We start from the raw sequence: 124,993 nt of genomic DNA, 5'->3' as shown, positions 1-124,993 counted from the left end.
TTGTTTTATTTATTTATTTTGTGGATGAGTGCCTGTGAAATGAGACAATACACATGCATGTGAATACAGTGGACCAGCAGACAGTCTGCATGGAAAAAGGAAGACATCTGATTGCTCAGCCATTCAGTTCTGCTTCTGACTGTGAGTGTATTCCTGCTGCACTTCTATGCAGTGAACTCAGTCACCCTGAGAGGCTCTGTTATATCACCTTTACAATCTCTTGAATGAAGCTATTCTGCTGCCGAGAAAGGAAAAACAAGTAAGAAAAATAGATATCTGAATCACCCAAAGACATAACTTTTCTGCACAAACTGGAGCAACCAACCGGAACAATTGGCAATCAATTCCAGGCCACACCAATGCAGACACTGTCCCAAACGGTGTTGCACGATTGGCTGATTGCACAGGGAGAGAGGGAGGTTTCAGCACCGAGAATGACATGAGATCCCCTGGCTGATTGGCCAGTTGTGATATGCCACCCTTTCTGGAGGGTATGTAAGATGGTGTGGGGCTCTCCAAAAATGACAGAGGATGTTGCTTTGATAGGACAGGCTTACATATGTGATCAGCCATACCAAATGTGGGTGAAATTTGGGATTAAAAAAAAAAACTTGTGTGATGCTGGTGAGTCTGTGGTGTGACTGAGACCATCGTGGACTCTCGTGGCTGGGGCTAACGCTCCTCTGCTCATGCAGGACCAACCACATCATGAGCCAGGCTCCACGGGACGGATCAACCTGTCCCAGGCCCCGGGCTGGGCAGGGGTTTATCTCAGAGTCCAGCGCAGCCGCAGAAACGGCCCCTCCCTGTGTGAGGGAGCCTCGCGGCGCTGGCGACAGATAAGAGGAACGATCTCTAACTGATGCCCATGGGGGATGGGGGGTGGGGGGTGGGGGGGAGGGGTGGGGTCTGTAAAGAGGGAAAATAAGTGCCGTAAGAGAACTCTGTGCCTTCTTTTGGATTGAGATGGTTGTCCCCAGTCAGCCTACCCATGCTAACTGGGCACTGACACTGGCACACTGGTTTAAGGAACTGGACTACTGAACTGACGACCTTACTGAACCCGTGTTTAGCAGTTGTCTACGACCATGAAATGCACTTTTTTGTACGTCGCTTTGGATAAAAGCGTCTGCCAAATGAATTTAATGTAATGTAATGTAATGTAATGTAATGGACTACCAAAATGCTTAATCCAGTTCTGCCCCTGAACTTCACAGAACTTCACAGAAATATCATTATCAAAAGTGCACACACCTTCAGTAACACAGCCCATACTTTCACCAGAAGGACTGCTTCTATACAGGCTGTGTACTCTCAGCATTTAACCCAGTCATGTTTGACCTCGCATGAGCTGGGATTTTTATGAACTGATATTAATGTAAAAAAATATTAGTACTACCAGCCTACTATAATAATAATAATAATAATAATAATAATAATAATAATCTGTTCTGTATTCTTCCTCACGAACTTTTTAGCGCTCGTGTCCCAAGAGTGTAGTTAAGCGCGCAGTCCCTGTCTCTTTAAAAACGATTTCCTTCAATTGTCGAGGAGTCGTGAGCAGGAAAGAGGAAACGAAACCAGAAACGGTGGGGGTCGAGCTATTAAAATACCCACGGCACAGTACCGAGAGCGGCAGCACAGCGGATCAGTCCAGCGTACATCACGCGATTGAGGGGAAAGGAGGAAAAACATAGAACAAATTGGATGAGCCTATAGGCCTACACGTGAATAGTCAAATTTGTTAATAACGTCACAATTATGGATGACCTAAAGTCACCTCGACTGCAAACGTTATAGTGCTAACATCTGAGAACCTCAAGAAAATTACATGAAAAGAAAAACCTCCCGTTATACGTTAAATAGACTTGCGCAACCATTTATAGGATATATCCAAGGATACTTACGCTCGTAAAATGCTGCAACCAATTGATAAGGAGTAAAAAATAATATTCTTAGTTGTATGGGGTGTTGCAGGTGTGGCGGATTATTAGATTTTTTTTGTATTTTTGTATTTGGGCTTGGTTCTGTGTGCGCTTATTTCCACGAAAAGAGATGCGAAATCATTCTAGGATTTGCATGTCACATATGTAAAACAGGATCCCGCAGAGGAACAACGCTGCACCCCTTCAGAAGTGAGCGACGACACTTCAGTTAGCGGGTTGACACATTGGGCACAAAAGGGAATATCCATGTCAACTGCAATTGAAAGGAAGAGCTTGGATGCACCGGAGTAAGTTCGATATTTCTCAAGTTGAACCACGAAATTTCTACTTTCGAAAATGATGTATTGTAGGCTAATTATTTATAATTATACGAACGGAACTTATTTGTGTGTTTATTTATGCAGCAAGTTGGCTCATAAAATAGCGCCCATAAGCCATAGTTATTTCACCTGCTTGGCACCCTGGAAAGTAGACTGTTGGGACTTTTGACCACAGGAAGGCTGAAACAATATGTTCACCTTTACTCAGCACTCCATTTGTTTTCAACTTTCCAAATTTAAGCCAAGTAGTCTATTCTTGAGATCCAGTGAGAAGTTCTGAAGGGAAATAGTAGCACCTCCCTGGAACACGGGGCGCCCAATGTTTCAAAATTTTCCGCAGACACAAGTGTTTGATGATAACTAGCACTTATCTTAACCAAACTGCCCTTCCATTTTTGCCGTCGTTTTATTTCACTCTTATCATGAACGTAATGTTTTGGAATGTTAGCTTAAGTTGTACTTTACTTTCTCACAATTACATTTTTAAAACGACGTTTCCCCAGAGGTATTGCTGCAATTAAGGTTCAGTAATAGTAACAGGATCGTTTGACAATTGCAATTAGTGTACACTTGCGAGTCTGAAACGTGCGTTTTCTCTTGAATGTTATTTGGTTGGAGATAGTGCCCCCTGTCGGTGAATTAGTCACTGGGCATATTTTGAATTGGCGATGTTAGCGTTTACAATTCCTAGACAAAAGTCGCAAAAATAGCCATCAGCAGTGAGAGCGGTAATCCCACAGTTTAACTTTATCCTCTGCATTAACCTCACACGTATCCCATTTGTGCAGGGAGCCGGTGGATGAGGTTCTCCAGATGCCCCCGTCACTGCTGACGTGCGGTGGGTGCCAGCAGAGCATTGGTGACCGCTTCTTCCTAAAAGCCATCGAGCAGTATTGGCACGAGGACTGCTTGAGCTGCGATCTGTGTGGCTGCAGACTCGGAGAGGTTGGACGGAGGCTCTACTACAAGCTGGGCCGGAAACTTTGCCGCAGGGACTATCTCAGGTGCAGGCAGCTTCTCTTTTATGTATTCGGACACCCGGCCGAACACTACCGGAGCATTATGACAGTTATGCAATGTTACAATGTCATAGAAAATGTTATGAAAGCAATCTTCTTTTTTCCACCTAAAAAGTTGCTGAACTGAGTTTTCAAGAAGTGTACGTAGAAAATATTCAGAAGAAACTATTACGAACCTCCGTTGTTAAATGCTACGGCGTAACATTTTGTTTTTACACATGGGCCATTCTAATACTGTACATGTAGCATATATTTGCAATCCAGTCGCTCTCTGTTGATAGCATACATGTATTAGGAGCACTGAATATCTGTTATAATAATCAGTAATAAGCATTTACTGTCACATTATTGAAATGTATTATGCTTGATGGTCAGCCAATTCTAATTGCTGATGCAGCATGTGATCAATAGAATTGTGCTTTTTGGATGGACTTGTTCTGTTTTCTGTCTCTTTGTTACCCGAATCGTAGGTAGATACTTTGTTCTCCTTAGGATGGACATTATCTACATAACAAGTGCAAGGGATCTGACCAACTTACATGAACAAAACCTAAATATATATAAATATATAGTGTATAACAATTACTCAAATGGAAATGCTTCATATAGTGATAGTGCTTCAACTGTATGATTAATATAGTTTTGATTGTACTTCAGACTTGGCTATATAGCAATATGATCCTCTTTATATCTCTAATCCCTATCTGTAGGTTGGACTTCCAAAAAAACAGAAATGTCCCAGAAAAAATTATGAATGTATTTCATTCATTTTTATTACGCAGAGTAGTAAGAGCTCTCTGGAAGCTCCTTTGAGTGTAAAGGGGTCGGGGGAGAGGCTTAGGGAGCCTTTTCTGATGCCTCAGAAATTGGTTAATAAATACATAATCTTTTTTGTTATGTTCTCCTGTGCTAGTAACACAAACTTTTTTGTTAATAGAATGGTGCACTAATTGATTTTCAGGTGATCAACCTGGAGGTGTATAAATGTGTTGAAGATGAACATCTTGTTGGTGTAGCATCTTGAGAAAGTTTTTTGGACAGATTTCAGCATCGATTTCAGTAAAAGCCGAGATGCCAACACATGAATGTGTCTTTTATTCTGAACTTTCTCTGACGGCTCCTTGTCTCTCCCCCCGCTCTTAGGCTTTTTGGCCAGGACGGGCTGTGCGCGTCCTGCGAGAAGCGAATCCGGGCGTTCGAGATGACCATGCGCGTGCGGGACAAAGTCTACCACCTGGAGTGCTTCAAGTGCGCCGCCTGCCAGAAGCACTTCTGCGTGGGCGACCGCTACCTGCTCATCAACTCGGACATCGTGTGCGAGCAGGACATCTTTGAGTGGACCAAACTCAACAGCATGGTCTAGGCCCTGCCCACGTCCCACCTCTTTCCCAGCCAATGCAGAGAGAAGAACACACCCAGGCAGGTGGATGATGGGCTTAGCACCAGGACTGTAATTTTATTTTTAAATCCAGATTTGTTATTTTTTCTCTCTCAAACTTGGGATGTTTTATAGTATGTGTAGACCCATCTCACTTATCTATAAATTTGGGAGAGTGCAGATGGCACACTCTTTTGAAGCCTGTGCTTCCAGCTGCTGCTTCTTTCTCTTCTGAACTTCCCTAATTGCGTTGCAGTCTTTATGACATTGGAATGTACTTCATGTGCAGCTGACACAGGCAGACTGCAGGCAGCACGCGGATGCGTAAATTAAAATGAGGTTCCTGGTGCATGATGGGAAGCAGACAGTCCTGCTAACCCTGCTTGCTTAGGCAGTGCCTCCCCGTGGGGTGTCTAGCCACGGATGACAGTTGCACAGTCAAGATTTTGTATTAGACTGCAGGGGTGCGCCCACACAACTGGATGATTCCTGCTTCGTCAATCAAAGAACACTCTCATTGATGGACATATACAACGTGACATGTCTCAGTTTTTAGTTCAGATTTTAATGCAATACTGAAACCTTAAAGGTGGGGGGAAGGCAACGATTGAAGCACATTACGAAAAGATCTGCTATTTTGTATTCTTGCTAATGTAAACTGGAAGGGCTGTTTTGGTACTGCACAGCCACGGAAGATCTTGGTGGTTTTAATATGCACATACCCAAGTAAGATAAAGCGCAACCCACTCGTTTTTGTGCTGAGGTGCACTCCACTCGTTTGCGATGATTTTTCCCAGACCACAGTGAAGTGGGGATCCTGCGGTAGATTTTAAGGGGAGCTGGACCGTTTTGTTCTTTTGTTTATTTTTTGATCCTCAATGTTTGACTGAGACTGTTATACCCAGCTTACTCATTAGCTGCTCATCATAAATTAGCATCATGCTACGGAAACTACCATGTCCTCTGCTGGGATATTAATACTTATACTTCAATTGCAATAAAACAAATGACTTCAAAATATCCAGCAATTTTAAATGCACATGTTTTATGTGTTGTAGTTAATATTACTTTTGTTATCATAATGCATTTTTTTGTCACCAGTTCATTTACATGGCCAGAAAATATATCACAACACATCGGCAAATATACACAAAATTTATGTTTTTTGGAGTATATTATAAATACAAAATCTATTGTTGTGAAATATATCATCATATTTTAGAAAATAAATAAGTTCACGTTTACACTATATTCCGTTTCCGTAAGAGAAATTATGCAAATTCAATCCAATGTAAAAAATTATCAACTAAATTAACATATACGAAAAGCCTTACATGTTACATATTATCAAACTTGGAATATGAGAACCTCAAGATTAACCTCCTTTGTGAAATAAAAAAATGACGAATTGAGAACATACAACATCCATGGGAAAATCTAAATCTCTGAGCTAAATAGTGCTATCCAGTTCTAAACCATGTTTTAATTTGAGTTAATATGAAGTTATAAATATTAAAGTTTTAAATAGTACAGTTGCTAACATTCCCTCATCCTTTTACAAAGTAATTGCATTGTTCTACTGGGAATAAACTGGTTAGCATGCTGTCTGACATGCCCTGTGCATCTTCCTTGCTGGTCCAGACATGTGCATGTCTAATGAGGGTGAAATAAGTGCCTATAGTTTTAAACAACCAAACAAGTAGGGCCTGAACAGGATTCATGCAGTTTCGCCATCCACCACAAGGAGACACTATAAGATTGTTTTTAAAAGTGTACACATGCGAAAGCTTCAGTTCAATCCTAAGCTTGTACAGTGGTAGTATAAATTCCTCAGCACATCTGCAATCCATTGTTTTGGTCTGTTTTTTCTAATTATCATTCGCGGAAGGAACTTGAATAGCAGGTGTCATTTGAACAGACTGTGCTGCCAACACAGGTGAGAAACCTTGGCTTTGACGTCACATTGTGTTCCTTTAATTTCTCTTTGCAGTCACACTGGGCAATGCTGCTATTCATTAGCTATTACTGGCATACACAAGCATATACGCCAGCTTTGGTTGTGGTGTACGCCAGATTTCACGCAGAAACTAACAAAAATGTGTTAGTTTCTGACAGATAAATCCAGCTTGGTTGCATGTCACAACTGCTCACAACTGGAGCTCACAGTTCCCAGCCTGTTTAAAACTAAGATCTGGCCACAGAGAAGAGGAAGAGGAGGCGTTGTCTCTTTGCTTGCCGAACATGGAAGTAATTTGCATTGATGGGGAAAGGGGTGTTCGCTCCTCTTTCCCATACCCAATGGGGCTTTCCACAAAGAAGAGTAAAAAGAGGAGAAACAGTGACACAGCCACCCACAGACACTCACATGGGGGAGGGGGGGCACCCACATATATGCCCCAAAAACCATGTCCAGGAAGATGACAGCAGTCTTTCATGTGGGCTGTGTTTATTAACAGATCCTTCTCTGATGGGTTCCTGATTCATCCTAACCAGAGATGAGATTGTTAGTTAAGAAGAAACAGAATAACCCTGAAGGCAATCTGTGTATACTTTCTGGCTATACTTCCAGGAGGCCTTTAAGGATAAAGGGAGTATAGAGGTATCCACCAATTACTGCTGGCTTTGTTCTAGTTGTTGTTATCAACACACCCTATGATTGGTGAACTCCACTCTGCAAAAAATGTGAAAATACCATCGCTAGTTTATTTATTATCCTTGAATGAAATCAGGAAGTATTTTTAAAAACAGGCATTGGGATGTATGTAGTTGCACGAACAGAGATACTGGGGATGTGCAAGACGAGGCTTGGCAGAATGTTGCATACTCTAGTCAGAAAGCAAAGGAAGACCTTAAATGTGCTGAATGGTCTGTTCTCATCATCAAATTCACTAATGTTCTTTGTTTTTTTTGCATGTGGGGCCATATGGATTTCATAAATCATATGTGAGTCAAATGTGTGTGCCTGGAGAATTTCTAGCTTATATATAGATGTGCATTCCTGGTGAGAATGCATGGTTTCAGATGCTTCCTTGGACACATGCACAATGTAGAATGCATTGCTGTGTATTGTCTCTGTATATCAGCTAGTCCAGTAATGCGGTCCACATGCTGTTAAACAGCTCTGGTTGTGCCTGTGCCAGAAGTCGTGGGTGGTTTGTGTGAGCGTCTTCCAGTTGGCCCCTGTCTCTCTTGTTCTGCAGTCAAACAGGACTCTTCCACGGAGCCCCTATAAATCTGAAGCACAGCGTCTCCTCGGAGACTTCAACCTCAGGCCAGCTCACTATGGCAATCGCTCCGTGTGACAGTCACAGACAGGCTTGTGACATCACTGTGACATCATACCCACAGCAAATACCTGCAAGAGCCTGCACCATCTGGGCAACACCGGTGAACACAACAAACCAATGGTCTTCCAGAGAGGATGATGTGCATGTATCCTGCTGCCTACCAATCACAAGTGTCAGCAATATTCATATATTGACTGTCACCTTTAATTTATGTGTTTGTTATTTTTAAGCAAGTCTGGTTTGGCAAGCTACTTCTGGTTTTCTCAGTGCAGTACATGGCCCAGGATGTGAGAATCCTTCTGATGGATTTATCGTGTTCGCTTATTATTTACGAGCAAGACAGACTTGTTTTACTTGAGGAAGATCGGAAAGTAATAACGTTCGATTAGGAATGATTGACGAACTCTGCAAACTCCAGATTTTACCAACCCCCAAGGAGCTTCTTGAAGGCTCTAGTAACACATGTGTTTGGGAAGCCCTCCTGAGAGGAACTGATGAGACGGGTGTCGAACACTGACAGCGAGGACTTGCATTGTGCTCTGCTGTTTTTCCTTGCTGGTCTTTTTAGAGAGGGGAATGAGAAAGAGAGAGGAAACCTAAACAGAAGAAAACTGACAGGGCCGATAATGCAGCCGAAATGCTTCAGAGCAGCATTAATCTGAGATTCCCCTGGCTCCACGGTACCCCTCCTCAGCTTTGTGTCCCATCATGGGAAACGCCTCCATCAAAGCGGATCTTCCTCGGCATCCTGTCTGTCAGCTCCCAAAGACCTGCGCTTTCAGCCGACAGCTCCAGTACTCTCAATCCCATAATCCCCCTGCTGAGCTCCCCAGCAAGCTCGGCCATCTCTGCTGGAACACGGCTGAGGCTGATAATTGCATCCATGGCTACCATGTTTTTTTTTTTTCAACATGCGTGTGGGGTCCCAGAAAATGTTTGAGTATGTCGTAATCATGGGGGGGGGGGGGGGGGTAGAGAGAAGCGGCGCTAAAAGACACTAACAAGTGGTTAGCGCTTGGATCGTGGAGGCGACCGCGACCACATGAGAGAGAGAGTACGCCTGGTTCTGTGCGCAAGAGCGCAGGGGAAAAAAAGGCGAAAACTAATGGGAGCCTAACTCAGCTTGGCAGCCCTGAGAAGCCGTCTCCGTGAGACCCGACAAAGGCTTGCAAATGTGGGGATGACACCAGACCAGACGGAACGCCGCTCGAGCGGCCCGTCCTCCTCCGGGGCCCGCGCCAGGACCCAAACAACAGCCAGAGGGGATTATGTCCAATCAACGCTGCGCTCAGAAAGGGCTCTTTGCCCAAATCTCCCACACGTGAGAAGGGAGGCAGGGTGCTCTGAAGCGATGGACGGACTGATTAAGGTGTACAGGCTGAGGGATGGAGATCGGGAGGGGCGGCAGGGTGGAGTGCTCCCCTACGTCACCACGGCGTGTGCTTTCATCTGAATGACGGGGCCTAAATTGGGGCTTGCCTTCTTTGGCCCGAGTGAAGCGGGTTTGATTTTGATTTCTGTGGGGCTTTTTTTCTGTGTGAAGAGATTTGGTAAGATTTGGAGACACGAGAAGCTGATATTAAATTTTTTAAAATCAATTAATTAATATTTTTGAGATCCTTTTTGAAAAGGATTTATAGGTTTAAAATGATAAATATGTTATGGCAGATTTGCCACGTGGCCACAATGTCCCTTAGATATTTTGTTGCAATGTTAGCCACTTAGATTGTCAGTGAGTTTATTGAAAATTGTGGTCAATCATCAACGTCAATGACTAACACAGCCATGACATTGATGATGATGTCACTCGCCAAAGTAGCCGTGATGTCATTCACAGACACAGCTGCAAGGGCACTGGCAGAGGCCTGCAATCGGATCCCAGAGCAGGTGTGTGGGCCTGACAGCAGACAGAGGCGCACACACAGGCCAGGCACCTCTGGGGCTCGTCAGGTCTAAGACGATGGCCCTGCGTGAGGACTACCTTCACCACCAGCAATCAGCCACCGCACTGCCGCGCCTGCTTCCAATCTGAGCGCCCTTTCCTCAGGAGCTGAGCGCCGCCAAAAAAGCAGGACCAGATCAAAGACAGGGACTCACGAAAGCCCTGGATATAGCCCTGTTACATCACTTGTTGTTCCAGCCAGCGGGGCGCACAGGCGGGGAGCGCAATAGCGTGTTTGTCCGCGAGGCCTGCAACGTCTCCCTGCCCGTCACCAGCCCTCCGCGAATAACCCTGAAAGCTACGCGGGCTAATTGTGCTCATGGAAAATGAGGGAATGTTCTGAAGTAAACCGCACCGCGCTCCAGCCTTGTTTTGTCAAAGGCTGATCCCGAGGGCCAGCCGTGAGACTGCACGCAGTTCCTGGAGAGAACAGCAGATGGCGATGATCCCTCTTCAATGTTGTTCTCGTTTTCTAAACGGTGCATTGAAACCTCAGAACTATATTGCACTTTGCATAATAACACATAGGATTTGAAAACTGCTATATAATTCTTAAAATGTATATTTTATGAGAAAGTATTTCATTTTTTATGTGAGAATGAAATGAAAATACTTAAATCAAAACATATTCGCAGAACATCTAAATCTCTATTTATCAGTGTTTGTACAATGACAGTCAAAACAGTGACTCCAACCATCCATAGAACATCCTAATCCCTACTAGCTCTCTTTTCGTATGGTCCATTGATACTGTAATGATAAATCACTGTAATCATTGAAACTACCATGTAATCATATATGTATTTGATCAAGGCAAATAATTTTGGCTACTTGATGATTAGTCATATGTCAATAACTGTAGTCTGGATATCATTTGAGATACAGTGTATGTGCACAGTTACCTTCTGCTATCTCTGCCACCATATATACAAACCCCTCTTCCTCTTTAGGCCCCTATGTTACAACTTTTTGTACTTCTTAATGATGGTTTGTCATATTTAGACGTTTGACACTGCATGACCTTTTGGAAGAGCAGTACTTTCCTGCCTGCATGTTTGTCAGTCTGAGTGTCCGTAGTGACAGGCTGCAGTGGACTTGGTTTCCTACTCAAGCTCTTTTAAGCCCTGACAGAAAAAAATCACAATTCAATCACTCTGTGAGTTATTCACCCCAGTACCAATTCACCAAGCACCAGAGCTGGCAAAATGAAACAAAATAACTTAGAAGGGATAGTTTAGTATCTCCTCATCTACAGTAGCTTGTCTGGGGACTTATTTTTAGATGTCACATTTTCCTCCAGGTATCTCGCAGCGTCTCCAGGCAGACGGAGGAGGGATTTGGGGGGTGGGGGGGGGGGAGGGGGAGGGAGCAGGGGTGCCGCAGCAGGTCGCTCACATGTGGGCTTTTGAGCGATGACCGTACATCCTCCCAGCTCTCCCTCCGCATGCTCACTCTGACAGTATTAAATATATGTGCTGTGGATTTATTGGCTGAGAAACCACAGGGCCCCACAAACACTTCAGCACAGCCGGCTCCTTCTGCAGCACAGACCACCTCCGGAATTCAAGAGCTCTCCCCTCACACCTTTCCCTCTCTCTCTCTCTCTCTCTCTCTCTTTCTCTCTCTCTCTCTCTCTCGGTCTCGCTCTCCTGCCCCTTCTCACATATCTCTCTTTGCTTTTCTCTCATCTCTTTGACCTCTCTCTCTCCCCCCTGCTCATTCTCTCTCCTCCTCAATCCTCTTTCCCCTGTCTCTCCTTCCTCTCTCTCTCTCTCTCTTCCCTTTATCTTTCACACTGCTTCCCTCCCTCTTTCCTGCCTCCCTCTCAGCAGTAATGCTTTATCCATCCTTTCCCCACATTTACACATCTCACTCTCTCCGACTCCACATTCTCCTCACCATCTCTGGCACTGTCTTGCTCCCTATATCTCCCTATTTCACTTGGCCCCCTATACTTCCTGTCCTCCTCCTCTTCTTTCTCTCTCTCTGTAATCTCTCTGGAGAGCCTCACAAAGTAAAGAGCAGACAAGAACAACAGAGGAGGCAGACCACGGGAAAGCAAACAAACCACACAGGCATGCATACACACGCACACATGTACACACGCACAAATACAAACACACACACACACATGCGTGCACATACACATACACATACACACAATAAACCACACAATAAACATTTATCTGCCACTTTAGAGGAATTTAATGAAATTTTCACATTAATTATATTTTGAATTGATATGCATACATACAAATATATATAGGTCAGTCATTCATAAACAATTCATGTTCCATTCAAGTAGAAATTTAGTTTGCTCTACTTTTCATTTTACAATTTTTTTCACTTGTACACAAATATGGCTCAAAATATTCAAACCCATTATTCCCCAGCTGCAGTAGCTGAGCGACCAAACCAGCTCTAATGGCAGTTCATTTGCACACTTTTGCAAGAAGCCTGAATATGTAACTAACCTCAAATAAATGCCATGGCTGAACCACACTGGCCACTCTGAATATCGATGATTCATATCATTGCTACTATTAGGAAGGGACTGCTCCTGCCACATGAGTCAATCCCTGGTTTCTGGTTCTGGCTGAAATAATGCCCATCCATGCAGAGTTAGGACAATTACCACAGACATCCATCAGGGCACACATCCACCCATGTGCATGCTGGGATAACTGAGGCGGGACCGTGTGGCGCGGTGGCAGACTGTGCTCTAGGATATAATGTAACAATTATAAATTTGTCATTCAACGAGACAGCGATGCTTGGTGGCTGCAAAAAATTTCACACACGGGTGAGAATCACTGATCTTTTTTGTGATAAGTCAATTTCCATTTCTCGCCACAAACCCCAAGACTTTGTGCCCACCCCTCCCCCTGAACTGTACTTCCACACTGATCTTCCCCACGTGGCACAACCACATCAGTGGATGCTAATAACCGTGTGCTTCACTTACATGGTGATTTCAGAAGATTATTTTTAAGGCTACTGTTTCACAGGTTTGAAATATTCCACAGTCATTTTGAACTGAGACACCTTGCCTGTCAGCTAACAGGAAAATCAGGACGGGAAAAGTTTGATTCATCAAGCCTGCACTATGGTATCCAATTTGGTGTCAAAAAATAGTTCATCCATGCAAAGAAAATGCTATTGTTTTGGGTTGTTAATTCCTAGTGGAAGAACAAATTAAATGTTGATAGGGAAGTATTTATCAGCTTCTTACATTTGTCAAAATTTCACTGTGTAATAAAATAATACTTTTAGGTTGAGCCTAACAAGTGAGTCTATTGTATATCTATTACCACTGTGCAGCTTGATGCTGTATTACACATGCTACTTCCTGTTCTGTGTCCTTAATGTCCTTGTTCTTGCATCTATAATGGTGTACACTTTACACATAACGGTCCTGTAAGCTAAACAGATAAGACCCTTTGACAAATGAATAAATTGCTGTATACGTATTATCACTTTTAAACGTATACAGCCAGCGATCAACAGACAAATAAACTACCATGGCCTCTTCCACAGCACCGTGTGTGTACCTCTGTGGAAAACCATGGTCAAAGAGAATCAGCAGGCACCCAGCACCACACCCTGTGCCACGCCCTGTGCCATGCCCTGTGTCATGCCTTGGGCCATGCCCTGTGCCATACCATGTGCCATGCCCTGTGCCATACCCTGTGCCATGCCCTGTGCCACACCCTGTGCCATGCCCTGTGTCATGCCTTGGGCCATGCCCTGTGCAACATCCTGTGCAACATCCTGTGCCATGCCATGTACCACACCCTGTCCCATGCCTTGGGCCATGCCCTGTGCAACATCCTGTGCCACACCCTGTGCCACGCCCTGTGCCATGCCTTGGGCCATGCCCTGTGCAACATCCTGTGCCACGCCCTGTGCCACGCCCTGTGCCATACCATATGCCATGCCCAGCACCACTGCGCCACCTGTCACATATTTCATAAATCTTCCCACTTAAAACATGGGAGAAGGAACTAAATAAAAGCTCAAGTCCCTGAGAGTCCACCAGGGAGGGCCAGTGCGGAGCACGTGACAGACCCTCCCCTCTGACGCACACAAACACTTTCCTTATGAGCGGCCATGACACACAGCTCGTCAACACATTCCTGAACACACGCTCCACCGCACACTTTCTCCTGTCAGGCGTCAGAGGACGTCTAGCCTCAATAGCTTAAAGATGTGGTGGCTGTTAACGTGTGAGAAAGTCATCTCGTAACAAGCCACGCCTCCTTTTCCTCAAAAAAAAAGCAAATGAACTTTACTGTACAAGAAAACAGAAGCCAGTCATACTAACGCACGCGTCAGATGGAGCAGGACTTAGGCACACACCTTTTTCCTGCAGACCGCAGGGAAGTGGCTGGCTGAAATTAGCCACATGCGCTGCCCTGCTATTCCTGCAGGCTTTAATGAGTGTCATTCTTTCATTGTGGTGACAGGCTTAAAGGCCCAGTTTACCCAATAATGAAATTAAGCTATGTTTCCACTTACCCGGAGTGCTATCTATCCATCCAGATAGTTTTTCTGAGTTTCAACGAGTTTTCTAGATATCTGCTGCAGCTAACCCAGATACAACAATGGAACAAAGTTTTTCTGGTGGTCAAAGCACAAAAATTTTGAAAAACTCAACAGCAACATCTATTTCTAAATACAATTAGAAATTACTAACAAACATCCACAGACCTTGTTGTGCACAGTTCTATCGAAAACTACCGAAATAGGCTGACACATAGCTTGATTTCATTTTTGTGTGAGCTTGCCCCTTTAAGAACTGGCTCACCAGTCCCGTGTCACCTCCAGAACACACGTGCTCAGCTGAAGCCTGGTCCTGTCCACCCACATCCCCCCACGCACACTGGCCACCGCAACATCTGGGCTTCCGTAGCAGCAGAGATAAAAATGACAAAACTACAGATGAGAACAACCAAAACAAATGAAGAAAACTAACAAAGAAACCATGTTACCTCTCAGAAGAAACACATGACTCTTGTGAGTGGAGATGCCCTCCCCTCTCAGTTTTAAAAGGCAGGGAGAAGATTAAGGCACATCTCTGACACCAGCGTGAGGAAGTACAACATCAGGCCCACGGTCCCGTTTCGAGAAACCTTGCGTGAGAATGTGGTTTCGGACTGGTGGGTACCCCGGATCCCAGACCGCAGGCATTACCCCTGCAGCTCCAGGGATTAGCACTGGCTGGTTGGAGAAGAGGCCCTGCGCACCGATCTTATCTGGACCCCTGAAACGTGAGCCTGGCCTAGGCTGCCCCTCTCAAATGGAACCAGGCACCAAGGGCATTGTGGGAATTCAACACTGAGATGAGAGCCTTGCTGGATTCCGCCTTTATGTGATATTAAAGTTGGGTAATCGCCCTCCTGTCATTCACAATCAATATATCTCTGCCCAGAGATACTTTGCACAGTGAGAATGCATACTTGAACCCTTTTGCAAAGAAGTTACAAAAACAAAAGATATTCTCACAAGCCTGAAATACTGTGATAACCTGGCCAGTCGCACATGACATAGCTAAGACACCGTCTAACTCCATATTAGGAAACAGTATGATAAAACTGTATTTAAGTTTTTAGTGGGTATTCGACAGCACAGAAGGAGTGACAACATAAACTGGTGATAGCCACAAGTGGGTGTCATATAAGAGCCCAATCCATAATATCTAATAAAATCAAATCCAAACAATTTTATTTGTAAAGCGGTTTTTACAGAAAACTGTCACAAAGACTTACAGAGAGGCAGAAAAAGGGCAAGAAATAGAGCAAAAAGAGCAAAACAGGCCTGAGGTAAATAAACGAGGTAAAAACTCCCATTGGGGAGAAAAACCCTCAAATGGTGAAGAGAAAAAAAAACTTACAGTGTGAGCCCATTATCCACTGGCCGGCCTGGTGTAAAGCACTGGTTGAATGGTGGCAGGTCTTTCAAACAGCGGACCACTGTGCAATAAGAAATGCGATTAACCTGCTGAGGTGAAGGCCAAAGGTTACCAAGGAGGCTAATCACACTCTTATTCAAGCTCTAGGGGGATGATGTCACCTTCAGCAGCAGATGTTCACATGATAACTGATGTCTCATAGATGTACCTGTTTTGTTGGCTGTAACTCTTTTTTGCCCCATCTCAATCTATATCAAATAGTTTTTATTGTTGTTGGAGCTCCATGCATATGTGTACAGGTTCTCCCTATTCAGTAATTTCACAACAGTAAAAACACATTTTCAGATGTCATTCAAAATTTTGAGAGACTAACAGCACATGATAGTTCTCAGCATTGACTGTAATAATAATAAATAGATTAAAACATGATTGATATACAGAGAAGCAGGCCAGCTAGAGAAGGGTTGCTGATCCTCACAACATCTCAAAGAGTGGTTTGGGAGGGAATCTGGGGGAAGGTGGGAGTGCCCAAACCCCTCCTCACCCAGAAACAAGATTGTCCAATCATGTCAATCTGCCTAGGTCATGGGGAGTGGCCCCGGGTCACACCCTGGGTTTGGGGACTTATTAAGACTGCATGTGATCTGTGGAAGAGCTGACTAAGCAGCAGAACACACTCAGCGAGAAATCTCTTGCCCAGAATCCACAGTTACAAACGCTTCAACAGCCCAATTACTTACTGGCTTCGAAAGGTTTCCCATCTACATGTCTGTACTCACAGAGGATTCACTACTCCCAGGAAGAAAAGAAAAAAACGAAGAAAAATGAAGTCTGAGATTGGAGATGAACTGGGTGGGGTGGTGTACAGGGTTTGATGGAGGGAAGGATCTAACTCCCTCTCGAGTCTCAGTCAAACCCAAAAGGCAAATCCAAACCTGTTTACATTACACTGAGATGGAAATCAACTCTGAGCACTAATTGTGTGGCTTAGAGCATCTCAGAGGCTACGAGCTCCCAGAGTCACCGAAAGTGAAGCGCTGGTGGATTTGAAAGCCCAACTTTAATCTGATCTGCAGATAAGAAAAATGGAACCTTTTAGCAAAAACAAGTAAAATGAGAAACATGTTCAACTGTTTATCCCTCCCTGCTGATGGTATCGGACAAGGAACGTACGACAATGTTGCGTAAGAAGCAAAAACTGTTCAAGAACGACAGCGATCCCTGGAAGAGAACCACTGGACAAATGTCAGACCAAAGAGCAGATAATGCAACGTGAACAAGAATGCACAATGTGCGCTGAGGTAATACAAAACTGAAACTTCAGCTGCTGCTGTAACACAGACACCGGTATAAGTAAAGCACCGAGTCAAATTATATTTTCACCTTTGGCATATAATGATCAAACCAGTGTCAGTGAATCCATAACTTTTGACACTGCCATACTCAACAAAAATTAAGACTAAGAATCCCTCCATAATGTTCTTGTATGTTGCTTGTTTTGCTTAGAACAGACACAGAAACTCACAGAGACAGTAAAAAGGCCTGCTATATACAGTCAAAATGAGGGACTCAAGCGACACATGCAAGGGCTACTGTATACTTTAATTAAATTGAGAAAATAATACACAACATCATAAAAATACATACACTGCCCGTGTCAAAAATGAACTTTCAGATGTTTTTTCTGTCGTCTTTGAGCATCTGAAACACAACCTCACACGTGTGAGTGTGGTCATGTTCATTATCAGTCTGCACGCATGTGCAAGTCGGGAGCAGAGGGAGGAATTACACTGGCGTCCTTGGACAAAGAGTCCTGCTGTGGCTCTGTTCCGACGGTGCCTGTTCCACAGTGCATTCTGGGTAAGTGGCCTGACTGGGTGACCTTGGCGTCTGCTGTTTTTCCCTCAGACGGAGCCTTCAGAGCTGCTCTTAATTAGGTCAGCGGCTCTCAGTTTTGTTATTTTTACGAAAGGCTCCACGGCCCCTGTGAGACAGACGCTGTGGTCAGCCATGTCAGGCCAGTCACACTGTCCAGATCAGGCCAGTGATAGGGCTGAGGGCCGAGGTGAGGCCCTGTGGATGACCTGGAGCCACTGGGAAAATGGAGAGTTAAGATTCTACCAGGGAGACGAGAGCTTTCTGCTGCCCCCTTGGGGTTGGACTGTGGAACTACAAGCGTTACATTGTTCTGCACAATGCACACTGCCCTCTCCAGGATCACACACCACCGGCCTGCACACAGACTCATGCCCAGCTCCATGTGTGAGGTGTGTGTGAGTGTGTGTGTGTGTGTATGTGTGTGCATGTGTGTGTGTGCAGCGTGTGTGTTAAGTGTGTAGTGTGTGATGTCTGTAGTGCATGTGCAGTGTGTGTGTGTGGTGTGTAGTGTGAAGTGAGTAGTGTATGTGTGTGTGTATGTGTGTGTGTGTAGTGTGAAGTGTGTAGTGTGTGTGTGTGTGTATGTGTGTGCAGTGTGTGTGTGTGTATGTGTGTGTGTAGAATGAAGTGTGTAGTGTGTGTGTGTGTGTGTATGTGTGGTGTGTAGTGTGAAGTGTGTAGTGTGTGTGTGTGTGTGTGTGTGTGTATGTGTGGAGTGTAGTGTGAAGTGTGTAGTGTGTGTGTGTGTGTGTGTATGTGTGTGCAGAGGGACTCGGGCCAGCAGCACTGCTCTCCATCAGATATGCTGCCAGGTCATTATGTAGTTAGAGTGTATTTACAGAGATGCGTCTGCTGCTGTGACTGTGCATTCATTGCGGAGGCGGACGGGGGGCATGCACCTGTTTTAAATCAGGTGGAGAGAAGAAAACAAGGCTTTGCCATTCATTTTGCGTCATGTTTTCCTTCCTTATTTTACCCACAAAGCCTGTATAGAGCATGTGTCCTCGCTAACCTCCTATCCCTGCAGGAAGTGTATAAACCTCAACAGAGCTCATAGTCCCCGTGACTGCTCAGTGTCAGGAGACCATTTTTAACCAGTTTAAGCCCATGATTTTTTTTTTCATTTCTCCCAATGTGGTATGCATCAACTCAGGAGAGCACGGACAAGCACATGCTCTCCAGTGAAGCGCCCATTACCAGCACCCACTTATTCTACTGCGCAGTTCAGCACAGCTAGCCAAGCCAGAGCACGCTCTGCTGTGTGATGAGAAGAGGACAGACCCACAGACCAAACGTCTCCTTCTCTGGGTGACAGTGGAAACACCAGGGATGGTAGAGAGTTCTATAAGAAAGTTTGAATACCATCTGTCTAAACTTAATGAATGATAAATTTCCTTCAGATTTCATTTTTCATTGTAGGAAGCTGCCGATTGGCTAACCTGTGAAACAAATATATCAATTGGCAATCACGTAGCTGAGGCATGAGAAATGAATGGACAGTCAAACATGGATATTTTTCATGCATATTTTGTTGTGTCTCATTCTGTAGGCCTGGCCTGGCCTCTGTGGAAAGTCGTTAAGTGGGCAGTGAGTCTTTCTTTCTAGTGCAAGTCACACCAAAAGTTGACTTTCCTGATTTATTGTGATATTTGCATATTTTTTGGCCTTGCATTGGTATATTTCTTTCATACCTGCTGGCTTTAATATAGGCTCAGTGATCCAGAAGCACAATTAGCCAACTACAGCAAAAACATTTTTATACCATATTGCATTTTTAAGTTTTATAATAGGCCCACATGGGACATCTATTTAAAAAACAAGAGTAATTCAAACAGACAAGGTAGTTTTCAAACCCGGGATTTACAAGAATTTCCCAGGGAAAAGATTTGCTTCACAGAATGAACTACATTTTTCTGCAAGCTTGCTGATTAACTCTCAGTATCTGAGAGAGCCACACAGCTCTGTGATGCATTTCACGTTTAAAACATGGTGTTTACCCAGCCTGCCTGGGAAAAGAGAGGGCAGAAGCAGAAAAAAACTTTCCGGGAGGTTGCGAAACCAATTGATGCATCAGCGGAATCCAAATAATTTTGACAGACATTTGGAAATATTTTCATTTAATGCTGCCAATCTGATAAAGCTTACGTCTACAAACGAAAAAGAAAATATGGTTTTCAATGATAAGGCAATGTGGTCCCATAGAAATCTTTAAAACTTCATAAGTATATGTTTCCAAGTTTGCTAGAAAGGAGTTTTCACACACATATGTGCATTTCAGTATCATTTTCACCCTGGTAAGACAAAGCGTTGCTCAGAAGTCAAAAATGAAATATTGTGTGAACTGAGCTTGTTAATAGATTAAACAGCTAACCCACGTGGTATTGATGAACAGTGCTAACAGTGCTATAAGCATTTGTTAATATTTTATGCACCCTAAAATAAGTCAAGGGACACAGTGAAGGCAACCATGCCCTGTGCTTACCTTCCCTACCGTACCTTCCCAAAGCCTGTAACAGTGAATGCTACCTTTTTCAATTGATTAGAATGCGGCTTCAAAAAAGGTGAAAATCAAATTTCTAGTGCCGTTTCCTTGCCAAATTAATACTCCAGGACAATAAACTTCTAAGCTTTTCACTGTAAACAAGACAAAAACCATGTCTTTACACAGTACGGGAACCACCTTGATCAAGCCAAGTCATACAATTAAAATTACCAGCCAAAGCTACAATAACAAACAATGCACATATAATTTTGCCGTTACACTATAATATACACGTATGCAACTGTAGCTGCAAATCAATACTACCTACAGCGCAAGGGACCAAAGCGTTTCTTACTTATACATAACAGCTCTTTTACCCCATTTCCCCCACCACCCCCATCTTCTTCCTGATAATACAAACAAGACATTTATGACAAGATGGCACAAACCACAAAAGCAGAGGTTTTTTTTGTTGTAGAAAAATGCAGCATTTCGCCAAAATGAATTTGTCCAGAGAGGCCAAAAAGCAGTTTGAATTACCATGACAACACTCAAGCCAACAAACAACAAAACAAACATTCCTACTGTCCCCATGCACAAGGGACGTGCAAAGTGATGTCAGAAAATGAAATGTTTATCTGTTGCGGTGAAAACAGGGATCCTTTCCCGCGCATTAGAAACTTTTTGAGATTCATAATGTTCTTGGATTCCCACAGAACTGTTCAAAAGGTCTTTTGTTTCCGTGAACAAGAAACCAGTATTTATATACAGATTGTCTTATACATTGAACATAAGTATCACTATAGCCTTGCTCTTCTTTCCTCCAGGTTACCAGTAACCGCAAACTATAGCTAAAAACTATAATCACAGAGGATATGCTCTGTAATTGAACGACCACAGTATTATTATTTTGCTTCCTTGTGTTGAAAACAAAATGGTTATATGTGAGACGTCAAAACATTCCTCAGAGCATGGCTGAGCACAGCTTGTTCATGAGAATGTGGGGAGTCTACACTGTAAGAAACTGGGCTAGGGGTCAAAGTTGAGGATTTGTGGGGGTGTGAGGTGTTCTGGGTGGTGTTGGGGGGGAGGGTGTGGAAGAACCAGAGTGGAAATCAGACTTCAGCATCTCAGACCCTCCCTGGTTGATCTGAGGAATGGTTCTCATTATGTTGGAGGAAAAAAAAAACACTTCTCTTCAGAGCATCATTTCTCTCCCTCCACCCCAGCACATCCCATCCCCCCTTTCACATGAGAGGAGGCTGCGGATGTGAGCATTTGCTCACTGAGACCCCTCAGCTTGTCCTGTCCTGTATGTGCATGGCTCTGACGTGTTAGCATTGCTGTTACCACTGGCACAGGTTGCTCCAAGGAGAACCTTAAAAACGCTTTCATAATCTCCTGCTAACAAACAAAGAGAGAATATAATGAAATTATGAATAAAATATTTGCAGGAAATCTCTGTATATTGTGGTTCTGTGGTGAGTTACAAGGTAGCAGGTAATACCAAACATGCAGAGCCAGGAAAGGCAGTGACATCACCGGCTATACTTTATGGATATTGCTGCCACAAATGTCAAAATAGTCATTACTTCTGGGAGACACCAACTGTCTTTATTTGGAGATTCTGGGTGTCGTATCCAGCTCTCAGGGACTTGTTCTTAGTGCAACGATGAACCCCACTATCCTGACTGAGCTGGTGCACACTGGAACCAAGAGTCCCAAAGGTGAGCACAGTTAGCAATGGCATTGCCCATATATGGGGGGGGGGGGGGGGGTTAACTGGGTCATACTAACCTCTTCTTATCACACGGCAGTGACTCTCCAAGCCAATCTGTTGCCTGTGATCTAGCTGCACCAGCTGCCCTGAAAGACAGTAACTGCACAGCTCTGCAGATGGGCCGTGCAGGGAGAAGAGGCAGAGGCTCGCTGAAAGCACCTCGGGCTGCTTAACCTCTACCCTTCGCAGTTTAAAAACAATTTTTCGTGAACGAAGCAGGAGGCAGAAGGACAGAAGGAGAGAAGAATTCTTCAAGGGCCTTTAACTGAGGTCTTACCCTTCCTCACACAGTATCCATCTAAGTCTCAGTGTGCCAGACACCTTATCCAGGGTGCCTTACATAGCATAGCTCATATTACATAGATAATATTTACTCATCTTTCAAGTTAATGACCTTTATCAATGGTAGAGCAGCACATCCCCATCAAGGAATTCAAACCTAAAAAAGTTTGGTTGTTAGGCTGGTTCTGTGACTGCCTCATCGCAAAAGCAATCAGAAAAGTGAATAAAAAATTTAAAAAATGAAACTCAAAAATATAAAAATGGTTATAGTCACAAGACCAGCCTTATAAGGAAGTATGGTTGCTTTCCAAATAAAGTCACCAGGAGAGTTCAGGGTCTTAGCACACAGCAGGGGCTGCCACAGTTGCTAGAAACCAAACCGGCGTGTATAAATATAGAACTAATCAGCAGAAGTGTGCAGGCCTGCTCTATGCAGTGCCCACAGGGTTCAGCTGATGCACCTGAAGTCCTTGTTTCCCTTGTAAATGGAGGGAGGAGGCAGTAAGCTGCATAAACAGGGGACGTCCTCTCCCTTTTATAGCCTTCATTTCGGGCGTTCTCCATTGATATACATAACAGTTCTCAGATCCCCCCTCTCAGGGTGGAACACCCCTCCAAACCTTCGGAGCTTGGGTCAGTTACAGGGTTTGCTCAGGGCTGATCTCTTCCTGGTCAAGTATGGCTTCCCATTTGAAAAGGCCAAAAGCTCAGTGAGGGACTACCAATGGGACACATCCTTGTTCTTATGGAACATCATTTTAGAACACCTGTACAGCCACACCCCTGCAGTGGACCCTCGGGATTATGACATACAGTGAACAAATAGATGCACTGCAGTGGCACAGTTAATGAACATCAGAGGTGCTAGTTTACCCACAAAAATGAACTGATATTCTGTGTAATTTGTGTAAATTTGTATGCAATTTACAGATGGTTTGATTGTGAAAAATTTAACAATAACATGGATGCATCCGGGGATTCTGGATTCTGACCCGTCTGAACAATTTCTATCCATCCAATCGCAGTAGTACCTCTATCTGCTGCCTCGGCCCCACAAAACAAAGGCCAGCAATGATGACTTGGGGGGACATCAAGTACATTTCCTGGGGCAAACGAGTTCATGGATTGGGCTGAGCGGACAGGGGCGAGTCAGCGAGGGGGAGAGGGAGAGGGGGAGGGGGTGGGGCCAAGGTGTCAACTCCGAGGCCGGGGCGGGCGCGGCCAGTCTCGTTTCGGTTTACGCGATCTGTCATGGGAACGTCAGCTCTTATTTTCTTTTCATTACCGGGCCGATCCCTCTGCAAATCCCAGTCCAAACAGCCCTGGAATAACAGCTTATTTGATTTGTTTGGTCTTGGCGGAGGGCGCGGTGATTGTTAGCTTGTGGCTGAGATCCCGCTGGAGTCCCCTCGCGTTCGCTCGTTTGCGTTCATTTTGGGACTCGGCAAAGGTGGAAACGACAGTCCCCTCCAGCGCAGACTTGATCAGTCGAACACCGGTGAGGCATTACTAGATTTCATTTCTTTCCCACGTCAATAACCCACTCACCGTCTCTGGCACAGAGCAGCACTGGCCATTGGTGTTTGAAAATGAAAATAGTTCCTGGAACAACCTCCGTGTCCTTAAAAGTGTTCTGTGTTCGAGCCGCAGGCACAGTACACGCAAGGGTCTGTTTTCTGGACTTCTGCCCCTTAAGCAACATTAGCTAGAATATGAATGTTCAAAGGAAGGCAGAGAAAGTACAGAGGACTTGAAGTGACTTAGGACAAGCTAACTGTTTGTGCTCACAACGCTTTGTTTCCACGTTTGTCACTTTGGGCTCTTTACGTAAAATCCTGTGGCAGTGCCCTCAGGAAAAAACCACAACAAAACAACAACAAAACAAAAGTCATATTTTTTCTTTCCTTTTTTCTATTTCATCTTTTTTTTGGCTTTCCTTTAAAATGCCTGTTGTTAGAGGAAAGCCTGGTTAAAGAGGAGGGGGGGGGAATTCTCTCCCGCCCACCATCTCCCCAAAGTACAAAACATTCTCAGATGTTGGCATGTCTGTGGCAATTTGGGAGGGCAGGTGAATGATGGAGAGTGGCAAGGTCTGGCGGGCGAGCGCCCGGGCGCAGAAGGGCTTCATCCTAATTGGCGTTCCCGCACAAAGCCTGCTTCCGATCACCCTGACACAGAGGGCCAGGCCGCAGCGAGGTCCCCGGTCCCCACTCTGCACACACGTACAGTTCCCTTCTTAGCGATTCCCAAACAACTGGGTTTATGGTGTGTGCAACTCAAAGGATGAACCTGGCCCCAAGAACTAGCAATGCGGATGCAAATCTACTGAAAGAAGATGGCAAAGGCTGGTGTACAGGAAAGGTGGGACAGATGAGTGACTCATTCAACTCAATACATAAACAAATGAATCATTCAATCAATCAATCAAAACTGAATTGTATACTGTTCAGTTCATGTCAGAATTATGTTATAGTGTCAAAAGGCAATCACAGTGAGTTCTGTCTACTGCAGAATATGATCAAAACAGTATCACAATAAAGGTAAGGACACTGAGAGCTTAAACACAACATGACAGTGCGCATACTATGTGTAATTTTTAAAAACAGTTTGTGCTGTTTCTAAAGTTTTTGCAAATTCAACCAAATTCACATATCCCTAGAAACAGAAATTCACGATATAATCTGTCCATGGTTTTATTAACTTTAACATGATATTGAAGGAGTGACGCCCTTTCTCCCCCCAAAAAATCTTCATCCATCCAGTTCACAATAACCAGTAGATCAGCACCATCAGGACCACAGATACATTCAGGCATTTTGCAGGTTCTCTTATCCAGAGCGACTTACATAGCTTATGTTTGTACATACCACCTGGTCATACAGCTGAATATTTACTGAAGCAATGCACGATAAGTACCTTCAATGTTTAATAATTTTTGAGTTTATTCAATTTTTATTGAAATGTTTTCCATTTTTACCTCAAGGGTACAACTGCAGCGCCCCTCCTGAGAACTGAATGTATAACTAGGGAGTTATGAGTCAATTTCCCAAACCATTATGTTGCGCTCCTGCCAATGCAGTTGGCTGAGGTAGGGGTTTGATTCCTGTATATTCACCTAAAACCCATGAAACTAAAAATGATCTATCAAGCAACCGCCAGCTTAGTGCATGGCGTGTATATCCCACTGGAACATAGCATTTGGACTTGGCAAGTAGAAGGTTCCTTCGAAATGAGGTTCCCTTCAGAAAAAGAACAGAGGAAGATGAAGAGGAGATGGCACAGCATCCTTTGAAAGAAGCCATATTTGCACCGAAGAACAGGGGTGGAAATTTTTCCTTTAAAGTAAAAAACAGCTTTTTAGGGGGTTCATGAGGAAGTGCTACTCCCAGCATAATTCTGACCATTAAGGCCGGTGTTTGAAGTCAGCACTGTGCTCGCCAGCAATTTACCATGAAAGCAGGACACCCTGTCCCCTGTCCATTTACTCTCTAACTTTTTAATGTGACTGCGATTAACCACAACAAGATATGTTGAGGCCCAGCGCTTCATCCGTTGAAATCCCCACGTATGTGCGCAGTTTCAGAATTCCATCCCCGCGTGCCGTCCTGACCGTAAAGTCTCAGCGCCCTATCCCGGGTACGCACCGAGGAAGGCCAATTTTCCTCCTCCCTCTGAGGTTCCCAAAGCCGGCTCACCTGGAACCAATCTGGAGAAAAATCGAAGTGTTCTGACTTGAAAGCCTTGTCTCTTTCCCTTTGATAGTCCTCCCCTCAGTAGCCCACTCCGCACTGTAAATAGACTGTGCCTTGGAAAAAAAAAAAAAATCAAGAGAAAGAGGAATTGGAGGGAAAATTTCCACCCATCAAAATGCATTATGTAAATGGGCCAATAACAAAGCTCAGACACAAAACAGAAAAAGAGAGCTGGGGCCTTGCTGGAGAAAGTCTTTAACAGCTGCAACTGCATCTTCAAACACAAACGACATACATTACAAGAGTGGCCCTGCTTTACCACCCTGCGATTCATAATCGGCCAAGATCCCCTCCACCAAACGTGACACAATACACTACATTCCTGCTCTGGGCACTATCAGGGAAAACAGTTCGCATTTGCACAACCTGTGTGGGGAGGTCACACAGCAATGACATTCAAATGATCTAAGAGCCTCCTTTGCTATGGCAAAGTCGAAGGATTTCCCCTCAGAATTCCACAACTGTTCAATAACCTGTTGTTATTATCCACTGAACTTCTGCGGAAATCAACTGTGAGTTTTAAGGCCACTCTGCTCCTGAACAGGACCTTCCACAGCTACCTTCCTTTCCGGGAAGCACTGCTCTCTCTCTCAGCCCAGGGAAGTCCAAAGGACAGTTGTAAAAGGTAGGCAGACCGTTCAAAGTTTAATCACTGCGCTTTGAAGGGCTCCCAAGGGTTTTCTCTCTTTTTTTTCACTAAGCCAACATGTGAGACCCCATTTCCTCCTCTTTCCCTTCTCTCCCCTGATGAACTCTACCTCCAGGTCTGGTGGTGGGCTCATCTGAACTTCTTTGCGAGAGTGCTAAGGGAGGGGCGGTTGGGTTATGGTTAGGGTTAGTGTGCATAGGAAAGGAAAGGCTGAGGGGGGGTGGGGCAACCCACAAATCTTCCCCAATCCTCTGTCTTCAACAGATCAAGAGGGACTGTAAAATTCTAAAATATAGACTTCATAGTGAAAGACTTACAGACTAGGTCTGATTCCCTTAGGAGGACAGGCAGAAACTCATTTACCCAAAACATTCAGGATCTGTATTAAACCCGATTTATAGTCCTGCGATGGACTATAAACCAGCCTTCAGTGTAGAAACGCTAGCATCAGCAAATGTGCACAGATGGGTCAACATCATCTGATGTCTGCCTCATTTGTTGGTCACTTGCTTGGCCAGTATTATTAATCTACACTCACAATATATGCATGTATGAACTATATTGCAAAATTGAATACCCTACATTTTATACATACACTAATATAGAACATATGTTCTTTATGTTCTATTCTGTAGTTATACCAAACAATCTGAAGAAGGCTTAATGTCAAAAAGCATAAATACATAACTGCTGAGGACCCCAGGAGGAGTAGCAGCAGTACATACAACAACTAGTAATAACAACACGAATAAACAAATAAACAAAACCGAAAGCTGGCATTGGACAGGACTGGGTTCCCAAGGATGATAAGTGTGTTCTGATTGGCTGGAGCAGGAGCTGGTGGTGATATGGGGTTCGCTCAGTTGCCAGTGGTTGTAAGTAGAAGCAGGCAGACCCTTTTACAGGCTGAACAAAGCTGAATTCCTGCAAATGCATCACAGGTCCAGCTGTAGATTTTAACACATCCATAGAAATGTTATTCTTTCTACAACGCTAAATTCACCATTGTTCTGCTGATTTGCTTTTTCTTTTTTTTATGTGTTCTTAATAAACTTGTTTTACTGTTTAAATACAGGCAGAAAACAAGCCAAGAAATGCTGAATGTCTTGCTTTACTCTGGAAATGTTCAAATATTTCTAATGTTCATTAAAAGTGTTCAGTAGCAAAATGCTGCGTTAATCTTCTGTTCAGAAATACAGGCCCTTTGCTTACAGGCTGACCAGTTGGCACATCGGGTAAAGATGCTATATATGGGACAGGGTCTCTGTGCGTTGTCCCTGTGGAATTCGATACACAAGACTTTTCAGGAAAATAACACTACTTTCCTTATTCGGGGCTGGTGCTTTGGAAAAGGTCACATGCTGACCCCGCATGTGATTTTAATCGAGAGATTAGCCGTAATTCAATAAGTGACAGAGGGACAGGGGTGCGTGGATCGGAGGCGTAAAGCAAAAGAGCGCTGTTGTGAGGGGTCTTTGTCCGTGACCCCAGTCACAGCTGATACCTTTAAGTGCGAGTCACAAGGCCTGACCGGCGAGTGGCCAACGCCCATTACCCCCACCTGGCCGTGCTCAGCGAAGCCTGTCCACTTCCATTCAGCGTGCTCAGTCTGTCCACGCCGCATCGAACACTTTCTGCTATCCTCTGCTTGCATATGAAGCGTTTCACACTCACACAATGGCCCAAGTTTCCAACCTACAGGCCCAGAGGGCCCATTCTGAGCAGTATTTAGATGAACATTTATATTTTAAAAAAACCAATTCTTGCCCTAGTAATTTGAAGTTATATTCTTCATCTTACATTATTTGAGTTAGTTTTTAAGACCTGATCTGGCCTTATAGAGGCCGGCCATGCCAAGACTTTGTATCAAGCTTGTATGAGGTGGGTCAGGTGACTAGGAAAATCTGTGTAGTGACCATTGTGTCTACTGCAGAGCAAAATCTTCCCCCAAATTAGGATTCCGTGTAAGTAACTTGTGAACCTCACACAGAGCACACACCCAGGTTCAGCACACTGGGGGCACAGGCAGTTGGATCATTCTCAGTACCTCCTTCCTACACCCACACTGCAATTTAGTGATGTCAGTCTCCTACAGTCAATTCTCATTTTCCCAAAATTCAGTTTTAAAGGCACACTCTGGCACTACTGTAATAGCGGGACACGGCACATGACATATTTTCGCAGTTACATGTCAAACGGTTCCATACGTGACTTTGAAGTCCACTAATTCTCCTCCTCCCCTATAAGTCAAAGTGGCACACAGGGTGAGGCTGGCAGAACTGTCCCTGGCTAATATTTACAACATCAATGATGCTGGCCACCTACATGATTTCACTCAAGATGAATAAAACTTGATCCAGAGACTTGGAGTCCATTAAAGAGGTTTTAATAAATCTCTCACACGGATGTCGGACTTTTCTGGAATGGTTCTGTGGTGGGTGTAATATACTGTACACGCAGACATTGAATTCCTGTACAATAACTTCATGAAGAGAAGAAGACTTCCTGGACTTTTCTGAGTCCCTTGTATGTTCATGTAATCTCAAGGCTCAAGAAATGCGATCTCACCAAAATGACCATCACTAGAAGTGTAAGCTACATTCGACCGTTCCAGGCTCAAACCTCAGTCTTGGCTGCAATGGCAGTGACCAACTGTGAATGTAAGATGGAGGGACACAATAGATTTTAACCAATCAGGGGTAGGGTGGGCATATCTCAGTCAGGGCTCCTTGGGTTAACAAACACATCAGTTCCTCCAATTCGCAATCAGTTCTCCTGCAGTATATTGCAGATTGAACGGTTATGCAATGCAGACAATCTTTAAAATATTAGGAAGCAGTCTGTGGTCGTGACATTTCCCATTTTTCAACAAAAAGAGGTAATTACACAGAAAAAACCAAAAGGACTGGCCAGATATCCCTGTGGCCAGCACAGCTGCGCTAAAGCTTTGAAACCTCAGTAAGGGTTATTGGTATTAACGATCACACACAAAAACTCACATTTCTTGATAATGATCCTCATTACAGCAATATCATTATTGTACCGTATTGTAAGTTACTGAACTGGGAAATGGCCAAGTCGGGTTTTATGAGGGGAAATCACGTTATTTTTGTTAGCCACCCTCATTAGAGTATTATGGTATGTATATGGAGGAGGGTGAGCGCAGCGGTGCTTGGCGAATGGCGTGTTTGGCCCCGGTGAGCTTGGAATGGCAGCAGACCGGAGTTTCATTTTCCTAGCCAGTTTTTAAGTTTTATTTCCAATCACAGTTACCGGCTCCCGAGCAGGAAACGGGGCTTACCGGTGCAGCAGTCAAGAGCTGGAACCGAACGGCGCGGCTTCGCCTGGACACCGCCCGCAGTTTTCATTCACTTCCCTGGGAGCACGCCACGTCAAAGCACATAAAAACCATCGCCGTGCCATATAAAAGAAACGCCGTGAACTCTATGAGTGCCCCAAACACGAATGCACCACAACTAAAACAAACACGCTGAACCAAAACACAGCTGGTGACGTCTACTCAGACTGCCTTTCCATTACATGTCCTCAAGAACACAGAAGAGGGCAACTTTTCAATCGAGGATTTGTTTTAGTGCAGTTTCAGTCATTTAATTTACTTGAAATGCAGTATGAAACTACCGATTCTATATTGTCATACTGAGTTACTACAGTTTAGCAAATCAAATTGAGAAAGATCTACAAGCTGTATTATAACGTAATTCTGACAGTGTGTGAGACCAGAGAAAATAAACTCATAAAACAACGTTCCGGAAGACCAGTCTTCAGCACCGATCAGAGTCCTAAACTTGTGGTCTGAAAAGTGAAAAGGTTCAAATCAGGGGTGAGACATTTCTGCATCCATAAGGGCATTTGACCTTAATTGGGTCAGTACAGCTGTATGTGTATGAAATATAATTTTATACATTAATCATTATACATTAATAAGTCTTCATAGACAAAGTTGTCTGATGAAAATAAAAAAAACAGATAAATCTTGGTATGTGGGTTTAGAGATGGGAAAGAGAATCCAAAAGTTATTGTTATAATATCATAAAAGACACAATAAATTGTTGTGTTGGCATGGATAGCACATTACACTGATATTTAAATAATTAAAATGATTTGCCATGTAAGGGGGTTTCTAATTTTTTATTTATTTTGGAGGCGGGGGGGGGGGGGGGGCATGACACAAGTTCATATCATAAGATTGAGTGACGCATAAGGAAGCACGCACACAAAATAGGAAGAGTGACTCATTGAGTAAGGCATACACTATGAGGTATGCAGTGATAGGTGAGTGGGGCTTCATAAAAACCTATAATGGGAGGCGCTATCATGAGCTCACTGATATGAACCAATCATTGTGCATTGTTGTGGAACTTGATAAGCACATTTTTTTGGTTTGTTGTTTGGCTCAAGCCAGTTTGTGATTGACAGCTGATTGACACTGTAGCAACATCAATTACGCAATTCTTGAAACTTCACTCTCCCATCACTAAAAACAAACATACAGTCACACAGGTCTATACGTATTGCTGAGGGGGGAAAAAAACACTTTCCTGGTGTACACTGAAGTTTAAATTACACAACTTGAGCAATTCAAAGTGCTCTAAAGAATCTGCCATAGGCCCCCAAGCCATTGAAACATTAATGCGCTGCCATGCCTAAGTGCTGTCAGGGTATCGATGACACAGCCATGTTGAGCTTCATTGTTAACCATCAGGCCCAAACCCTGGGGGCCTTCCTCTTCCTCTGACCTGGATCCACACGGCCCACCACTCACCGTCCACCAGCGGAAGCAAAGACATGGTGCGTCTAATCCATTCTCCCCGCCTCTCCTCTGCAAGGCCCCCCCATGCTAATCTGATTCATTGGCTCGTGTTGTTCCTGTGGAGGTTTCAGCGATGTCCACAGCAATCGTTATCAGTTCAAGCTGTGGTTAACGTCTTGGCGCTGCAGTTAGCCGAAACTGCCAGGAAGAAAGTTACCACGGGGATGAGACATGGACGCACAAACGAAGGGGAGTTTGGAGGGGGGGGGGGGGTACAGTCTACTGAGCGTGTTATTCATGTCCTGTGCTCCCCTCCTTCACATTGCAGTGGAATGAATGAGCTATGAAGAAGCTGCATTTCCTTCTATGCTCCTCCCAAATTAAATAAGAAACATGACTCTGATTAAGGAGGCATTTTGAAAGGGCTCCTTTCTAGTCCTTCCTAGGACATTCCGAGCCATTACAGCACGATGACTGCCCCTTTCTGTTTTTGCCCAATGGTGACCTCGGGTTCCGAAGTCAGAGCTGCTCCAATACCTGACGCTGCTGTTGAGAGAGTCTGGGACTTGCACAACAACCTCTCTATAACAGAAAAACAGTTGACAACACAAGAGTGGCCGGCTGTCGAAACAGGACTGGAGGTCTGAGAGCTGTGTGTGTGAGTGTGTGTGTGGATGGGTGTGCGTGTGAATGTATGCATATGTGTGTGTGTGTGTGTGTGTTTCACTTCAGGTGATATCAATTTATGCAGGTGGATACTTCACCAAAGCAAATGGGGTTAAGTGCCCTCCTCAAAAGTACAAAGGCAATGCCTCTTCTGGGATTTGAACCCCTAACCTTTCTAAATAAAAGCCTGATTCCTTCCCAGCAACATCAAACTATCACCACTGTACCTATTTTATATTTTTAATGGGTGGTCAGGTTAAAATGCATTTGGAGGTAATGCACCGAGATTTCTCTCTGGGGTGAAATTTCTCCCAGTGTTTTCAGATTCACTAGAATGTGTTAAGCAGCACCTACTTTCATACACATATTTTAACACTGCTTCAGGGCAGTTGCAGTGTCTTCACCATTTATGAGATTTTATAAAGACATTTTTTTAATTCCCTAGAAGTAGCATGCATGTCTTTCTTTGCACCCTGCGGCCCACCAGCTGATCTGTGCAGTTAATCCACTGGGAGAAAACAAGACAGGCTGGTCAGCTCTGCTGCCATTGGTTGGGCTTGTTAGTGGTGCTGATGTGTATTTGGGGGTGAGTGGGGCCACTCTATTGCTCTATTGGGACTGTAAGGGGGGACACAGAGCAGGCTGCAGGGTGCAGTGGCTGCCACACCCTGGCTGCCACTGACTACACTGAGGACAGACCCCACTCAAAACGTGAGGTAGCACTGGCTCCTGACTCCCCCTCTGACCTCCCCCACCTTCCACACCCCCAGAGCCATGGCTGCTATTCGTCAGCATGCTGGTTAGGCGAAATACCAGGGCCTGAATCCAGCTTCTCTAGTGCCAGGATTGTTTCCCACTCAGACCTAGACTCTCCCACAGAGCTGGGTATTCGGATGAGGGGAACTTCTGCACCACCAGGAGAAAAATGGATGGGTTGCTGACAGCCCTGGTGTCACCGGCCAAAACATCACAGCTCAAATGATGCTTTCATGCAGTAATGTCATGGTTTCATGGATGCTGCGCTGATGTATCTAAAAAGCACCCAGAGGCTTTGTTGGTTTCTGTGATTCCTGACATCATCACAACAAACGGCAAGATTCCCTTTTTGAGTGAAGTCATGAGCATAGCTTTCTGGGAAGACGGGGATTTTAATCAGGGTTTAATCCCAGAGTCCACAGTGCCATGCCATAAAATACAACTAATTCAGATGTTTTTACAAGGCAAGCCAAAACCCTCAAATCCAGATACTTGAGTTTGGGCTGCAAATCCTTTAAAGCTTGAAAGTGCTCAGTGTAGAATAAGTCCTCCACACTCTGCCTGGGCCCATGCACACTCAGTGGCAGCTTTTCACCCCACACTTAAGGGGGTAATTACAGGCTCCCCAGCACATTTATTGGACTGCAAGAGACAGAGCTGATCGCTGTGTGACCTTCCCATCCCAACCAGGGGGGGGGGCAGCGTCTGGGGACACCTTTCCCAACTGCTCCTGTGGGCGGGAGAACTTATGTTTTGTTGGATGAGCTTTAGATGAAAGCAGTGATGTCGGGGTTTGGTTGCTGCGGTTACCCAGAGAGGATCACTTGCATTGTTTAATGCCAGAAAGTTCTGAAAGCACAATGCATCTTACCTGGCAAATATCATCAGGGCGAGAATGCCAACGAACGCCTCGACTCTTCCTCTTCTTCCCAAATAAACCATGCTCAGCTCTTCTGCTGCTCACTGCTATTTTCCGATAACAACACGCAGGCAGGATGGTGACCAAGCCCAACAAGCTTACACAGACTCAGAACCCTGTGACATTCGGTCTGCAGTTCGGGGCTGAAATCGGGAGCACACACTGAGAGAGGAGGTTTTTGAGTTTCACTTAATTTTGTTTAGTTTGTCAGAGCAATACAAGACAGAGAGAGTAAACCACCGCTGAAAACCTGGGGGAACTGGTCAGCTGGGAAGCTGGCTATCTAGCAGCGGCAAGCTGAAAAGTTTTTTTTTTTTTTTTGCGCCATCTCCCATTTGCTCCCCAAATTAGTTATACCAATTCCCCGTGTGTATCACGGTCCTGGTCGATGCGCTATCCTCCGTCGGTCAGGGGAGGGTGCAGACTACCACATGCATCCTCTGACACGTGGAGTCGCCAGCCGCTTCTTTTCATCTGACAGCGAGGAGTTTCACTGGGAGAGCGTAACGTGTGCAGAGGTTCACACTATCTCCCCCAGATCCCCTCCCTGCTGAACAGGCGCCCCGACCAACCAGCAGGAGTCGCTAATGCAACGATCAGGACTCATACCCCGGCTTCCCACCTGCGAACACTGCCAATTGCGTTTGTAGGAACGTCTGACCAAGTCGGAAGTACAAGCTGAAAAGTTGTCGCTCCATTTTACTTTCTTTTGTCTTTATTATTTTAATTTGTCGTTATAGTTTATTGTTTTCGCCTGGAACCCATGAGGGGGAAGAGTAAAGATGTTTGTTTATTTGATGTTGTGTTGGTGTGGGTACGCTCTCTCTCTCTCTCTCCATGCGACAACCGACAAAACTGCTAAATCTCTCTCCCAAGGGTGTCACACCGGCGTCTGACAGACCCTGTCAACAATCTCCAGAATGCACTTCTCATTTAGTTTGGAGGACAACTCAAAATGAGACGTTACCAAAGACAAGGTCAGATGAGAATGAAACATTGTCTACTAAACTGGAATGAGAGCTGGCAGGTAATTTAGAAAATCAGCTAAGTGATTTGTCTGAAGCTCTCCATCTTTGAAAAAAGATACCGGAATATAGCATCTATGTGTGTTATACTGTTCAGTGGAAAAGGCATTAGCGAGGCCCATCATCGGATGAGCCCTCCCCATTACAGGATACAGAAACGCTTTTAAAGCACAATTACTGTATGAGTTGAAAGACAGGATCCTAACAGGAGTAAACATTCCTGTGGCACAAAGGAATCAAAACATAGAGCGGAGAATCCTTCTTTCTTTCTTCCATGCAATTCACAGGGAGAAAATCTGTATGAGAGTACACTGGACTCCAAGCCAGATCAAAAGTTGCGATTTTGGCTCCCATACAAGAAAGATTGCTTCTTTTCCCCTCAGTTCCGATTTAAATTAAAAACAGACCTCTTAATTTCTGATGCCCTTTTCAAGCCGAGAACACAAGCATATTGAATAACATCTAATTGCTTTCTGTGTTGCCATTAACAGGGAAGGCAGCCACGTTACACAAAGGGCAACTGAATAAAATGGCTTGAAAGGGGCCATTTAAACTTTCATTGATGGAAATAAAAAAGGGAATAAATTCAAACAGTCTGAGGGTCCACGTAATCCCTGATCTCCTCTGCAAGAGAAACTGCTGGCCCTGCTTCCTGCTCAAACAAAACATTTTCTCTCCACATGATATCTCATTTCCCAACCCTCCAAAGAGTTACAGGGAAAACAAACTATTGACTTGAGTGACAAAAATTTGAAAAAAGGAAAAAATAAACGAATACATTTTTCAGAGCTTTTGACAACAGAATCTCCCGTGCATCCAAAACACTTTCCCATAACCAAAGAGAAAAAATAAGGCAAGTTTAGAATATCAAAGCCCATCTTCTTCGTCCCCACCAGCAGTTCAGATAACTGACAGCTGCAGCACTGTACTTCACTGATCATTAATAGCTACTGCGCTGACCTATAAATAGCTTGTGATGCATTTTGACAGAGATGTCATCATGGAAAGAGTGCTTAAAGGTTCATTCCCCAGGCAAAAACCCCCTGCGCCAGATGCAACTGTGGAATTTCTGCTCCAAACGGATGGCGACTGGGATGTCTGAACAGAGCCTTTCCTGACCAGGTCAAACCCGTCCTCTCCTTTAAGAAAATATTTAATTAAATTACTGTTGTGTGCCTGGGGGTTGACGGCATGGATTGGGAGAGGGGCTGACCCTATCATGAAAGGGAGAGAGGAGCGGGATGTTATCATGGGGGCGGTGGGGGAGGAAGGCGGAGGACAGGGTTGGATTTAGTTTCTCTGGTGGGTCCGAGGGCAAAGCAAGGCCGGCGGAAGAGAAAGTGAAACCCGATTTGCCGGCCAGCCTGGGGGAGGGGCGGAGGGTGACCTGTAGCTCCGGGGTGGCCGAGCACAGCAGGATCAGACAACTTCAAAACCTGTTTAAACACCCTGTCTGGTGAAAATATGAGCTTTTTTGTCATGAAAATATAAAACCAGGTAAAATTGTAATCATTCCGCTGACTTCTTTCATTCGTTTGGGGGTTTCACAACTATATATTTGTGTCTGAAGCTGAAACTAAAACTCATGATATAAAAAATAAAAAAAACACAACAAAGCATTCATTCCTTTATAGGCAAAGGTACAGCCCAGCAGCCACCACACATGGAAAAGGTAAGTGTCAGATATGCTACATTTTCAAATGTATGTGGATACCCCTTCCAATAAGCTGTTTTGGCTATTTCAGCCACATTGCTAACAGGTGCATAAAATCAAGCATACAGCCATGCAGTCTCCATTGACAAACCTTACGCCGGGCACCCACCGCACGCGTCGCGTAAGCGTCGCGTAAAGCCGGGCACCCACCGCACGCGTATCGGCCGCGAGCGCACTACGCGCGTATTACGCGCGTAACTGAAGCGTAGTTGAAGTACTGTTATTACAACGGCAGCGGGCGACGTCGTCTCCACCAGATGCGAACGCGTCGCGTACCGGCTGCGAAGCTCGCGCGACACAAGCGAACTGAAGCGTAGTTTTTCGCTTCAGTTCTATTTTTTCGGCTTGTCGCGCGTCACGATGGCCTGTTTATACACAGAAATATGCTCTAAAATGCTAGGTATACATGCTCTGATTTATATTTCATCCTTATATTACTGGGGGTGTGTCCCTAGTTACCTCCCAGATATTTTATAAGCCCCCCCAAAAAATACAAGCCTTTTCGTTTTGTAAAAATAAATAAATAAATAACTGGAACCTGGGGGAAAGGCAAACTTAGTTTCGCTGTCTTATTTTGCGGAGGGGGTGGGGTAAATTTGAAAATACACCACAGAAAGACGTAGGCTATTGAGTGACGTAAAAGGGAATGCACCGAGCAGCGGTTTGTTAGCTCGAGTATTGGAAGATAGTTTTTAACCAACCATTGCTCAGCCTATTTGACTTCTCCGATGTCTTCGTTCGCCGTGCTTTCAAAAAGGGCTTGTTAATAAAAATCAGATAATCCACAGAGCTTTAAAAAAATCAGATTATTTAGTGGTCTTGCCGATGAAAATGCACCTATTTTATAAATGAAGTTGTAAGCAAGCCTTTATTGCACTTGTACTTCAAAGCTTCCGGTGTTCATGGCGTTGTGGTGTTCATATCCCTTCAAGATTAAAACTGTTACTGACTTTTTCATGATTAGCTGATTTTACTAAATCTGATCCTATAAATGTTTCGACGTGAATGGCAAGACAACACGGGAATTCCCAATGGTTGATTACGGATTATTTATTATTATTATGATCATTACATATTCTTCATGAAATTGGCACGCTTGTTAACCAAGCAAATAAATTAATACAGTTTGAGATTGATTGTTATGCAGGCTACGTTGCGATTTAAGTTTATGGTACTTCTTGAAAGCGTTTACTTTCTCACGTAGGCTATTTACGAGTTAACGAAATATTACCAAATTAACAAACTGAAAAAGGTCTCTCACCAAAGTATTCACTTAACCCATAATCAACAGTCGTGAACAAACGTGAAATACACGATGTAAAAGCCCACTGCAGACTGCGAGAGCTACTAGGAATATATAGCTTTTACGCAAGCCTTTGCGCGACACAAACGGAACCAGTGGAGACACCCTACGCGTCGCGCCGTGCTGCTTCGCCCTGCTGTTTACGCGACGCATACGCGACGCGTGAACAGCAGGGCGAAGCAGCACGGCGCGACGCGTAGGGTGTCTCCACTGGTTCCGTTTGTGTCGCGCAAAGGCTTGCGTAAAAGCTATATATTCCTAGTAGTTCTCGCAGTCTGCAGTGGGATTACATCGTGTATTTCACGTTTGTTCACGACTGTTCATTATGGGTTAAGTGAATACTTTGGTGAGAGACCTTTTTCAGTTTGTTAATTTGGTAATATTTCGTTACCTCGTAAATACGTGAGAAAGCAAACGCTTTCAAGAATTACCATAAACTTAAATCGCAACGTAGCCTGCATAACAATCAATCTCAAACTGTATTAATTTATTTGCTTGGTTAACAAGCGTGCCAATTTCATGAAGAATATGTAATGATCATAATAATAATAAATAATCCGTAATCAACCATTGGGAATTCCTGTGTTGTCTTGTCATTCACGTCAAAACATTTATATGATCAGATTTAGTAAAATCAGCTAATCATGAAAAAGACAGTAACAGTTTAATCTTGAAGGGATATGAACACCACAACGCCATGAACACCGGAAGCTTTGAAGTACAAGTGCGATAGGCTACGTCTTTCTGTGGTGTATTTTCAAATTTACCCCACCCCCTCCGCAAAATAAGACAGCGAAACTAAGTTTGCCTTTTCCCCAGGTTCCAGTTATTTATTTATTTATTTTTACAAAACGAAAAGGCTTGTATTTTTTTAGCTGCTTATAAAATATCTGGGAGGTAACTAGGGACACACCCCCAGTAATATAAGGATGAAATATAAATCAGAGCATGTATACCTAGCATTTTAGAGCATATTTCTGTGTATAAACAGGCCATCGTGACGCGCGACAAGCCGAAAAAATAGAACTGAAGCGAAAAACTACGCTTCAGTTCGCTTGTGTCGCGCGAGCTTCGCAGCCGGTACGCGACGCGTTCGCATCTGGTGGAGACGACGTCGCCCGCTGCCGTTGTAATAAAGCCGGGCACCCACCGCACGCGTATCGGCCGCGAGCGCACTACGCGCGCATTACGCGCGTAACTGAAGCGTAGTTGAAGTACTGTTATTACAACGGCAGCGGGCGACGTCGTCTCCACCAGATGCGAACGCGTCGCGTACCGGCTGCGAAGCTCGCGCGACACAAGCGAACTGAAGCGTAGTTTTTCGCTTCAGTTCTATTTTTTCGGCTTGTCGCGCGTCACGATGGCCTGTTTATACACAGAAATATGCTCTAAAATGCTAGGTATACATGCTCTGATTTATATTTCATCCTTATATTACTGGGGGTGTGTCCCTAGTTACCTCCCAGATATTTTATAAGCACCAAAAAAAATACAAGCCTTTTCGTTTTGTAAAAATAAATAAATAAATAACTGGAACCTGGGGAAAAGGCAAACTTAGTTTCGCTGTCTTATTTTGCGGAGGGGGTGGGGTAAATTTGAAAATACACCACAGAAAGACGTAGCCTATCGCACTTGTACTTCAAAGCTTCCGGTGTTCATGGCGTTGTGGTGTTCATATCTCTTCAAGATTAAACTGTTACTGTCTTTTTCATGATTAGCTGATTTTACTAAATATTATCCTATAAATGTTTTGACGTGAATGACAAGACAACACGGGAATTCCCAATGGTTGATTACGGATTATTTATTATTATTATGATCATTACATATTCTTCATGAAATTGGCACGCTTGTTAACCAAGCAAATAAATTAATACAGTTTGAGATTGATTGTTATGCAGGCTACGTTGCGATTTAAGTTTATGGTAATTCTTGAAAGCGTTTACTTTCTCACGTATTTACGAGTTAACGAAATATTACCAAATTAACAAACTGAAAAAGGTCTCTCACCAAAGTATTCACTTAACCCATAATCAACAGTCCTGAACAAACATGAAATACACGATGTAATCCCACTGTAGACTGCGAGAGCTACTAGGAATATATAGCTTTTACGCAAGCCTTTGCGCGACACAAACGGAACCAGTGGAGACACCCTACGCGCCGCGTCGTGCTGCTTCGCCGTGCTGCTTACGCGACGCTTACGCGACGCGTGCGGTGGGTGCCCGGCGTAACAGTACTTCAACTACGCTTCAGTTACGCGCGTAATACGCGCGTAGTGCGCTCGCGGCCGATACGCGTGCGGTGGGTGCCCGGCTTTAGAATGGGCTTTACTGGAGGTCAGTGACTTTCAACATGGCACAGTCATAGGATGCAACCTTTCCAACAGTGTGGCAAATTTCTGCCCTGCTAGAGCTGCCCCGGTCAACTGTAAGGACTGTTATTGCGAAGTGGAAACGAGTAGAAGCAACGACAGCTCTGCGGAAAAGCGGTAGGCCACATAAGCTCACAGAACAGGACCGCCAAGTGCTGAATCGTGTAGCACGTAAAAATCATCTGTCCTCGGTTGCAACACTAACTACAGAATTCCACACTAGGTCTGGAAACAACATCAGCACAGGAACTGGTTGTCAAGAGCTTTATGAAACAGGTTTCCATGGCTGAGCAGCCATACACAAGCCTAAGATCACCATGTGGAATGCCAAGTGTCAACTAGAGTGGTGTAAAGCACACCACCACTGGACTCTGGAGCAGTGGAAACAACATTCTCTGGAGTGATGAATCACTGTCTGGCAGTCTGATGGACAAATTTTGATTTGGTGGAGAAGAATTTGACTGGCCTGCACATAGCCCTAACCTATACCCATCAAACACCTTTGGGACAAATTGAAATTCCAACTGCGAGCCAGGCCTAATCGCCCAATCAGTGCCCGACCTCACTAATGCTCTTCGGGCTGAATGGAAACAAATCCCTGAAGCAATGCTCCAGCATCTAGTATAAAGCCTTCCCAGAAGAGTGGAGGCTGTTACAGCAGCAAAGGGGGGTCCAACTCCATATTAATGCCCATGGTTTTGGAATGAGATGTTCAACAAATACATATGGGTGTGAGATTCAGGCATACACATACTTTGGGAAATTAAGTGTATCATACAAAGTAGAACTACAGTTATTCTAATTCCAGCTTAGTTGGTAGTAGGAAAATATTACTGTAAGTGATTCTGTGTGTATATGTTAGTGAGTGCGAGGGCTTGTGTGAGTATGAATATTATCACAGAGTGATCTATAGCTGACAGAGTGTACACAGAAGAAGAGAATGATTATGCCTTATGGTCATCACAGTGTGCCACCTGTGGCAGCTTTTCTCATACTGACGTCAGGACACTGAAGACATTTCAAGTGCACTACATCCTATGATGCCATTCCTCGGCACAAAGTTAGATTTTGTCCAAGCTCCTTTTTAATTGTATTTATTCTTAGGAAAGAAAGTACTTGTGTGTCAGCAGCAAACAATACCGAAATAGAGTGAATCCACCGACAGACACCAAGGAAATAAGTAGGAAAGTAGGAAATAAATAGGAAATAAGGAAGACACCTAAACACATGGAGAAACAGAGTTAAGATAGACAACAGGATTAAGGGAGCAGCATGGCACAGGCAGCAGACGAAGGGAGGCGTCTGACCTTTCTGAAGCTGGCGAGTGGTGCACAGTCATTAAGCCTTCGCCCTGCCCTTCAGCACAGGCTAATACTGCATTGCCTGGACACACAGTGTGTGTTCATACTGAATCTCAGACAGACCTTTTTTGTGGGAAATCATAGTAGACTACAATGACTCAGTTCCAGAGGACAAGCCTTGTGCGGTTTTGAAATGGAAAACCCAAAAAGAGGACTGTTTGGTAAAACAAGTGATGTGGAGGAAAGAAAAGGGTCGACTTTCTGAAGATGTGCACACGTTGCCACTCCCTGCCCTTTGACCTCCGGTGTGCCTCTGAGCCCCCACCTTTCTGTCTGGGGGAGGACTGGACTCCAGCGGCCCTCTCCACAGGAGCCCTTGGCTCAGGCGACCGGTGGGTGGGGGGGTCAAAGGTCATTGTGATGACAGGTCGCGCCTCGCTGCGAGAGTCCTGGCTTTCCTCGCAACCAAAACATTGGAGGAGAGGGGGGGCAGGGGCGGGGGGGATGGCAAGCTCATCTGGCCACCCCTGCCCCCCACCCCCTCGCCAGAACCCATGCAGATAAAAAGCTGAGGATCAGACCCCTCTGGAAAAACAGCGGTGGGATCACGGATCATCCTCATGAGATCACATGGCTCTTTCATCCCATCAAAAGCTTATTTACAGGGAATGTGGCTTCCTCCTGTCAGCAAGACCCGTGTCTGTTTGCCTATGCCAAACCGCCAAACTCCCGTTTCAGTTGCATGTTCCACTGTCCACACTTGTTTTCCTACCCCCCACCCCCACAACCCTTCTCATGCCTTTCTGATACATGTCAGCCTTGTTACTCCACACCCTAAACACATACATGGCTCCTGTTACAACACAAACAGGTGTGAAAGCAACAAAACAGATTGGCTCCCTGGTTTTTTGGCTTCAGGGTTTTGCCAATCATGTTCCATTCTCACCGAATCGTTCCTTGAGAGGCTCCAGTGCCAATGTTCCAGAAAATATGAAACGGTTGCTCCCATTCCAGCATTTGTCCTGTAGCTGCGAGTCGTCTCAAAATTCAAAGAGGCGCTCAAGGCTGCAGCATAGTCTGGGGTGAAGGCTTTCACTGGAAAATATGAAAGATAAGTGACTTTAATATGCCTTATTTTTAACAGCCTTTGGAAGGGGAACAGAATGACAGCAACACACACAGGGTGTAACGGAGAGCCAAATCTATAAGTGAACTTTACACAAAGACCCCAGAGAGCAAACGCTAAACAGCTCAGTCCATAAGGGAACCATTTAGACAGAATGCCTTTGCATTTCTACAAGCCAAGTGGCATGTAACAGTGTGCCAGCTAGACCCAGAGAACTCTGGAGGGAGAGCATGACCTCAGTCATGACAGATGTCCCCTTAACGTCCTCCTTTGCTCAAACAGACCATGGCCTCAATCATCAGAAATGTCCCCTTAACTTCCTCCTGTGCTCAAACAGACCATGGCCCCAGTCATCAGAAATGTCCCCTTAATGTCCTACTGTGCTCAGACAGACCATGGCCTCAATCATCAGAAATGTCCCCTTAATGTCCTCCGGTGCTCAGACAGAACATGACCTCAGTCATCAGAAATGTCCCCTTAACGTCCTCCTGTGCTTGAACAGAACATGACCTCAGTCATCAAAGATGTCCCCTCAATGTCCTCCTCTGCTCAGACTAAAGTCCCTGGTGACACAGACTCCCAGTGCTGAGACTAGACAGACATGGGCTGTGACACTGCCAAATCACGCAGGCTGAGAATGGCAGCTTCTCAGCTGAGATCAGCGGGGCCCGCCCGCGCTGTACACGGCAATCGCAATCACTGCCATTTCTCAATCCTCTCTGATTGCTTTGGCCCCTGTCCCATAAGGAGATCACAGGACATTCTGGTTTCAGAACACTGACCTGAAAGCTTACAGAGGCATTAGGGAGTCAAGAACAATCCACTTGATCTGGATGTGGAAATTGTTTGGATGTGATTTTCGGGATAAAAAGAAAACTTATTTAGACAGCCCTGTTGTCCATAATTGCTTTTTACACATACCGTTTGAAGTTGATTTGCAGCAAGGCCCAATAAGAACTGGCAAAATGAGATAAAATCAGTTGAGGTGGCATTTTATATATTACAGTTGTCCCAATGGGAAGATAAAATGTACAATAGTACTTCAGTAACAATTTTTCAAAGGTTGTAAGTTTTCATTATAAATTAAAATCTTTACAACTGAATTTAGCAAAAAAGAAAAAAGGTTTGATTTTTTCAATGAATTTCTCACCCACAGAGTAACCAATTTATGAATGCAACTGCACACTGGAACAAAGTCACAATAGTTTGGACTGTATGGGTTATGTATAGCTATGGGAAAATGACTTTTGTTCAAGCCAACACATAAGCCAACATAAAATCAAGTACCTCCAAGCATTCTGAGCAAAATCCAAGCATTGGTACAGGTGAAGTGATGACTGGACACACCACACCAGCCAACTCTCCCCTCCCCATCACTCCTCTAAGCTCTAGGATATCATTTCAAATGCTGGGCTGAGAAAGCCTGCGTGCGCGTGTGGTTGGTTCTCATTACACCCATGTTTTCTTATTAGTGGTTTCGTGTTGTTGAAAGGCATTTTCATAATAGCAGCCTGTGGCACAGAGAAATTTTCCCTTCGATTTGGAAAATGAAGAAGAGAAAATCTGTCAGCTGAGACGGGATGGCTGGAAGAGACGCAAAGGTTTATTTTAGATCCAGGGAGAGTTCTCCCCTTCCATCAGTGCGGGGAGCTTGGGGGCTGCTTTCATGACGAATCTCTCAGTCGCTGTGGGAGCTGAAGACAAGGGCTGCCAAGAATCATCTAAAGTAAAGCTAATAAATCATTCTTTAGCATTCTGTATTCAATGATGGCAGATATGACTCATTTTACAAACTCACTTAGCTGTATTAAATTTGGAGCAAGTGCTCCTTTTTTAGATTCTCACTGAAATTTGGTGGTAACTGAAAGTTACAAAAAAATGTTCTTGGCCATGAGCAGGAGACTGTGGCTATGCCTTGGACTGCACATAGTTTGGACTGTACATAGGTTGGACTACGCATGGTTTGAGCTGCACATGGATTGGTCTGCATATTGTTGAAACAGGTAAACAGTCAGTCTTGCTTTTGCAAACACACAGCACTTCACAGGTGGCACAGACAAAGCAACCACATAACTAATGAGATTCTGACTTCTGGTAGGCCTCAGGAGTCATTTTGATTTACAGTTCCTCTCAGTGGAGCAGCTATGAGACTTCTACACACAAACCTATTCATTCTTCACCACTCGTTATTCTTAAACCGGACATGAAGAATCAAAACTGCCCTTCACGCAGCTTCTGTGCCACTGCCTGAGAAGCAGCTTCAGGGGCTGTGGGATATCTCATTCTGCTAAATCACCAGGTTCTGATTAAACCCCAGTGAATAAACCCCATGGCCACAGCTTGTTAATGGCATGTACCCATTTATTCAGGACTGGCAAAATGAAACATTTTCTAAATTTCATTTTCATCACCAACACCTGCCTTTAAGACTTTTCTATCATGAAGATAGTATTCAATTCTATTTTCAAGATGGATGCACCATGTAACTACCAGAAGCTAATTTCATAAGGGCAACACCAGAAGAAATTATGATAAAACATTTCGACAGGTCAGTACAAATTCAGGTATGACTTTCAGTGAGACTCACAAGGGAAAATCAAGCTCTGGCAAACACTAACAAAAGATTCTGCTCAAAAGGAAAAAAGCAAAAGGAATTTTTTTTTGTAAATATGGTTGAAGAGATCCAATTCAGTCAAATTGTAAACATATTGAATTCTGGAAAGTTTCACCCTGCCATGAATTAAAAATAGTTCACCTTGTTTGAAAACCCATTTTTTCAACATGAATAAAAATAAATGCTAAATCCTGCCAAATCAAAATATACTGCAGTGGGAATTTACTAAATTTAATTTGCTAATTTAGGAACATATCCCATGTGTAGTTTATTAAATGAACGCCCAGGTGCTTCTTTCTGGACAACACAACATAAAAAGTAGTTTATGTAAATTTTGATCTAATTGTAGGTTTTTACTTTCAACCAGTTTTTCATTCAACCAATTTGGAATGCCTCATCACAACTGTAAATATGTTTCATGGTGGTGGCATCTTTGACTGACAGCATGATATTTTAGCCCATCATAACAAATAAATAAAATTAAATTATTTTCACAGTAAACCCATGTAATTTATTGGGACAGTTATGTTCTACCAGGTAGCCCGTTAGTTTTACCTGAGACACGCACAGGGGAGGGAGGAAGAGAAAAGGTGAAAGTTAACACAAGGTGGGATGAAAGAACACCATTGTAGCGGGAGTTACCATTTTCACCACAAATGTTTCATTTCAAGTTGGGTGGGCATGTACAAAATGTTTCCAGTATACAGCCATGACATTGTGAACTTTTGGCTCCCAATTAGCTGAACCTCTGTGTAAAAAATGCAATGATTCAAAGCAAAGTTCCGTATCTGCATACCAGTCCTTTCCACTCACACACAAGAACATTTCAGTGTCAGGACTGGCGCCCTCTGTTTGTTTCCATGTCAGCATACAGAAAATCTGTCATACAGAAAATCTCTGTGACAAGTTTGGCATAAGGACTTAAATAAATGCAGATTTACAGTATATGATGTGGTATAGGACCACTACCCAAGTCTTACACATCTGGGTTCTTGAAGCAGTACGGTTAAAAAGGCAGTTAACTGCAGGGCATTCACATAATTTATTCAACTGCCAGCGAAATTGCTGTCTGCAAGCCATTTCACAGAGATATCGGCATTAAGCATGTGAATCCATCCCATAATGAAAACTGGTAGTGGGACAATATGTTCAGAGCGTATCCATCCTCCAGCTTTAGCTACACTCCATAAAGAGGAATTTTTTTCATCCATTTTCAGGATCTTGTATTTAATGAAATAATCCATTTACACCGCCAAATATAACATACACATTAAATATTTATGTTTATTAAAATTTATTCATTAAATGCCCCTATAAAATATTCCATGTAATATTCCAATGCATCGCCTGGAATTCTTGTAACTTGCTTTGCTTATTGAATTTAAGATGACAAGTAATATTTGCCAATATTGCTGGAAAAATGTACGTACAAGTAGACCTTTTAAGAAGAAACTTTTCTAGCTTACATCTTGTTCCAAAAGCAATCTTGCACACTTCAGTGCAAAGATGGTCACCCAAAAAATTTTGCCACAAAAACTACTGCTCAATGTCTCACTTGGAAGGTGGTAATCCTCACTGAACGATAGCTAACAGACCATAACACGGGGTACAGGGAGGCACCCTGTTATTATGCTATTATGTTATATGAAATAACATACTAAATACTTCACGTAAATTTGTGGGTTAAAAAAAAGAAAAGTGTCGAATATTTTTCCAAGGACCACATAAACTGTATTCTGGGTTGGCACCATAAGCCATTTGACTCAAGATGGCTGCTGTAAGATATAAATTATGGGGGAAAGGCTGGCCGTGGGGTGGGGGTGGGGGATACATGGTTAGAGAAACATGTTAGACTTCAGTTATTTACGTACCAATGGCTGTTTCCAAGTTACTGCAATTGATCGCATTTTCTATTCCACCTCTTGGCATTCAGAGTAATCCAGGGGCCTGTGAGGTCTACACGTTTTATGGTGTGGTGTGGAAATAAACGGTGCAGTCTACTTTTTACTCATTTTTTAAGCTCAACGTCTTTTCCTGCGTTGGTAACTGTGGATTGCCTGCTCCTACCTGATGGGATTTCCACAGCTATGAATGTTACACATGCTACATGGGTTGTGTAGTGTAGCATAGTGTCCTGAATACCCTGCCTTTGCCTACAGTACTCCATTGTAAGCTATCCCCTTTTCTCTAAGCTAACCAGATCTGATATTCAGGAAAAGCCAGATTACATGAGATGGGCCTTATTACAGTGGACCACACCAGCCCTGACGGCTAAATAACACAAAATGATAAAAACCACCATTTTGGCCATCTTGGCAGGGCTCTGCTGGCAGATCCCTCCACACCACAGAGAAGTTTCACTGTGTGGTGCAGCCCGCCGCTCCCATCTTCTGTAGAGCTCACACAGAAGGGTGTGCTCTGAATTTGATGAGGTGGGATAATTCCCCCGACTGATCATATCGCTAAAGGAGGAATCCTCAGATCAAGACCAGACTCCAGAAAAAAGCCAGTCCACATATGGGACACATTTTTTACAAATCCTAATAAACTTTCATCTGTGGATCAGTCGGGTCCCGGGCACCCAGCCCCCTGAGTGAGTGAGCCCCCAACCCCCACCCCCCAAAAAGAATCTTAGTGCAGGGAGGCTAGTTTGGAGAGAATGGGGTAGGGTGTGGAGCGTGAACGGGTGAGGGAGAGTTGGATGGAAGGTTGCATTTCTCTCACATCATGCCCAGTGCAATCAGACGCCCAAGTTTACACTGAAGATACCCAGCTTCACCCCTTCAAGTGCACAGTGAACACTCTCACAGTCTGAAGGGTGTTTAAACACGGAACCCAATGAAGCTGTGTGTTCGGCGTTGTCGACGCATGAAAGAGGGGGTCGGGGGTAGGTGGGTGCAGATTAGTTATTCTTTTGCCAAGATTACTTAAACGTTTATTAAATTAAAGATCAGTACGACCACTGCCCCTCCCTTCCCTGTTTAATTCGATCAGAAAATCTGCTGACTGTGTGCTGCTCATGTGAAACCAATTTCAACCAGAGTTAAAAATCTGGAGCTGAGCTCAAAATAGCACAAGGGTGCATCTTCACCCTAAGGGAGAAGGCGATGCGGATGGAGAGTTGGGGTAGCTACACGGAGTGGGAGAGGGTCAGAGGTCCCGTAGGACCGGGATTCATTAGTGGGAGCCTGCGTCATGCGCAGAGCCAAAATGGAGACAAATGAAACACCCATAAGCAGCCCGCAGTGTTCATATGGGAAGAAACAGGCCTGTGGTGGAGTCATACGTCATGCTTCACACAGCCAGAGCCGCTGTGGCTATGCGGTGCAGACCCACCATCTGTTTGTTGCAGTGAATCTAGAGCTGCACCATTCCCCCTTCTTTTCCCCCGTCTGTGTATCGTCTTTAAAAAGTGTCATCAGTGCACATGATCATAAGTGCACCAAAGCCTTTATGGCTCGGGTGCATTTAACAAATGTACCACTTTCTCACCTGGCCAAGAAACATGACTTATGGTATGGTGCATTCTCCATACCTACCTGGGGTCTTTGCCAGCTAAGAGCAATAAAGGGCAATAAAGTTAGTTTTTAAATGTTAGCTTTTTTTAAACACTAGGTTCTTGTAAGGATTTCAGCGTAACCATTCTGAAAGGCTCGATACCCATTTTTGTGGGAATGTGCTCCATATGCAGTCCAATGTGCAAAACTCCCTGTGACACCATCACCGTGCAATCTGCTCCAGCTATTTATTTTTTAACCTTATTTTGGTCTGGCTTCCCCACTCTTCGTAATTCCAAAGCAATTTTAGGCCTGTCCCGTTGCTTTAGCATTTGAGAAGGAGCAGATGATCAACACATGTCCTCTGAAGCTCCTCCAGACTGCTGTCATTACTCGTCACTCGGTCCGCTGACCAGAGCTACGCGCACTTCAGCAGCTGGTGCCTTCCGACCACAGTCTGACCAGAAGAGCTGCTGCTGAGCTGTGAAACTGGCAATACCCTGCAGACTGAAACCCTCCTTTCTCAGGTGGCATCATTGCTAGCTATGCATCGACCAGGGGGAGTGTGCACTGGGATGGTCATGGACTGTGGACAAGGGTGTGTGTGTATCTGCACTGTGTATCTCTGGACATGCCTCCAGAGAGCCCACCCCTGAGGGTTTATGATGATGCAGAGAGACTGAAGCATGTTTGTTGAAATTCAGTTGCCACCGAAGGGATTTTCAACATTCCTCTTAATTTAAATTAAATTGACACTGAATAACAGGCTGGCAGGGCCACAGGAAGGGCAAATCCCAACACTACCCCATTTCTGACTGCTGCCGTCTTCTCTAAACAGTCACCATAAAAATCCGTAACAGAGCACTGTCTGTACTCAGTAAATACTCACCATAAAAATTAATAGCACTGCTATTTCTGACTGTTCCTTTTCTCTGTAGGTACTCAAGAGTTCTTCCCATATCATCTACATTTCTCTTATGCCAGAGTGAGAGACAGCAGAGTTTGTCTGTGAGAGAGAGAAAGAGAGAGAGAGAGAGAGAGACAGAGGTGTTACCTCATAGGGTGCTGTTCTGAACAAAATAAACCCAGTCTGGCTGACTCAGGCAGGGGTCTGAAAGAACAAAAATAAAACCCATCAAATATGACTTCAAAAGTATTTGTCAATAGGTACCTGGAGTTCTTTTCCCTTAGCCCCTGTTCCCGTTAAAGATGACTTATTATGAGGTGCCGGTGTCTAATTTTAATTGTCATTTGGGGTTATTTCCTTTGGCTCTTAATAATATGCAGTAAAATATTTAATGAGGAAATTAGCTTGTGTGTGTCAATTTTCATATTTCAGACGTGTTATGAAAATCAGAACCAAGTGCTGGCATAATAAAATGCTATAAAATAAATTGAGATCATGCTCATTTTAACCTCAGTATAGGAAATGCTTTGCTAACAAATTGGATGCATTAACTGTGAAACCAAGTTAAAATTACAGAGCAAACATTCAAACTATGCCATGATATATCCTGGACTTTAATTGCCCTGTCAAGTGACCATAAATGTGGAACAACAGAACACAAAACACCTCATAAAAACCTGAAACACAGTGTTGCGCATTGCAAGCATGAATGCTGCACCAAAAAAGGATAAGCACAGCCAACTACCCCAACACTCTCAACTACTGCACACCATTACCCAACACTCTACGACCCAACGCGTCTAACCCAACATTCTCTACTATCCAATTCTTTCCTGAAGCTCCAGTTTCATATCATGTGTGTACTATATGAATGGCATGCAGTGCATTTGGACATTCATGTAAAAAAAAAAACAAAAAAAAAACAAGACCTGTTGAACGTTGGGCCTGCTTTTCATCCGCACCATGTTAATCCATTCTGAAACTTACTTGAAGGCAATTAGCGCTGTTTACCGCTCAGGCTACGTACAGAAACCAGGCAGTGAAGTGAGAGCAAACAGCGTCTTCGTTCTGACAGAATGACGGGAGTACCCTCCTCTCCCAGAGGCCGGTGCTTTGATTCCTTTTGACGTCTATCCCCAATGCTGCCCGACCTGCTTAGTCACAACATGCTAACTAAAAATGGGAACGGAAGCCATACTCTGCGGTGCGCACACTGTCTCGGTCAGAGTGCCACGTTTCCGCGACGGGGGGGAGGGTCTGAAAATGGAAGCCACATCATCTTCCACGTAGACGATGACTTTATGTTTTACTGCTGTCGGTGTGGGGAACCAATGGGCTTCAGCCACAACGCCATAGGTCCCGGGGCAATCTTCCTCTCTTGGGCTATGAGGTGGGCGGTTGTCTCTTCCATATCCTTGCCATAACATGCCAAAGGACAGAAATAGCTGACCCTTCCATCCGCTCAAATTAAACCTTACAACAAATAACGGTTTAAAAAAGAGGTGCAGTGATTGGTGCGTGGAGGGGGCGAAGACATGCGCTTTTTGCTGAGGTCTCTTTTAATTGGCTCTACACTGCCTCTATACATGACAGAGCTATAAATGGAGAGGAAGCACTCAGAATTAGAGGATTTATTAAAAGATCACCTCCACTTTCTGGTAAATGGCTGACTTCATTAACACCATCCACTATTTGCAGTTTAGATCACCGCTGAAGGATTTTACTGGTGGCAGTGCTCCTCCTCTAGCTGGCCATGAATACCAAAAACTGTGTGTGGTTCAGATTGTGCATTTATTGCCCTAGTTTTTTCCTGTTTGCAGTTTTCATAATTATGGTTTGGAAGCAGAAGTGCAAATGACCTTCACCGGAAGACTCAGGAGAAACCTTGGTGGTGCTGTGGGCTCATGGTAGGCAGGGAAGGCTTGTATTTCCCTATTTCCACAGTTTTATCCAAAAAAGATTTTTGTTATATCCCATTTTTGAATGACCAATCATATTTGTAGCTTGCCGTTGCAGCATCCTCGATCAGTTTTGGAGAGGGCAGGCACGAATGCTCTGCCAACTGCTGCATATGTCCACAGTGCAGTCCACTGGCTGAGCAGCACAGCCAATGTATTGGGGATTGCCAAGTCACGCACAGCTGGCATAGGCACACCGCGACGCTCCCTGATCAATCAGCAAAGCTGTTCTTCATAGCTGCGTCATGGACCAACCCTTCCCTGAGCACAGCGTGCTCGTGACCCACTGGCCTGCGGGGCTGCTGGTCTTACTTACCGCTGGGACAGTCAGGATTTCATATGAACTGAGACTGAAACCACTCTCCCTCAGCCATACCTGCGCTGCGCCACACTTAAGTTACAGACAAAATCACAACAACACCTAACTTAAATGCTAACTGGAGCAGTTTGCTATCTTGGGGCATTCCGCTTCCCACTGGCGCAACAGCGGGGGGTTAACTATAAAGAGGAACCCGGAGGCTGCGAGAACTGCGGCGAACGTTGGCAGTGCCAGCTACTGGCAAAGTTTCCTTGGAGATATTCTCAGGGAGGGCAGAGCCTGGGGCTATAGGAAACCTGCGAGAAGAACGAAAGGCTGTTTCTGTCTTTTTAGACCCCTCAAAGAAAACAGCATTTCAAGGAAGACCATTCCCCCACCCCCACTCAAAAGCTCTCTTTTACACTTTACATATGTTACATTACATTCATTTAGCAAACGCTCTGATCCAGAGAGACTGACAGTGAAACACATAATGAAATACTTAATACCCTTTTTGATTTTTCTACACCCCAATAGATAATAATAATGAGAAGCCAGGCAGAAACTGAGGGCTGGTTGCAGTTGCTGGTATGCTGAAATGATGCTTTGTGTTTTCACATGAAAAACTTGTCAAGGGCTGAAGTCAACATAGGCAGGAAATTCCAGACAAACAAAGAACAAACCAGACGAGTGATGTACTTCTGCTGTGCATTTCAGCTGGTCGACTGGAATCCTTTAGACTCTGCTGTGTTCATCTCGCTGACATCTTTGATTATCCCAAAATAAATGAACATTCACTGGTTGATAGCAAATATGCAGTATCGACAGGAATCTTTTTCTGCGGTAAATCATTATTTTCAAAGGTACACCGCAGCAGTCTCTCCCAAGCGCCTCAGCCTGTAAAGGGACTCGCTAGGCTTGGCGTTACAGTCGCAGGACCGAGTCCCTCCTCGGCTATGTCATCAGTTGGCTGTGACCAGGCGTTCGTGGTGGCGGGACACGGCTGTGCTCCGTCTGCTAAATCAGTGGTAACCAACCCTGTTCCCGGAGATATACCATCCTGTAGGTTTTCATGTCAACCTTAATTTGGCACGCCTGACCTGACTCTACTAATTAGCAGCCCAGTTCAGATCTTCAGGTGTTGAATGAGTTGTGCTTCATTAGGGTTGGCGTCAAAAGTCATCAGTTTAAGTCATGAAAAGTCATTCGATTTTAAGTCATCAGTTCTGACATTGATCACAATGAATTATAGGAAATGTATTTTTGGAGATGATTAGCCTGAGAAAACAAAACAAAAAAGAACACGAATGAATTCAGAACTGAAAACAAACAGATAAGCTCAAAGCTTATTAACAGAGACTTTTTCCAGACACTACAGAAAGAAAAAAAGCATAAAGTTTCATATGAATGTCTTCAGTGATGAACCTGAAAGTCACCAGACTTTAGAGTCGTCAGCGAATCAAGGACTGGACTCTTCAGTGAACTGGTTCCAGTCCCCGACAAACTGGTGTCTCCACAGTGGACCCACACCAGTCCACAAAAGACACTTCAACGTGAATCCATCCCAGTGCACATCATACTGGCCTCTACACTGCTCCACACCACAAACTGACCCCTTTAGGGTAAAGCCAATCTAGTCCCCAACAGACTGAAATAGGAAGTAAAGGAATTTGTATTGGTATAAAACTTTGGTATAACACAAGTAATTTTGTGGAGATTACCCAATTGTATTTGCACCTGATGTTGCTAGTATAGTATTCACGCCATGCAAACACAATGGGATAATTTGGATTATCCCAAAGTGAAATGCCCCTTTAAGACAAAGCCTCCGCTACTACCTGCTCGAAAGAAGACCTTAGGTGTACAAAACAGGGAGGGACACCAGGTGGAACACCACTGAGCTGGAAAGGACAAATGCATCAAACAAAGAGGAGAAAGATGTATGCAGATGGGAAAAGAGACGGAGCAGATCAGTGTTACACAGAGATCCACAGACAGACTTCAGCAGCTCCTTCCTTAACTTCTCTGAAAGCAGGATGTGGAAGAGTCCCAGAGCATTCAGCGGCCATGGCTGCAGTGCATTACACCCAACCACATTACTCACACTTCACAGCGAATGCAACAAACAGAGGCTAGCATTAGGTAGCCAAATGAATTCATTTTTATTTTGGGAAAGCGGATGGGGAAAGCGGGGGCAGGGGGCGGAGCATTTTGCTGGAGGATTCCGCAAAAAACAATGAAGAAACACGCCCTTAAAGGCCTTGTTAAAAATGCCCACACAAGAAGAAAGGTGCAAATATTAATTAATTTGCAACCTCCTCTTCACACTCACTGTTGTCTCCTAGAGCAACCGAAAATAAGTAGCCCACAGACCCCCCCCTTTTTAATCAATTTCACATTACTAAAATAATTCTCTGAGAAAAAAAGTACGTCACCACATCAGATAAATGATTTCAGATTATTGCCTTTCAGTAGACAAAAACATTTAACAGTCTTCACCCACATACACCCCTTCCCCCCAATTCCACAGGACTTCCGATATTTTCTCAAATTTTAAGAAGGATCATGCATTATGAACGAAACTTCATGCTCATGTGTGTGAAGACCACAGAGAGATAGTCTATGTTGAAGCGGCATATTGTGTGCTGCCGCACACAGTTTAAAAGTTTCATGATTTAATAAATCAGGAAATTTGTCAACATTTCTACCAAGCAGACGTTTCTACTTACTTGATACCACCCCTTGGTTAATGCTGCGCGAGGAACATTTCTATTGTACCCTAATGCCACAAGCAGATGCAGTCAATCAAAGAACATCTGCGTATAAGAAAAAACATTCAGACACCGTAACATTTAAATCTCTGCAGAGCCATCTTTATTTTATGTTCAGACAGCATAGGCCTACACAACTCTGCAACAAGACAAAAGAAGCTATTAGAAACGTTTTTAAAAAAAGCCAAACCACAGAAGAGCCACAAGATTTCAGATCTTTAATCCTCAAAAATATTGTCTTATTTCAAGTCATGTGGTCAAAATTAAAACAGGAAAACTTTAAGAGCTGGAATTAACAGTTGTACGCGTAAGAAAAATAATTCAGATCTAAAATATTTGTCTAAAATTACAAAATAACTTAGTGGGCTATTTATGATAATTACAGAAGATTTTCTTGTATAACTTCAGGATTTTTCAGGGGGGGGGGGGCTTTCTTTATGAACTAATTGAAATGAAATATGAAAAGTTATAACAAATTTTGTCCAGCCATGTTTACATGGATCATGTATAGTTACCAGTGTATTAATAAGGTAACACACATTATGTTTGTGATGCAGGCTATTATGCTTAAAATTACAAATGCTTGTGCCACTTTGCTTTGCCTATTGTAAAGGCCATTACATATAAACATAAATGCAATTAAGTAAAAATTAAAGAGTCAGATCAAAAAAACTCCATATCACTGTAAGAACACATGCATAACCATAAGAGAAACATTACATCAACACCACAAATGATACAAAATTATGATTTCCATGAATTTATAAAAAAATGGAAATTGTACACTAAAGCTCCAGTAGGCTTTAATTCAGTGCATTCGAATTAAATAAGTTATCAAATCATGAATTTCATTCACTATAGCATACCCTCTTTATTGAATTACCCTAATTTCAGTATTAGGCTACATTTGACCACCCATAATTTCTCAATGTTTATTTTTTCCCTTTTATCCCAATCACCCCCCCCTGTCCAAATGCAACATATCTATTCTTCGACTCCACACAGTGAGAGGGCGGCTCTGGTTTTTATAATACAACAATTACTGTGAGTGAGACAGCAAGACACGCTTTCTCTCTGGAATAAAACAAGCTGAAAAGGTGCTTGCGGTCAGGATGAACCACACTGTGAATAGGCATACACCAGAGGAAATACAGAACATATATTTCATATATCGGCTGGGGAATGTAGCTAATACAACGTGTTATTTAGGACAACGCAATGCGTATCTAATCCTCCTTACAAGCCCCCGGCCCAATAAAGGTTTCAGTGTGAAGAGAGCACAGTCCATCCATCTCCTGTAGATATTCTGGGACTTAATACGATTAATCGAGAGTGGTACAAGTGAAAGTCGTGTGACTGACAGCACCTGATTGGCCAGCATTTGTTCAATCCACCAGAACGGCGCAGTGGGCGCACGTGATGAGATTTGTCAACAGAGACATCCCATTCTGGTAACTAATATGCTCTATAAAGACAGTAGAGCTAGCCGTGTCAAGACACCCCCTGGAGTCAAAAACCTGTTGATTCACTGGCATGGAGAGGGAACTCCTTTAAATTGACCTAATTGAAAACATAAAGAATATGTAATAGCAATACTCCAATAAATATATAAATAGACTAGAATGAACAAAAGAGGAGTGGACCAGTACACACAATAAATTGCTATACGTAGCCGTCTAGCTTACATAAAAAGCATGAGACCTATTAAGGTTTAACCTTATTTATATTCTATTTAGACGTAGGATCAGCACACTATCCACGCTTTCCGGGGTGCAAAACGCAAGAGCACGCTAAAAACCGGTGCCTCCTGCCTGGAGAAGCTGTTAGATGAATGTTAGGGGTATAATTACATTCAGTCGCAGTGGAATTCCTTCACTGTTCAGGCCTTTATCGCCTTTCCTTCGAGAGCATTTCGGCGCACGCCCAGGGGAAACAGAGCAGAGGTGAGACTGTACCTCTTTCGGTAGCGAGGTCAGGAATTAATGTCAGGAATTAATGCAACAGGCAATGTGGGTCGTGTTTTCCCGCGTGTTTTCAATTGCGTTCCCAAATTGGGGGAAAGCAGACAACTAGACGACTGCGAAGATCGCCCTTTATCTATCGAGGTCGCGCCTTTCATAGACAGTGTCATAGAGAACGACTAATCATTTGGAATCAATCATTTAAACGCAATCTACGTAAAACAATCGTATTTTTTATTAAGATGCAAAATTTAAATTGCTTTTTTTGCTTGATAATTATTATTCAAACAGCATAGACAACGTATGCTCGCAGGCATTGTTATGTTCCTCTTGAACACAAGTGGATGAACATTAATTAAACATCAATTTCACTAACCTTTCCAGACAGTGTACATTTGGCTAGAATATTTTTTAGAGGTGGGTAGCCAAGACTGCTGAAAAAGCTGAAAAACTAACGTGTGCTTACACCTGTAAGGGTTATTTAAAAATAGGTAGACTCAAAATATACACATATACAAAGTTCACATTATCACTTAACATAGAGCCTATCGCCGTATGTGCCAAATATGCGTCCACGTTATTTTAATTAATTTTCACTGTAACATAATTTAGCAATATTTCCGTAAAACCGTGTGTAAATTTATGTGTAATCAGAAACTAACAAATAGCCTATATTCCGCCGGATTTATCAAACACTCAAAAACACAAATTTTTCGTATCCACGTGCGTATGTTGACATTACCAATCAAACGTAAATGAAAAGCAAGTCTGCAATTGGCATAAATTGACGCCCTAAAATATCATAAAAGTGGTTTGGAATTCCATTGTAGGCATGACAGAGAAAAGGAGAAAGAATAATAAAAAAAAATTATTTGAAGTGGAGATTGAAGTACTGTTAATGGAAGTACAAACCAAAAACATATTTCATTCAGTAGCTTAGTGTAAGCATAAGTGTCAGTGCTGGGAAAGACTAAAGCCTGGCGAGATATAGCTGTAAACCCTGGCTAAACGAAAATTGTTTGACCAGAAACTAGAGGCAAAGAAGACAATCTCAATTTCTAATACTTCTGCACCCCATTTATAGAAAACTTCGTTTGTGTTTTATGGAATTTATATTCAATTGAAATTAAGTATTAGATTAATAAGCATTACGCAAATGAAGCATCGCCTATTTTAACGTTGAATCCAATTGCGATTTTTACACAATAACTTTAACAATTATAATCTAACGACGACAATTTATTAAAATAAATTTGATACTCTTAATAAAAAAAAGGAATAATAAAAGCACAAATGCGCAAAACAAGCTTTACAACCGTGTTTTTTTTTTATTTACAAATATGAACAGTTCAGAGCACTCGTGAAATCTTTTCTGATCCTACCAAAAACTGACATACGACAACTTTGGTAAATCCTACATACTTTTTGTAAATGCATTTACGAACGATTTATGATCTAATTCGTTCGACTCATGTCTGATACCTGAGGCCCAATAAACGTACTTGCTTTAAGCCTCCACTTCACAGCATACACGTTTTCATTTGGGTACGCCGTTTCATTTTTAAAAACAATATTTATAATTATTTGGCTGAATGTGAGCCGCAGTTTGTTCATCATTGATTTCGTCTTTGCTAAACAAAATCACAAATATTTGCGATTTCGTCATATGGTAAGATAAAGAAGACAAGGTCATATAGAAGGAGAAAGGTCGAAATGCATTGCATTTAGCACTTCGCCTCTGCCATTTAGGTTCCGGTTCGCGCAATATATCCACGTGACAAACGGTACACAATTTTTACTCACCCCTCTATGGTCGTCTGTCAATCAAATAAAATGTTCTCATATGAACATGAAAAAGCAACCTTGTTTCCCTAGGGAACAAAACCTTACGCTTGTGAAAGGAGGACTGGCTTTCGCTGAATGTAATTAGCAAAGACGTACAGAGACAGCAACGCATAAACATACAGGCACCTTTTCAGCTCAATAGTCGGCCCGTCATATGCAATCACGGAGAAAGTGTGTCGGTGTGAGTCTAAGGATGTGTTTGAGCAGCCTGGCTGGTTCGCATTTGTTCTGCTGGAGCGTGGGCCCTCCATGCATGTCCCGTGTGTAATGTATACATTCATCCCCTGCCAAGCAACGCGCGTTAGCCTATAGGCTACTACGCTAACAACAAGGCCACAGTGCTGTGCCGTGTATTAACACATGTCCTTGACTGCAGTAAAATAATGAAAATGACAGGTTATTTGCCAATATATGTCCTAGTAGCCGGCGGACTAGGTGTTTGTCCCATCTTCAGTACACAGTGCCACATCGTCTTTATTTCATTCTACTGCTTGGACACACATAGCCAAGAATGAACATCCTATTGCATGGCGAGTCTGCTCTTCACCACATAAGCGGGTGTCTCTCCTTAAAACTCTCTCAGAGACTGGTGGCAGGATGTGTTTGAGGGAAGCAAATTTGTGTTGCACCACGCTTAAACCAAAAGGAAATAAATAAACACTGCGGGCACAGCCGATACCAAAAAACTACTGTTCATGAGGGTGTTATTTATATGGCTTAAATGCAACCATCCAGTATAAATTTATTATAATGCACAAGAAGCAAACAGCTGAACAAAAAACAGTGCAGAATTATACTTCCCAAAATGAATGTATTCACACTTATTTAGAGCAGGCGATCTTGAATGGGATGGCAGGGATATTAAATATTCAGAATGTAAAGTATATGAAACAAGCTTAATTCAGTTCATTGTTACATCATCATTGGATAGGGCCTATATTGGAAGCATTGTTGTGGGGCATTTGGAAAATATAAATGTTCTCATCAGAGCTGTAATAACAGAGCTTGTGGATTCAACATTTCAGGATTAATTCCTTTCAGGTGCATAATTTCAAAGTAGACAATGCACAAAGGAAGTTTCCTGCAAATTTATCACGGAATACACAGTGAATTACAGTAACAAATAAAATAATTACAAATCGTTACCATTCAGAATCTACAAAATCAGCTATTGACAGTTTTTCTAATGAACCTTACTAACACTAGTCTAAATAGTTGAATGTAGGCTATATGATTTTGATTAGCATTACCATTATTATTATCTACATATTGAATTATAATTAATTCTAACTTTGATTTCCCCTAACAAAATTCCAGTGCAGTTTAACACTGTAATAAAAAAAATGACTCTACAAAACAAGACATTTAAATGGTAATTAAAATTTTTAGAAGCTTTGGCGACACATTTTGTACGTACCATGACAAGAAAACAGCAGACAAAAATCAATCAACAGTGGGTGTTCAGTGAATTGTATGACTAATGCAAGCATACATCTATCAATACAAAGATGGAAACATGCACCTTTCACCTCGGTGACCTCTGATCTATTCAACATATCAAGCATGACTCAAAAAACATTGCCTTGGGGGTAAACCTAATCTGATTTACTTGAGCATTTTATTTGTTCCTCGTGCCAGCCTTTCACCTATAACTTGAAACCATGACAATAAGCGTATTAATGTGTATATCGGCACTCAGGAGCCTTTGCGTTCGCCAACATCATTCGGTCATACAAGTTTAAGTGACACGGGACAAACTTTAGCGCGGGGTCCATTTGTTTTCAGCGGGATCGCTAAATCGTGTTTTTTCCAATTCATTGGCCATATCGCATGTTATCGCCACTTAAATTAAGTAGGTTCATGCCAGGACTGGCCCGTCTCGAATTTAGGACAAGATTTATTTGAAGCTGAAACTATCTGCTAGTTCATCATTATCTCTGCATGGTAATTATCTGTTGCATTTTTCTATTAACGTCTGAGATTAACCAGGCTATTTACAGAAACGAGCGTGTATATCCATGGCCTGCCCTTCTGATTCAGACTGCGTGTTGTTTTTACACCACATGCAGAATATGTTCGACACCTTCCATTTGTTTCATTTTGCATTTTGTAAAGGCGCTTTTATGAAACACACCAATTTACACTGTTATCAAATCTGAAAAGAACTAGAGATTAATAATCATATTTGCAACTATTACTAATTATAAACTGCTAAAAGAAGTACGCCATTAACGATAAAAAAAAAACGTCAATTTTGCAAAAAAAAAAAAAAACCTTTATAAAAATTTTATTTTTATTATTAAGATGTACAGGCATTAGTATAATTAAAATATGCAATAATAATAATAATAATAATATCCTATTGGTAATAATAATGAAAAGTAGCAAAGTGTTTAAATAATTATAAGTATCTAATTATTGACGACAGACATTGGAAGCTATTATTATTAATGGACGCTTCACATTATTAAATGTAGTCTCTCATTTCTGAATACAAGAAATTAGTGGTTCCGTTTGAAACAGAGCCATTCTGGAACTCTGGCATCCCACAAGGCTGAAAATATCTGGATTTATTTCAAGTAAAAATGAAATGCTGGTGCAGCAACATTTTTTTTTCTGAAAACACATTCAAATCACATCCATACTACTGCTGATAATAACAATAATTATGATTATTATCGTTATTGTTTTTATTATCATTACTATTATTAGCCTATTATTATTATTATTATTAATTATTATTATTATTAGTAGTAGTAGTAGGCCTAGTAGTATAAGCAGTAGTAGTAGTAGTGACAATACTACATAATAAATAAATCTTCATAAAAGCACAAATCCGATTATTACTTGATTTAAGGTTATCAGGTCAGGTGGTGTGTCAATAAAATATAAAATAGATATCCGTGAAACGAATATCTAACTTTTGGGTAAATTATATCGAAGAGGGAAATAAATCAAGAAATGTGCTCAAGTAGCCAACATGAAGATAAGTTTATCTTTGTGCTGACCGAAAATACTCCGAAACAGCATCATGCAGGCTGCAGGCTAAAAGACAGACGAGAGATAGACAACGGGCGTCATTTTTAAAAGGACGATCCAGTTTGATGATTACATTTTCTGTTTCCTGGGACAAACAGTCAACACCGAGGACTGAGAAGTAAAATTTAAAAAGTCGATAGCTAGCTAGTAGTAGGGATTTACGGGGAATTTGATAAGCGCTTGTTATAAAGCCACAAGACTAAAGTCTGTGAGTAAAGTCAACACACAAATCAAACCCTCCTATGCACCCCACTGCAAATCACCAGTCCAAGGGTGGGACTATGCGATGCACATACTGATATTTTCAGTCTGAAAATCAGACGAAATGAAAATGAAAATTTATTCAAAACGACTGTGAACGTTTTCATGCAATTATTTAGTGTCAAGTTTTTAAATGGGACATTCCTTGTTTCATTATATTGGCTGTATTTGGAACTTTCAGAACGGCTTCATTTCTGAGGATTATATTATATCAAATCAAATGAATCAAACTATTCAAATTAAACTTAATGACTTGTATGTAGAACGGCAAATAAACTTAGCCTATATTTATGATTTCAAAGAGAATTTCGTTATCTTTTTCCTTATATAATGCAATTATCAGTACAAATAGATAACTATTTAATTGGCCTCTGGATGTTTCCATCACGAACACAATATTAAATCAAAACTGTAATTAAACGGTCTGGTCCTTTCATACGGTGCAGTCGTACCAGGTAGTGACGTTTTAATATCTTTTTATCGGAAAAGTGAGGAAGATTGGCGCGCTAAAGACGTGTAGATATACTTTGAAAATTAGGTGCAGGTGCGGGTGGCTGGTACTGGACACTAGTCAAGATAAAAATTTCCAGACATCGCTCAAAAAGAGACCGAAGTCAATTTGCAATTGTCCTCAATGGTGAAAGAATTTAAGCTGCTTTTAAGTTAGCAGAGAACCTTTCTACTGTACTGTTTTGGCCAGTGTGCGGACAGTGTTCTTTTCTCTTGACATTTGCGTATTGCCAATTAGAACTCATACTTCAGGTCACAATAGGTCTATTTACCTAACTGTTGTCATTGGTGGTGTCTACTTCTGTCCTTTTACACCAGGCGGTTATCCGCATCAGTAGAGTAAAGAACAAAAAACGAATTTTGTAGCAGCTGACAGCTGGTGCTTCTAGGGCGACTTGTACGTTCCGGCTCTGCCATCCATCACCTGCTTATCCGAAGATGGGAGTAGGCCTACTCACTGGGAATGTACATCCAAGCTCAAATTGCACTCGCTTCGCCAGAAGATTACGCTCCAATTCCACCATGACAGCATAGACGACAATAATTTCCAACGTCCAGGGGACACTTGAGAACTTTAGAATTGGGAAGGGTGTTATGAAATCAGAGTTGCCAGTTGCAATGACAAGTTTTTAAAATTACCAGCATCATGGTATTAGGTCCCATCATCCTTCATTCCAACTTTGATACGATCTCCAACGTTGGCAGCTAAGACTATAATCGTTACCTCAAATATAGCCTCTGGAACCTTGCAAACCTAAATGTTGCGTTTACACTCATTTCCGAGATTACATTTTAATTTTTGTATAGTTACAAAGTACAGTGGGATTAGTTTTATTTGCACTGCAGTCAAACAAAAAATCACTTCAGAACCGAATGGGGATGCTGCGGGACTTAGGTTAAGTTATAGCTTTTTGCAATACTGCCCATTGTATATAACAAATTGTTTATTTTTACGGACCCTGCTTAATTGCTATTGTTTTTTTGTTTTTGTTTTTTTTTGACACGTCACTTAAGTGGCTTCGGTCAACCCAATATTGTACACATTGTAGTGCGATATGGGAAAAGTGGTCTGGGCTATATTTCCTATAGCCTGCATTACGTTCCCCACATTAAATAACATTTATGTTACCAAATGTTGATACCATTTGACTGACCGAAGGCACCATTTACCGTCAAGCGGGGCGGATACCGCAGGGAGAAAGACAAGGATTTGGTCCCGACACCGGACTACCGACTTAATTAGGCGTTAAATGAGTGGAGGGTTGGCTTATTATGTGGCACCAGCAGACAGGCTATGATAATCACAAACAATAATGGCAAGAAAAGTATTATCCTCGTCAATGAATGTACAAACGGAAATGTTTCCCCCTGTTTATTTCAGTTACCTGTCTTGGATTCTTCTGATTCGAACAGAGAAAACTGACTTCCCATCCCATGGTTTCTGGCCCTCAGGAGGTAGTTGGTGATTTATCTTCAGCTGATCAACGTTGAACCATACGCGCAAAGGGTTACACCTACAGAATTGTAACCTATAAATAAATAATACCACTTAAAAAATAAGAAACTTGAGGTTGAAAAACAAAAGAACCTTTCAAAGTCCAACCAGAGAAAAACATCACAATGTAATTAGCCTACTGCTAGCAATACAATTACCATTAATACTACTACTACTACTACTACTACAGTAGTGCCACACTAAAAATGTATATACGACTGCTACCATCTATACTATGACACCTAAATAATAATAACAATAATAAAAATAAGTCAACATAGTAATTATAATAAATATAATTATAATAATCGCTCCCTCATTGAACCCCACCAACCCAGAAAATCCTAAAAATATTTACTATGCTCCAGCATGTCACAATACTATGTATCAGACTGAATTATCTGGCCTACCTCGAACTGTAGTTGGTTTACCAAGACACGAAATGTTCTAATTTGGTATTTATCTTTCATCAAATATGAACTGAAACTACGACGCCCGGGCATCTCGCAACTGGGCGCCACGCCAAGAAGAGGTGTCACCACGCATGTGAAGTAGCATAATAATCATTAGCTGTCATTTTTCAGAACGTGATCATTGGTCTCATCAGGGCTATTTTCAATTTGAACTGAACAAGGGCCCAGAAAAACACAACATACAACACTGTTAATGGAGACGGAAAGATATTCAGACAGACCAGTAGCCTACATTTAGCGCAATAAAAAAGATCTGATATATCTAGCTTGGACAAAGACTCATAAGAGAGCATCGTTAGCCAACCATTAAATTCGCCGCGCTCCAATCAGTTACATTGCCCATTCATATCCCAATTATACTAATGTCATGTGTTGTATCTCCCACATATTTACAAGCACATTTCTTCTTCTGGGCAGAGATCTGACCTCAGCCATTAATACTTTCGACATAATGACAGAAGAGATGTCCTTACTTAAAGTCTATAGCCTAGCCTTATTTCTGGTTTCAATCCTCTCGGAATAAAGAAGTATTTCTTTGTTACTCCTCTGAACCTTAAGGGGGCTTTTTAGCTTTTTGGTCAGCTTGGAGTTTCTACAAAACATACGAATCTTTTTTTAACCAACCCAGCAGCTGCACCAGTGTGTGTGTGTGTGAGAGAGAGATAGAGAGAGACAGAGACAGAGAGAGAAAGAGAGCGAGAGAGAGTGTGCGCGCGTGAGTGAGCGTGTGTGTGCGTGCGTGCGAGTGAGTGTGGAAGAGGGAGATGAGAGGAGGGTGAGCGCGTCTGTTTTCCTCACTCTGCAAAAAAGGAAGAGAAGACAGAAAAAAGTTTGGACGTCTTTTTCTCCCTACTTTTTCTAGGAATGAACGCTGAGACGTGCATTTCATACTGCGACATGACATCCATGGATACATATTATAACCCGTCTGCACCGCAAGGTAGGGACCACCAAGCAAACCCCTTTAGGACATTCCAAGCGAGTGACACCAAGTACGGCCCTACTTTCCTCACCAACAAAGGTCAGGCATATGGGGAAAAGTCGCGGAGCCCGTTCCAACAGGAATGCCAGTCATTGGATGCCACTTCTGGGGAAGGCACCTTTAACAAATACCACCTCTTCATGCAGAGATCCTCTTGCAAAACTCCCCCCGAAGGAAGCAAACTCCACCAAGAAAGCGAGCACAACGGAGCGCTCATCTCTTGTTATGGTATGTACCGAAAAAATGTTTCGGAGTTTCATGCGTTTTAAAAATACAGGGTCCGGTTTTTTTTTGTTGCAGGATCGCCTCTAAATGTGTGTGTGTTAGCCCAGTAAAAGTGTCCTGCTTGCCTAATTCAACTCTCACAGTGTATACAAGAGTCCAATAGGGATCATATTTACTCTGTAAGAGTTGATTTAACTCAGATTTTACTGTGCGTCCCTGTTCGTGTACCCAGTCATGCTGTTCGCAGTTTCTTTTAAAAGAAGATTCACTCCAATGTACAATGTACGACAGTGCAAATAATAGGCAAACTCGCTGAGTAGTTATCTCCAAGTTATAATGTTCATGTAATGTTGATAATAACGTGCACGCGGCTTTGTTCTATTGTTTACGGTAAAAAAAACAAAACAAAACAATACTGATTAAGATAAATGGGTGTGAACAACTTTGATTTTGAGTAATTTTAAGAGTAAATAGATACCTGGAAAGTTTTGACTTTCAAGGCAGATTGTCTTCTCGCGCGCCTGAAGGCGATTTCATTCTCTACAGTGAATATGAGCTCACTTCGATGTGTGCAGATACCTTCCCTGTTAAGCATCAACAAAGCTAAACCGTAATTCTAGTTTTATTACGGACATAAAACATCCATATATGAGATGCAGGATCATTGTTGCTATTAATTGTGACCTTTGTTGGTACGGACCCAAACGAGTAGCCTACAAAGCATGAGTCGGCGAATTATGTTCGTATTTTTTTAAGCGCATAACAATTTAGATTAAACCCCGTAGGATCACAGCCATACGCAACATAATGCCACAATTACGAAATAGTATAACGTTTGTATTTTCCTATTAGCTACTGAATTAAGTTATGTTTAATGTGATAAGCTACATTACAATCGTTAATGTTGGAGGTCAATTAACACGTTTACTGACGCCCGTATAATCGAAACATCATATTCAGTTTACCATTTGTCTTACACATTTTAAAAGTAGACCGATTATTTTACCCATATTGCACAGGTCGACAAAATAGTGTAAAATAAATGTCCCGATGTAATTACAACTTCATTTCCTCAATTTATTTTATTTTGCGGAATTTTAAGGACGCAGTAAACAGTGGTAAATTAGTTTTTGAAGTTAATTTTGTGGAAAGGGATAACCCCCTGCTTGGACAAGTCCGGGGTTAACTTAACAAACCATTGATCATTAACATGCACAATAGCAGGCCGAGACAATCTGACGCAAAAAATAAATCCGCCATATTACAATGTTAAGCTAAATGCATATTTGTAAAGAGTAATGTTCATCAGCAACAACAACAACAACAACAACAATAATAATAATAATAATCATAATAATAATAAAACAGGGACCAAAAATCTTTTTAAAGAACGGAAATACATGTTAAGCAGGACCCATAATAATACAAAGGTGACTTGCACAAAGGTAGAACCATTTTCTTCATCTCTGATTTTGACACTTCCCCACATAATTTTGTCCAAAAAAAAAAATAGTAAGACAACGTAATGCAAGACAACTTCAGTATACATGCCCAAGTGCAAGTAATTAGAAATTATGGTTTAACTTGCGTGGGAATCAAATAAAAGTGTTTCCTCATTGCACTGTGGCAAGTGGCCTATTGTCTACGTACTTCATAATAATTCTATATTCCCATAAATCTCCATAGGAATCAAAGCACAAGATTTTCACAACATTATAGGCTTTGTAACGATAATTCAATGAGCACAATTTCTTTTCAGATCAGCTAAAATATCTAGGGTGTCAATATAGAGGCCAACGTACGGCGTGTCGGCGCGCGGGTAGCCTAATATAGGCTACAACATTCAAAGATACAGGCTACGTTAACTTTAACGACCAGCACGTGGATTCAGGCTGCATTTTGCTCCCTCCATAAATCTGAACCAGAATATGTTGTACTAATTTGTCCATACGAAACCTCCTCTTTTATTAACCTTTAAATGCCTTCAAAACGCGGCTGAGCCAACTTGAGCTGTGGAAAATCCATTGATCCTGCCATAAATCTAATACAACTGCCACAAAATCAATCAATGCTTTCCACAAGTCCCGGAGAGCAGATCGGTAGGGCGCAACTGACAGTGATTTATCATGATGGTGTATTATATATGGTGCAAGTGGGACAGCCAATCTAACCACAATAGCGCGTTAAAAAAATAGGCGTTTTCTTAGACTTTCAATATTTTTAGACGATTTTTCGTGAGGAAGTTTTTCGTGAGGGTCACTGATCGCCAAGTACATGATGATGCCCCTGAAAAATAATACTACTAGCTTCAATAGCCTACCATGCTCAAGGTCAAACACAAAGAACCATATATAGATAAACGCAACACTCGAGTAGTAAAATAGTGAAACGCATTTATTTATCAAATATGGGAAGTCATGAGAGGTACAAGAACAAAAAAGGACGGTATTACACCCATTAACTGGCGACGGTTATCAGATTTCGGAAAGTGTTAAAAATAGACTAGGCCTAAAAAGAAATAGGCTAACAATGGCTATAATGAATTTATCGATGACAATGTATTTGTAGCACATGTTGCCAGTGGAACGGACTATTAATAGCAGTGAGTCAACTACCAAGCATGAAAATAACCCGTTGTGATCGTGGTGTTTTTTTAACCACACAGATTTTGATCAAACGTTTCAAAGCGTTCATATAAAACTGCTGCAAATGTTTGCTTTCTTCTGTAATGTCTATTCACATTTTAGCAGCGCGAGATAAGGACTGGTTTTTAAAACAGGCTTCTATCGTGACTGGCATTTTCAAAAAATAAATAAATAAAGATCTGAAACTCAAATTGAAAACCCATGTATTGTTGGTCGCACATTTTGTGAGTGCCAGTTGACTGTAGCTTGCAGGTATTTGCGATGAACTGTAGATAGCTAATAGACGAAGCAGAAGGCAACATCCACTAGTCGTTTTTCCTGATACTGGGAAACACCTTTAAAGTGTGGCAAAGCAACGCGGGCAAACAAGGAAACTACAAGCAAAAAAACAGAAGGTTTTCGTCTGTTTTAAATTATGATATATAACGAATTGTGTATGTTCAAATAACTGTTCTTACTGCAGCCGAAACCGACAAGTTCTCATTTTCTAGGGGGATTATATATATATCGTCTCGCTCCCTGTATTAGGCCTATGTGTTTGGTATGCCTATAAGGGACAGACCAACATATCAAATCGAATAAAATGTTGCTTTCAGTGGAATCAAAGCACCTACATGCAGTTTTGCCAGGAGCGAGTTTTTTTTATCATTTTGTGAGTGGCGTTAAAACTGAGGCGTTAAAACAAATTTCTGAGGATATTATTTACTGGCGATATAATTACATCCACGCACTACATACCAGTGTCAAATAATGCAATTCCATCGCTCCACTGACATCGCTCCAAACAATTCATTCGAATCTGATAAAATGAAACATTTAAAATAGTGATTTATCACAGCGTTTTCAAAGTCGACAAATAAAACATAAATAAAAGTGCAAATTCGTGGGGTCGCATGTTTTTACTTCAACACTGAAAACGAATTTTACCATTTGTCATCCACGTGTGGAACAGAATTTTAAAAAGGAAAGTTTGATCTCCATAGCATCTGGCTCTGAAATAACACGTTCCATGTGTTTCCATTCTGGGACCCCAAAATAAAATGAATTCTCCCCCAAAAAAGGTTTTGCTGCACTACATGCACACGAAAATGTTAGGGCTCATGCTCCTCTAATAATAATAATAATAATAATAATAATAATATGAATAATAATAATACATGTACACGCTTCTGATACAACTGCATGCTAATTTCAAGTAAATATGCAACAAAAAAAGCTTGGAATGCGTGGCGCCTATTAAGAAGCCATTTTTTTCATGTAGGCTGATTCACAAATAATTAATTCCTGTATCCCACGCAGATCAACACCAACATCAAAGTCCGTTAGCATAAACTTCATGATTGGAATACCCCAGAACTACTACATAACGTTTTTTATTAGGCTTTTAGTGCATATATACACTATACAAATACCCTGAACTAAAAATGTAAACCTCCAAAATCATAGGCCCATAATGAAAAATGCAAGCTCTGCCATTGCGACATGACAGGCAGCGTAAAAAGCTTGACATATAAATGTTTAAACAAGAGTGCGTTCAGTGAACTATACTGTAAAAGTGAGCAGTGACAAAATATTTCGGATTCATAGTAGGACAGGGCAAACTCGTTATATATATTTACTCGTAAATATTTTCCATAAAGCTACAACTGCCACTAACACCAGTACCATACATATATAAACAACTTTAATAGTAATAATAATAATAATAATAATAATAATAATAACAACAACAAAAATCTTACGATTAATTCAATAAACTGCAAAATGTGGACCACATTATGCAGTTTATTGCATTAACGATACGAGGATAATGAGGAACCATTTCGGCCGGAGATTTTTGCTCATTAAAATGAATGAATTGTGACAACAGAAAACAAAAGTGTTATGGCCAAAATGAATCTGACATCAGTGCGTCTTTTCCCTCATTCAGAATAGTGAGCGACTTGAAAACCTTCAATGCAACCATATTTTTCCACGTTAATTTATTTGTTGAAAGTAAAGGACAAACTGCAAAGCGATTAGATTTAATCTGGGTCTACGTTCTTTACAGAGCTATGAAGGTGGTTTGGAAGGGCTTGGAATGTAAAATTAAACGAGACAGTATCGGGTTTCCTTTAACTTTAATTAAAACACAAGGCCATAAACGAATCGGGGCTTTCTGCGCTCTTGGGCTGCATAATTTATTGAAACTCATGACGAACCATAAGTATTTAAATAAGGTTTAACGACAGCCTGTCGTACAGATGTTATTGAACAGTTTAAGTTTTATTCAACAAATGTGTAATCCCTTGACAACAGTACGCAAACCCGCTCGTTTCAAATCACATTGAGCCCACGAGCAGGACACCGTCCAAGCACAAGAGTGCTATATTCTTCCATATAAAGGACTCAGAGACTATATAAACATATGCTTTTTTCTTAGTTAATCAGCTATAAGACAAAACATGGCTGCACGCTGTAAGTAAGGAGTGCTTTGCATGATGGTAGAAACAATGGTGATGGGCCAAACCACAACAGAAACTATTTTAAAATAAACACACAGCCTTGCACGGGTGAGTTTTCGTAAAATTCCACAAACTTGCTCAGGCCCCTAAAGGGATAGTTCGTTTTCTGGAGTTTTTCCGGCTATTATTTCAGTTTTATCGTATGTGTTTGATCAGCCCAGACAGAATTCCTGCACAATTTAAGATATTTTAAAGATCAATAGAAATTTCTTCCATACTTACAGTGATGTGTATCGGGGTATTCATAGTTCGTGATGGTCTAAAAGCAAGAGAATACACTTCCAAGTAGCCTAACTCTCACAAACAGCTTGCAGGCCTACATCGATGTTAGGCCTATGTGTCCCGAAGTTATACACATAAGCATTTTAATTTTATTATAAACATAGAGTTGAAAAATTCTGTTTTAATATTGCGCTTGTACTTCTTTATTTCCCCCCTTCTCCGTTGTCAAGCAGCACAAGCTCTTCACTCCCAAAGACCTGTGTATTGACGTTGATACAGGAAGCCGTGAGACAATTAGGCTCCACTGAGCACAGGTCGCATGGCCATAAAAAATATGTCCCACCAAAAATTTGATTAAACTAAGGTTAAAGGTTAAGGTTAAACTGACTTTTTCCGCAGACGCCGTACATTCGCTTTATCCGGCTAAAATAATGGAGTCGGCTAAAGGTGAATATTACTTGATGTGGCTCTGTATTACGCAGGAAGGGGACTACAACTTGATTCGCATCTTCTGTGCTGCTGTGCTGTGTAAGCTCCCTTGGACTCACAGAGCGACACATTTAATGTTTAAATGTCATGCCCGCTTGAGTCGACCACAACGCCAAAAGCGGTTCTTCTCTATGACCGAAAAACAATATCGCAAAGTCCGTGCCCAAGAAATATCTTTGTATTTATAACCAAAAACTCATCAACCAGGGGCACTGTTCAATTACTGAAGAGCAATGTGTTTGAATAACGACGCCTGTTTCAACTTTCTGCAGCCAAGGCCAGGCTAATAATTGTGCAGTTATGATGAACCTGACGATATAGGCCTATCTGTATGGGTTTAAGAGGCAGGAGGTTTCAAACCATTTGAAATACCATGGAATAATAAACCGAAAAAGTTGACAACGTGGCCTAAAATAAATAAAATAATTAAAATGTGTCTGTAAAAAAACGGGAACAGCATAATCGCCCTGCCTCTGCCCACGTTGCCACAGGTAGACTCAGTCTACCCCGACATAGCCGCACCAACTTGTGTCAGCTGTAGGGTATCATGCCGGCATTCCTCCTTGTCCCCTCCTCTCGTTTTATACACGTTCACGCACTGTAAACCGGGTAGACCACAGTCTGCTAACTCTGACATTCCATAATTAACAGAATATCAAATGACATTCTCTTTTTTTTCCGGAAATATTTTTGTACAGCATAGCCTAATAATAGCAAATGTTTGTCATAATAAAAAAAACTTTACCAACGGCAAGTAGGCCCACGGCTGTATGTTTAAATAAGAGAATGCACCAATTTGTAATGCAAGATGGAGTCTAGTATAAAGAGCAGGTCTAAATCACACACACAAAAAAAACATTTTTTTTGCAAAATATCAAAGCTTAAGCAGCTGAAATACAGCAAAACAAGAAATGCAATGAATTAATTTGAGCAAAAATAGTGCTGACATTTCACATGGGGGAACAGTTTCTGATCAGCATGTTTGTGTGCATACGCCATTGTGACAGACAGTATACAGTATGTGCATGCGTGCGTGTGCGTAGGCATTATGGAATATCCAATGGCATTGCAGGCGCATCCAATGCCATTGGATACTGTCTCAGAGAATGGCCTGGGCTCTGTCTTCATTAAAGCTTAACGTTATACTGGTATTCAAGGAGTTTACATTATATATTTCAAATAGAAAGCTTATTTTTCAGCAGCAGAGAGGAATCTGTCTGAATTTGGAAACACAATTTCCATATTCAAAACCTGTAAAATATGAATGAAGCAAACAGTTTCATACTCTCTACAAAAGAGAACTATGTGACATTCAGCCAGTGGTAGGTGTCCAGGTCACACCATGTTTGGAACACATTATTAAAATAGCAGTTATTTTCTTGAAAAACAAGGCCTTGCCAGTGTTTAAAGTTTAGCCACCTGCATTTTCTCGCCATATTGTTGTATATTATTTGCATTATTTTAAATCCAAAGAGAATTTGCCATTTGTGCCACACATTACAAACCCTCAACAGCTGTTTGTGGAAGTGGGTAACCAAACATATGCTGCGTATTTTCGATGAGATATCACACCATTTCAGTGTAGGCAGTGTCCAGCCAGATGTGCCAGATGTGGCTACATAAGGCCATACACCCCAACACTCAAATGAGCAACACTTATTAGGAATATTACATTTTAAATAAACTGCCACATTACTCATCTGCTAATTTTTGTCTGACATCCTTAGCAGAAAAACTCCATCGGGGCATTCTGAGTTATTACTTCAATCAGCCTTCAGCAGGTACACTGAAATTCCTGAAGTCATCAGAGTCTTTGCTTTATTTCCCACTAAGACCTTGCAGCCCTTTGAAGATAATGCCCAGTGCTGCTTTGGGAGATTTCTGTGTTGACTTGAACTTGCCACTGACCCTTGTATTACATCTCAGAGTCTACTCACGTTGAAGAAGCTTTACTAGTTCAAAAAAATAAATAAATAAATAAAAAAACCAAAGCAAACCAACAATATAATGGCCAAGAATGTAGAACAATATCCCTTAATGACTGATCTGATTACTCTCTGAAAGGGAAAAGGGAAGTTGTGGTTTTTCTCTCGCATAGGTCTTCCTAATTAAGCGCTCAGTGACACTGAACTATCTAGAAGCCAGCATGCATGGTTAGATGAACAACAGCACTGATACAAAAACGGGCCGTAATACAAGTGATAAAGTCTTCCATTGTAAAAAGTAAATTATGCAATAAACATATTATTTGTTAGTGTCAAACTGAAGGAAAATAGTTATACAATACAGATGAACCCCTTTTATTTCCCCTTGACAATGCAAAACTCGCAACCTCTAAGCTGGTTGTCAGAAGGGTAGGTACAAAAACCAAAAGCAAGTCATTATGAAGTATTACAAAGCTTTATGAAACATAACAGTATGCAATGATGGGGCAGGCTTAAGTAGCTAACTTTTAAAAGAACAGTAAAAGGTAAAAAAAAACAAAACATGGTTGATGGATTAATCCCATCCATGGTAAATCAGTAAATGACTGATGACTGTACAAAGAAAAAAATGTATTATATCTGACATGAAGCCGTTCAGGATTGTAAATGAAAGGGTTTCTTCTGATTTTAAACTGCTGAATTGAGAACATTACACATGTCAGCAACTGTTACTAGGAAACCACACCGGCTTGCAAAATTTTACATTGCATTATTAATTTGCTTAGCAGATGCTCTTATCCAATGCTACTAGCACAGCATACCTCTTTAAATGCTATCCATTTCAACAGATGGATTTTCAATAAAGCAATTTAAAATGAATCCTCACCTGGGATTTGAATTAACTTGAGGTAAGATCCCAAATTCCCAAACCACTACTTTGTTATGCACAATGTCATACGTGACAGAAAACAAAGACAGCTACCTTAAAATAAGAATTCCAGAGCCCCCAGCTGATGGGAATAGGACTGAGTGCATCACCAGAAAGGGTCATGCATATGGTAGCCAATGCCAGAGAATAATCACCAATGAACTCTGAAGTTGGGTACCATATCCATGACAGTCTGTGATGACAGACAGGTCTTTGTGAACTCCCCAGATTCTGACTGGTCCTTTAGCAGTGAGCTAAATTAGCCATTGAACTCATTGGAGGACCCTCCCTCCTCATTAATACAAGTCGGATGTATTCTACCGTTGTGCTTTCAAAGAAGTGCCCCGCCAAGCAACAGGGAGTTCCTGAGTCAACAAGAGGTGACTGGTTTGTGTAACCTTGTTCTGTGCATGTCCCGTACAAATACACCAGCAGTCAGTGGTGTGGTGTTTGGTTTAGGTCGAGTTTTGGATGATTGAGGAGGTCCGTACGCAATGCTTGACGCACAGGGTGCAAACTGCAGGTGTTTGTTGCGTGTGTGTGGCTGTTTTCATAAATCCTGCCTCACTACATGGGCCTGCCTCATGTACTGCATTATTTTTTTAAAACAAAAATGAGCATGTCAAAACCAACGCCATTCATCTCATAAGCACACCAACTGCTAAGAAACAACAAATAGTCTAAGCCAACAGCAGTCAAACCTTACAGCTGTCAGACGTTAATAATTCTTTCAGGAAGTAGATTTGGTTTATGTTGATACTCAGCGTACAGGCCAGTTCCATCCATGCTTACCTACATGACAAATATGGTCTAATCCCATAACTGATGTGTGGTGAAGCCCTTGATTCCAGGTCATACTAATGTAATTCAATGAATAAATACAACTATTAATGACACGCTGAACTCACTTAAGAATTGGAAACCCCAATGTTAAGTCACTTAATAGGGGGGTGAGACACCACATGGGACAGTCTACCTGTATACCTCTAGTCTACCTGTATGCCATAGAGTCTACCTGTAATTCTGCTGGAGCAATACAACACCACTCATCCATGAGGAAGTCAGTCAACTCATGCAGAGTTCATAGATGTGGAAAATGCCATCTCAGATATCAGTGCCGTGCCCTTTCAGTATCTGTAACATGGCAGCCTATGCTGGGCACCTAGACACACTAAGGCGATGGCCAACACATTGAGACTTTGTGCAGCAGCATGCAACACAATATTACACATTTAGTGCCAAAGCATGTGACACAGTGAGGTCACTTGATCAGGCATGGGCTCCTCCCCTTTTGGACTCAGACCAAAGCTGTTAATAACAGTAAAAGTACACTTGGAAGCACTGTTCCATATTGGAATGTCGAACGATTTGCTTCACTGAAACATTCTTTTTCGGAATGCAATGTGAATTTGAACGAGACGTGTTTGTGTGTGCATGTTTGTGTCTGTTGCATTTCTGTTTGGTTCACGTGCAATGAACAAATCTGAGCCATTATTTTATCAAAGTGGTTTGTCTAAATGCTGTGTGGACAAAGCCTTTCTGTATGATCCTGAGAGCTTTTGTGTTTCTTGTGCATGAGCAGCAAAAGTAAGCCATAGAACAATATATTGATTGAGACAACCCACCCAACCAAACCCATTCAAAAGAACATCTCATCACCTATTAAACAAACACTCCTATCGAGAGTGACATACAATGTAGGTGGACACAAGGGCATTCTTCTGATTTATATGGTATTTCATGTAATCATTAGAAAAAAAGACAGAATAAAGACTGGGAAAAGACTTTCCCCTGAGACAGTCATCTATACACTGAAAACAGAGCACGCAAGCAGTGAGTGTGTGTTCTTGACCTCTGCATCAAACTCCGGCCTGAGAAACCACAGGAGGATTTCTGCCTGTGCCCAGCTCAGGAAAAACATTCCAAAAACATTCCAAAAACTAACAAAGGGATGAGCCTCTGGGTCAGACAGGGCCGTAGGAAAAATCCAATGGCCCAGATCAGGTTAGAACAACACACGGCCCTCGAGCAATGAACCAGTGGCCCAGACTAGGTAAGAACCACACTTGGGCCTCGATCAATGAGTCAATAGCTCAGACTCGGTCAGAACCACGCTCAGACCTTGAGCAATGATCGACTGGCCTGGACTGGGTCAGAACCACACACAGACCTTGGGCATCAAGCCAACGGCCCAGACCAGGTCAGAACCACACATGGCCCTCAAGCAACAAGCTAACAGCCCAGATTGGACCAGAAGCACACACTGGCTTTGAGCAGTGAGCTACTGACCCTGACTGGGTCTGAATCACACATGGTCCTCAAGCATGCCGCCGCTTCAGTCTTGGGGCAGTCAAGCCAAGTTCACGTTGCTTTTCATCCCCTTTGTGAACTTCAGCTGATGCCACTGAGGTAAAAGTAATTCCAAGGTTAACTCTAGTTCTTGAACAAGCCCTGATGGCTTGTCTTTTTGCTTTGCTGTATCTGGGCCATTGCAGTACCTATCTAGCTCGCAACAAACACTCCACTGAGATCCAATCTCAGAACACAGGCTCTTTCAAAAAGAGTGCAACGCTCAGAAACTACCCAAACTCATTATAGAATAACAAATACAGGTAATGGTGCACAAATTCAGGGAAAGTGCATAAAGCCAGCTATTGTCAGTGCATCATAGATATACCTTGGTTATACCATACCATGGTTATTTTGCAATATTTTCAAGGTAAAAATCCTGCATAGTATGCCTTTGACATTTAGGCTGGCCTTGCTTTGGTTATGATTAATCTGTCTCCAAGCTGCGGGAATGCCATGTCAAATAGCTTGCCTTTTTCACAGAGTTTGAAGGTGGGCTGCATTCAAACACACAGGACGAGGGGTTTCCAGTATCTGCTCATTGTTTAGAGGGCTCTTTAGTGTCTGGTTTCCAACCCAAGTGGATGTCCTGGTTGCCTATATTCACCCATCATTAGCTTAACAGTTATTTCATCTTAACTGTCATCTGATTTCAGTCACCTTAACACAAGCAGAAGCTAATATAAAACAGGCTGACCCTGCGGCCAATGATGGGGGAGCAAAGGTGCCATTTTAGCAGGTTATTTACAAGGGCTGGGTCTAGTCTTAGCTAATTTGCATGCGGTTTGGTGCCCCCATTTACATCTAGGTCAATCTGCCCAACTGAGTGTGATATGGCCACTGCTTGCCTCATACATAAAGCCAAACCTTCCCCAAAAGGAGAATGTAGGTCTGTCATCTGCATTGCAAAAGTGTGGGTGAAGGTGTAAAGCACTTATTCATAAGAACGCTCCACACGCCAGACTTAATTGTGAGTATGCCAGCGCCAGAGTGAACTTTGGGCGGTAGTCCCACAGAGCATTGTACATTAGCTATAGTGCCAATTTTTACTCAGCAGAAATATTGCAAATATGCAAGTGCTACTGTAAGCGACTTGGAAGCTAAGCCTGCAGACTCCCAAATTTGGACATTGCAGTGATGGGAGTGTTACACTGACATTACAGTAATGGGCATGTTACAGTTAAGACTGTTAAAAATTCGGAAAGAAAGGAAAATGAGGGGAAAAAAGTTCATTTAAAAAGGATAGCAAGTCTCAAAGAGTATTCTACTCCTCAATTAGGAACTACACAGACATCATTATCCCAGTGCTGCTTATATAACTAATTTCAAATGGACTAGAGCTTCAAAAAACTCTGAGACTTCACCTGTTGAAGTCCCATTGCTAAACAAAAAAAAAGAAGAAAAAGACTTGAGATTTAAGTTTCAGGATTACAGGATGTTGTAACAAGCTTCCCCCTCGGTTCCAGATGATTGTAATTGCGCAATCACAGAGCTGACTCTTTCCCTGCCTGCTTAGGCACACAGTGCTACTAACTCTGCCGATGTACTGTGAATGTGTTAACGGAGGCCAACGCCTTAGTTTTAACAGGATTGGTTACAGTGCTGCATGTTCCAGATCTCAACTCATTCTGCCCACAATCACCAGTGTAGCGTCAGACAGACCATTTGTTACTTTGTATTTGAAAAGCAGTTGGGTGTCTATCTGCACATAGGGGTTTCTATATTTTTAATCACATACACACACGCACACGCACACGCACACGCACACACACAAACAGACACACCCACACACACACGCACACACACACACAACCTCTGCTCTTGGGTAGATGGAAAACTCACCGGGGCTCCAGGACCTGTGAGAAATACCGAAGTGTCACGTGGGAGCAGATTTATCAGCAGCCGCGGCTTTGAGGAAATGCTCTCATAGTTTCCCACTGCATTCGCATTCTTCCACCGGCCGCAGGAGTAAATCTTCTGCTCCCCGAGCTGTCTGCCCTCTCTGCATCCACAAAGGCACCTATCGGTCTTCTTAAAAGGGGGGAAAAGAAAAAAGACAACGCTGTGTTGTTTTATCTGCCGCAGGTACCTCACAATCCTCGTAAATGTTGCCTGATGCTGATATCTTTAAGGTGGTATTGGATATTAGACCAATTCCTATTCACAGCTGTTTATTAATCTTGAACTCAAGCTTACAAATGTTTACAGCAACCATAGTTTCATTTTAATTGTGTATGTATTATATTTTCAGATCCTTTTTTTATTTCAGTATTTCTTAGTGTTAAGAACATTGTTTCAAGCGTGTTGCACTTATGCTTGATTCAAATTAGTTCTTTCAACTTTGTACTTAACATCTATAGTGCCATTTTCTCTGCTTTGGTTTTTGGGGTTAGCCTATTTTTTGTTGCTGTAATTACATTTACATTTTAAGTTTATTACTTTGGCCAAAAGCACCTGCCAAATGAATACTTGGAATGTAATAGTTGTGTGAGAATTGAGAGAACATCATCCCATTACCTTGGGCAGACCTCATGCTATGACCACCACAGAGGACTCAAACCTGCAGGACTGGTGCTTTTCAGAAAGGTGTTTCAGTTGCTTTCAGACCGGCCCAGCCCCAGCACCACTTGTATGAAGGGGTGACACGACATTTCATTTAGAGGGGAGGGCGGTGGACTTGATTTCACCACGACTAAGGTTTGTGACTGCTGAAAATGAGCGCAATGAAAATTTGCTTTAGTACTGGTGTATTATTATACTGCAGGTACCTTATTTTTGGAAAGGAATAGTCTGGAACATTTCATGCAGAAGAAAGGAATGGTACCCTTTAGCCTGTGCTACCCAGCCAAGTTCAGACTCCTCCACACACCAAACCTCCAGAGCCCGGAAAACAGCTCTGCTGCCTTCAACACCTCATCTCATACATCTGCCTTCTCACCAGAAATGTGCTCTGGTTTTGAGTCGGTCATACACTCCGGTTTTAAAAATGCCCTGTCAGAGAAAGCCTGCTAATAATCTCCACACAAAAAAACACATCTTGTAGCATCATGCTCAGAATCTGCAATAAAAATGATCAAACTGTGTCAAAGTCTCATAGTGAAATCTGAGCCTGCCAGTCATGGGTCTGCACACCTCTTACACTGAACTGCGCGTCTCCTGTCTGCACAGCTGTCCGTCTGCCAGTCAAATCCTGCGTAACTGTGATGACAGAGTGAAAAAGGTACACATTTTTGCCAGCCTTCTGATGGGCTGAACATTTATTAGCATTTTTACATACAACAATGTAAAATGCTAATAAATGCCTCAAGATGAAGCAAACTCTCTTTAAGTAAATTTAGTTCCCTGCATCAAGTATAAATAAACAAAAAAGGAAAAAAGAGACAATGCAATATAATGTTATGTATGTATTTTTAATTGCCCAGTGTTTCCTAGTATTTTTTCCTCTTGTGGAGTATTTGGTTATCGACCCTTCACAGGGCCTCTGTGGTAGCTAATTTATAGTGTTTCTTTTAGTTACTTCTCCCTGACCCCTCCGATCACATTCCGTTAAAAAGCAGGGGGGGCGCCCTGCCGCTTAACAGCCAGTTAAATTACACTTTGATGTTTCTCGCTTTTCGGCGGTGATGAAACCCGCTGCCTCTAGAGAGGATCTGACCCTCGCTAACATGAGGAGACTGGTGCTGACATCTCACAATCCAGGAACAACACGGGTTCTTACACCAGATCGTTCACGGCTTTCTAAAAAAAGCACCCCATGTCCACAGCGTCAAAAATGACCCATTTCCGACCCTAAATAAATATTTTTCATGTAGAAACAACCTGTCACTCATCAATAAATTGGTGAATAACTATTCCTACTTCACAGTCCAGGAACGTCATGTCTTCAGTCTACACCACTTTTTTGTTTGCTGTAATAGGTGTGTGGTGGTTAACATTGATTATGCAGGGTCAAAAAAGAAAGAATCAAACAAACAAATCAAACAATCTTTGCACCCGGATGGTATAGGCAACATTTACAAAAATATAAAAAAAGGCCAATGATGAACTTTTTCTGTTGGTAGGGTCACTCCAGGAAAAGCAATCCAATGTCATGCTTAAAAATTAAGTTTTGGGGTTTTTGACTGCTGTTATGTTCAGAAAGAGACATTTTTGACCCCAAGGACAACAAGAAGGTTAAAATTTGATACTCAGAGGAATTAATTCTAAAATGTTCACTGCACAATAAAAATGTCAAAAGTTAATTCACTTGTTGTTGGACATTTTACTGTGTTAATTCCAGTCAGTGCTTGAATTTCACAGATTTGTGCTCTATATCAGAGCTGAATTGACAGTGAATGTTTTGCTGTGAGAAATATCAACAATTCAATTCTGTTGGTTTGACATTAACCAACAGAATCTTAACAATTGTCATGGTTCCTCTTAAGTCTATCATCACTGCTGAAACAGATGGTTTATCATGGATTGTTCTTTTTGCACATTTGAAGCAAAAATGGTGCACGAATATACGGTATATACACAGTGCAAAGTTTTCCAACAGTAAAATTATAAAGACCAAGACAGACATTCAGGCTCCAGAAACTGTGGCTGCCCTTACTGCCCTTACAGCAAAAAATAAATCTGCAATCCAGGGAAAGCCCCTCGAAGAGATTCTATTTGGTGCCAGGGAAAAAATATAGATGCAGTTAAACCATTTTACAAGCCATGCTTTCACTTTGTGGCCAGGTGTGAACACATTTAGGGTTAAACCGCCAATTAGTCCTCTGGATTAATCTCAGCCTGCTCCTCACCTATCGGTGAACTCGAAATTATGAGAGAATCCATATTCTGAGGGACCTCTTGATAACAGCATATTACTTGGCTCAAAATGGGCCATTAGATTGAATATCTGAAAGAAAAAAAAAGATAAAACAGGGACAGTCGAACTGGCAGACTGTCTGAAGTTCAAGGCGCTCACAGTGGAGAAGGAAATGTTGCAATAAGGGCAAGACCATAATCACAAACAACTGAGGCACTGTGGCTAACAAGCTTTGGTCAGGGTGGGTCAAGCGTTTCAGCCAAGCGATTCAGCTATAGTCCCAAAGCAACTGCTTCAGTGCAGATAGGTTTGACTTTTGGAGGTGTAAAGGAGGCCCAGGACAGACAATGTACTCTAGATTCCTGGTCCCCTGTCAGTACGATAATTGCAGATGATGCAGAGGATCTTGGCTTTGGAGTTCAAAAAAACTGAACAATGGCTTTGTTTCAATATATTGTTGTAGTGGAAATTCCTCTAAATGAAAACACACGGACATCATAAGACTTTTACGGCAGGGATTTAAGAGTTTAGTATCTACTTCCAAGCGCTGTAAAACATATCCTCTACGAAAACTCAAAAAAGAAGGGAGATGGCCATGTTCATGTAAGGACAATCTGAACAATCTTCACCTTGACAAAGAGCACCCCAATGGCAGAAATGAATGATTTATTCAGCCTGGTACGTTACCAGAGAACTAAAAGCTCATTTGCAAAGTGGCTTGTAAGGCTTAATACATCTACTCGGTGATAAGAACCATTAGGATCTTTAATGTCCACAGAGAGTTAAGACCTCAGATTTAATGTCACACCATCTACCGTGTAATGGCCCATCACTATTCTGGGGTACTGGACATTACACTTCTTCCCAGAACAGTGCCGCCCTCCTGGCCCACCAACACCAAATCCAGCAGCAAGTCTTTCACAGGCAGTAGTAACGAAACCCACCATAGCATTACAGGATGGTATGGCTGCTGGCAGAATGAACATACTGGCCACAGTGGAGGTAAAGCATTTCACTTTCATCCACAGTGCCCAGGGCCATCCCTCTGCATTGCTGAACCCTCCACTCGTAGCACCACACACAGTCAGTCTGCTCAACATGGCCACCATTGCACATCCATCCAGACCACTCAGAACCTATTTCACCCTTTGAACGAGAGACTCATAAAGAATAAATGAACAAATTAAAATAGGCAGGGCGATTTGTTTTCAATATTGTAAGATAAATATTGACTGTTCACAGATGGGACTACTCCCTGCTGAGATGTCTGCATAAAATAATTGTCGATATAATACTGCAGATCATAACCCCAAACCCCCAGAATCCCTTCTGATTCTCTCAACTCTTGAATGTTTGCGTCTTCGCTATCATAGTTTGGCAAGTAAATTTTCCCCTGATACCAAACTGGTCAAATTGTGTTTTTGAAGGACCATGAGTCAAAGTTAAGGACAAGACACTGTATGAATCCTGGCCTGTATTTTTTTGTTTTTGTTTTGTTTTTTTTAAAACCAGGGAAACACTAATGCAGCCATGTACTAGGATATCCATATACACAGACAAGGCTATTGTCCACTTTAGCACTCCCTCAGAAATACGTTGCTCTGAGATGCTTAGAGAAGGCTGACAGAGTTTCTGGCCTCGCTGCATGGCGACACTGCTGGAAAGACAGAACCTGACTGCCAGACTCAGTTTCCCAGACAGCATATAAACACACAGGGGAGTCAAAACACCCTCCCTTCTTATACGTCTTCAAAAAAAAAAAAAAAAAACAAAACCAAAAAACAAAAAAAAAAAAACTACGAGACGGGATGTAAACGCAAGTGTTTTTGACCACTGCGCCCCCACCTGACCCTCAACAGTGTCTCTTTTGTAGGAATGCAAGGAACGATTTCAAAATATTTACGCCCGGGCACTCATGTTTGTTCCCTCGCGTTTAACAGGATGTGTCAATCACAGGCCAGGGGGCAATGTGGGAGCCATTACTGGCCCTGAGCGTACCACGGGCAGTGAAGACAAACAGGGATGCAGGCGGGGGAGAGGGGGGCGGGGCACCCATAGGTTTGACTGGGTGCAGTTAGTCCCCAGAACCAGGCTCTCTGTCCGGTGTATTTATTTCTAAGGCTGTTTGTTTACAGAAGTAGGTGGCCTCTACTTCCATCTTCTCTTCTCTGTTTAAATACAGAGAAAGAGAGACGGGGGGGGAGCAGCTCTTGTGCCACAGTGCCACACACCCCTCAACTGTTGTACTCAAACTCCTTAATTGTGGTACTACATTCCCCACAACCCCCTATGCTGTATTACCCCAATTGTACATCCTCCTGTACTCTACTCTCCACATAAGAAGCCCTCAATGCCCCTGATCTACAGTCAGCCTTGTCAGCATGGCTGCCTTTGTTGCGAAAAAGTGGATTTAAATAAACCCAAATTTGGTAACACCAACCAAACTTAGTAACATTATTTTAAGGTATACTTATAAACTATAACTGGGCCTTTAATAAATAGTTTGTCTCCCATTAGTAAACTATTAGTAAATAAGTATATATCATTAATTCATATATTTATTATTGTTTATTGAGTATATATTAATTGATGTTAGTACTTGCAAATATAAGGCCTATTGCTCAAGCCTTATGCGATTACAGATCCTCATAATAAACTGTTCATGAATATGTTCTGCATCATGAGTTGAAGTTGGATCAAAAGTCTGACAGCATGTTACTAACACTAGTTGCTTCCCTTATTAAATGGCCATTTAAAGTCTTAAATGAATTACATGCAAGCCACCATTAGTTTCTGAAAATAATTATATATAATCAGTTAATGTATTTAACAATATGTTTACAACCAGTTAACATGATTTATATATTAGAGTTCCCATAATGCATCAAAACCGAAAATTTACCAATGTTTACCAACATATTACAGACTAAAGCTTGCCAAAAACACAAATTCCAGATTAGCCTTTTAAATAACACATTTTAAAAATAATTTATTAGCAGTGTCACACCAAGTTTTTCCACTACAAACTCAACCTTGTGCAATATTGTGAAAATCTGCAGTTATTCTTTGTGCCAACAAGATCCCCCATGGCAGAGAAATGGCCCAGAAAATAAACTGACAGTTGAAATTTCACATGTTGTACTCTTGATTGATAGCCATGAATATTTTACAAAGCACTTGCTAAAAGCCAAAACACAAAAAGCTCTTTAAAAAGCCTAATGCTGCAAATGTCAATCAGAAACTATAGCAGGTATAGTTTAAACCAGATTTTATTATTTTATTATCCCTCATAGCAAGCAGGTGGGGGAAGTGACCCATGTTGGATACTAATGTGCAATGCTACTCATCTCTCTATTCCTCCTAAACACATAATTCTGTGGCAGGCAGTTCCAGCTGGAACAACCTGGGCAAAGATAATAATCATAATAGGTTCGCTCCCGGTATGATTTAGCAAAAAATACTACTACTGGTACTACTACCACTATTACTATTACTAATAATATTATTAAAATAATAATGATGATATATTGGTTTATAAATCATTGATATGTATTGGTTTATATATCATTGACTGTATTTACATAGTATTTTACAATGGAGTTAGCTATAACTCCATTGTAACCAAGATCAGTTTTTCTCTTCTCCCCTCCCTGTGAAAACCACAGGACCCAGCTAATCTGCTAATCCTGGCACCTTTACTGGATTGGTATTAATCACACTGGCATCTTTCAATGTTATTTAATTCAGATCTAATTTGTTTTAGTCCATAACCCAGCGGATACGAGCTAGGAATGACATTGTCTTTGTCCAGATTCAAAAAAGTAGAGTAGAGCAAAGTAGAGGCCTGAGTCTCTCTCTCTTATGGAAAATATTACCTCCTCATTATCAGATATAGAAAAAGTAGGGGAAAAAATCACTGGAGTGGAGTAAAAGGTGAAAATACCTTTCGACTTTTTACACAAAAGAGGGAATCAACCCGACAGCTGTCTGGTAGAATGTTTTATAGCTACCACACTCTCATTCCTGCTTATTTTCACTGGCAAATAGTCTCATAGCCAAAAAGAAAACAAAAAACATGGATTTCTGGTCAGCAAAGTTTTTGTTCACTAATGACCATGGGCTTGCTTCTGCCAACTCTGAACATCAAACAGTTGCATATCAAAAAAAAAAAAAAGAAAAACATGCTTTTCTGGTCAGCAAAGATTCTGTCCCTTAATCACTGCAAACTAAAGGGGTGGAGGACATAGGCCAGAATTAACGAGGTGCAGACTAGCAGGTTTGAACTAATAATAAGGAAAAAATAATGAAAGTACACACTTGCCTACTCCCTTGTACGCTAATGATTACCCATAATCCCCTTGGCGTGAAGCGCCATGGCAGCATAATGACAAACTCTCCATATCTCCTCTCTGCAGCCAAAGACGGTGCCGGGCTGACAGACTCCGAGTTGCCCCAGAACACCGACCCAGCTGGGATGGATGGCACCTACCTCAATGTGAAGGAGGCCGGGGGGATGAAGAGTCCCCAGGATCAACCGGGCTCCGAGCTGGCCAGCCCCCTGGACAAGGGCGAGGGCGAGAGCAACAAGGGGAAGAAGAGGCGCAACCGCACCACCTTCACCAGCTACCAGCTGGAGGAGCTGGAGAAGGTGTTCCAGAAGACGCACTACCCGGACGTGTACGCCCGCGAGCAGCTAGCCCTGCGCACCGACCTGACCGAGGCCCGCGTGCAGGTAGGCGCTGCCGTCGGCCATTTGGGATGCCGGCCATCTTTGACGCCGACCATCTTTTTTCATCGCACTGACAGGTTGACATAATGGCTAATGCTTACCACGGTGGGGCCAGCGGTGGGATGCGCTTGGTTAAAAAGCAGGAAAGCGTAGCAGTCACACCCGTCAGGCACGGTGATGTTCCTAGGAAGATCTTTGTTGCAGAATGTGTTTCTGCCACTTTAAAAGACACTAAGCTGATTGGCGTGGTGTTAGCACTGGATGCACCAATGAGATGGCGTGTAGGGAAGGGCAGTGGTGATTATGCATGTCTGTCAGGGTGATGTCGATTGATATAACTTCGTAGCAGGGATATCTGCCTTGCATCAAACTGAATTTCAACATTTAAAATTTGTACGCACCATTTTCCTTCTTGGAGTGGCCCTGTGTTTAGCTATTTGCGTGTGACACTGCAGTGCGTGAACTCTGTTAGGTAGATGCATTTTTTGAGGTTTCACTGCCTGCTCTGCAAGAGAGACAGATGGAGAGTTGGACATTAACTTCCCACATCTGGGCCTGTGAAAGATTCACAACATGCTAATAGAAATACCTCTGGACCGATGTCATCACCCCGCTGGTGGGGGGGTGGGGGGGAGGAGATTTATCTGTGAGCACCGTGTGTGTGTGTGTGGGGGGGGGGGGGGGGGGATTGAGCCAGGCCTGGTCCTCACATGTGCGCTGTCGAGAGGAGTACAGTTTCATCAACATAGCACAGAGACAGGCTTTCATCTGGGGCATGCCTGAACCCCTGAACCCCTTAACCCAGTCCACCGACAGGCCCTTCCCACCCGCCCCCTGTTCCCATTTGTTCAGGGATTGGCACATTCTTGCACTGATTGACAAATGGGGGGGGGGGGGGGCTCACGGATTGAGCCCCTCCCTGGGTTGAAGGGCAGGTGGCAGAATTTGCTGCCCTGCCTCTGCTCTTATCCCCCATAATTTGCAGCCATTTGTCCAGTGTGGCAGAGCATCACGTTTCACTGGACATAATTCACCTGTAAGCAGCCTGTGACATCACATGAGCGGTATTTCTCATGCCCGTTTGTCAGCAGCTACTTTGGGGGAACCACCGTATCTTTCAAAAAGCATAAATACCACCGAACTTTTGAAAGATGTAGATACGCATGCTGCGGATTGTTTAGCACTTAAAAACACTTCTGACTTCCATGTAGTTAAATATAAGAATTGTACAGCTCTATTACATTCTTGTCGGTCCTGAGATATGAATTTAATTAAAACATTAAAAATATATAATTGGTGTGTTGTATCACTCCGAGGCAGTACAAAGCTGGACAAATTCTAAAGGTCAAGATGGCTCTAGATTTCTTTTTTTGGTTTGTTACAGTGGCACAGAACACTGTGATGAAACGCAGGAAGCCGATGGCTATAATTCAGTCTGGATTTTTGGAAAGTAGGCCTCCTCCATTCTGGCTCCAGTGTCCAGTGTTTGAAGTTGTTCTTTTACTACCTAAGCACTCCCTGTGGATCTGGTAAAAGATTTAAGACATTTTAGCAGTGATATGAAAAGGGCCTTCCGCTTTACACTTATTTACAGCATTTTGTAGGTTAATGAAAATGATTTTACAGGACAACTTCAATTTGGACCTGAGCAGACAAATTAACTCAATTAGATTCAATCAATGTTTGGCCTTAAATCTGACTTGCAAATAAATACAGTTATTCTTTTTTACTGCAACACATATGTTTTCAATCACTGCAGTTATCACTAAATTTGCTAAACTGTTTGTGAAGAAGAACTTCTGGAATTTAATTGTGAGAGGCAGTTAAAGTTGAGAACATACATTGATGGAGTTGCCTTTTTTTTAACCATTAAATTTATTTTTCTTTCTGATGGGGAGTCCCATACTACATAAAAACTTTGATAATGCCGCAGCCACATTAGCCCATTCTGCTCTGGGAAGCAATTTCTGGAATTAATAATCTGACTAATACTGCTCCATCTAAAGAGTCACATGGAGGCATTTTGTTTTTCGTTGCATGTGTTCATGTTTGTTAATGTGTTTACTGTTCATGTTTAACATTCCCATAAGTGACAATGAAGAGCATCCATCTCATTGTTCCAGAAGGGTATACAGCAAGATGTTTAGTGCTAGCAGAGCTCAAATAAAGTTTATAATAAAGAGTAAAATATGCACAGTATCTATTTGTTATTCATAAATATTTATTTTTTTGTAGCATTCAGATATTTCAAAGAGAGTACTACAAACCTATCTCTTCCCGTATGGCCGAAATATTTACATTTATATTCCAGCATTATATTATAATATTTAAATAACTTGCAAACTAACACTATTTAATTGTGATTTATCACATTAATTTATGGGTGCACATACACTGCTACTTAAGCTGTTCCTAATTCAGTTTCCGAACAGCAAAGTTTCCATGTTACACACACAGTGGCAAATATCCAGACTACCATTCCTGAGCGGTCTGTCCACCATGGAGGATAGATTCAGAGAAAATTTCAGAGGGAGAGACGCTACACTGCCACTGCTGCTTGCACTCCACACACAGTTGAGAGGTCAAAGGTCAAGGGTTTTTCAAAACTTCCTTCTTATGTTCAGATGGCCTTGGAGCACAGCGTTTGGGGGAAGAAAAAAACCCCTTATGGAAGAATAATTTGGCTTGGGAATAAAACCACTTTGAGATGCCAGATTCAATTTCTAAGTTTACAGAAAGACATAGACAGGAGACAGGGCAACTGGCTTTCTTTAGGAGCTACAGTAAAATACCTGCATTCATTCTGAGCACAAACAGATCCCTCCAGTCATCCACATGAACTAAATTAAAAGCCAACTCTGACAGGACAACACTGATGCTGTTTTGCAACTGTGGTCCATAGATCCTGCCTACAGCTAAAAGGCACAAGGGATCCATAGATCATTGATTTATTTGTTGTCCGTTGGCTTTCAAAGGTTTCCGCCAAGCACATCCTTTGCTTGTGACTAAGGGGGACATCTCATTTACAAGGCTCACAGGCCAAATAATTAACAAATTAAAGTTTGCCACAACCTTTGACGTTTCAAAACAAAAAAGTTTTTTGTTTGACAGAACATTTTTACATCTTTAAATTGAAAGCGTAAAGCTAAAATTACTTAGTTTGTTACTTTTGTTTACTGGACTATAGCCTGGAGTTGCACAGGCTGGTTTGTATTACATCACAAAGCATTTGTCAGAAGATGCATCTCTACACCGTTTGGGTAAACATGTGAATAGCTAATGTGATTAACATATTCATTTGGACTATGAGACACATGGCGGAATTAGCCACTTGGCGCAGCGAGGCCAAGTTTGAGTGACAGGGCACGCAGATTATGAACTTTGGAGCCCAGAGGAACGAATCTTTGGTGGCTCAACTTCAAAGTGGCTCTTTTCCTCTGCTCCGTCAGCTTGAGTTTCCCTGCTCCTGCGTTCTCTCTCTCCATGCTGGAACATAAATAAAAGCTCTCTAATAAGCCCGTAAGCTGCTTTAGCTGTCAACATCTCTACCAATTACCGTGTCACTACTGCGCGTGTGGAACACAAAAGATATTTTTCTCTGCTCGCAGCCACCTTCCCTGCAGATGTTTGCCCCGAACGACGCAAACAAACAAAGCTCTTCAGCTGGCAAGTGAACGTTTGTGTGTGTGTGTGTGTGCTGTAGAGAACCGCACGGACACAGAGGAAGGAAGAGATGGAGGGATTTTTTAGATAAACGCGTGATACGGCTCTCAAAAGGCCGTATCTCCGGCCAAGCTGTGAGTCTTGAGAGAGGAGAGCAGAAGGAGCCTGTGCACCAGTCTGGTGTCTCCGGGATAGGAGGGGGCAGACTCACAGAGCCAGAGGGCTTAGGCGTCAGGAAATTAAACATGAAATGAAAACAAGCTCTGGTTTGAGCACTTCTCCCCATCTAGCCGTCCAATTTCCCAACTTCCCCTTTCAGGTTTAAAGGGGGGTGGGGGTGGGGGGGGGGGCATTGGTGGGATACACTATACCTTGTGTTTGTCATGCCAATAAAGGCAATTTGAATTTGAATATGAGAAACAGAAGAAGAGAGCAGGGAGTGAAGGGGAGAGGGAGGAAGAATGGGATAAGAAGGGGGTGATTTTTCCTTTAAACCCCCAATTCAATTCTGCTGAGCGTTTCATTGAGCCATAGAGCCCCAGATGAAGAGTATATGAAACACCATGCAAATTTAAATGGCAATTGAGCTACTTATGCCTCCAGAGTCATGATGCTGCTTCACACTCTCTGAAGTGAACTTCATCCTGTGAGCATCCTTGAAAATCCTACCATTACAGCCCTTATGAGCAAAATGTATAATGAGCTTATTCACCAGGGAAGTGACCTTGCTCCTTAGTAAACACTGGTGGCCTAAGATTTGTCCTCTTTGAAATATACACTTGAATTTAAGGTTAATTAAGCAAATAACACTGTTATAACTGCAGGTGAGAAAAAAAAAAAAAGAATATTACCACATTTTCAGCCAATACAAAGGAAGCCAGTATCAGGTTGCATGTGTGGTTAGATGAGCTCTCTGGCATCAGTGAACTATTGGATGCCAGCCTGAACACAATCTGACTCGCCGTCTCTTTTTACATCAGTTTATCACATTTTAAAAATGAAAAGACTTGTAGTTGATGTCTAAAAACTACTGTTTAAAGCCGATATGGTTCACTGTCCCTGTGTGAAAATGGCTTGATTCCTGTCAGTAGGCGGGGGGGGGGGGGGGGGGGGGGGGGTGTGTCTTCTTGACACACGGGCAAATGGAGCTCTCACAGTCTGTTAGCGTTTGCTTTCCAGGGCCCTCTTGAACCCACTTCCCGGCACACCAGCCTCCTCTCCCCTCTGATTGCTTTCTCCTTTCATGGAGTCAGATATAACAAGCAGCTTTAGTGTTGCACCCCAATTCCAACTACATGCTGGTTTTTAAAAAATCAGGGAAAAAATACAAAGGGAACTTTAACATCGATGATTAACAAAAAACCGCAAACTGATTGGCCAAACACTCATCTACAGAATCAACTTCTCATTCTGATTCTGTAAGGAAATGAGATTGGAGAATGGGGTGGGAGAGAGGAGAGAGGGACAGGGACAGAGACAGAGAGAGAGAGCGAGTGGGGGAGGGAGAGAAAGTGAGAGAGAATGCCACATCTTTTGATGAGGGCCATTTTCTTCCCAAAATACGAACAAGACAATCAATAAATGCGCAGGACTTAGGAGCGAGACACTATTATATTCCCTTTGATACAGTTAATGAGAATCAGAAGCAGCAGGAAAACTGTGGCTCCAGTGATTTAAGGATTGAATCTCTAGCTTTGAGCCCTGCCTTCCTTATTCTGACCGCAAACCGGGCTGCTGTGTGGAGTGTCTAGATAAAGCAGTTGTTCTCTGGGCAGAGATGTGTGTCCCAGAGACTGGAACTGAATCCTGACCAAGACAATGTTTACTGTTCTGTAGAAAGAACCAGAAGTTGAATGCATATGCAGTTCAGGAGCTTTTGCAATCTGCTTTTCCAAACTGACAGAGGATGATGCAGCAAAGGGACAGGCCTATGAACATGTTTTGCCAAATAAGGAGAAAGAGAGAAACTGAGGGATGGTTATATGCTAAACGGACTCTTAAATTTTGCTGTCTAAATGCAGGAACATGTATACCGTGTTTTCTCTTATGTTATACATACCAAGGGCATTGTGCAATGCAAAGGATAAAATACAGCAATAACACTACAGTCATTTGAAAGCTGACCGAGGCAGTATCATAGTGAGGGCTTAACCTTGTCTGTCACCGATGACCTCACTATTGAGTGGAGGAAGGTTGGCTGGGGGGCAATGAGCTTGCTCTGCAGGTGTTCTCAATTTGAACAGACACACATTAATATAAACATGAGGGATGCGTTCTTTCCCCCCGACACACACCTTTCAAAGGCATTTGAATTAAAGGTTTGTAAAATCTGTACAGCCATTGGTCACAACACATTCCAGTTTGCAGCAGCTAGCAACAGGAATGAACTTCCAGAGTCTGAAATGATCTTTGTTAAGTACCTGCTTTTATGTCTCAGTAGTTAAGTCACTTAACCTCGGGTCCAAGTCCAGTGTTAAGTCACCAGTCTAGTACACAAGGGAGGGGGTCCCTGAATTATAAAAGACTGAAACCCCTGGCGCAGTTAAGTCACTGAATGACAGAAATACGTAGGTCTTATAGGAAAGTCAGAAAACTCAAAGGATTATTAACTTTTCCCAATGTTTCAGAACCCGATACGTCTAGATATGTCGATGCCGACGGGCTCCTACTGTTATTATTCACAGAATGCGTAATGACTCGTTTATTGTTTTTTTGAGAGTTAACGTAATTTTTTAAATGACAACATTTATTTTCATTTGCGGAAATACATTTTTCGGTCGCATTGCCTACTATAATTGAAATGCTTGCTAGCAAGCTGACTGGTAAAACTTTAGCAACATTAGGAAATTACGTTACATTACAAAAATTAGAAAACCAAGCCAGAGAGAGATAGCAGGTTATGAAGTTGCTACTGCAACGTCACTTTAGTTCAATCCAAATTGTCTTACCTCAGGATACATTCAGACAAGGTGAATCTCAGAATTTGGCGTCGTACAAAGTTTCTCCTCAAGAATACGCTTGCGTTTCGTCTCCATCAAAGGCGTTATAACTTTAAAAACTCAAATTGCTTGACCCCTTGCACAGACATTTTGTTAAAAAAATTCGTGAAGGCCGTGAGAACTGATCAGACGTTTTACGTCAGTAACGTTGATGACGTTGTAGTTTAAAAAGGTTAACCGAAAAAAAAAAGTTAATCGGGGAAAATAACGTTGAAGATAACAAAAATGATTGATTGCTATGTAATAAATTCGATTTAAACTGTTTTAAATCGCATATTTATATATACAATTAACAACTTTAGATACATTGATAATTGAATTATAATTGATACTGCCAGGTCAAGTCCAAGTAAACAAAGGGTCGAAGTCACCATGAAAAGTTGTCTCGCCTTGCACTGGACTCAAGTACAGGATGGACTACTTACAAGTCTCATCATGTCTTGGCTTTGATTGTGTGCATGTTCTCTGTAATCTATGCACAGACTTTAATGTATTTTGGCCTAAATGCTTCAAAAAACAGGACTTTTGCTCCCTCGCAGAAGTGAAACTGATGAATGAAACGGTTAGGCGACAGATCACTTTTAAGGCATACTGTGCAGGATATTATTACCTCAAAAATATTATAAAATAGCCATGCTCAGTCATACTTATGATACACTGGCAATCTCTTTGCGCACGTTTGCCGAATCTGTGCTCCTCAGCCAATATTATTTCTTCTAAGATGTGTTTGGGACATTTAATGATGATGATGATGATGATGATGATGATTACATTTATGTATACAGGGAAATCCCACTGAGACCAGGGTCTCTTTCACAAGGGAGCCCTGATTACACCATCGAGCAGATACATACATGGCCTACACTATAAAACAATTCCATAAATACGAAATAAAACAGTTTAACAGAACACAAGTCATTCAAATAAAATGTATACAAGAGAAGGATAAAATGTTTTTGATAAGGGTTCTAAATTACCCCAGAGAAACCAGAGTGGAGAGCTGAATATAATTTTGCTACCTGTTCCATGCACATGCTGCAGAGAAACTAAAAGCTGGAAAGTTTAGAAATAGGACAATAGTTATTAGGTCACTGGTATCACTTTATTTGTGTTGAGGTAGGTCAAAAGCCACTTTCAAAAAACATTTTGAAATGCAATATTGTCTCCAGACTAAGCAATATGCTTTCCTTGGGCAACTAGGTAACTATGGAAATCACACTGCATGTTGTTATTGTAAACATGTAAGTAAACATACAATGTTTCTCCTGTAGCCAAGATAGTGGTGTCTGTGTCAGTTCTCTCCTGTTTGAAGCTGGGGGTGGTAACTGGGACCTGCAGTCCAGTCTAACTGACAAGGCAGAGCATCTAACTGAGTTGGGTCTGGTCACCAGGAGTCTTAAGTACAGCTTGCATGCCAGAGAGGAGAGTGGGAGTGAGGCACATGTGGACCTGTGCAGAATTTCCTGCACACCTCATGCTCCCCACCTAGTACTGCTGATGGTTTGGATATGAAAGCCTGTCTGCTCCCCACACATCAAACAGAGCCAGGTTTCACTCTTTCTTTCTTTTTTGCCATACACACACACACACACACGTGTGCACACATGCATGCGCACATGCACGCACACACAAAGAAACATACAAGCACGGCTAAGTACAAATAATGACTTATTTTAGGTGGGTTGTGTTAGTCCAGAGGCAATGTAGGTCAGTGTGGAATCTGTATTGAGTGAGTAACCTGCTCCAGTGGTCAGAGATTCCCTATCTATGTTCTCTGGCACAGCAATCATGGTTTTGATAGTGACTGTGACAAACCTTTGTGAGTACCTTTTTTACAAGGCTAAAGTAAATGGAGGGGGCAAGAATATTTGTGAAAAGTGGACTTTATTTCAGAGATCTCTCTGCTCTCTGCATGTGCTTGATGTGCTCTGTGTGGACAGCACATTAAACTCATGACAACCAAAACCTACAGCAGGGCTTTCATGTACCTTATAATTTATAGATCTCACAGATCTCATAATCCCTCTCTCCTGCCCTCTCCTGTTCTTTTTGTCTGCCCGCTGTGCTGTGATTCAGTTCTGTTTCAGATTTAAACAGAGATCTATCTGAATTAATTTACTGTCAAGGTAGGGCATTACCAAGGTTTAGCAGATGCTTTGGTCACATTAATAAAAGGGCAGCATCCTTTCTGAATAACACAATACAAGGTTAAAGTGTTTCTCACTATCTGGATATCCATTGACTCTCAATTGATGCTTGTGTTGTCTACTTGTTATTGCTCGTTCTTAATATTTTTAATATTCTTGTGTCTAATATTTTAATATCATACTGTGGTCAACAATGGTGCCTTATGGTCCTTCCTGACTGTTATGGCTGTAATGTAATTATAATTGTACTTACTATTTGTAATAACAGCGACGGCTCAGTAATAAAAATGATAATAATGGATTTGCTGTGGTTTGGTCTTGACCTCTTTGTTTCCCCCAAAAGGTGTGGTTCCAGAACCGACGGGCCAAGTGGAGGAAGAGGGAGCGGTTTGGTCAGATGCAGCAGGTCCGCACGCACTTCTCTACAGCCTACGAGCTTCCTCTCCTTACCCGCGCTGAGAACTATGCACAGGTACTCTGAGGATAGGTCAAGGATCAGGGGTTATGGAACACTGGGGTCATGGGGGCAGGGTCTGGGGGGAAGAGGAAATTACAGATTATCTCTGTAGTATAAATCAGATCCTGCATACCTTTTCATGATTTTCATGCTAAGAACATGGCTGCACATCTGCTTAAACAGAAAACAGACACTTTAAAAAATTTAATGCAATCCATGGTTCCCATTCCTGGTCTTGGTGTTCAGTTGTCCAGCTCCTTTTGCAAATCAGGGGAACTTTAATCGCCACGACAAGAACTAAGTTACTTCTCGATACAAGTGACTTTTTTTGTTTGATGCTAGGAGTTTGTGATTTGTGAAGACGGAAGATGCCGACGTAATGGTACTGACAGTGGCCCTGATGGGGCCTAGAAGTATGAATCTGGGTGGTAGGGTTAGGGGTTTGAGGTGATATGCAGCCCTGATTGGAGGACTTGGGTGGAGAAGGGAGGCTTTTCTTTCTCATTGGCAGATGTCTTTCCCTCTCTTACTCTACTCCTTTGTCACTCCACTCCTGGCTCTGCTATTGGCAGTGCGGGGGTGCAGGGGTGCAGGGTGTCCAGAGAGAGCAGTCAGGGCAGGGCTGAGAGCAGGAGTAGCCACGCTCGCTCAGAGGGCTGGAGGTCCCCCGATTTATTATTAATCTGCTAGGAGGTCAGAGGTCATGGGGCCACAGCTGTGGAATGTGGCACATCTGAGGCACCTCCCTGAGTAGACTTTCATCTTGCTGCACAGCCCTCCCTAAGTCCCTCCCCTCCCACAGACACACACCTTCCAGACACATCCCTCCCACAGGCGAGACCCGCCTCCTCCACACGTACGCCCGTCCAACACTATCAAGCACCCCAAGTAGTTCCCCACACCCCACCCATCTAAACCAATCAATACTACCCTCAACCCTCACCAAACTCAAAACTATCCTTCTCCTCTGATCAACGCTGCGCCAGTCTGCAGGCTTCTCCCTGATTCTCATTGCTTTGACACTCAATCCAATCACCCCTGGAGTCAGGGAACTGGTAGTTTGGGACACAACTCACATGCCGTTCTTCTTTTTGAGGTCAGTTTCAAAAGCCAGCTTGTTGTTGAAAATATCAGAGTTTATGAATGACTTCACCCCACAGTAAAAGATGACCTCAGAGCGGCTCTGTCTCATATGCGAAACAGAAGACCATGTCTGCATCTGCCAGGAATCGAAAAAATCTGGAACTTTCTCACAGTGAATTCTGTTTGTACAACATTACACCCAAGCACCAAAAATCATTTAAATTTAAAAGCCCAAATTTATGATTTTGGACTATTGTGCATGGTGCAGGGCTGTGAAAACTCAAAAGTGCTTCAGTCAAATGCCTTTGTCACCATGAATGCTGTCCCTAATAATTACTTAGCCCCTTGGTCAGGGGTTTGTGAGGGGTCTAAACTCACCATGCCCCTTCCTGCTCTGCTGTGTTCCAGATCCAGAGTCCTTCTTGGATAGGGGGCAGCAGCGCTGCATCTCCCGTGCCAGGCTGCGTGATGCCATGCGACACCGTCACCCCCTGTATGACCCCCCACCCGCACGCCGGCGGGGTGTCCGACTTCCTGGGCGTACAGAGTCCCGGGGGCCACATGGGACAGACGCACATGGGTGGCCTGTTCGGCAGTCCGGGGATGGGCGGCGGCATCAACGGCTACGACCTCAACATGGACCCCGACCGCAAGTCGTCCAGCATCGCTGCGCTTCGCATGAAGGCCAAGGAGCACAGCGCCGCCATCTCCTGGGCAACATGATCCCCTGTACGGCCTGCAGGGGGCCCCCTCACCACCACGCACACCAACACCTTGAGAAGAATGACAAATGAGTTTAAAACCCCAGTGCCCACCCACAGCGAGAAGAAAAGTGCATCACATACATATATGACAGCAATGACAAGCTGAAGAGAACCGACACGGAGAAAGAAAGAATGATGGACACATCTCGAGCGACTTGAAAATCTTATACAGCAAATCTGTGCCACAGGCTTACTGAAATGCCCCCCAACCTCCTCTTGTCCTACGAGGGATCAGGGAGGGTGGAGTCACAAAGGGTGCCAGTAGCTGATTGCACTCGCCATCTAAAAGCAACAGCCAATCAAACTGTTTGGCCAGGCTGGCACAAAAGAGGAATGCACCCATCTGGAATGTTTGCAGCATTCTGCGTGCGACAGTTTTTCTGGTTGTTTCCCATTTACAAAGTAAAATGAAGACAATTAAAAATATTTACATTTCAGAAGAGATCAAAATCAGGTTTTCAGCACTTGGACTGAAAGCTCCAGGTTAGCTAACAAGGTGGATGGACGGCAACATTGCAGCTCTGTTCCAGAGATCTATTTTCACTATCTGTTTTACTGTATTTATATTATTAACATTCATTTTTTCATTAATTGCTCCACTTTAGTTCGATTGGAAATACATATTCAAAATCACGCCACCCTACCCTCCATCCCCATTACTGAGACTGAGTGACCCTGACCCAGTCTAACAGGGACTGTGAGTCAGCATCCCTCCCACACCATACTGATAATCACTACAAAACATCATGTCTCGGTATCCTGCCTGGGCAAAGCCAGGCTGAGGTTTTATTCATCTCCCTCCCGCATCTCCCGAGCAGGAGAATTAATTAGTCAAGGGCACAGGGACACCCGAAGGCCAGCAGCAGCATGCTGTTCCGCAAATTCAAGGAAAGAAAAAAGAATTTATAAAATGAAGGTCAACAACCCCACATGCCACTATTTGCTTTGTTCTCTCATTAAATATTTCTACCTTTAGAGGTATGTAGATTCAGTGCGGTATTGGAGGTTTTAGCATATTTTAAGGCTCACCACCCCCCGGGGGGAACTGGCATGTTGTTTTGCATGTCGGAGTGGCACTATGGGCCTGCTGGTTTTGGTGGTGGTGGCAGAAAAAGTGCATTATTTGGTGGTATAGTTTGGCAGGATAGGGCAGGGGGGGGGGGTGGGGGGTGGGGGTGGGGGGGGGTGGAGTGAACTGGCAGCAATTTAAAGTTGACATGCCATTTGCTCCTAGTCCAGTTGCACAGGTAATGTCTCTGTGGGACCCTAGCGCGTTGGATTTTGGGAGACAGGAGGGGGCCCCAGGCTCTCAGATTACAGAAGAAATGCATTGCCCACTCTTGAGAAGCCCGAACAGCGATGACACACAACAGCAGCCCTGAACGCTGTCCCAGCAACCCACCATAGATGCCTGCAGCACCACATACATGCCCAGCTAAGTTTTACACACCGCCTGTCAATGAATCGGCATCAGCCAAGCCACAATGCAGCATGGATTATATTAACTACGGTTGTCAGTGTAATAAGATTAAACATTCATATATTTACATGATTCACATTGACAACCTTGGTCAACGTTTTACAAATCTTCAGTGACTGGCACAGGAGAAGCTGCAATACAGTGTGGATTACAAAGCATTTGGCTACGGTTGTCAATACAAATCATTTCCTTTTCATTTTAACCGTTCTCTGGTACCCCAGTTGAGCTGTTCAGGCCCTTCACTACATGTGGACACTTCACAGTCTTCCCAAAACATGCGCAGCCAAAAACCCAACCGCATCCGCATCCGGCTGGGGCACATTTCTGCATGCTGACTTACTCGGCTATGCAGACAAGGTGCAACTAAGAGGGGGTAGTCATCTCTCCCTAATTTGAGGTGGCGTTCTCTCCACCCGGTGCGGGGGGGGCAATCATGGAGCACTTACTTATCTTCTCAAAGGGCCACTCTGAACCTGAATCCAAATGGGGCCCTCAGTTTCATGCAAATAATGCAGCTGTCCACTGAAACCAAGCTGAAGAGGAAGGGAGAAGAGGTCACGGATCAGGGCAGGGAAATCTGCTCCTGGATCGCTGCTGTGTGAAGGGAGCATTTCCTAAACCTCGGGGGACGGGGAAGGAAGTGGGGTTTCTCAAACACAGACTCATGAGACACCTGAGCAGTTCTCCAGCCTGCTGCATACCTGATCCTTCAGCATCTCCAGAGCTTCTCAGACTGATCCCAGATCAGCTTTGCTACCAGGTGTCCAGCCTGCGGGCTGGATTTTCGTCCTCAATTCATTAATTTTTCTGGCACTGACCGCTACGGCGCCAATTCAAGACAAATGCACTGCGTGCCAGACTCAGGATGCTGTTCCCCCCCACCACTGCACCAACGCCTACGTGCTCTAGATCCATTCTTTATTTCTGGCTCTTCCCCACAGCGATGTTGGGCTGGGATAGAGAGCTGCCAGAGGCAAAGCGTGCCATGACCTTTGCCTTGACTCACTGCTTTATGGCTGAAGGTGACAGAGTCTTTGCGAGTGGTTTTCATTGTGATTTGTGCTTTGGGCCTTTTCATGGGGTGAGCTGTTCTTCCGGAGTCAGATTTTGATAAAGCCCAAACAAAGCTGTTTTAAATTTGGAGCAGGATCGGATACCCCTACCCCTTTTGGAAAAGCCATTTCCAAACTCCCAAATAAAAAACATGTTCCTTCCAGTGTGCTGGAAATACCCTTCGAATCCCAGGTCTCAGGATGTGAGGTAAACAGCAGAGAGAATCTGTAATTCAATCAAACATTTCAAATCGATTGTCATGGGAAGCGCTTTGCTTCCTCCTTTCATCCTACAGAGAATGGACACAGTTTGACTTTTCCAGTTTTGACGACCCATTTGCCCATAATTTGAACCTAAAAAATCCCTCTGCACTTAATGAACAAAGTAGAGGAAGTTGTTGAAGGTATAGTGCTTCACATACACCACATGGTGAAAAGAAAACATGCCAGGGTGCTTCAGGTCTAGAAAGACAGTCAAATAGTAAAAAAAAAAAAAAAAAAAAACCCAATCTGGTGAAATTGCAGGGCTTCTGGATATGCTGACCTTTTGTCACATAAACCAACAGAACTTTTCCTGTTTCACTTAAAGTAATTCATGCAATCGCTGTAATTCCCAGCAGACCAGAAATTGCTTCCGCTTTCCGTATTAATAATAACATACGATCATTCTTTCCTGTGCAGTATGCCCTGTTCCACACAGCTCTGCGGAACATCAAAGTATACCTCTAATACCAATACTCATTAAAATTGAGTTTGCCTCATTAAAACCTGCATCACTGGTTTCGATGCCCGTGTATTCGTATTTATTCTGACACTGAATATAAAAACTCAATGTAATATCAATGCAGACCGTAATTCTCAAATGGCAAGCGTTTCAAGGGAGGCCTTGGTATACGGATAGGTGCCTATTCCACGTCCTCCAGGAAAAGAGTAATTTCGGACTCGGTTTGGAACTTGAGTAACCATCTCCAAAACTACAAGCTTTGTGCAGGTCTACATTATTGCACTCACATATCGCCGTCTTATCTCTTCCCGATGCACGTTTATTGAAGCTTGTAAATTACGTCTCTTTTACTGAAAAAGCGCGAGGCTGTCATCGTAACGCAGCTGTGCTCACCGCTAGCGCAAAACAAACAAAGCTCGCGCATGCTTATTCTCAGCTGTCAGGGCTCCTCTTACAAAGCCCCGTGCTGCGCGCCGTCGCTGGCCCAATGCCGGCCGCTCTCGCTTGCCCTGCATACAGATGCATATTCGGAAAGATGGTTTTGAAGTTTGCGTTTGCTTGGGGCTTCCGATTGAAAAGACAACACCGGTGCTTGAACGGAATCTTTTTAGCTTTGTTTGACATTTTGGTCGTATGTATACACTCATGTATACTGTTAGTGTACTTTGGACTTTGGAGACTTGCCTTTTTACTTTTTTCTTCAAGTTGGCATTCAGAGCAGAACCCGAAGCAGCCCTGGTTATGTATAATTTATATATTGAATGAACACACAGAGTGAACGTGCAGATCACACTGCAACAGTCAAACATCACTTTTTTAAAAAACATGGATGAAGACAAACCTGGCACGATAGGCAACCAGAGTTAATATTGAATATGCTAAAAATGTGGGAAATTGAAATAGGACAGTCAAAAAAACTTCACTTACAATGGTCTCCAGGGTTTGCGTGTCTCGAGCTTCAGTGATAACAACCCGCATGTAGGGGTTGTTCCTATAATGCCCCCCCACCCCAATCCCCTAATTTGCTCCCCCTCTGCTGCCCCTTATAATTTCTTATACTACTGAAGCAGGGCAACAGAAGTTCAAAATTAATAATATAATACTTGTGTTTTAATTTGTTTGCCAGTGTGATTTCTTCTTTTGGTGTAAATGCATTGATTCCCAGTGTTAAACAAAGACCCTTGAAAATATAACTAATTTGTTGTAAAGTATTATTATGTCCTTGTAAGAATTTTTAAGGATGTTGTGTGTTAGTGTTGTTTGTTTGAATTTTACCACGGCTTAAATAGCTTTAAATTTTGGTTTTAAAATGTGTACATTAAAAAAAAAAATATTTCATGGCTTTAAGCTACATTGTACTGCTTTAAAATGTTATGCTGTTAATATGGTTAATCTTGTTCATATTCTTATATATGTCTCATGAGTTATTGCAATAAGTTATTGCACTTACAAAATGTTTTTAAAAAATTACATTTTATTTGCATTGTGGCCCAACTATTGTGAAAGAGACAAAATTTACTATTTTTTATGGCAAGAAAACCCTTTTCCAGTTGAAAAGTATGACATAATATAATACCTGTAAAATGGAAAGACATTGCATTGAGAAAAATATTGATTCAGGCAGTGAACAGTAGCCTGAATTGCTTAGCTCTGTAAATTTGAGAAAATTTCTTTCCAGAATCTGTCAGGTACATGTGGAGGTTTGACCCTCTCTAGGTTGACATGGAAATCTTTCTTAAATTAAGGAGATTATGGGTCATTAAAACAAGGGTGGAGTGAAGTCAAAGTGCTGTTTTATCTCAAAAACTTCCAAAATTAGTTGACCAACTTCCCGTACCATTTTCCAGAACCTTTCCCATTGTATTTCCCCCTGAAGCCTTGGCAGAGTGAAAAATGCATGGGCCAATTTACATAGATGTGCAGTGTTGAGAAATAACATTGATTTTTATATGGGAATGAATAACTTTTTTCTAGAATGTTCATCAAAATTTGGGAGCTTTTTTAAATTTCGGTAACAAAATGGTTGAGGCACATTCAACCCCATTCTCATCCCCCCTACACAACCATTCTGAAGGAATATTTGGCAAAACCCTTCTAAAATCTTGCTGCAATGTGGTTTGTGCTTCAGCTATGCTCAAGATTAGAACTGAAGATTTCATAGAGAATCCTCTCTAAAGGGGTGTTGTTTTCTTTGTACTGATATTTTATTTTGTTCAAATTTTTTGAAGTGTTAAAATGTACCAGTCATCAATAAAAAATGTGAGACAAAAGTAAAATATAGTGTTTCTGATTTTTTTATATTTTTTTAAATTGGCTAAGCATGTTCTCCCTGTGGACAGAACTGAAAACGCTTCAGCTTCTATTTGCTTTCGAGGAGGTGGGGTCCAGATATGAGATCGGAGAGCCTCCAAAAATGTCACGCTAATTGAATTCGACAAAAATACCTACAGCGCCCTGTTGAACCGCTGACATTGTGCAGGGTGGATTACTGAGCGAATATTAACAACAGGTGACAGCCAATGCTGAACAGTGGGGCAGAAAACAGCCAGTGAATGGCAGGGATGTGGGTTCAGGCTGGAGCAGAGGGTGAAAGAGTCGAACATAAACACACACGTATGTCCATACAGGCAGGTACACACATGAGCTCACGTGCATGCACATTAAATTATTATTTTAAAAATGTGATTTAATTAAATTTAAATTTAAATGTAATTTTAAAGAAAGGAAACTGAGTAATCATGAAACAGTTTTTAAATTATAATTTCATTCATTGCATGAAAAAAGTTATGAAACACCAATATCACCCATGTGAAAAAGTGATTGCCCACTTAAATGCAATAACTGGTTATACCACCTTAAGCAGCAATAATTGTGACTGAATACTATTTCATATCAGTCTGAATGGCTGAAAAGAAGCAAAATTTAATTTTTGGAGTGGCTGAGTCAAAGTCCTGACTTGAACCCAAATAGAGATACTGCAGCAGGACCTGAAACAAACAGTTCATGCTGGAAAATCTACCAATTTGTCTGAATTGAAGCTGTTCTAGAAAGAAGAATGGGCAAAAATTTCTCCACAGCAATGTGAAAGACCTGCCAAATAATAGTAAGCATTTAGTTGCAGTTAGGTGGTGTAACCAGTTATTACCTTTAAGGGGCAGTTACTTTTTCACATGGGTGATAAGGGTGAAATAAATGAAATTATCATTTTTAAAATGTGTTTTGTATTTACTCAGGTTCCCACTAAGCAGTATTACATTTTGTCAAAAGATCAGAAACCATCAGGATACTTTTTCAAGGCACAGTATATATATATGTAACTTGATATTAGAATTGCAGGCACGTTGTGCAAGGTTACCAAACAGTCCCAATATGGAACCTGTTGCTGACTTCATCTGACCAAATTTATTTTTCTGGATTTAGAGGAGTAATAATATGCTTTCTACTCAGATTTCGTACTCCTCTAAAATACTTTTTTTCCCCCCTCAACCAATTGTTTACAGCATTTTTCAGGTTGACTTTGTTTCAAAAACACATGAAAAGGTCATGCAATCATTTGTTTTAGTGAAATCGGAAAAAGAAATAAAAGAACATTTTAAATAGTTTGACACTCATTAAATGACTTGAAATACTGCGTATGAAAGAACAAAAACACAAACTATGCTGGTATAATTCGAAACAAATGAATACAAACGGGAAGTGCCCGCCGGGAAAATAGTTTTTGTGTGAAGGAGGACTGTGAAATGTTCTGCAAGAATTCTTTTGAGCTTATGTCAACTAAAGTTCAGAATTCACCAGCTAAGCAAATCTTATGGTCTTTTATGAACAAAATATACATTTTACCCCGTTAAGAGCTCATGTCCAATTTAAGGAAATACTGTGCGTGCTGTGAGGAATCATCACAATGTTGAAAAGTTATTTTGCCCATATTTATTCCATTGATTTCCTCACTAACGTCCCTTGATCACTTCAAGTTCCTGACAGTGCAAAACTGCTTCAAGAAGTGTTTCTTCTGGCGATCTTAATTTCCAGTCAAGCTTGAAATATGCTCTTCTTCAGCTACAGGAAGTATTGATCCTCAGTTCAAGCAGGGATAAAGTACAGCTGATTATAGTTCCACAGTTACATGATTGACACTTTCACATGCAGCGCGGTACAGATGCCAAGTTAGGTCACTGTTTAATATGTGCCAGTCAGGCAACTCAACCAGTGAGGGCCATGTATCACTTTCACCAAAATAAATGTAACTTTATATTTAAAAAAAAGAAATTAAAAAAAAGTTGTATTAGTGCTTTTTTTGAATGTACAATGATGCAGTGCTGGCCCCAGCCATGGAATGCAGAACTATAATTCCAGGACATGCTGATCCCAGAACAGCCAAAGGACACATGAGCCTTCAATAATATGAGGAGCTCCAACCATGGAAACAGAAGTGACGTAGTTGCAATTTAGAAAAATGTTTTTGTTTTTTTTGTCCAGCTCTCGTCCCTCTCCATGTTTGCAGAGATCTGTTGTTCAACCAAACGGACAGATCCGCTTCTTCTTCCAGGTGCCTTAGAAATTGTCATTTAAAAAAAATGAAACTCCTTCCAACACCTTCACCTGCTCTGTGGAAATTGAGACGCTGTGGAAAGGCAAAGGTGACAGTAATCCCAGGTTTCCTGGACTAAATTTGAAGCAGTATTGGAGAGGTGAGTCTGAAACAGGGTGTTGAGAGGCTAAGGGTGGGGGCAGTGGGGGTAAGGACTGTTTCCTCCCTCCTTACAGACTTCTCGCGATGGGGAATCTCTGGGGTTTTTGGTAGAAGTTGGCCTTGTAGAGAATGGGGTCAATCTGGTACTCCCCAACCTTCAGATGCCTTCAGAAATGGCCCAGCATACAGAGGCAAACTTATTAATGCACTCTGACCTTGAGAGGGAATGGGCTCAGTGCAAGGCTCCCAAAATATATCACAATATAGAGACGCAGACACAAGCATGTAGAATTCTATCAACCATTCTATCAAGAGCCATGTATTACCTCTGACAACTTTTAAATTCAGTCTTTCAATGCCTTACACTAATCTACAATAAATCCTTTGGCTAGTACAGTACCATCAGTTAACACCATTAATGCACTTATAAATGAAAGCAGCCATATGCATTCGCTCGTCCTAAAACTGTATTCTACTGGGATACACGCCGAGTACCATTTGACATGTCACCCTTTATCATTCTGAATATGTTCATACAGTGCATTGACTTGCAGGCCTAACTTCATATTATTAAAATCTGCCATTGGATTGGGAAGAATGCTTTTATTCTTCAGAGAGCAAACCTGGTGAGGAGATGGGGGTGGGGGTGCGTCCCAGATCAGTGGCTGCTCATAAAAGCGGAGTACGTTGGGGGGGGGGGGGGGGTGCATGCAGAGGCTATTGGAGGTCAGGGAGGAGGGGGGCTAGAATGAGGGTTGGTCCTCCCAAATTCCTAACTTTTCTCTGTGAGGCCCTGCACCAGACTTTTATGGCAGGAAAGGAGTAAAAAAACAGGAGAATGGGGAGACGCCAGGGATCTCCCATCAGACCATCAATCTACTCCACCCTGCCCCGACCCCACCGTGTCTCAATCTCTCACAGGGCTGGACCATGTGAGCCAGGTGACAATCTGCCATCCTGTCAAATATCCGGCCACATGCCCCCCCCCCCCCCACCCTCCCCCCCCCCACCAATAGGGAACCTGTTATTTCTCCCAGACAGGTGGGTGAGATTGCAGGTCGATGTGCTCATAGAGTAGGATGTGAACTTTGCAGGATGACAGTGGGTTCTGGCCTAGCTTTGACCACTTAGCCTGGGAGGCTTGGATGTTCTGAGGGGAGAGAGCGATGCCAGAGGCAACAATCAATCTCCAACAAATTGGCCCGTATGTCTGATGGAGCTGCGGGAACACAGAGTCACTTTCAGGTAGCAGGGCCAGGACACAGCCTGCTCCCTCACTGATGGGCCTTCTCTCTCTTTCCCCCTCTCTGTTTCTGAAACAGAGCTGTGCTGGAAGAGTTCTGCCACACCGTGGACCAAGCATGCTGAGTACAGAGTGGACAGTGACACGCAGTCTACTGTATTCCTACGCTTGGTCTACTGACCACACTTACAGTAGAGTGAGGCACCTCTACACGCAGTCTAATGAATGGCTTCACAAGTTCTACTGATCACACTCAGAGTGTAGCGCCTCTGCACAGAGTCTACTGAATGGGTACCTGCGGCCTACTGACTTTTAAAAGGTAGTTGAAATTGAAATTGAAGTCAAATTCTAATATTACTGGAAAAAATAAAAATGGTAGCAGTGTGAGACAGTCCGATAACAGGCCCCTGTGGCTTGCTAACATCATTGTGCGTGCCAGGCCAGTGTAGCCCATGCAAGTGGTGCTCTCCAGTGCACTCATAAAACGGATGAGTTATCGCTCGCCTGCCTGCCTGCCAAACCACTGCCCTGCACTCCCCCGCGTCATTACCCATGAGTGCCATGTCAGATCAAAGGGTCAGGGAGGTGAGAGAGGGAGGCTTGTGTGTGTGTTGGGGGGTTGGGGGGTGGTAGATAGGGGGGGGGGGGGTGGTGAGAGAGAGTGGGAGAGAAAGAGATGGGTCCACGGATGGGTGGGGGTGGGAGGGTATGGGTGACAGCAGAGATAGCCTTCCCCAGCTGGTTTAGGTAAAGACATTTTATCGGTGTGGGGCATCGATCAAAGTCAAGTAAAGGAGAACATATCAGTACTGTTTTATATTACAAAGAGTCCACACCTTGACAGGGTCGCCCTGGTGATTATGGCAGGATTGTGAGGGGAGGAATTGGTCAGAGTGAAGGGTGGAGATTGGACGCATTCTTTAACAGACCAATCACCCACAGAGGACAGCACATATCAGCACCTCTGTGCACAAGGCTGGACAGATGGTTTGGTAGCCTGGATTTTGTTGTTGAACAACCATCCTAAAACTCTTTTAAGCAGCTCCCCAAATAACCAAAATCAAAGATGAAGAATGTACTAAATGCAAGAGCCTGGACTCACTGATGATATTTTGCAGTACTTGTGATTTAAAAATGAATTAAAACTGTATTATACACAATTTAAAAACACATTCTTGGACTGTTGATATTAGAAAATGAGAAAATGTACTTAATAACCTCTATCAAGAAAGAATTATTGAGAAACTCCACTCGAGGTTACAGTACGCATTCTTGAGATCAGATAATTTTTCCTATGATACTGTACTTTTGAGCAGATTCAATGCATTTATTAATTCCTTATTAAGCAGTAATACTGCAGTATTAAATAATTCACTTCTCATTCATTGATAGATCTGTACTCTTAATGCGGGCTTTGCCAGTGATGTTGCCAAAGGTCATTGCAATGTTTTAACACTTTGCAAGTGCCCAACCAACCCGTCATGTTTTCCAGTAACATGCACTGTATGTGTACAGATAGTTAAGGCAATCCAGAGGAGAGACAGGTAGTTACTGTATAGAGGGAACAGGAATTTGCAAAAGAGGAATTTACTGTCATACAAAATTAAACTGTCATACAACATTGCATTTTCAGTCAGTATGATCTTGCTGCTTGCTGTTATTTGCCGGGCCTTTTATTGAGCACAAGGCCAAGATGTATAGCACTCTGAAAGCAGAGCAGTTTGAGCCATTTCAGGTCTTAGAAAAACAATGCGTGGACTGGGTATTCACCTCCAGCTGGTAGCTTCAACTCTGCCTGTAGCACAATGCATTGGGGTGACATCCACATACCTGACGAGGATGAGAAAGGAGGGGCTGAGACTGCGGACGGCAGTGCACTGATGCAAGGATTCCTGAACTCCACCCCCTTAATGACATGCCCCTGTCGGATCTGTGCCCCACAGGGCACAGGCACACCCCAACCCACCCCACTCCACCCCACGGGCGCCCGGCCGCACGCCAGTTCCCCTTTCGGATCATTATCCCCAAATTGCCCCCAATCGTCTCAATGGGCCTTAAACGCCTCCAGGTGAAGGCAGCTAATCCCGCTGCCATGGACAGCGTCAGGCTGGCCTGTCATTGCACACGCTCCGCTGTCCAGGCCAGCCGGGGCTAAGGGCGGGACGGTGGGGTGAAGTGAGGTTTGGGCGTGCCTGCTGGCTCTTTGGAGCTCCCAGGAGGACTGGACCCTCTTTGGCGGAGGGGAGGAAGAAAGACTGGCTTTGAGCTTCTCGCTTTCATTTTTACATTTTTTAGCAGGGAGGGAACAATAGGCTGGACTGTGAGGTCAGCATGGTAACCCCTCCTGTCTGTAAGGATAGTGTGTGTGTCTGCCCTCTGATAGGCCCAGAGACCTCCAGGAGAAGTTGAGGAATTCTTTGTAAGACCAGGAGGTGCCCGTGACACCATTAAGCATCAGAACCCATCAAAAGAAAATAGCATCACACAGTGCCCAGCTGGTCTGAATAAAACTAAAGCCCTGCATAGATTTTTTTTATCAAGCCTTAGATATTTTGTTATTTTAGTTATTTTTCTTTCTTGCCAGGGCATTTATTGAGGGGGTGGGTGTGGCAGAGTGTGAGCATAGGAGGTCTGTGAGTTGGGGCTGTGTCTTTGGCTGCTTGTACCCAAGCAACAGCTCATTGGAGGACAAAATGATGGTGTTGTCATCTAAGGCCTGCATGACCTCTGTCTCTGTCTCATTGTACAGTGGGAGGTGGTTGCTGAACTTGTCGACCTTGGGCCACTGTCTCTTTGGCAGAGAGGAAGGGAAATGGAGAACAAAAGCAGAAAGCAATAACAGAAAGTAAGAGAGAGAGAGAAACGAGAGAAAGAGAGGAGAGAAAGTAAGAGAGAGAGAGAAACGAGAGAAAGAGAGGAGAGAAAGAGAGAGAGAGAGAGAGAGAGAGAGAGAGCGAGAGAGAGAGAGAGAGAGAGGGGGGGTGCAGGATGATATGGCCGTGGCAATGTTAATCAGGCCTCGTTATCCATGTGGAACAATGCTGCCATCTCTCCTCGCTGGAGCGCAGTGCTTTCCTCAGCGAGGTCACGGGAGACTTCATAAGCATGCCCACAGGGGCGGCACTCGCTGTGGAAAAGAGAGGGCAGGCGGCCAGCCAGAAATCAGGGGCCGATTCCCACTGCCAGGCCCCGCTCAGAACCGAGACCACAACGCCCCAGGCATTCCAACCCAGGATTTTTCAAAAAGAGAAGTTAAGGAATATTCATATTTATGTTGTGCAAGAGCTTGGAAGCCTTCTGCAGCTGCACAGAGGGGACAGCTGGCAGAGGCTTCGTCACCCAATAAACTCACTGCAGGGACCTGTCTCTCCTGATGGGGTTTGAGATGTTCCAGATGGATCTGTCTGGATAAAGAACCAATAATACCATTTGGTTTGTTCTTTCTCCCCCCTCCGTCTCTCTTCTTTTTCCAAAGGCGAGGTGACGGGTCACTGCAGAAGCAGAGCTCAGGCAAGGCGGTTATTAGCTGGAACCTGATTGTGCTGCGAGACTCTCTCCCTCTGGTTTGTTCAGCCCAGAAGTCTGCGAAACTTCACACAGGAAAAAAAAAAAGATTTTCCGAACTCCACTGTCCCCAGATACAAGAGACGCTGTGTAATTATGACCCAGGGGCATGGCAACTGAGCCACAGCCAGGGGGTAAGGGGAAGGTTTTGAAAACCAGACTTGATGTGGTGGTAAGGGGGGGGGGGATTGTGTGGACTGAGTGGGCAGCTGGAGGGGAATGGCATTATTGGGCCTGGGAAGGGGGCAAGAGAACTTTAATTTGAGACAGGAGAGAATCTAGGAGTTCCAGAAGAGAAGACAAAACATCACAAAGTATCTCAGAGAGAGGATAAAGAGAAGTGACGTCCAGAGTTTGAGCTGTTAAAGGCTCCAGACTCCTCCCCTCCCAGCCCCTTTGGCAGCTAAATGCACCTCTGGAGTGACTAAGGTTCAGCTATCTGACTCAGTCTGTCTTGCTGTTGTGGAGAAATGAGTACCACGCTCATATGGTGGGCAAATCCATGACATGCCCACCAACCGCACCCATTTCACCCTGGGCACCAATGCCCACTGTAGATTGTTGGGCTAGCAAATTATGCTCACTTTGAAATCTAAACCAATCTTGGCACAAACAACCATCACAAGCAAGCAACTCAAACCAACTTTCATTTCCAACCCGTTCATCCAAGATCCTCACTTTGCACACCAAACAATGAGCCCAAATGGTTTTCACTGATCCTCAGGCTTTCACTAAACGCATGCAGACATGGATTGTGATTGGCTCGGGGTGGCTAAATTGAACAAGCTCAATCAGCAGCAGGGAGGAGGAGGAGGAAGGGTAAGAGGAAGAGGAAATCTCACTCATCGACAACACAGCCGCGTGACTGATGTCTGCCATAAACCCGTTCTGACCCGTAAACAGCCCTTGTTAACTCTAATGGGTCACACGGACCCGGCCGGGCCCCTCTGACGTCTCTAATCAAAGGCGACGCCAGGCCGTTAGGCCACTTCAAAGCACCCCCCGCGTGTTATTACGCCGCTAACAAATCTCTGCAGAGACGACTCGTTTAATGCCTCCCTTCACTCTTCCTTTCGTTTCACAGGCCTGTCAGTCAAAGCTCTCCATAAACCCGTGCCGGCTTAATTACCCTGTTAAGGTTAAGGCATCATTAGGGAGAGAGGCGCCATAAATAACCACCAAGTTCAGGTTTCCTTGACACGTCTTAAACGGGTCATAAATTACCCCTAATGTTGTAAGAGAGATGGGGGGGGGGGGCAGTTAGTTCTGCTTAATCATAAAGCAGATATATGGATATGGACCTGGTGAACAGAGCCAGTATATCAGGCCAGTGTGCATCAGCGGGACTGCGGGGGTAATGAAAACAGATACAGATTACAGAAACTGGAGTGAAATTGCAAGACTCCGGTGCGTGAGGGCTGACTCCCAGTCATAGTGGCTGTTTAGATTGGCACAATCGCCAGTTCGGGCCATAAACATGCCAATCAAAGAGCCCCAGGTCTATGGAAACCTCTGTCTTAGTTCCATTTAAGCAGCCATGCTGTCAGCTCAGCTCCTAGAGCGAAATCCCCTTTCACAACATCCTCTCTTTCTGATACTTGTGGAGGAAAAATATTTCTTTATCTTAATATTTCTTAACTTTTGCATTTGTGTTTCTTCTTCTTTCTTGTTTTATTGTTTTTTTTTTTTTGTCTAATGTGGCTGGTCACACAGACTGCTTGATTTATATCTTAGCATGTTTGCTTGTGTTTTTTTGTTTTGTTTTTTTGCCCATTGCACTGGCTTGTACAGCTCTCAGCTTTTAAAGGAAACCGCTAAAACCTACTTTCATTCTTACTTACGAAATTAGATTAGTGAAAGAAATGAAAATGTGTGTTTAGCAACTTAAGCACTTTACACATTGTATACTAATGTGAAAGTCATAGTCACTGCAGCAGAACACAATTCATATGTGGAGCAATGGCCCATTAGGTGTAATCACTGCTAACTGAAACTCAATGCGTATACAGTGAACTAGTAGCCATTCCCAAGATGCATCAGACTGCTGGTGCATGAGGCTTGGTGTCAGTCTTCCCATGAACCTCACCTTGCTGGAGGTGGGGCAAATGGAAGGGCAGGGCTTTGAAGGCCAGAAAACATTCATGAGGGGTCTTGCCCTGGTTATTCCATGGAACCACCAGTTTGGCCAGGCTGGGCACCTAGGAAATCTTGGTCATGATCCAGATGTGGTCAAAGAACAGGAAGGGAGTTGTTCATGCTCAACCAGCTGTACTGATAGAGACTGCATCATTTACAATCTGTCACCTCTACCAGTAGAGAAGATGGCATCATGAGCAATAAATCACCATTATAGGGAGGTTGACTACATCATGACCACACAACCATAACCACTTCAACCACATACTGGCACACTCATTTATAGAGCGACAGCAGAGCCCACATTTGGACCGCACAATCACGAACACTTCAACAAAGATACAGTACAATGACCACTGTATCTACAGGGAGGATTCAGCAGTGAGAAAGAGGACTCCTCATCATTAATGTACCACAAAATCTTGTGACTCATCTTTCTAACTCCACATGCCAAATATACACACATTCCACAGATCTTTCACACTTCTCTTTCCCTTTACTGAAAATGATTTCTGTCATTTAAAAAGAAAACAAAACTGTACTGTCCTCCAAGCGAAGATCCTGTTTGTGAACAGGAATCATCTCTTCACATCAGAGATGATTGTTTCAACGCTCCAGGGAGTTTAAACAAAACAAAACAAAAGCGTAATGGCAAGTACACTGAGCATAGGCCCATGTTGGAAAACAAAAACTACTTAAAAGAGTGGAAAACTATCCTCATTCTCAAACAGCTTGCAGTGTGCCATGACCTTTCTGACTGCCAATGAGTTTGCCTAATACCTCCACAACTCCAACCGAGCTTACATTAAAGAGCTATTAACCCAACTGAACAGAAAGCTTTGCATGGGCAGATAAAAGCCAAGAATTTCTCCTCTGTAATCCCTGCGAGAATAAGTGGGGGGGGGGGGGGGGGGGGGCGAGAAAGATTGTGTGACTGTGAGGTTGATCTAGGGCCTGTCTTTGGTGGTAGAGGGGGGTGCAGACATTAAGAGCGATCTGTATACCCCCCATTCACCCCACCCCACGAACACAGCTCCCCCACTAAAAGACCCACCAAATCTTCCTGCTGTAAACTCTTAAGCACTAAGCCATAAGATAAATAATTTTCTTCAGAGGGATCACAATAATATCCTCTTTTTGGCTGCAAAGTTTGCTGAGCTGGGAGCTGGGTAATAAAACAGACAAAGATTCAGATTCATTTCAGATGACTTCAGAAGATTTTGGGTTACGCAGTCCCAATTTCTGAGCCCTTTGTCAATTTTGTTTTTACACATAAAAGCATAAACGTTTTTTTTTTTTTTTAGCAAAAAACGTGTATTTCTGGCAAGGCTTTCAGAAAGAAAACTCCTTGACCCTGACGAACGTTGGTGACGGTGGACACAATCGTGCTTTTGGCAGGGATGATAAAATAGAAAGGTACACCAGTGACACGCTCGCTTGTGTGGATGAGCACAATCTCTCCCAGCTGTGCGGGGACAGCGTGTTCTGTGTTGAGGAGGGGTCTCAGTAAACTGCAGTGAACTCTGCATCCGCTGCACAGATGGAGCCTGGTCTGGAGGTGGGGCAGGACGGGTAGGTTACAGAGTAGCCGGGGGGGGGGGGGGGGGTGGGATGGTGGCACCATGGGCGGCGGCCATCTCCTGGCATGGGTTAGGCTCCCAGGTTTTAAAGCAGGCTGAAAACTCCCTTTGAGGTTTATGGATCCAATGAATGAGTACAACGAATTAACTCGGATGAGTGACTACAGCGAATAAACCCAGTCGGTGAGTATGATGAAAGAAATCTAGTGAGTGAAAAGGACAAATAAACCCAGTGCGTATGACGAATAAATCCAGTGAGTGAGTATGATGATGAGTCCTATGACTTGATTGCTGCCTGTTCATCTGGAGATGTGAGCATGAGAGAATGTGCCAGAAGCTGAGAAGTGCCTGCGCTCCCTGTCCGGACACGGTCACCTTGTCCTGGAGGCATCTTCTGGAACACAGTCGTGTGACACGTCATGATTTAGAGACTAGAGAGACTAAGCAGTTAATCAGTCAAGACTGCACACTTCACCCATTACTCAAGCGCTCCCCAGAACCACCAGTGACATTTGTCTAAGGTTGCTGAATCCTTGCAGCTGTGAAGCAAATCAATTCATGTGGCACCAGGGACTCCCCTCCGCCTGAAGCCAACAGTAGTGACACGATGTTCTCTGCCTGTACTTAACATGAAGTGTTGAGTTATCACCCTTCTTTCACATGCTGTCATCACAGCAGATAAGAGCAGGATTCAGTGTAAAAAAAAACCAAACAGCATCTGAACCCCACAGAAAGCAGAGGACTGGTGAAAACCTGCACAACTGTGCCTTTCAAGCACAGCTGATGGCCCAGTGCTTGACCAGCATGCCTTTCTTCGGTCTGTTACCATGGAGATGAGCCTGACCAACACTCTACAACCCACCGTTCACCGCTAATCAAACTTTTTGTGCTTTGCGCACAGAAACTTCTCTTTGGGGCAGTCTTAATAAACTCAGAGAATTAGATATCATTTGCATGCAGCCAGCTGCTGGAATCTCATGGATTTGCAAAATAACAAAAAAAATACAAATAAAAAAAACATAATTTTCTCTGTTTCTCTCTCTCTTGATCTCTCTCTTTTGCTCTCTCTCTCTCTTGCCAATACAGATATAATCATTGGAATTGTGGTGAGTGACTTGCAAATCATGTAACATATTAGGCATGTAATATTATGAGGGCTTGCAATAGCGTCCCTTGAAGTGAAACTGTAGAGGAGGGAGGTGTTGCGAGTTCCGCAAGGGAAGTAGCTGTAGATCAGCACCATGGCTGAATTGCAATGTAGATGGACCCACTCTAAATAAGAATTAAGGAGGTCAATCTATGCAAGTAGCCACAGAAATGTTCCTGACAATGACAGATTGCAAGGGATCCTGCTACTGTGGGCCTGTGGAAAGCCAGAGTCATAGTCCAGCAACAAGGGGAACCAGAAGCAGTCTGGGAGTCAAGGAGTGTCCGACTGTCAAAAACCGGGCAGTGCTCTCATCTGTGCGTCTCCATTACAGCTATGCAAACAGCTTTGCTTTCCTTGCACGATCCTGTTTGGACTCTTCCTCCACCGAAAACACGGAGGGGGCGAAAACATGGAGCCAGAGTGCAGGGCCTGGACTCCCCCTAAGCTCTGTCTGTGAACACAGTCTGTCATAACTTTCTGTGGAAATCCAATCACCTACCCCCACACCCACCAGGGTGCCCAGGCCACTGTGGGGGAACACAGTGTCCTGTAAACCAGAAGGATGATCCGCTCAAAGGGGCAGGGGTTAGGGAGCGCGGGCGAGGGCAGGACACCATTTTGGCAGGAGGCCCCCCTTCTCTCCACACCCACGCAAAAACGGGTAGGAGTGATTCTCCCCTGAACCCCCTGCTCAGCAATGTGCTTTCAATTACTACCCCCCATGGATATAGCAAAAAATGAAATGAAATAAAAAAACGATGTGCTTTCTTTACGCCGTGGTCCTATTCCATACAATACGTTTCCGCTAAAGATGTTGAAAGTTTTCAAACTCGCATATGGGCGTGCTGGCCTGTGCAGTATGTGTGTGTGTGCTGGTGTGTGTGTGTGTGTGTGTGTGTGTTTGTGTGTATGCATGGCGTGTGGGTGACAAACTCACACACAAATTGGCTTCTTGATGCAGTGCTGGCTCAAGTGTGAGCCAAGGCTGGAGAACACAGACGCGCACAAACAGGCACATGGTATAATGTACCACTGTGGACGGGTTGATACAATTTTCAGAGAGGGAAGTATAAGGGTAGATGCAGTTATTGATGTGTTGTCATGCCAGTGGTCTGCATGGAACAAAACTAGAACCAGACCCAGAGGGCCTGAGGGAAGATGGATGGAGAGAGAGAAAGCGAGAGTGTATGTATGTGTGTGTGTGCGTGTGTGTGAGAGAGAGAGAGTGTGTGTGTGTGTGTGTGAGAGAGAGAGAGAGGGAGAGAGAGAGAGTGTGCATGTGAGAGAGAGAGAGAGAGAGAGAGGGACAGTTCTATGAAAAGGGAAATGTTAAGTAGAACCTCTGAGCACAGGCAGGGAGACATCAGGAGGCCGCCTACATGACCCTTGATCATAATGTAGCACGCAAGTGCCTCTCAAAGGCTACTCAGTCCATTAAATACCATGACTTCAGACAGGTCTCTGACAGGCAGTTACCGAATCAGTCCTGAAGCTCACTCTCTGAAGCTCTGCAGACAAACCTTCCAGTGACCCCAGTTTGAAATAAGTGCTGGGGGTCAAGTGTGTTTACAGTGGTTATATCCCTCCAGTACTCTGGGCATGAAAACAAATCTTGTACAGGCAAAATCCCCACCACATTGCTGTGAACTTGATACAATAAGAAGGTGTCTAGCCCTTTCATGTATGAATTATTAAAAATCAGAGCAGGTGATGTTCTTTTTTACTCAAAATGAAATGACCACCATAAGCCTAGATTTTCTTTCTTTAGTGGCTAGCTTGCTAGCAAGTAGAAGAACAGCTTCCAGGCCAAGTAATAATGCCCAGCACATCCGTTTATATTCAGTATAAGTGGAAAGCTGCCATAGTCAGTAGTAAAGCAGGTACCAGGAACATGCAGTGGAAGTGTGGAACAACGTGTGAGGACGAGGACAGAGGCAACATGGGGCAACTCAAATAAACTACCCTCCAACACCATTCCAACCACGTTAGCCCAATAACCTGCACTCTTTTCTGTAGTATTCAGTTTTACACACTTACATGCTCTGTATGGTAAGTTGCCCTGGGCTTGTTGAATGAGTGTAATATAATGATCAAACGCACGTGCGCTACACGTTAGCAGATGCGGGACGTTCTCCTCCCCAGTGAACTTCACTCAGATTTAAGAGCAGCCGACCCCGTGCTGAGCTTCTCTGTTTAATGGAGGTGAAGTTCAAGCTCGTCTGCCTCTCTGTGTCCCTCCCTCCCTCCCCCCCTCTCTCTCTCTTTCTCTCTCTCAGGGTACAGAGAGTACTGAGCCGGCAGAGTTGAGGACTCCAGGAAAGACAGTGTTAAATGGTGTGCTCTCTCTCCACCTCTCAACCTGACAGGCAGGATGAATGGAAACCCGACCCAGCAGGTTTCAAATGCAGGACCAGAGATGTGATTCCGAATGGAAGATTTGTTTTTTTTTGGGGGGATGCCATTCCGTGGAAGAACCCCCCTCCCCCCCCACCCCCCCCCACCACCACCACCACCACCATTGGTAAACGCACACAGATTAAATCACTCGCGCACTCTCTTCCAGGTATACCAGGTATACTATACAGGTGGACTCCATCACAGACAGAATCCATCATGTGAGTGACTTTGTATGTATTAATTTCACAATTAAACGTTTTGCCTCCACCAATCCTGAACAACTCAGTGAGGCTCACAAGGGAATTTTTTGCTGACATCGCCAGTATGACTATGCATAAATGAGCATGGCAAGGTGGTGAAATGCTTATCAAATATATGAAACGGTCACATGATGCTATTCCCTGATCATGTGATACAGAAGGCCACATCACTCTCTTTTGACCGTCCTGAATTCCTTTTTGAGTCCCCTCCAGAAATCGAAGACTGTGCTGTAACCAATTAGTCACTAGGACCCACAATGTCATTAATATCTAGTCAATGAGAACGAGCACTTCCTTTTTTAGTGTGCTGTATATATATTTGCCCTCCAGGCACGTAGTTTCCAACCCCTCATGTACAACAACAAATTGTACATTTATGGAAACAATAACACCATGTTGTCCCACATTTATAGTCATGCAGAGTGACATCAGACGTGTCACTCATAAAAATGTTTGGGCTTCAAAAAGTCCTTCTTAGACTGAGGTAAATTGCTGCCAGTACTGAGTATGTATGAAAAATAAAGTACTTATATAAAATGCCTAATAATGTGGTGCTATTTCTGTATAAATAAAACACTTAATCCAGTAAATGCACACCAATGGAAAGTTCTGGCAGAAAGTGTTTCAATCCTGGTAGGAGATGTCTGTACATAATCAAATTCAAATTCAGAAGTTTTTTTGTCCGTAATGCATAGAAACCATAACAGTACAGGCAGTCTTAATAATTAAAAACCAATAAACATACTCCAAGCTGCACAGCGGCCAGTGACGTAGTGCGTACCACTGAGGGGGTGGATTCACAGAACTCAGCTGCGAGGGTGCGCACTGAAGAGTGCAGAGTTTAGGATGGGGGCTCAGTCTCTGTTCCCTGTCCCAGAGTGACCCAAAGTACGATGGCATAGTAATGACCGGTTTGACAGAGGGGAGTGTTTACCTACCCCCGTCACACCCCTGCCCAGTGTGCACCCCAAACTCTGCAAAAAGCATAACACAAAAACAGCTTTCATTTTTTTTTGGGGGGGGGGGGGGGGGGGGGCGGGGAGTGCGGTAAATATACTGAAAATGTCTTTCTGATCTCAGATGGACTTCAGCTGTCATAAATCAGAGAGTGATGACTGTCCTGCCCAACAATGCGTAGGGAGAGAGCGGGGCCAAAAGCAAACTGCAAAACTCACGCACCCCCTTCTCAGCTGCTGTGAGTTTTTATCAGGAAGGAAGAGCCAAGAACAGTGAAGCTCGGGTTTTAAATACAAATACATTTTAAACTGAGAGAACAGTGCTGAGACATCAACACCGTCCCAATGCTGCCATATTTCATTCATTAATACTCCCAAAAAATTAAATTACAGACTCTTGTGAGCCACATCAAATGTCTCCTCCTTTGTCTGGAGTGTGAAATGCATCTGTCAGTCATATTTCAGGGTTATTAAACTTGTATTCTTATAGTACTGCACCAACTCAGCCCAAACACACCCGATTACTAAACACCCTCAGTGTTGTGCCATATCCTCGCATGTCTTTTTTTTGTCATTTTGTCTTTTTTAGCACATTGAAAGTTCTCATCCAGCTCCTCCACGGTATGTGGTGTAAATGTTTTGTATCACAACAAATAAAGTTGATTTTAAACTGTCATGTGACAAAATCTCATGCAAGGGAAGAAATACTTTCCCCCCCCCCCTTTTGCTGTTCCCAGGAAATCAGTTTTTGGGACAAACAAGGCTTTTGCACAATGACGTGAAGTTCAGTAGATAGAACAATAGCCCTATTTTTTCCTTCTCTCCTGTTGTGTGTATGTTCATCGGCCGCCAAAGCAGATTTCGTGGAACGATTTGGATCGCTGTCAGCTCTGAAGGGCAAACAAACTCTCGCTTGTGTCTCCAATAACAAACTGAATATGTATTTCAACTCTTCTGCAGGCTGTCAGATTCCCAGTGTCTGATAACTGGCCGTGGGCTGGGAACAGACAGCTACATTAGCCTAGCATTATGAGAGGTAGCGCGCTAATGAAGCGCTCGCGTATTCTATTCCTTAGGCCTGACCAAACAGCACTCGGGGGAGTCCTTAAACGCACGGCCTCTATAACCAGGTTCAGAAACTGCCGTTGACCACCGTTAACATTTAGCAGCTGTTTAGCCGCCAAAGTGAACGATGCTCTCAACGGAACCGCCACAGCAAAGAGCAATGGGCTGCCGCTCTGGAAAATGCAATGGGTGTTATGAGGAGTAAAAGAAAAAGCAAAATGGCGACCCGTTCTCTTCTTTAGATACGTTAATATTAAGCCAATAAGTTCAGTGTTTGTCAATGACCAGTGGAACACTCCATAGTTGTTCCCCATGTTTAAAAATGGGGGGGGGGGGGCGGGGGGGGGGGGGGTGGGGCAATGTCTTAGTGTTCAGATAACTGTGATGTAAAGTGTAGGGTAAATTTAGCACATGGGCAGTCTAGCAGTCTGTTTAGATGCTCAGAGTGATTGCCGCACGCAGAGAGATGATCCCCTACAGGAAGTGCGATTACAGTGGATGCATCGGTCCTGGCATAGAAGACCAGGCCTGTGCAGTGACCGCCCTCTGTTGTTTGAGAATTGCTACTACACCATTCCCAAACAGCGACCTAATGCATACTGACAAGTCAGCCTATTCAAAAGCAAATTACAGTTATATGTTCAAGAGTAAAGTTACAAGTGTGGTTTCCCCAGGTGGTGCTGTCAGTCAAAGCACTCACCACGAGCTGGTGAACACAGTTGCAGGTTCAGACAAGGGCCACACCATTAACCGACTATAGCTGGCCATAGCTGCAGCCGAGGGCCACAGAATGAAAGAGAGAGTCACCAGTGCTGCTTGCAGCATGCACAATTTGAGGAACCTGAAAAAGCTCCTTTAGAAAACTATTTGAAATGACACTCACAAGCTCAAGGCATCTCTCATTCACTCTCAAGTGGTATAAACCCTGTCCAGATTCAGATTAAATTCTACACGTGCCCTCTTGCCAGTCTAAACTCACCAACAGTACATGTGACCTCTTGCTAGACATACATAGCTCTAGTTCTACATGCAACCACTTACCAGGCAGATTTCCCTCCCTAACTGCAAACCATTTAACCCAGCTTGGTGATGGTGCAGCCTGGGGTGCACTTTAGCTATAATATGCTGAGTCATGCATCTGACAGGCCACTGACAGGAAGGACAGGGGAGCTGTTGGTGAGGTGGTGACGTTTGTGCTCGGCAAATGAAATGCATTTTCAGCAGGCGCTCAGAGCATGGGCACTGTTTGTTTTCTCTGTGTAATTGGTAAATAGGCTCCAGTTGATACAGTACAAGGCAGTTGAGCTCGACGTGCCGTAAGGACTTCAGAAGGCTTTCACATTTGTTTGTTGTGAACAGATTTGGCCGTCGAGTGGAGAGGGAAGGCAGAAGCTTTGTTTGTCCAAATGGTCAACTTGGCTTGAGAGGTGGAGAAATAACACTGACGTGGAGCCTAAACACACTTTATCAAGACTCAGCAGCGAAAGTACATACGCACATGACACAGAGTTTCTTTCCTCTTACCTGTCTGTGTTAACACTCCGCACTGCCATACCAAAAACAAAGACCAAAAACTCACATTTAAGTTCAAATGAATTACACATGCCTTTATCTGTCACCTGTCTGTGTGTTATTAGTATCACCTGTTGCTAAATTTCCTTCACCTTGATACTCTTCAAGATTGTATAAATTTCCAGCTGGTTTTCCTATGGAATCACATGCACAGACACACACACACATATACATACACCCCTGCACATAAATGCAAACACATTGACACGTGCTGTAAGATAGTCAGAGCTCTAGCATACATTAATCAGAGAGAGTGTGTGCATTGACATGTTTCGTTAAGCTCACTGCTATCCCATAAGGCTTGCAAATGGAGACAGGTATCCTCCTGCTCTCTACAGTAATTCTCTTCTCTTGGTGAACAGCAGGATATAGGCTTCAGCCTTGATAATAGGGATGTACTTATCCTACACTGACTGAGGGAGGTACAGAGTCAAAAAGAGAGAGGGAGGAAGTATATTCTGTATAGGAGTACACTGAACCTGGTGGCAGTAAAAACATCACAGTAATAATTAATCACGTTAAACCATAACCCAAAACATTTCAGCTTTAAAGTTTTTTCTAAATTCTTAACATGTTACAATTTAAATTATCACACCAAGTTATTTAACTTCATATTTGTCAGTTTTTGATTTTGTTCTTTATCATCGCAAAAAAGGTTACATTGGAGATCAAATCAAATCCAACGTTAATATAAGCTTGAGGGCTTTTAATAGAATCAGATTGTAATATAAATGTTAGCTTCAAACAGACTTCCATGCATGTTTCTTTTAGCTTTTACAGGGGATTATGAGTTCAAAGGGGGAAGAGTGTGCCACTTGTGACCCTTTGTGTTTCAGGGGAGGCAGGTTTCACAGGGGTTACCCCCCACCATCGCGGGCCCACGCCCATGTGGAACGTGTCCAAGACATGGGGCTGTCCTGGCGCTGACGATAAGCTCACTTCCTGTCTAGACGTGTCAGGTTCACAGATACAAACGCTGCTGCCGTATCATTCTAGCATTTCTCCTGCGGAGTGACTTATGGGGGTCAGAGGTCAAACCTACCCCTCAGCAACCGTCATACCCCAGGCCTACCCAACATGCCAACACTCCTTCCAGGAGGTACCTGGGTTTCCTAGGTCTCAAATCAGAACTACACATGACTTACTAAGCTTAACTGGATTATCCCAACTGAGTTTCAGTACTAACCAATCCCAGTCTCACTGTGCTTCAGTAGTAAGCCCAGTCGAACTACACTGCAGTACAAACTAAGCCAAGCCCATATTAACTTCAGTAATTATGAAAGACAGCCATGCTTAGGTCCATCCCTCACGCAGGAGACAGTCAGTCACTGATGTGTCTGACCTGTGGGCTGGTCAGTCTCGTCAGGACAGAAATGGGGGACACTGTTGGTCTCATCGCACAGCAGGTAGGGTGGGTTTGAGTCAGTCTGGATGAGTGCACACACTTCGGCTGCAGTGTTGCTAAATAGCCGCAGGTGGAAAAACCGTAAAGTGCACAGAGAGAAATAAATGATTGGCTGTGATAAGCTGTTTCCCCATCAGTAGATTCCTGTTACTTTGTGTGACATGTAACGGGATACAGGGGTCAATGGTAGATGCATCCTCGGAGGATATGGATGGAGTCCGAGTAGAGAGCTGTGAGCAGAGAAGGTGCAGGGTTAGAGAGGCAGACATGGGCTCATCTGGGCAGTCACCCAGGCAGATGCACCTAAAAGTGACTGTAGACAGCGATGCTGATGTCATAGGCTTGTCAGAACATCCATAAAGAGAAGCCTCTGCTAGCTAGGAGAGCTCTGACACACACACACACACACACACGCACACACACACACCTTTATACCTCTCATAAAATTCCCTGTTAACGCCTTTCAACCACCATTGTAAACAGACGTCTTCACTACCAACACCATCCTGATTCTGTACAGAGCTGCTTACTGTTCAGATCTAACAGAATGTATTTATATTGAGACTATCTGATTACATCCAGAAAACACAGTGTTAAAGAATATTTCTATGATAAAGATAAAGCAGCTCCGTGTAAGAGTGTGTAAGATTTTGTGTGAACTGCTGAACCACCCAGGACAACTTCAGAGATGATTCCCCGCTGCAATGGTAACGCACGGCCTCCCTCTAGTGGTTGAAATTTATTACTGCATCTCAACCTGGTAAAATCAGTCGCTCGACTGCAGGGGTTCTCCAACGCAGGCTGGGCACCTCCTCGTATGCTAATTTTTGTTCCAGTCACAATTGTGACCCCAGAATCATGACAAGCTAATTTCTAATTGTTTAAGAGATCGTTTAACTTTTTAAGGCTACATTATGGCAGAGAATAAATCTGTATTATAGATATGTTGTGATATTAATAGATATGCATTCCATTAAAGATAAACTAAGGGCATTTAATCAGTCAGAATAACTAATGATTTCTTTTCTGTCATTTTTATTTTTTTTTCAGTAATGTGGTATTCTTTATAATTGATTAGATTATTATCAGAACCATTCCTAATTGCTAAGAGTGTAGATAACTGATTGCTGAAAATTAAATCACTCCTGGAAGAGTTCAGGAGTTCAAAGACAAAGAAAAGGGTAAGGAGTCAAACATGACGCCTGGGAGGTCTGTGTGTGCAGACGATAACTCAAAACACACGACTCAACCATTAACAGTGGCAATAAAAATGTAATTGTGGGACACAATCAAGAGCAGTGAAAAATGAATTTCACGTGGATACACGCTTTCAACCGTAGAAGTAAATATCAAAAGGTTTTAATTATTTGACTTAGCTAGCTAGTCCAGCTTTAAGTGTACTTTCAGTGAGTGTCCGCCCTCATCTACTGAAGGCGCGACAGTGAAAGAATGAGCCGGTGCATGAGATCTGGGAAGGTCAAGCACATTTAATATAGCCATCTTTAGTTCCCTGAAAAAGGGGCAAACCTTTTAGCTCTCCTCAGCTCCTGATTGGAGGACACATCATTGGTAAATGGTAAATGGACTGCATTTATATAGCGCTTTTATCCAAAGCGCTTTACAATTGATGCCTCTCATTCACCAGAGCAGTTAGGGATTAGGTGTCTCGCTCAAGGACACTTCGACACACCCAAGGCGGGGTTTGAACCGGCAACCCTCCGACTGCCAGACAACCGCTCTTACCTCCTGAGCTATGTCGCCCCTTTATTACAGAGGCTCTAACCCCACCCACCTGCTTTTCCTCAGTGGTTCATAATCAGATGCCGTTTACATACGACACCGCACATCGGATCCATGGCCTGTGCCCCTGCACTTTATATTAATAATGTGTTTCATATGCATCCCCACACCTTCATGCGTCTCATACATATGCAAATGACATGTCGGCTTATAAGCAGGGCAGTAGTGGGCTCACAGGGTGACGTGCTCCTTTTCTCATACTTTTACACCAGTCACAAGATGGCCACAACATGTCCTCATCCACCAAATGTTATACAGGAGGTGGCTTTACTAGATCTTACTCCAATTCATTTTTCTGCCCAATAACAACAAACTTCTCATGATGGTTACAAGAGCAGAGTCGTTGGCTATCTTCTGACACAGACCGAAGACCCACCTCTTCAGACTGCATCTTGGTTCCCCCTCCCATCCCCACCCCCTAGTTCTCCCAGTTTTTGTACAAGTTAGGTTCATTGTGCATGTAATCTGTATGTAATTAAAACATGTATTTTGCTTATTGGCTAGCACAATTAACTTGAACTAGTGCTTCAGTGATGTTGCATCTAATAGTTGGTCTGAGAACGTTACTACCGTAGGCAGGTCTGGCACTGCTGCTAATGTAAAACAGGTGAATGCAGTGATGTTTTTTCACTCTGAATAATAGTGTCTGATAAATGAGAGTAATGTATTGTAACACCGCATCGGAACATGTGTGTTAAGGACAGGTGTACAGTATATTGCATCTGAGTGATACAAATGAAGCCCAGCTCTTTCACACAGATGCAGTATTATAATTCAGCAAAGCCCAATAAAGACTGAAGGCC

At 43.0% G+C, this 124,993-nt stretch overlaps 2 protein-coding genes and 1 long non-coding RNA gene across 6 annotated transcripts; 2 read left to right on the top strand and 1 right to left on the bottom strand.

Moving 5' to 3' along the window:
* The first annotated feature begins 1,608 nt into the window (after positions 1-1,608).
* LOC118227909 (rhombotin-2) lies at positions 1,609-5,702 on the top strand. Its single transcript, XM_035418963.1, has 3 exons — positions 1,609-2,233; positions 3,055-3,270; positions 4,429-5,702. The coding sequence occupies exons 1-3, from the start codon at positions 2,193-2,195 to the stop codon at positions 4,646-4,648; spliced, it is 477 nt and encodes a 158-aa protein (XP_035274854.1). The 5' UTR covers positions 1,609-2,192; the 3' UTR covers positions 4,649-5,702.
* A 19,215-nt stretch (positions 5,703-24,917) lies between these two features.
* On the bottom strand, positions 24,918-92,691 carry LOC118227910. Of its 4 annotated transcripts, XR_004765371.1 has the most exons (6): positions 92,615-92,691; positions 78,322-78,510; positions 63,628-63,771; positions 49,582-49,698; positions 42,402-42,550; positions 31,024-31,595 (listed from the first exon to the last, which is right to left on the bottom strand). It is a non-coding gene; the product is annotated as an uncharacterized LOC118227910 (long non-coding RNA). The 4 variants fall into 4 exon arrangements; XR_004765372.1 differs by lacking the exons at positions 31,024-31,595; positions 42,402-42,550 and adding an exon at positions 24,918-26,030; XR_004765373.1 differs by lacking the exon at positions 42,402-42,550.
* LOC118227908 (homeobox protein aristaless-like 4) lies at positions 64,957-97,097 on the top strand. The gene is made up of 4 exons (XM_035418961.1): positions 64,957-65,420; positions 85,690-86,006; positions 95,156-95,284; positions 96,761-97,097. The coding sequence occupies exons 1-4, from the start codon at positions 65,075-65,077 to the stop codon at positions 97,073-97,075; spliced, it is 1,107 nt and encodes a 368-aa protein (XP_035274852.1). The 5' UTR covers positions 64,957-65,074; the 3' UTR covers positions 97,076-97,097.
* The last annotated feature ends 27,896 nt before the right edge of the window (positions 97,098-124,993 follow it).

This window comes from Anguilla anguilla, chromosome 5 (genome assembly GCF_013347855.1).
Source record: "Anguilla anguilla isolate fAngAng1 chromosome 5, fAngAng1.pri, whole genome shotgun sequence".
Taxonomy (NCBI): domain Eukaryota; kingdom Metazoa; phylum Chordata; class Actinopteri; order Anguilliformes; family Anguillidae; genus Anguilla; species Anguilla anguilla.
This window is presented reverse-complemented; position numbering and strand designations above follow the sequence as displayed.

What these genes read in the sequence shown, in the direction of transcription:
- LOC118227909 (XM_035418963.1), top strand. Translation starts at nt 2,193, where the DNA reads ATGTCAACTGCAATTGAAAGGAAGAGCTTGGATGCACCGGA. An exon ending in AAGAGCTTGGATGCACCGGA is followed by an intron (nt 2,234 to 3,054) that starts GTAAGTTCGATA and finishes CCATTTGTGCAG; the next exon opens with GGAGCCGGTGGATGAGGTTC. An exon ending in TGCCGCAGGGACTATCTCAG is followed by an intron (nt 3,271 to 4,428) that starts GTGCAGGCAGCT and finishes CCCCGCTCTTAG; the next exon opens with GCTTTTTGGCCAGGACGGGC.
- LOC118227908 (XM_035418961.1), top strand. Translation starts at nt 65,075, where the DNA reads ATGAACGCTGAGACGTGCATTTCATACTGCGACATGACATCCATGGAT. An exon ending in AGCGCTCATCTCTTGTTATG is followed by an intron (nt 65,421 to 85,689) that starts GTATGTACCGAA and finishes TCCTCTCTGCAG; the next exon opens with CCAAAGACGGTGCCGGGCTG. An exon ending in GCGCTGAGAACTATGCACAG is followed by an intron (nt 95,285 to 96,760) that starts GTACTCTGAGGA and finishes GCTGTGTTCCAG; the next exon opens with ATCCAGAGTCCTTCTTGGAT.